The 141,580-nt window shown below is 52.0% G+C and overlaps 1 protein-coding gene across 8 annotated transcripts; it reads left to right on the forward strand.

Annotated features, from left to right (window-relative positions):
• The first annotated feature begins 30,352 nt into the window (after positions 1 to 30,352).
• On the forward strand, positions 30,353 to 77,448 carry TLE3 (TLE family member 3, transcriptional corepressor). Of its 8 annotated transcripts, none has more exons than XM_036841895.1 (20): positions 30,353 to 30,483; positions 31,024 to 31,124; positions 31,639 to 31,702; positions 32,697 to 32,741; positions 50,492 to 50,554; positions 52,110 to 52,214; positions 59,815 to 60,019; positions 61,596 to 61,612; positions 65,211 to 65,330; positions 66,255 to 66,305; positions 66,956 to 67,108; positions 67,512 to 67,653; positions 68,210 to 68,409; positions 69,251 to 69,327; positions 70,118 to 70,367; positions 70,759 to 71,006; positions 71,866 to 72,013; positions 72,836 to 72,986; positions 74,096 to 74,172; positions 75,252 to 77,448. In XM_036841895.1, the coding sequence occupies exons 1-20, from the start codon at positions 30,460 to 30,462 to the stop codon at positions 75,357 to 75,359; spliced, it is 2,349 nt and encodes a 782-aa protein (XP_036697790.1). In that variant the 5' UTR covers positions 30,353 to 30,459; the 3' UTR covers positions 75,360 to 77,448. The 8 variants fall into 8 exon arrangements, with proteins under 8 accessions (XP_036697790.1, XP_036697791.1, XP_036697792.1 ...); XM_036841896.1 differs by having other exon boundaries at positions 68,210 to 68,394; XM_036841897.1 differs by having other exon boundaries at positions 67,512 to 67,644; positions 68,210 to 68,394.
• Positions 77,449 to 141,580: the final 64,132 nt, after the last annotated feature.

Below are 141,580 nucleotides of genomic sequence, written 5' to 3' on the forward strand. Positions count from 1 at the left end.
TTTTCTTTATTTTTTTGTGTTTATTTTTTATGTATTATTTGTGTGAAAAGTATGATAAACCTATTACAGTACAGTACTATATAGCCAGTTGTGTTAATGGGGTACCTAGGCTAACTTCGTTGGACTTACAAACAAATTGGACTTATGAACACGCTCTCAGAAGGGAACTCATTCGTATGCAGGGGACTTACTGTACCACAAACTGATTGGTTCTAAACAGCAGAAATTTATTGTCTCACAGTTTTGATCTAGAAGTCTTGAAATCAAGGTGTTGGTGGGGTTGGTTCCTTCTGAGGGCTATGAGGAAGAAGCTGTGCCCTGTGCACGGGTCCTCTGTGACAGCAACACATGGGCTTCGTCTGAAGAGCTTGGAAGCCACAAAAATGAGCCAAGGCCCCTTCTGGACGAGCCTGATTTGACTGGGCTGGAGTGGGAACCAGCACTGGTGCCTGCGCTCTAGAGCCTGCGAGCCACAACTACTGAGCCCATGTGCCACAACTACTGAAGCCCGCATGCCTAGAGCCCGTGCTCCTCAACAACAGAAGCCACCGCAATGAGAAACCCGCGCACTGCAACAAAGAGTAGCCCCCGCGTGCTGCGCGCAACAAAGACCCAACGCATCCAAAAATAAATAAATTAAATAAATAAATTTATTAAAAGAAAAAGATATAAATCAGTTCCCTCACCCCCACCAGAGCCAGCTGTTTGACGTTCACCAGCACACCACCGTCTTCAGGTTTGGCTGCCATCTGAGGTCAGAGTTTTCATCCATGTATCTTCCCTTCCAGGACAGGCTCCACCTTGAGGGCTCCTAGCTCCCACGCTGGAGAGGTGTTCTCTGTACGCTTCACCCCAGGCCTTTGCTCTCCGTCCATCCGAGCGGCTTTCCTGCCTCCATCACCTGCCGCCCACAGCAGCCCAGAGCAGCCCACCCTGGCCAGCAGCCCCTGCTCTCTGGGGCCCTGGAGGGATCACAGAGGCTATAAAAGCAGGTGTCAGCCCCGGAGGACCACAGCTCGCTGGAGAGAAGCCAAGGGCATAGAGCTAGATGACCACGAAAGACGGGGGTGACAGGTGAGCAGAAATGAGGGAACCTCAGAGCCCAGGTTGTGCTATGGGTGTGTCAACAACACACACTGTACACATTGGGCTCCGCTGAGGGCAGTGTAGTGTTGGCAGGCGGGTAGCAAGGTGTCAGCTGCCTGTCACCCACGGTCATCTCGCAAGGGGAGGACTGGTCTCCACATTATTTTATGGCCCTAAAGACATTTCTACGTGGATCTGTACTTCTTATCCTCTGGGCCTTTTTTGTGTTTCCCTGGATCCCTGGCCAGAAGCCCCTGCTGGACCCTCAGGGACATGGTTGTGAGAGAGACCAAGCAGACAGCCATCCTCCTCGAAGAGCCCTACCCAGACCTCCCCTCTCTCTCTCCCACCCCTTTGACCAGCAAGCCTCTCTCCTTGCAAACCCCAGTCCAGGCAGCAGTGGATGAGCTCACCCGGTTGGCTCCAGCCAGCTTCCACTTGGGTGCATCTGAAGCTCTTACACAGGAGAAAATAAGCTTGGTCCAATCTTCAGGGGAAGCGTTAATCAACTGGAGTGGGTCCAAGAGCAGTGAACCAGCTACACACCAAAGCCGGGTCACAAGACGGAGGGTGGAGGCCTGGGGACTGGGTATCCTTAGGTCTGGTGAGGTTCTGACCCAAAGAGTGTACTCTGGAAGTTGACAGAGTCACTACGTGGACATGGAATTCGTCTTCTATGTGGCAAGGGAGGGCAGACCTTGGCCAGAGCAGGAGTATCCACAAGGCAGACACAACTTATTTTTGCAAGGTGCTCTGGCTTTCAGAGCTGCCCAGACTACTGCTGGTACAAGCCTCTGAAGTTGGCAAAAGCAAGGGTCAGACTGGTCAAAGAGAGCCATTTTAAAATTACCACTGCCAGGGAATCCCTGATCAGGGAACTAAGATCCTACAAGCCACGTGGCGAGGCAAATGAAATGAAATGAAATAGAATAGAATAGAATAGAATAGAATAGAATAGAATAGAATAGAATAGAATAGAATAGAATAGAATAGAATAGAATAGAATAGAATAGAATAGAATAGAATAGAATAGAATAGAATAGAATAGAATAGAATAAAATAAAATAAAATAAAATAAAATAAAATAAAATAAAATAACCGTTACCAACACATGGGGCAGAGCCTCCCATACCACACACCACTCTACCTCCACAGGGGCTAAAGGCTCCAGGAAGGAGTCAAAAGGTGGCACTTCCCATGTGTTCACCTCCTCTGATGTTAGAACCTGGCCATGCTTCTTCCTCCCAGCCCTGAGATGCAAGACATCTCTGAAGCATGGTCTCAAAAAAGGCTGGCTGAGATGTAAATGACCAATAGCAGTGAGACCCTCTCAGCATCTTGGGCTGGGAAGGGGTGTTAACCTGGACCAATGGCTGAAGCTAAAGAGAAAACTTACAAGGTGTAATGTCAGGCACTGCCAAGCTGGACATGGGAGCTAGAAATTACAGATCTCAGTGCCAGGTCCTGTGCTGGGAGCTGGACTTTGCTAGCTCATTTAATCTTCCTTCTCAGGAGGTCACTAGATATTTCCTGTAAACCTACCTGGTAGCAGAGACAGGCCTGATGTGGAAGTGCAGAGGTGAATCTTTAAAAATATACATTTCTGCCCTCTCCCCTCCACGGAATAGCATTTTACATTATTCAATAGAAAACCACACCTGAGCAGATCTTGCAGACAGATGAAATAGAGAGTAAACTCAGCCCCATCTTGAAGGATCCCTTGGGTTGCAGAAAGATCAAGAGCCTCTGTAGGTAGCATCTCCTCCAGTGTTTGTTTTCAGATCATTAAATACTTAACAGAGGGAGAGACTAAAAGCCAAAGTTTTCCAAGCTACTGCTGATTAAGTATCAATCAGGAATTAAGACAGAGCAAGTCTGAAATTGTAATGATCCTTTTTAAGGACAGGCCATGTCCACTTGATTTTTTTTTTTTTTTCTCAATGTGCCTGGCAGGAAGCTAAATGACTAAAGCATGTGGTTAAACATGGGACACCTGGTGCCCTCGCCACTCCGATGGGTATCGCTCTCCTTGGTTTACAGGCAGGAGCCCGGGGTTCTCAGAGGCTGTGCCAGTGCCCTGAGGTCACGCGGCTACTGAGTGTGCCCATGGGGGACCAGGATATCATCTAGATGGTGAGTGCCGACCCCACCCCCATTATTGCACCTCACAAGTGCAGGCAGAGGGATTTAGGGAGACCAGGTCTGCCACCACACTTGACCTTACTTTCAAATCCCATTCCCTGACAGAGCTGACAGAGCCCTGGGCTCTGGGGCAAAGCCAAGGCAGCTCACACGCACTGCGTGTTGACCGTGTTCTGAGTTTACATTGTTCTGCTGCACGTATCATTCAACTGTCACAACCTCCAGTCAAGTAGGACTGAGACGGAGGGAGGGTGAGTAATCTGTCCAAGACACCCGGATGGTAAGTGCTGGGCCCGATGTACAAACCCAGCCCGTTTGATTCTGGCATCCCCACGCTTCACATCTGCCCCCCCCATCCCAGCTTCTGGGCAAGAGAGCCAGCCTCCCCTTGCTGCAGACTGGGGCCCCAGCCCTCTCTTTGGATTCCCAGGTATCACTCGGAGGATGAGGAGGCGACTGGGCCCCAGCCCTCTCTAACTGGCTCCAAGAGGACTCAGTGTTCCCTTGTGGTTCTGGAGTCAAAGGGTTAACTTTAACTCGATTCCCCTTTCAAAGGAAATGAAGCAGAGGCCCTGTGGGGCGGGTAGGTCCTATGCCTGAGTCACTTTGGCACTTAATTGCTTATTATTTAATTGCTGTATTGGGGAGCACAAATTGATCGACTGCAAAGTTATTAGCAAATTCCAGTTTTAAGGAAATAATTACTGAATTCTCCCTCCCTGGGTTGAGTAATTCCTTCCAAGATGCTCAATGACATTAAGCATTTTCACCAAGGCCGCTAGCAGCTCTGTAGTATGCAAATAAAGTAACTCTGTAATTACCAATAAAATGCTTACTGAAGTGACAAATTTTTACTCAGCAGTGAGTTGGGGGAAAAAAAAATGGCGTCATTTGTTTTTTAAGGATCCTTTAAACTTGTTAGTTGGCATTCATTTCCGTGCTGTTTTATGGTCATTTAAAAAGACAGCGGAGTCGACAGGCCTCCCTCAGTGGGAAGAAGGCCCTCCTGGGACTTCTCTCCTCCACCCAGTCTGACTCTTTATGGAGAGGCATGAACGTTCCACTCTGGGTGCTGGGGGGATCGCAGGCACTCCACAGACTTGCCCTGGGTGTCTTTATAGATGCTGGGAGTCTGGCTTTCGATGGGACTCAGGACTGATCTCCCCAGGTGGATAAATAAAGAGTGACCTCTCAGCCAGGAGCAGCTGCCACATGATCCTTCTGAAGCCCAAGTATGACAGCTGTGTTGTTCCTCTGTCTTTCAAACCCTTCCCTCGCACTCCAAAGATAACATTGTAAAGTCCAGCTGTTTGCCTGGCCCTCCAGGCCTTTCACAGTCAATCAGTCAGGGCACTGGGCACAGTGAGGGCTCCAGCTACTTCTTCTCCAGGCTCTTCCATGCCTCCCCATCCATGCAAGCTTGATTGCTTCATCTGTAGAACAGTGTCTTGGTCAGCATGGGCTAGGTTATGCAGCAGTAGCAAGCAAGTCCAAAATCTCAGTGGCTTAAAACAATCCACATTTAGTTTTTACTCATGCTACATGCCATCCTGGGTCAGCCTGAGTGTCTGCCCACTGTCCTCACTCAACAAAAAGCAAGTTGAGGAAACCATCACCTTCTCAGATGTTGCTGACCTATCACCAGACAGGAGGGAAAATGAAATGTTCTCCAACCTGGAATGAGGGGTCCCTTCCTCTCACATGGCATTGCTCAGACTGTTCACATGGACTCACCCTACCACGAGGGGCTCAGGAAGTGAAATTCTTCTTGGTACTCAGAAGGAGGAGAGCCAGAAATGTATGATAACGACACTAATGACTACCACAAAGGTAGATTTAAAACATGGTACAAGAATGATCTCCCTCCTAGGGTTGTTGGGAGAGCTAAGAGTGATCGTGCTTGTAGAGAGCTTAGCACAGTGCCTGGCTCGTGGTCAGTGGTCAGCCGATGTTAACTACTAAATAGGTTGTCAATACATGCTAATTGGAGGGACATTCCAGCAGAACCCTCTGTAGTCTCTTAGAACCAGTTCTCTCTCTGGATCCCTGTAAGTTGTGGTGATCAGAGAAAGCTGTCAAATAAAAGGCAACAATCAAACCCAGTGTGGGGGATGCTGCAATGTGAAGAGATGACACCCTGAGAGGAGGAGAGGCATGAACAGAGGCAGTGAGGCTGGAAAGTAAGAGGTACATGGAGAAGGCTGAGGTGAACTTCACGGGAGCAGAGTTTTGCAGAGATAGTCCCACATTCAAAAGGGGCACGTCCTCAAAGAATAAGAAAGGGGGCCTCATTCCAAAGCCTGAGTTAACAGGAACACTTCACAAATCAGAAAAATTCCTTTGATGTGTCCTGCATCTCATTCTTGGCTTGGAAACTGTCCCGGGGGAATGAGGTTGGGGCTAGATTATCAGAAACCTTGATCTGAAACCCAGATCCCAACTGAGAACCTAGGCCTCCTGGCTCCAAGTCCATCGGCCTCTCCACAGCCCCACGCAGTGGCTGACCTGGTTTTTTCTCCTTCTCCTTGTTGCCAAAGGCTCCATTTCTGGGTGATCACATTTGCCCCCGGGGGAAAGTCTTTCTCTTATATTTGCATTGGTAACTGTTCAAAGTCCCACCGAGGCCTTGGAAATGTGCCACCCACATCCTCTCACACTGGCCCAATTGTTCATAGCAAATGCCTCCCTTTTGAACTCTGGACCTTCTGGAGGAAACAGTTTCAATAGGAATAACTCTGAATTCTCCTAGGCCTTGCCATCTGGGTGTCTGGAATGGAGCTTCCAGGATATATGGCTCTTTTGAAGGAAACAAATTCAATTGGTGATTGTGTTCCCATTAATATGCCTAAGGAGTGATCTTGTACTCTTGCCAGGGCATTTTTTTTTTTCATTCGACAAACACTTATTGATCTCCTGCTGTGCATTGGGCACTGGGCTGGGTGAGGGGACAGGAAGGTGGGGAGAGTGGACACTTTGAAAAATGACTTTGACTCAATACTATAATAAGGAGCATAATAGAGGTAGGCGCAAAGGACTATGGGAGCCCAGCGAAGGGGTGGCTAATTGTACCTGGACAAGATAAGAAGGCTCCGAAAGGGGAAACCACAACTACCAGGACCTGCAGAAACTTGGCGGGGGTCCTACACTTACCCCCAACATTTCTGGACAAGTCTGGGATGCACACAATTCCACATGATTCCACTGAACAGACATTTTAACATGGATGGGCTGCTTGCCAGGCACAGAGCTAGATGACTGGGGGAATCCAGAGAGGAACGAGGCATCGTCCCTGCCCTCGGATTGCTTATGCTCCAGCTGTGGAGATTCAGCTTTGGTGCAGGTGACTCTACCACCCAGCCCAACAGGAGGATTCACATTGCCTTAGAAAACCCTACTACAATCCTTCCAAAGTGGAAAGAGCAAAATAGTCCCAGGGACTGGCAGATGCCAGGGCAGGCTTCCTGGAGGAGGAGGCAGGACTGCGTTTTGGAGAGATGGAGTGGTAGGGAGGAGGATAGGGAGGGTGACCACAAATAGCCAGGGTGACCAAAGAGCCAAGTCACAGGCACGACAACACACACACACGTGTCGCAGCTGGAGCGAGGGTCTGTCTGAAGCAGTGGAAGCAAAGGCAGGGTGGTGGGGTGAGGTTAGACTTGACCCTGCTGGCCTGAGGTCACCGAAGTCACCACCAAAGACCTTTTGTTCAGTTTTCTCAAAGGATCCCATCTTCAGCAGGCCTGCTCTACTGAGTACACCCCACCTGTTAACAAATAACCCATGTGTTTTCCCACAGTATAACCAATGTTGGCTCAGTTGAGATTACTCTCGCAAAAGGAAAAAGAAAATGTTTCTGAACATCTCACTCTGGTGCTCTAGACTCTTCCATGGCTCCCCATTGCCCTCAGGAAAAAGTCCAGCAGGCAAAGTCGCTGACCTCCTGGCCCCTCACCTCTCGCCGGGGCTTTGCCAGCTGACCTGTGGTTCTTCAGACCTGCATATTTCCCCCTCGGACTTCTGAGTATGCTGCTCGTCTACGTGGACACCTCTCACTCTTTCCCACCTTCCTATTTTCTGGTTTCTCAAACCTTAATGCTTCCTCCAAGCAGAGTTGCCTGACCCCACATCTAGGTTAGGTGCTGAGCTCGGATCACACTGCGTGGGCATGTCTGTTAGCTTGTCTATCTCCCTGGGAAGGCTGAGAACCCCTGGGGACAGGGATTTCATATCCAACCCCCCGGTGGTCAGCACTGTGGAAGACGGTAGTGTTCATTAGAGGTTGAGTGCTGAGCAAGCCGGCGGGTGAGAGAGTGAATCAGATGCGTCATTTCAGGTTAACCCACAGAGCCATGTCACAGGAGAAGGGACCATTCACCCCCATCAAGCATTTTGAAGGAATGGAAAGAACCTACAGATTACCCACATAAACACCTCCACAGCTCCCAGACCAGGGTCTCCTGGCACAGGCACTGGGGAGCCAGTGGGGATTTTGACCAAGGGAGGGGCATGTCTTTTCCAGCCACAGTTGTGATCTGTTTGGCAGCCCCTCTGTGCTCCTCCTCCCCCGCACCCCCTCCTCCACGTCAAGAGGGCTGAGCAAGCGGTGGCAGCATCAGCCAGGATGTACCGGTTTCTCCTGTGGGTGTCTTTCCTGGTCCTCTTTCAATACGCTTTCACCCTCTGACCCCAGGCAGGAAGCAGGATCAGTGCTTCTGAGTCCTCGTGTGATGATGTCTTTCTGATCCCTCACATGCCAAACCCCATCTCTTAACATTGTCACCAACAACAACTCTGGGGGCCCAGACACACCCCAGACATAGTCTCTGCTTTTGATGGGTTTGGAGAGAGGGCAGGAAGGATAAAACCATCAGTAAGTAACTTCCATAGCAGCCCTAAGTAGGGTGAGCAAGGGGTGCACAGGGGTCCCTGGCACCAAAATGCTAAGGAATGGTTTTTCTAGACTACACACATCTCTCAGCCCTCCTGTCTCGCCCTGTGCCCAACCATGGAGAGGATGGAGCAGGTGACCAGTTGGCTGGGGCAGCCCCACTCCCTGTCCCGTGAGGCCACCACCTGTCGGTGCATTCATGCTTCACGCCCCCGGTCCCACAATGTGAGTGATGACTCTGGCTATCACTTATCCAGCACTGAGCTGCTTGGTACTCACGTACAGCCTGCTGACCTTCACTCAACTGTCCTGAGAGGTGGGGATGATTTCCCCACTTTAGCTGGAATCTTTGTCCAGCAGAGTGGAACGGCTATTGGAGCTCAGGTCCGGGAGACCCTAAAGCCAGGGCTGTGGTACCAGTTGCCTGGTCTGGCCCTCACAGCAGCCAGGTTGGGGAGGCCAAGCAGATGGGAGCATCCTCACCTGGCAGCTCCTAGGTGGAGCTCTCCATTGCTGTGAATGGCAAGGGTCCCCACAAAGGTGGATGAAATGGACTTCCTCTTTGACCAGCCATGCGAGGCCAGGGCTAGCAATTGCCCTCTGGGCAGAGCCCTCGGCCATGGAGTAAGGAAAAGGAGGGGCAAAGGAAGGAAAAGAGCCCCTCCCTCCCATCTAGACCCCCCAACCCGTCTCTCTGGACCTCTAATCTTCCCCCACCCCAACCCACCAATATCCACATTCATTCACTCATTCACTCCCATAATGAGCGCCACCCCTCACTCAGACGGATAAGTCACTCAGTCCCAACTAGGGCTTTATTATTATCCCCATTTCACAGAGAAGAAAACAGAGGCTTAGAGGCATTAATGACCCAAGGTCTGCTGTTGATGGGGCTGGGATTCCAATTCAGGGCTGTCTGGCTCTGAAGCCTCTTGGTGCCACATTCCAGCGGGGGGCTCTGCCCTCAGTTATGCTGCTGTTCTAACAGGGCAGGAGGAGCCCAAGAACTTGGAATCCACTAGCAGAAGATTCTGGAAGTCAGGGCTCCTCCTTTTCCTTCTCAGACTTTTGCTCAGCCCCACACCCCTCAGGGAAGTCCCTCAGCCTCCTCTGGGTTTCCCTCCTGGCCCAAGAACACTTAACCTCCATCACCGGGGCAGGCAGGCCAGAGAGGACTAATTAACAGTCTGCCAGGGGCTTTGAAGTTGAAAGGCTGCCTTCCAGGGGCAGCCTATTACCCCTAAGCTTCAGAGGTGGAATAACGAAATTCCAGGTTCCAAATGGAGGGTAAAAATCTTTTAACAAGGCGATAAAGGGAGGCGGGGGTGCAGGACACGGGGTGGGTCCCTCGAACTTCCAACGTGCAGACCCCAGCAGACCCCAGCCGCCTTAAACTAAGTGTGTGACCTGGGTCAGCCTCAGGCTGGGAGGCCTTTTTCATCACCGCAGGCAGCTGTCCCTGCCAGCAACCTGAGACTCCGGAGGAAGGGAGAGCCAGGCCTCCCCTGAGGGGCCCCTGGCCAGGATCTGAGGATCCTGAGGCCAACAGTAGCGTTCAGGGGGTCAGGGTGGGAGTGAGTAGTCCCGGTCCCTGGGCCTGGCTCTGCACCGCCTGGGGTTCCTGACCCAGGTGGGTCCTGCCCTAAGGTGTGCCTTACGAAGTGACCTGCACGATCTCTACCCCACCCCACATACATGGCCCTTGAGGGTGGCACCGCACAGCCCGCAACGTGGAGCCCCGAGCCCGGCGCAGGGCAAGTCCTCAGTAACTGTTGACTCTGCGGGCCCTTCTGGTGCTGATTTTCTGCGGTTCTCAAACTTTAGGTGTTCCGTCGGTCCCAAGTTACCACGGCTGTACCCTGCAGTCATTCCCTGACTGGCAATGCCCTGGGGGCAGCTGGAGCTCTGAAGGAAGCCCCCTCAGAAGCAGGACCTGCACTCTCTGCCAGCTCCTTTCTAGTGGGTTCCATGAAGGCAGCGGTTGGCCCCATTCAGCTCTGGAACCCCAGTGTCTGCCACAGGGGCAAAGCCATGCTCAAACACAAACTCTTGGTGTTAGCAATCCAGTAAACTGTCATGAAATTGAAACCGTCAACTGATTAGATCTAAGAGATTTTAGAGAAGTCTCACCAAAAATTAAAAGTCTCACCCATCTCCACTATCTGGACCAATTACTGAACCTCTCCAATTCAAAACCAATTACTGACTCAGTTTCCTCATCTGTAAAATAGGGATAGTGAAAGGATTTACCCCATAAGGTTGTTCTTAAGTTATATGAGTTAATTCCTATAAACAGCTGAGAATAGCATCTGACATATAGTATTTAGTCATTTATTATTACGTTTATTATTATTAATTAGTTATTAATTACTATTATCATTAGTTAGATAGTTATTTTTCTCTTCACCTGTTTGCTGCCTCCTGGAATTCCTTTAACCCTTTCACCACACAAGGGAGGTGAGACTGGGAAGGCAGATGAATTTGGATGGCCATTGTGACTTAATAATAAGCCCTTGCAGCTCAACAGCACATTGCAGGTGTTCAGAACTCCCAATCAGCATCGCATTTGATCCTTACAACAAACCCAAAATCCAGAAAGGCAAGTACTGTTCTCCCCACTTACAGATGAGAACACTGAGTCACAAAGAACAAGGGAGTCGTCTAGGTGACCCAGCCGGGCAGGGCAGAGCATAGATTTGAATATGAATGAGAAATCATTTGTGCAGTCAAGAAATGTGTACTGAGCACGGGTGGGCCAGGCCCCAGGGATGCGAGAGAGAGACGAAGACAAACTCGGTCCCTGCTCTCCTAGAGGTAACACTTCTTAGACAACGAGCCAGAGAAAGGTGAGTAAATGAATAAAGATCACAGCCTGTGATCAGGGCTATGAAGAAAATAAGCAGGGTGCTATGATCAAGACTAAAGAGGAATTCGTTCAGAGAAGACTCCTCTGAGGTCTGGGCTGAGCCCTGGAAGATGACAAGTGAAAGGAAGCCAGTGCCTTTCCGTTGCTCCCAGCTGCCTTACCTCTAATTCTCGCTAAAGTGTAATTGATTAACTATAGGACAGAGCCTGGAAGCGAGATGTGTAAGTGGAAGGGCAGAGGGAATCCAAGGGCAGTGTGGAGGCCCTGGGAGAGGAGAGGAAGGATGGCGTAGAGAAGGAGAGGGTTTGGAGAAGCCGAGGGGCCTTGCAAAGGTAAGGATGTGAGTTGCAACTTTCGAGGGCTTTGCTAAACAGAAAGGCAGGCTTGGAGGCTTGGGGAGAAACTCTCATCAGTGAAGAGGAAGGATGCATGCCTGAGCCCTCCCAGAGACAGGTGGCAATTTAAGGCTCTCAAGGCAGAAAAACGAAAATCATCTGTTCCTGGGAGGCGGGGTGCAGAACGAAGACATCATTCCTAACCCGAGTGGACAGAGAGAGCCTACAGGGCAGGTCCTTCCCTTCTCACAGCTGTCCTGACTTAGCTGGTCCCATGCTCCGCCCCACATCCTTAAAGAGTCCCTACTATGCGACCCACACTCTAGTTGGGGAGCTGAGAAGGCCTCTCTGGGGAAGCCCCATTTGCACTGAGGTACGAACGAGGAGGGGAGCTTGTATCTGGCAAAAGGAGCAGTTATGTGTGGTGTGTGCTGGTAAATTTCTAACAACTGGCTAATAATAATAATAACGACTGGAGGGTGCAGTTGACTGGCAGCGTTTGCCGATTTCCACGGTGTAAATACTCTTCTCACGGCAAGATGTGGGCAATCACAAGCCAGGGGGAGCTGGCTCTAGCCCATGACTGGCGTGGGTGGCCTCAGGCAGGCGGGCAGGTACTCGGCTGGTTAAAGAAGGGGAGCCCAGCCGTGGGACCCAAGGAGGTTGCTGGCCTTGGAGGGGGTGTGGCCTTTAGCCATCAAGTGGCATGTGTAGATTGTGACCGCAGGTCTCTGTGTCGTGTTCCCGTGCCCCTCAGCGCTCTCCCTGGGCCCAGAGTCCCTGATGTTAAGTAACAAAGAGAGAGGTAATTAATTAGCTCCTCACAGGAGCTTTTCATCTGGTAAGAGGGGCAGGCTCTCTGTAGCCGTGGATGGGATGCCCTTGGAAGTGCCCCTGTCTTCGTGTCACTGACAGGACCCAGATCACATACAAGCTGTGGGTTCAGCATCCCTTCTGCATGAGGAGATCCAGCTGGGCAGCCAGGCTGGGGGGCAGGGTGGAAAGGTAAGGTAGAGACCCCACTTGTGCCCCTCGAAAGGCCTGGCCTCAAGAGCTGTTGGATTATGGGGCGTCTCTCCAGTCCCATTTTAGAGAAGGCTAGAGCAAGGCAGAGGGGGACCAAGTGCTGACATGTAGGTAGAGAGCCTCCCCAGCTTCAGGCACCCAGGAGGACCAGCCACTCACAGGAAGCAGGGGGAGGAGGCTTGGAAAGGGTAGGACTGAGTGATGGGGCCCTGAGGACAGGGGACCTTCACTTCCCACTCCACCCATCACCCTGCACCAGGCACCCTGCATCTAGGCCATCCTAATTTTCCCAGTCTGAATCTGCCCTAAAAATCCTCTGTGCACCACCTATTCATCCTTCCCTCCCCCTGGCAACCAGTGATCTTTTTACCGTGTCCTTTTTTGCCTTTCCTAGAATGTCATGTAGTTGGAATCATATAGTACGTAGCCTTTTCAGATTGGCTTCTTTCACTTGGTAATAAGCATGTAAGGTTCCTCCATGCCTTTTCCTGGCTTGATAGCTCATTTCTTTTTAGTGCTGAAAAATATCCCATTGTCTGGATGTACCACAGTTTCTTTATCCTTTCACTTGCTGAAGGACATCTTGGTTGCTTCCAAGTTTTGGCAATTATGAATAAGGCTGCTACCAACATCCACGTGAAGGTTTTTGTACGGACATAAGTTTTCGTCTCCGTTGGGTAAATAACATGGAGTGCAACTGCTGGATTGTACGGTAAGAATATGTTTAGTTTTCCAAACTAAACTGTTTTCCATAGTGGCTGTACCATTTTGCATTCCCGCCAGCAATGAATGAGAGTTCCTAATCCTTCTCATCCTCGCCAGCATTTGGTGTCGTCAGTGTTGTTTGTAATTTGGCCATTCTTAATAGGTATATAGTGGTCTTATTGTTTTAATTTGCATTTCCCTAGTGACATAGAATGTGGAGCACCTTTTTATACGCTTACTTGCCATTTGAATATCTTCTTTGGTGAAATGTCTGTTCAGACCTTTTGTCTATTTTTTAATTGGGTTGTTTATTTTCTTATTGTTGAGTTTTAAGAATTCTTTGTATATTTTGGATAACATTCCATTATCAGATATGTCTCTTGCAAACGATTTCTCCTAGTCTGTGGCTTGTCTTCTCATTTTCTTGATGAGTTAATTTTTTTCATTATTAAAATAATTACTGTATATACAGCATGCCGATAACGAAAATCAAAAGAAAAAATATTTTTGATTCTATTCCTCTAAGGATGATAATAATAATGATGATAGTGACAACCATTCCCATCTTTGGAACACTCGCAGTGTTCTGGGTGCTGGGAATCATCTCACGTGATCCTGCCCCAGAACCTTGTCAGGCAGATATTATTACGCCCATTTTACAGGTGCTAAAGAAGAAGCTCAGAGAAATGAAGCGGCTAGACCCCAACTGCATACTACTAAGTAATGGAGCCAGTATTCAAATCCAGCACCGTCAGTGCCAGAGTCCTTGTTCTGAACCGGGCAATTTCAGACTGTGCCATTTTCATCTGGAACCTCCCCTAGTTGGAAGCTTAAGTACAGTTCATGTCTCTCCTGCCCCCAGACCCTCTTAATTTTTATCGCCTTTTTTTTTCAACTTTAGGATCTCCCTGGGAGATAGGCGTCCTTACAGAAGAACAAATTGAGACTCTGAGAGGTTAAGTGACTTGCCCAAAGTCACACAGCCAGCTGGTGTGTGAGCTCGGATGAGCCACTTCCCGAGGATTCACACCCTGTGCCGCCAGACCCCGCAGTTCAACTCTTCCCACTACTTGGAGTGGCCCCAGAAAAATCACCCCGGGGCTAGACTGTTGCCGTCACTGCCTATCTTGCTTTCCTCCCTCCCCCCACCCATCCTTGTGTGACTTCTAGAGGGATCCTTCTAAACTGCCAACCTAATCATGGCCCTCCCCGGTAATGGTCATCCTGTGGCTTCCTTCCATCCTCAGGAGGATTCCCAAACTCCGTGGCACGGCACCCCAGGCTGCCAGCATCCTATCTCTCCTGCCTCTGTACCCTTGCCCGCGGCCTTCTCAGCTGAGCCAGACCACCTGCATCTACTCTTTCTCGAGCCTCCAGGACTTGCTACACAAGTCCTGCTCTTCTGCCTGGTACACCTTCTCTCCTCCTTTGCCCCTGACTCCACCTAAGCCTGGAAGAGGCAGAGATGGCAGCGGAGGATGTACTTGGGAGGTGGCACCATCGTGATTCCCTGAGGGAGCTGTTCACAGGAAAGATTCAGGGCGGAAGCCCTTCCCCAGACCCTGTCCTCAGGGGCCGCCGTGCGAGTGGTCCATGGGAGGTGGGAGATTCCAGACCTGCTTTTTCCCAGGTAGGCTGGTGATGCTGGGGCCACCCCAGGAGTGGAAAGTACCTCCACACCCCCCCTTCCCCGACCTGCAGGGGCCCCAATCCCAGTTCCTCTTGGTGTTACCATCAGTGGCACAACGATGGTAGCTTCCTACTGTACGCCCCGGAGGCTGACCTCCCCGTCACCGGCCCCAGCATTCCAGTTAAAGAGGAAGGGGGCAGAACAGGAAGTGGAACTCCTGCCCTAGCAACCCCACACTCTATTGGGAGCCTGGCAGGCATGGGGGTGGGGAGAGACAGCAGAGGAAGGGATTTTTTCAGCATTATTGAAAGCCATTAGACATCTCCAAATGACCCCCCCCCCACCCCGGATATTTTTGCAAACTCTCTGATTCGTGGCATTTAATTCAGCATTTAATGAGCTCCTGCTATGTGCCTCCCCACGGAGCTAAGTGTTGTTGGCACATAAGTTCATAAGTCCAGCCTTTAATGTAAATAGCACTGGCATGTGACCAAGAAGATCTGGGTAGTGGAGTCCTGCTCTGCAATTATTAGCTCCCTGGCCATGGGCACACCAGGAAACCTTCCAGGCTTCTATTGCATCATCTTTAGAATGGGGACGGTGATCTCTATCCAAGAGAGCTGCAAGGGAGCAAGAATGTGAAAATGACCTTATACGCTGGACATCACCGTACAAAGGTCAGGTGATGCTCACAGCCTAAGTGCAGAGACCCACACTTGCCCAAGTAACCATAGGGCAGGGGGAGTGACTCGTTCTGACCAAGGGGGTTCGGCAAGGGGGGGGGAAACAGTAAAGAAAAGGCCTTAAAGAGTGGGTGGGATTCCATGAGCTCAAACAGAGAAGAAAGGGCATTCAGGTAGAAGGAACCCAAGAGCAAAGGCTAGAGGTGTGATCTATACCACCTAAGGGAGCCATGGGAGGGTTTTGAGGTTACACTGGCTCCTAGGGAGGGATGGAGTGGAACTGCTGTGCCCAGTGGCCCAGCTGAGCGATTCAGAGGCTTGAGCCAGCCGCACTCTCTAGAGGAGAGGGGAAGCCTGCCGAGGCTCCCCCCCCCCCCCCCCCCCCCCCCCCCCCCGCAGGCCAGGCCGCAGGATCTGCCAGATGGAAGTGGGAAGCTAAGAGGGTGGGAGCATGGGGCCGGGCTGAGCCAGCTGCCTGCCCACAGCCCCTCCCCCAAGCCCACCCCCACCCCCTGGGAGCCTGGAGACCTGTTTGTTTTCCTTGTAAAGAGGGGAGCCCTGCCCTTTGTGAGATTTCTGCTTAGGAAAGAGCAGAGCCTACTTGCGCTGCTGCCTGGATTTCCAGCTATTGACACAGATTCTGACAATGAAAGCAAAGGCCAAGAGAGGCTGAGACAGGGTGGCTGATTAAAATGTTCTTCCCCCGGTTGTTCAGCTCTGCCCTGGGAAGGCTCGCTGGAAAACCCGGGGAGGAACCATCTCCTCCAGAGCTGCAGGCCCAGGTAGAGGTGGTGCTTTGAAAAGGGCCGAGGAGTTTCTGCACCCCCAGCCCAATCCAGTGGCTCCAGCTCCCAAGTGCACTGCTTTTGTGGTCACCCTAGGGTAATAACCAGGGTTACGTGTGTGACTGTAATTCCTTTCAGGCTTCGTTTTGTTTCTAAAAAGGGGCAATGAGAGTACCACTTCATGGGGCTTTGTTATAGGTCAGATTCGCCCAAGAAAGGACTCTGAGATGGAGCAGGGCTGCCAGATCAAACACAGGATGCCCAGTTAAATTTGAATTTCAGATAAACGAAGGGTTTTTGTTTAGCGTATGTCCTGTGTAATACTGGGGATATACTTATACTAAAAAAAAAAAAAAAATTTGTTTAACCAAAATTCAGATTTCAGTGGGTATCTTGCACTTTTACTTGCTACATCCGACACCTGTAAAGTGGAGTGTTCGAATGCAGGGGTTTTACTGAGGGGAGTTCTCGGGGTCAATACGAGCAGCGAGGGCAGCAGGAAGGGGCAGAGGGAGAAGGCAGAGGGCTGTGACACTGTCACACAGAGGTCTCAGCCAACCTGCAGGAATGCTCTGGAGCTGGGTGGCCTTTCAGAGCTACCCAGACTGAGGCTGGGGCCCTGGGCTTCTACACTCCCACAGCCCACCCGTCATTGGATTCTGGCTTTCCCAGGTGGTGCAGGAGTGTGACCTTGGGCAAGGGGGCTTTCCTCTGCTGAGGGCAGTTCTGGGAGCTCCCAATACTCCCCGCAGCTGGGGCCTGGGGCCTCCGTCCTCGGGGGAGTCTGGGCCGTAGCCCACCCCTGCAACCATGACCCGATGGTTATACAGTTTGAGGAGACGATTGTGTAAACAGCTTAGTGTGGGCCTGACACCTAGTAGTCGATGATTTTAGCATCCCCCAAATAAAGGCCGGGTCACTTAGCCTGGCCTCCAAGGCCATCAACCATCCAGCTCCGAGTTACCTGCTCTTCCAGTCTCCCTTGGCTCCTTTTTTTTTTTTTTTTTTAATTTATTTATTTTGATTTATTTATGGCTGTGTTGCGTCTTCGTTTCTGTGTGAGGGCTTTCTCTAGTTGTGGCAAGCGGGGGCCACTCTTCATCGCGGTGCGCGGGCCTCTCACTATCGCGGCCTCTCTTGTTGCGGAGCACAGGCTCCAGACGCGCAGGCTCAGTAATCGTGGCTCACGGGCCCAGTTGCTCCGCGGCATGTGGGATCTTCCCAGACCAGGGCTCCAAACCCGTGTCCCCTGCATTGGCAGGCAGATTCTCAACCACTGCGCCACCAGGGAAGCCCCTTCGGCTCCTTTCTGAGAGCCCTTTCCAAAGTCAGTCCTGTTGATTTACCATCTGGGAGGGGGATTCTGTTCACAGCTCCCCCTCTGTGTTGACGGCCAAATCTGCTCTAGCCTTCAATTCTGCAGGTCCCAACCAACAGCATAACGCGGGGCTTCTAAAGACTCTCTCCAGCCCAGATCCCCTAGTCACAGTTGTGGAGGCTTTGGTCTTCCTCTGTCTTGGTCTGGCCTCGTTCTCGTCTTAGTTAGGCGTTATGAGGCTGCAGTTAATTGGGTTGGAGAGGGCATGCTCCTCATTGGCTAAAAGGGGCTCCCTGCACTGCCAACTGTGGAGGCCGCCTGGCTCTGGTTCCCAGTGTCTGTCTGGATTTGGCCTTTGTAGGGTGGGAGGCTGCAGGCAGGTGGGCAGGGGCTGCATCAACGTCAGGCTCTTGCTAGCTCCAGATGAGCAAGTCCCCAATCCCATCTCACCCACCCACACGCACACATCTGTTACCCACTGAAAACCCACCCTCACTTGCATTTTCCCATTGCAAGGACTCCAGGGGCCCTCTGATTAACTTTGACCTCCAGCATTTGGGGCTCTGAGTCCCCAGCTTCCCCTCTTTTCATGTCTCCCACTAATGTGAGACATATTTAAGTTCCGGAAGCGGAGGATCTAGCTCTAGGAGAAAAGCATCTAAGTTTGGATTTAGATAAAGAGGTTAAGGGGTCTGAACACATTGAGACAAAGCAGTTGACATGTCCTCATTCATTCAGAATCACTAACAGTCATTGAAAGCTTGCTGCCAGCCCACGTTATCCCACTTAATTCTCACAACCACCCTGTCAGGAAGGCACCATTAATATCCCCATTCTACAGATGAGGAAACTGAGGCTTAGCAAAAACAAGTGTTTTGCCCAAGGTTCCCCAGCAAAAAAAAAAGAAAAGCAGAAGAATCAGAATATCAACCCACATCTGTCTTCCAAGAGCACTTGGGCTCTGAATAGAAGAATGTACCCTGCACTAGGTTGCATGAATTCATCTGTTTATGCTCAGGCTTGATGGCCCTGAGTCATTGTTATTTTCAATATCATTATTCTTGTGAAACAGTTAAACAGCAAGGAAAGACAAAACACCCCAAAAGCCCAAGTCAGGCTGAGATTGGCACAGTCAGGAGGTTGGCCGGAAGAAGTAGGAGGGTACCAGCCAGGAGTCGGGTGCGGGAAACAGAAGCCACTTTAGCGATGTGACACAGACAGCATTCAGTGGAAGGAATTGGTATCTGAGATACCACTGGAAGGGCTAGAGCAGAGGGCTGGGGCTGGGCCTCTGGGAATCATACCTAGAACTCCACAGAACTTGTCTGCCAGAGGGGCTGCCTCTTTTTTTTTTTCTTTCAATTACAGTAAAAAGCACATAACATAAAATTTACCATCTTAACCATTTTTAAGTGTACAGTTCAACAGTGTTAACTAAATGCTCATTGTTGTGCAACAGATCTCTAGAATTTTTTTCATCTTGCAAAACTGAAACTCGGTACCCATTTCCCCTCCCCCCAGCTCCTGGCAACCACCATTTTACTTTCTGTTTCTATGAATTTGACTACTTTACATACATTAAGTAAGTGGGATCATACAGTGTTTGTCTTTTCGTGACCGGCTTGTTTCGTTCAGCATAATGTCCTCAAGTTTTACCCATATTGTAGCACATGACAGAATTTCCTTCTTTCTTAAAATTGAGTAATATTCCATTGTATGTATATATCACATTCTGTTTATCCATTCATCCATAGATAGACACTTGGGTTGCATGCACCTCTTGGCTATTGTGAATAATGCTGCAATGAATACAGGTGTGCAAATACCTCTTCAAGATCCTGCTTTCAGTGGTTTTTAGGTGTATACCCAGAAGTGGAACTGCTGGATCCTATGGTAATTCTATTTTTAACTTTTTGAAGAGCCTCCATACTATTTCCAGTAGTGGCTACACCATTTAACACTCCCAACAGTCAGTGCACAAGGGTTCGAATTTTACCTCATCATCACTAACACTTGTTATTTCCTTTTTTTAATATAATGGTCATCCTAATGAGGTTGAGGTGATATATCATTGTGGTTTTGTTTTGCATTTCTCTAATGACTAGTGATGTTGAACATCTTTTCCTGTGCTTGTGGGCCATCTGTATATCTTCTTTGGAGAAACTCCTATTCAAGTCCTTTGCCCATTTTTAAATCCAGTTATCTATTTTTTTGTTGTTTACCTGTGGGAGTTCTTTATATAATCTGGATATTATCCCCTCATCAGGTATATGATTTGCAAATATTTTCTGCCACTCTGTAGCCTTTCACTCTGTTGGTTGCTTCCTTTGACACACAGAAGTTTTAAGTTTGATATAGTCCCATTTGCCTATTTTTGTGTTTATTGCCTGTGCTTTTGGTGTCACATCCAATAAATCACTGCCAAATCCAATGTCATGAAGGTTTTTCCCCCATGCTTTCCTCTAGGACCCTTGGCGGGAAGGCTGCCTGGCACAGTCAGGAGGATGGGGGGATACATGGCCACCTCTAGCATCTCTGACTTGACGAATACCTGGTGTTACCAAGAGTCAGAGCTTAGAAAGCTGCACTACCCATCACAACTTACCCTTGACACTTATGAAGCTAGTGATTAGATACCGGAACAGGGGTGCAGAAAAAACCACCATCCTTACAAACACATCACCATTCAGAAACGATTGGGGTAGCCAGAGATGGTCTCTGCCGTACTGCTGCTTTCCTATCTTGCTTGAGAGCATCTAATTGTTGAACTGTATTTTTGTTCAGGACCCTTGCAAGGAAGGAGTCTAGAAGTGTGATGTTTAGCTGTCAGCCTCTGCAGTATAGGAAGGTGCCTAGTAAGGAAGTTGGAATGCATGATGAGTGCTGGGGGCCAAGGTAACACATAAGATGATGTATCAGAAAGTGCCAGGGCCTTGCTTAGCAGACAGTGGAGCATTAGTTCACTGTGACTTTCCAAGCACAAAGGAATGGTGGGTTGATGAGGCAGGGTGGTACTGGGTAGAGCAGTTCAATGCTCATGAGCACTGACTCTGCAGCTGGACAGGGCTGGGGTGGAACCCCAGGTCTCCCGCTCCTGAGCTGAGTGACTTGAGCAGATCACTGGGTCTCCCTGGGTTTCCCTTCTGTCCTCTATAAAAGGGCAGGTGTGGGTGGTGGGGAGGGAGGGAGGTGGCCCAGAATGATCTACAGCTCTCCGCTTTGAGCCATCCAGCCCACTCTGAGGGTGTAAGAGTGGCCCTCAGCCTCCCGGAGTCTCCCTTTCCGCTTAGGCCATTTCACAAGCGCAAATGGGAAGCCAGATCAGCACTAAGGACTCCCTAGGTGTGAAGACAATGCAAGGCCTTCTACTATGAGGCATTGGCAGTGCCCCTCCCAGCGCGTGGGGCTTCTACAGCCCTTCTCACTAAAGCGGGAGAAAATTCTGTAGTCACAGCTGAGAATGTCTGGACAGATATCATGTAGTTTAGTGATTCTAAAACTTCTTATTTAGGTCCGGAACCTCCTCTTTATTTCCCCAAAGTATTTTGTAGAACCTAATGTATTAAACAGATAAAAATTGGAGAGCTTCCAACGGAAGTGGGGGAGGGGATCCCTGTCTCCACCCTCTCCACTTCCCCATCTTCTTCCCACCCCATCAACTTCTGCAGATCCCAGGACCGCCTTAGAGCACAGTTTAAAAACCTGACTGGGTTATTCCAACGCCAGAAGGCCTAATTCTGGTCAAACTCACCATTATCAACTTGTGCGGTGGTGTACAAACCACTTTCTCTCCTTGATCGTCAGTTTTTTCATCTATCAGATGGAGATATTTCCCTGCTGTACATGTTGTGTCTTGCTTACCAGTCCATAGATATGATAGGGCTGTAAGCTGAACACACGGCTTTCGTTTCGTTTGTACCTTGCCTCCTTCTGCAGATGTTCTGCAGTGGGTTAGCGGTCAAACAACACGTTGGTCCTCCAGACTTTCAAAATGAGTCTTTTTTGCAATTCTACTCCAGCATGAAAATCTGAAATGGTCTATCAGCCTTATTTCCTTCTTTCTTACATCAGAAGCCCCTCCCTCTTCTACTGCTCCCATCTCTCCATGTTCCCAGAATTCCAGGTCCACCTGCAGCCTGGACCTTCACAGTCTCCGTCACTCTCTTCCCTCTGTACCCCCAGCCTTGCCCCAGCCCACCCTTCTCAAGTTGCCCCAGGCTCCCTCCTGCAGGACCTTCATTCCAGCAAAGGCACCTCCAAAGAAGGCAAAGTGTACATATGCCATTCCTGGGCCACACCTCCCCCACCGAACTCCACACTACCTCATCCTACTTAGCCTTCCACCTGGATGTCTTTCAGAGCTGGGCCAACAGCTACTTTCCTGACTATTTCCCAGTGTAATACAGATGCCCAGAGGGGCCAGGCTTAATGTCCTCACTTGGAGGAGCTACCAGGAAATCCCAGGACCTTGTCTAGAGCCAGCCCTTCATAGAGAGACTTTATTTGAACAACTACATAATTGCTAATTTGTAGGGCAACCTTTAAAATGGCTTAAAGTCTACACAAGGGAGGATGCCAGAGCTAGGTGGTTCTAATTACCTTCTGGTAGAGCTCTATTCTCTGAGAATAGAGAAAAGAGAAGAAAAGGGGTCTAAAGACCCTGATCCCGTGTTTGAATATAGAGGGTCTGAGTTCAACAACCACTTCTTCACATCCTAGACAAGTGATACCTTTCTGTATCTCAGTTTGCTCATCTGCAAAATAGGAACAGAGAGAGATCCCCTGCTTGTTAAGGTTAGGTGAGACAGGTTTGTCAGGGCTCCTGGACCTCAGTGCTATGCACATCTGGGACTGGATCATTCTTTGCTGTGGGGTTGTTCTGTGCACAGTGGGATGTTTACAGGCATCCTTGGCCTGTACTCACTAGATGCCAGTAGCACCACAACCCACAATTGTGACAACCAAAAATGTCCCCAGATAGTGCCAACATCCCCTTAGGAACAAAATCCCTCCTGGTTGAGAACCACTAGTATACGTAAGCACACTGGATAAACAAACTCTTCACTGTTATTGCCTGTATGCGACAAACAGACTTTTATCAATTCATTTACTAAAAGGATATAAAGCTGAGAGCAGATTTGGAAGTGAAAATCAAAGCTGTGAGGCAAATACAGATCCTCTCCTCTCTCCTCGCCGAACCCGCACCCACTATCAAAGACCAAGTGTGCTTGGTGACAGTCCCCCCCTTAATCATCCAGTCTGACCCAGAGCACTCCCCTCTGCTTGCTGGCCTGGATAATTCTTGCGGCATGGGCCTCACCCTTGTGAAGTTGGATGCATTAATACCAGCAAAATATTTCTTAATCTCCTAAGCCTCCTCTTTGAATCCTTAAAAAGGAAAGAAAGAAATGGCACAAATCTCTTAATTAGGACGCCCAATCACTTCGATAAATATTTACCGGGTTCCGGCATGAGGCATAGAAACCCTGCGCCCTTAGTCAGTGGAGGTCAGCAAAGTGCGCCTTGGGAACAGCGGGATGTGGTGGAGCTCGGCTTTGGATGGAATGCTGGGAGAATGTTTCCAGACTTAAGCTTCTGCTAAAGACAGGTGAACAAACACATTCCATGCCTACTCAGCACAGAGTCCCAGGTGGACAGAAGGGGCTCATTAAATTACTGCCCGGCTTCCTTAGCTTTCCGGAGAGAGGTGGTGGCCTCCTCTGCCAGTTGGGCCACCAGGCAAGCAAACCATCCCCAGCATTCTCTAGAACGTCCCGGCTGGGCACCTTTGCCCCTGTCTGGAACTCTCCCCTTCCTCTCCACTTAGCCACACCGAGGGCCACCCTCTATAGGCAGCTTCCCTGACTGTCAACCTCCACCCTTCTACCTAATACTGCTTCCCTGCATAGACTCTATTTGGTTCTTAGGGCCTACATACAGCCTGGAATTAGGGGTTGTCCTGCCTTGTGTATGTTCCAAAGGCAAAGGCTTCCCTTAGATTTTGGTACCTCCAAAGAGGTCTTACACAGAGTAGGCTTTCTGTAAATTCTTGCCAGGTAAGCAATCAAGTGTCACTGTTCCCATTCTACAGATCTGGAAACCGAGACCCTGAGAGTTTCAGGGTCTTGCCCAGGATCTTGCAGATCCTCAGGCCACCTGATGCCCAGGCTGGGGCTGCCACACAGTACTAATGAGTGGATTCCTCTCTCCTGACCTTAGGAGACTTTAGAGACAGATTTCACTGGAATCTGAAATAGAAGTTGGGATGAGGGCAGGGGTCTTAAGGAAGGGAGCCAAAGCACGTTGTCAGGTGGCAAAACACAGAAAGGACCCAAGGAAGCAGAAAGCACCCTGGCGCAGGCTGAGGGGGAAAGGTTTCTGTTAGAAGTCTTTGTTCAGCCTGGTCCCCTTTACCCACTGGCACTTCTGTCCATCCTTCTTGGCTGAGCTCAAGCTCCACCCTTCCAGGGAGCCCTCAGAGAACGTCCCCTTCACAATTCCTGTTCTCCCTCAGAGCCAGACCACTTTATACTCATATACTTCATTGTTGTGGCTTGTCTTCTCAGAAATGCTATGGACTCCACTGCTGTTTAGTCGGACTTCTCTGCCCCCAGAACCCCTCACCCCTCCAAGCCCTCCAAGGCTTAGCTTTGAATTGCCCCCTCCCTTCTGCCCTCCCCCTCCCACACACACCTCAAGGGACTTTGGGCAGTATGGATGTCCAAGGTCATCTGAGGACCACGATAAAGAATGGGAATTCCAGAGAAGGAGGGGAGGGCCTGATGACCTCAGGAGGGGCTTCAGCGAGCTGGGTGTCCCCACCGGGGCTTGGCTACTGCCTGGATTATTCCCTGCAAGGGCTGGGACATTAGACCTTCCTCATCTCTGCAGGCACCCACAAAATGTGCAAGGAGTTGAATCATCTGATGGTTCTGCATCATCATCATCATCATGGCCAACATGGCTAACTGTTATTGATCACTTAATGTGCCAGGTTCTGTACTAAGTACATTGCATGCATTATCTCCATCAGTCCTCAAAACAATCCTCTGAGGTGGACAGGATTGTTATCTCCACTTTACCGACGAGGAAATGGAGGTTTAGCAAGATTAAATAAGTCCCCCAAGGTCACATAGCTGGGACCAGCCAGAGAACTGGAAGAGGGGTAGGGAGACCCTGGGAAGTTCCCCAGCCTCTCAGAACTCAGTTCCCTTCCCTGAAATGAGGTGGTTGCAGGAAGAGCTCCCTCTGGGACTTCCTGGGGCCCTCCAGTTTCCTGTCATCTGTCCTGCAGCCCTGATCTCCATTCCCAGGAAAGCCAAGCTTGCACAGTGGAGTGTGGGGGGGGTGAAGACTCTGGAGCCAGATTGCCTGGGTTCAAGTCCATCAGCCACTGAAGTGACTCTGGGCAAGTCATTGTACCACTGCGTGTCAATTGCCCCCTCTGTAAAATAGGGGTGATACTGATAGTACCCACTTCATTCACTGTGAGAGGATTAAGTGTGTTAATATTTGTCAAGTGCTTAGAACAGTGTCTGGGACAGAGTTAAGCACTATGTAAGAGTATGTTAAATAAATAAAAATTCCCTTTCCTTTCACTCTGTGGTGAGGTGCTCACTTGTGGAAGAAGGCTGGGGATGACTGGGGGGGCGGGTAGGGGTGTTGAAGGTGGGGGGACAAAACTGCCCTAGCAAGTCAAGGGCCAATCATCAGAGGAGCCTTACAGAATCAACCAAAGGGGAGAGGGGAGAGAAAGATTTCTCTTCCCTTTGGGCAGTCCCAACAACAGACCTTTAGAAAATCAAAGCCAGTGGAGGCTGGGGGGCGGGGAGGAGGGATGATAGGGAGAGATCTGAAACCCACCCAAAGTACTACTGAGCTCTTCCTCAAATAGAAGGTCACAGCCCAGTGGCTGACTTGAGTCAGACCCTTTGATTGCTGGGAAAGGGAGAAAACATATACTAACACTTTATCTAAAGTGTTTGACAATTATTTTTTAAAAACCAGAAAAGCAGCTCTTGGAGCTGGCAAACAGCTGCCCACCAACCACCCTGTACCCCAAATGAGGGGCTGGGGAACCTCCGCTCTGCAAATCCAGGCCGGACTTTCTGTCTCACCGGGTGACTTTTTTTTTTTTTATGCCAGGAATTCCTCTCCCACGTGGGGTGGACTCCGAGGTACTCAATTAAGCAGCCAATGAAAAGTCAGCTCTCCGGTAGCAAATGACCCTGACACTTCTTGTAACATAAACAGTTGAAACGTTTCCAATTAGAACTGGAGACAGAGACGTTTGAACTCTCTCTCTCCACTCCCCTCCTTCTTTAAAAATAATTGTCAAGCGCTTTGGACGGGGTGTTGTATACATGTTTTTTCTTTTCTCTCTCGAGCATAAAAAAAATGATTTTTCTCCTTGTTTTTCCTAATTTGTGGGGTGGCAAGGTGGGGGGTAGAGCGGTGGCGAGCTGAAAGGGGAGCTGGCCTGGTTGCTTACCTTTCCGCTCCTCTTCCGGCAGGAGGCCCAGACAGCCCAGCAGAGCTGGGAGTGATGCTGGGTGCAGAGCGAGTGGAAGCCAGGGGCTGGGGAGCTGGGCCTCTGACCTCATCGCCTGACCCTCAGAATGAATGAGTGAATATGAATGAATGAATGCCTTTCCTTTCGCAAAAGCTCGCGCCGGTCCAGCTCGCGCTAGCACAGGGGGCGCTGAAGTTGGCTGTTGAGCCCGCTGCCCTGGACTATTAATCCTGACACCTCTGCCCAGCTTGGGGCAAGTTACTGAACTTTCTCGGCTTCTCTTTTTGACTCTATAAAATGGACTACCAGCCAGGCCGCTTCCTTCAGGAGTGAGGTGAGGATGAAGAGAGTTCTCGCCTGGGTAGCAGTGTCCTGCCTTGTACACAGAAAGTGCTTGGGCGCCGTTATCATTTCGGACTGGGTGGCGGAGCAGTCCAGTCGGGCCCTGCAGAGGAGGCGGCTCCCTGCAAAACGAGGTCGATGACATGCCCCGCGGGCTCCTCCAAGCTTGCAGGCCTGGCGCTGGCCGTAGGGCTGGGGCTCACAGGTGAGCTCGACGTGAGTCTGCTCTGCTCATGGGGTCCCCAGGAGAGTGGACGTCGGGGCAGGAGCGACGCCAAACCCGAGACGTCTCTTCTGGCCACGGTCTGCGTAGACCTGATCTAGGGCCCGGCCGACTGCGGGCGGGCGCCGTCGGAGCCAGTCTCGAGTGAGAGCGGAGAGGGAGAAAGCCGGAACAGGGGCCGCGTCCCGGGCATCTTGAAGGCATTGTGTTTAATAAATCCGGGCGAGACGCACACTCGCTCTCCCCCCCCTCCTCTCAGCTCCCAAATCGAGACCTGCTGCGGGAGCCCCAGTTTATGGGGTCTTAAACCCCCCCTCCACTTTGATTAGCAGCTTCAAAGAGCTCCCTTTAAAGTTTGCCCCCTTCCCCGTCCCCACCTCCTTTTACATTGCCACCCCTCCCCCATCACTCCTTCTAGACTTCTGGACGACAACAACAGAACACTTAATGCAAGTTTAAAAGTTGGGGGGAGAGTGGGGGGAAGCTTCAGGCTTCCTCCTGAACGTGGGCCGTAGAAATTACCTGTTTCAGGCTTGCACAGGAGTCGGAGAACCGTGGAGTTTGGCTTTTTTCCTTTTTCTTTTTTTCTTTTCTTTCTTTCTTTTTGTGTGTGTGTGTGTGTGTGTTTTTACCTTTTATTATTTAAATTGATACGTTTCATTACTAGGGAGAAAAATAAAATATTCCTTTGATACACAAAATCAAATTGATATTTAGCCTCTGCTTACTTTTTTATGCATGGCTCCTTTATACCACATGGTAGTGACAGATTGTTTGAGCTGGAAGGAAAAGCCATTCAAAGCTAATTAAGCAGCCATTCCAAGCACTATTTGCAAGCGGGAGGCTCAGAAGCCTCGGCATTTGTCAGCGCTCCCCCACCCCGCGTGGTTTTGACTGACAGCCTTGGTCTCGAACTGACAGCGCTCGGCAGCTTCACCAATCGGTAACAGAGAGTCCCATCAGCCGTCTCTGATTGGCCTTCCGGGCCTTGATCGGGGGCGGGGTCTGCAGCCCCCACGTGGGGGCAGGGGCGAGAAAGGGGCGGGGCGGGTGGGAAGCGGGTGCGCCCACCCGTGACGTAGGGGGGAGGGCAGAGAAGGGGGAGGGGGAAAGGAAGCTCCAAAGAGGAGCCATTTTGTGTCTAATGAATGTTGCGGCCAGATGCTCGCATCTGTCGAGCCGGGCTTCTTCCCCCCCCGCCCTTCGGTGCGTGCCGCACACGATTTATGTTTTTATTTAGGAGAATAAATAAATGAAGAGAGGAGCACGGTTCGGGGCTGGCGGCCGGAACGGACGCGGGGAGGTTCAACTCCGAGGCGGGTGTTCACGTGTAACTCCCATCGCACCGGCCTCCGAGCGCCCGCTCGCTCTCAGCTCCTCATTAAGATGCAAAAGCAAACTCCAGCTCCTAATGAGGAGAAAATATAGATCCGGGGCCCGCCGACGGCCCCGGGGTGCGTGCGGGTTCGCGGAGATGCTGGAGGGGAGGGTCCGGGGGCCCACCTGGGCCCGCCCACCCGGCGGTGCCCGTGGGCTCTGGGACGCTGCCTCTCCAGCTTCCCAGCCTCTCGAGGGCCGCGTCCCCCAGGCCCGTCTGCCCTGACGTAACCCCGAGCACCAGAGATGGAGGCCATCGGTGTGCGGGCAAACTGGCCCCCGTTGTCGAGCGGCCTGTTTGACCGCGCGGGGAGTCCCGGAGGCGCGGGGGCGGGGGTGGGAGAGGAGTGCGCGGGGGCGGATGAGCGTCTGCGCCTCGCGGGGCGTCGAGGCTGGCGGCCGAGACGCCCACAGGCTCGCACACGCGCCGCTCCGCAGGTTTCCGCCGACGCGGTGACACTGCCGAGGGCAGGCTGAGGAAACCGGGTCGGAACTCGGAGCTCCCGGGCCGCGGTGAGGCCAGGCCGCCACCGCATTCCCGACTTCGCTTCCCTGGCCCCGGCTCTCAGTGAGCAGCTGCGGCGAGGGCGTAGCCGTCTCCACCGGGAAGGAGCCCCGGGTGGGCACAGCGTGGACTGAGCAGGGTGTCCGCGGGAGTCGGGCTCTTCTGTCTGCGGTGCCCGCCAAGCAAGAGTTCCTCCGACTTCTCGGGGGCAGCCGCCGCACATCAAAGATGCTGTTTATTTGGCTTTCTGAAAAGAAGGACAAATGAACAAAGAAGAAAAGCTGGGGGCCGTGGGGTCGGGGGTGGGCCGGAGAAGGGGTAAAGAAAGGGACACCCTCAGTTCCGAGCAAATTTTTTAAGGTGGGAGGCAACTTTGGGAGCCACCATTTTATCAGTCCTAAATCTTGTGAAAACATTAAAGTGACAAAGTGATTTTGTTTGTTTTATAGTATCTAATTGGGCTGCTTTGCAGACCTAATGGGATTAGAGGGAGGAATCGTTTTCCGCCACTGCAGAATAAACTGATACATTACTACCAGCCACAGGTTTTGAGGACTGTACAGCTTGTCTTTTTTTCTTTTGTTATTATTCCTCTGTCTTCCCTCCTTCCCCCTCCCGCCAAATAATTATTTGCTAGTAGATCGTGGGAAAAAAAAAAAAGAGAGGAGGGGAAAAAACCCCTAGCAGCACAGGACTATAATATATATCTATTTATTATATGTCTTTCGGTTAATTCCTGATCTGAGGAGCGCTGTTTTTCACTCCCATGCGAAAGTCACCAGCGGGTAGGGCCTGATTGCTACTTTTCATGCATAGTTTTAGACACAAGAGGGCATTGTGACGTCGCGCCCGGCGGCGCCCAGTCGCAGGCCGAGTCCGGCAGCCCCACGTGGGGGCCCCGCGCTCCCATTGGCCAGCGCCGGGCGAAGCTGCCACATTATTTTGTTACTTTTCAGTCCCTATTTGGAACTGCTCTCGCGGCAGTTCAGACCTCGTGCTCGTCTCCCTCGCCTGTCTGTGTGTGGTATCCGCAGGTCCGGGGCACTTTTTTTGGTGCGAGTGTGTGTGTGTGTGTGTGTGTATATGTGTGTGTGTGTTTGGGGGGATTGTCGGGGCGCGAGAGGAGAGCCGATCCGAGGGGAAGGAAGGAAGCCACAGAGCTCCCCGGTCTCGGGCTGCTTCTCCCCTCCAGCGCTCTCCTGCCTGCGCGCTCCGAGGCAGCGGTGGCGGCACCGAGCGCTCCTCGCTGGGGACTCGGCGCTCGAGCTGCGAGCAGCGAGGACCCCTTTGCTGCGGCTTCCTGTGCCTGCTGGAGTTAGGATGCCAGGGCGGTTGATTCCCACCTACTGAGCCCGGAGTTTCCTCCTCGGCCCTGGGAAGGGCTTGCAGCGGCGGCGGCAGTAGCAGACAGAACAGCAGGCTCTCCTCTCCGAGGGGGGGCGTCGAAGCGCCCGCGCCGGGCTCCCGCCCTCACCCTCCGGCGCTCCTGCGGCCCCAAGCCGCCACCCCGGTGCCTGCCTCCTTCCTCTTCTCTCCGAGAGCCGCCGCTGGGATCGGACCCGCGCGCCCCGGATGCTGGGGCTGCCCCGGCGCGCCTCCCTACTGGCGCGACGCGCTGAGTGAACCGGAGGGCGCCCGCGCTTGCCCCAGGAGGGGCCCCCTAACCTCGGGACCCCGCTCTGGACCCGCCGGGTAGACGACGATGTCCGCTCAGCCCCCGGCTCTGACGCGCTCCACGCAGCGGGGGGAAGGCGGCCGGCCACAGCCCGCCGAGCCCTAGGTGCACAAAGCCCGCGCCCGCCGCCCGGCCTCGGCGCCCGCCGACGACTTTGCCGCCTGCTCCGCGGCTCTTTGTCTCCGCTTGGGGCGGGCGCCCGACTCTGGGATTTCGGTGTGAGAGCGGGCTGGGGGGGCCGGGGGCGAGCTCTCGGTTTCCCGGCCGCCCCCCGCTCGGGCTTGGCTCCCCCCTCCCCCGCACCTCCCCTGCCCGGGCTCTCGGCGCTTCCACGCTCTCGGAATCACGACCCCTCCCTGCCATGTATCCGCAAGGCAGACATCCGGTGAGTAATTGCAACTCGGTTTATTTAAGCATCTATCATGGCAGGGTAAACGAGGCAGTTTATCTGGCACCTCCATTTTGCTTGTTGCTACCTTTATAGTGTGTGCGTGTGTGTGCGCGCGCGCGCACACACAAAGGGGATGGGGATGGGGGGACGCCGTTACGAGAGGAGGTTAATTCCTCCCTAATGGCTTGGGGGGCTGCCAGTGGTCCTGGGGAACTGTTTTCACGCTGTCCCCCGCCCCCTCGCCTAAGTCTCCCAACTCACTCGTTGTGTCTCCCCCGCCCCAGAAGGGAATGGGAGCCCCTTCGTGAAAGGAATGGGAGCCCCGCGGCCAATAGGGAGAGATTAGCCCCCCCCCCATCCCCGTTGGGGAGCTGAGAAACTTGCTGGAAAGGTTCTGGGCTGTGAGGGCGGCCCCTGTGGTGGGGGGGGGGGAGGTGCGGGGGGAGAACAGGGAAAGCCAGTGAGGGGTCTGGGCAGCTTGGAGCCGGGTCTGACGCCCCCGCCCCTCCGCTGTCTTGTCCTCGCCGGCTTCAGGCTCCCCATCAACCCGGGCAGCCGGGATTTAAATTCACGGTGGCTGAGTCTTGTGACAGGATCAAAGACGAATTCCAGTTCCTGCAAGCTCAATATCACAGGTAAGGCCAGTGGGGGCCGCCCCGGGGCTGGCGGGGCGGGGGCATCTCCGCCGCAGCTCCTGCCACCACCCCTAGGGGACCGAGCGGGCTCCCGACCCCGGGGCGGCGGGGCAGTCCGGGCCTCCTCCTTTTGTTTCCCCTTTCCGAGCGCGGCGCCTTAACCCTTTGCTGCCGGCAGCCTCCCGGCTCCCTGCGCCGCCCCCAGGGTGAGGGGTCGGGGCGCGAGCCGGCTCTCTCCGGGTTCTGGGGGTCGCGAGCTAGCGTCGGGGTCCCGCCCCCCCGCGGCCCGGATAAGTCCACTCTGTCGGCCGCGGGAAGTTTCAAGTTGTTTCGCTCCATCTCCGCGTGTCGGGTACCCAAGCCCCCCTCCGCCCGAGGCTGCGGGATAAGGGGATACCCCCCGGGGGGAGGGTGTCAGGAAAGTGACAAAGTGGCTCCCAGAGGCCCTTGGGTTGGGGCCTCGGAGGAGGCTGTGCAGGCGCCAAGTCTGAGCCGGCTCCTTCTGCCCTCGCAGCCTCAAAGTGGAATACGACAAGCTGGCGAACGAGAAGACGGAGATGCAGCGCCATTATGTGATGGTGAGAGGTGGCCGGGGCGGCGTGGGCCTGGGGAGCCTGGAGCCGGGTCCCTTCCCCGGCCTCCGCTGGGCAGCCCCGGAGCGCGTGTAATCCGAGTGTGCCCTCTGACCCTTCACCAGCCTCCCTCAGCCCGGCCACTTGGAGGAGGGTGGGTGAGAGGAGGGGCAGAAAGAGAAACCCAAACCCCAGGCCAGGCACTTGTGCACTTCCTTTGTGCCCCATTAATTTGTGTTTTGAAGGTTTCCCAGAGGGCTGGTTGTCTTATCTTGGCTAGTAAGATCGGGTTGGATCAGCCTATGTCAGGGTTGGATAAAAATCTCTCTTAGAGATCTCCTGGGAGTGTTTGAAAACTTCACTGCTCTGCAGCCCTGGGATCTAGCCAGAGTGGGACATAAGGCCCCTCCGCCTACCCCCTTTCTTCCCAGGGGTTTCTGACAGTGGAGGAGCCTTTTAGAGGCTTTTGCCTCCACTGTACGCTCGGGGATCCCCCAACTGAGAATCTCATCGGCCCTGGGACAGTGTGTAGACGTCCGCCCTTTTCCCAGTGTCTGTTCCAGCAAGTTTAAATCTGTTGGTGAGGAAGGCACCGGAGGTCCTTAAGCGAGGCTCCCTGCACTGCTTTCCACATAAGAGGCCTTGGACACATTGCTAAATAACTCTCAGAGGACGAGAGGGTCCCAGTGTACACATGATTCCCTGTTGAACCAGAACCTTGTATAAACAGGATATATGGCACAGGCAGGGCTGGTGGGAGGGAGGGCCCCGCTCTTCATAATACTGTTGCACATAGGATGTTCTGTTGCAATGAGAACAACACTCATGAGCTGGTCTTCAGCTCTGCAACCCCTTTATAGCTGGCTTTGGGCTTTGACTTAAACTTCTTTAGCAAATGTATCATAAAAGTATCATTTTGCCAAAACCTTCCCCAAAGCTGATTGTGGAACACAAACAGACATCGGTGTTGTGCATTAACGGCGGTTCTTTTTACTTTTAGTACTACGAGATGTCCTATGGCTTGAACATTGAAATGCACAAGCAGGTAAGTGCTTTAACATATATGTCTAGTTTTAAAAACTTTACCTAATACACAGATTTTTTTAAATGGTCCCTCCTGTTTGAAAATGAGCCTCATTCTTCTCTTCCTCCTCCTCCTCCTCCTCGAAGAGTGAACGGATCCAGCCCTTGACATGCAGGGTTTGAGGCTTGGCTGATTTCTTGGACATGTTGAGCTTCTAGCGTCCGAGCTTGTGAAGTTTGTCCTGGTGTTGGATCTTGGTGGAGGAGGAAGGAGCAAAAGAAAAGTTGTCCCTTCAGGATCTGCTTTACAAACTCCTGAAACCCAGAGGTAGCTGGCTGCTACCTGTTTTAATGTAAAATTTTCAAGAGGAAAGGCAGGAGGGTTTGTGTGTGTGTGTGTGTGTGTGTGTGTACAAAAATACGATGTTCTGCCTTGATGAGATTAAACTTCAAGAGTCTTAAAAGCCAGGCTGAGCTGTCAAAATTTAAGGGAACAAGCCACCAACCGCTTAATAATACGAAGCCAGAATGAAATACAACCCAATGCCTTATGTATATGAGGCAACTTTTTCATCTCCATCTTAATGTGAAGGCGGCCACAGTCTTTCCCATTTTTCAGAGAAGGAAGATGAAGCCGAGATGTGAAGTAACAAGCCTGGGGCAGCCTAGCCAGGACTTTTGAGATGGCTGGGGGTTGAGCTCAGCTTTGAAATCCTGAAGTCAAACCAGTTTAGCTAGTGTGTGATGGATATGTAAACTACCCCGTATTGTCACTCTTCTAATAACAGTATACCTCAAACTGGGCAAATACAAACACCTTTATCTTGGTGCATATCAGTAATTCATCCTGGGTGCTGGGCTGGGCTGTGGGAGAGGCCTGTTTGTGTATTTGTGTTCCGAGGAGAGGCCGCCTATAATTTGGCTTGGCCAGCGATTAGCATTGACTTGGCAAGGAGAAATGGCGCAGGCCGGTTGTTCTCTTTAACAATTGGTGTTCTTGAAATCTCAGAAGACTGTTGACTCATTCTAGCCTTTGGTGACTGTGCCTTGAATGGATTTTCTGCTCTAAATGAACAGTGGTTTACAAGGTTTAAATTTCGCTCTTTAAGGGGGCAGGACCCAGGGCAGGTGAGAAGGGCAGGTGACCTCTGGAATGCTTGTAGATTCCTGTCTGCCCACTCCAGTGGCTTTGCAGAGAGTCTTTGGAATCTAGTTTCCTTTCCCCTCCTGGAGGGAACCCCCCCCAGTGTTGGGTGAAGGGCAGCCAGAAAGGGAGCTGAGTTTGTTGAGGAATCTGGGGAGGCACATGAAGGCTACCAGATTTTTACTTCTTGACTCACAGGAATTGTAAACAGACACCACTTTGTAAGTAAAGATGTTTCTCCTCCTCGGGAGTCTGGGCTAGAGACTGCCCAACTTTAGGTGGAACTGACTGGGTCTGACTGGTCCAGTAAGAGTGTGTGAAGTGCAGCCGGGGTCCCAGGTGTACAAGGACCTTGGGCTGTTATGCAGGATGCCACCTCATCCCTTTCTCCACTCCCTCTTTTTTTTGTCCTCAGTGCTTGGTATCTTGGGTGTGTTTAAACAGGGTAATTGCACCCAGGTTTAAAAGTTATAGCAGCCATTCTTCTAAGAGCTTCGTAATTAAGGTGTAATATGTCGTTGCATGTTGAGGTCTGCGTGGGTGGCGCTCCCCGTGTCTGTGAGTGGATGGTTCTTTGGCACAAAGAATCCACCTTGGCTGGTGGAGCGAAGCTGTTCCTGCAGTCCTTGGGACACTCTGAACCCAGGAAGAGTCATTCGCCTTCCTAGCACATTCAGTGGTGGGGTTTGCATAAGGAGCAGCTGTGTGCATCTGGGACTTCTGGCCAGTCCCCAAACCAGGTTCTTAGGGGGAGAATGCCTGAGGTTTGGCGACATGGTCTCATTTAATCCTGTCAGCTGCCAGAGGCAGATAGATGTATTCTTTGCCCCCTTTTTGTGGGCGAGGAAACTGAGGCTTCAGGGAGGCGAGGAGGGCAGAGCTAGGACTCAAATGTGGGCCTCTGGCTTCTAAACAGTACTTTACCCTGTTTGCCACTCACCTTTGCCTTCCAGCCTCAGCTCCCACTTGCTTCCCAACAGGAGTGTTCCATGCTCTGAGTTCAGTGCCTTTGCGGGTTTTATGGCAATCTCTGAGTTGGGCGAAATCGCCCGATGGCTGTGTAGGAACAAAGAGGCAAGGAGGTGAAGAAACCCTGCACTGAGAAATGCAGCCCTGACCTCCTGGGGCTGGCCACTCCCTAGGCGTGCAAGGGTTCTGCAGAAGAAAACCAGCCACTAATTGTAGTGTGGGTCTTGGGTGCATTTGGCGGATGGTGGTTAGGCCTGAGCAAACAAGTTTATCAGCTGACCTGTTTAGCGGTTGACTGGTGTTTTATCTGCACACACAATCAAGTGACTGGAGTGCTTGAATTATTCATGCAGTGTCCTGCCCTCTAGACTTGACTGTTCGTGTGATTACATCTGCCTGGAACAAACAGGCTGGATTCTTCATCTTGAAGCTGGGGGGCGGGGACTGTCTGTACTTTTATATAATGGACGCTCTCCAGAACTAGCACCTTGGGGAGTGGGGCAGTCCTCAGCCTGAGCGCTCGCGCTCTCTCTCTCTTTCTGTCTCTCTCTTTCTCTCTCTCTCACACACACACACACCTCTTACCAGCACCACCTCATATTTTTTTTCAAAAGCCCTTTGCTGGCTCTATGGGAAATGCCTATTAGTTGGGAACCTCAGGTTCTGCCAGATGGGCCTGAGTATTGACAGAGGGCAGCTGATGAGGTGCGTCCAGCCCGTTTTTATTTTACCGAGAGGTTAAACTCAACTGTGGCTGGCTCCTTTCCTGGCTGTTTCTCTGTCTCCCTCTCCGTTCTTTTTCCAAGCTGTCAGATCCCAGAGAGGCAGTAAATGGTTTCTCCTCCCCTCCCTCCCTAATTGTGGCACAGCAGAGGTTACAGCACCATGGGCCTGGCCCGAGATTTCAAGAGGTCACCCACCTCCTCCAAGCCTCTACTTCCAGGCAGGATGTCAAGGGTGATTCAGCAAGGCCAGGGAGGCGATGATGGCTGGCCAGCTCGTCAGTTCCCTTCTTGTTCCCGCAGAGGCTGGCGCTCTCCACTGTCAGTCACAAATCACCAGCGTAGAAACAAGCACTCCAGAGCAGTCGTAGTGCATTGGGTTTGAGGCACTGATGCTCTGAGAAGCTGGGGCAGGCCGTCTTTTCACCCCGCTGCTGGTGAGCGCTAAGGTTTTGGAAGAGCACCAGAGGCCTTTTGATTTGGGGACAGTGTCGCGCCCCCACTTTCCTGTCACCGAGCAACACTTCTTCTAACTTTCTGTTCTAACTGGGAGAGCCCTTTGGCATCTCCTGCAGACCTTTCAAGTCACAGATGAGGAAACTGAGGCCCAGGCAGGGGAGCCAAGGTATCCAGTCCCATGTTAGCAGAGGAACTGCCGCTGCCACTTTTCCTCCTGACCCCAGGTCTCTTAGCAAAACTCAAGAAGTGAAGAGCGCTTATTTACTAACTAATAGCACTCTGTGTCTTTAATTATTGTTGCTTCTTTCTGCGTTATCTCAGGAGGCTAAGGCCCCAAACCTGGCAACATCAAAGTCCCCCATTTCTGGTTGTATAACCATATCGGATGAATCATCTTTGCCCGCCCAGGGTCCTCTTCTGATCCGCTAGCTATTTGCACAACTAATGATTCAATGCGCCTAGTGATAAACACAATGCATAACTAGCAATCCCGGAGGTAAGGGTCACAGGTAAGGTAAAGTGATAAAACCTGTGATTCTTTCACCTAAGGACGGGGGTGGCCATGAACATGGATGAAGAGGGAGATGGGACATCTTCATCTGTCATTGCCCTTCTCTGGGTCCTCACACCTACATAGCAAGGGGCTTGGGCTGGAAGACCTCTAGGGAGAACGTCTTGAAGTTTTGTGGCCGCTGTGAATGTGTGGGTGGCCAGAGGGGGCCAGCACGTGGTGAGGTTACCAAAACCCTGTCCCGGAATCAAGTCTGTCTTGGTGAGGAGAAGGTGGAACACTCAAATTGAAAGGGACCTGGCTCTTCATACTAGGGCAGTGCCTATTTGTGTGGCATCTGAGTCGAGCTAAGAACAAAACCTTTGAGTGTCATTTATTTTGGTCAGAATGCTGGCATCCAGGAACCGCTCTACCCACTGATTTCCTTCTGACTTTCTTGCCTTGTCGCTTTTCTCCGGAACAGTCTCTCCTCTCGTCACGCTGGCCTGGGGTGCCTGCCTCGCTCCTTATTTAAGACTCTCCGTGAATCCTGCTGGACCAGGAGCTCCTGGAGGGCACGGAGTTCTTCTTTCTGTCTGTGGCTTCCTCCTTCCCCAGCTCGGACAGGAAGGGTCTAGCCTAGGTCAGAGGCCCTTTGTTTTCTTTTTTGTTGTAGGAGTGAGTCAGCCAAGGGATGAATTCCCTTTTCCTTCCTGCGCAGGGGGAAAATGTTTTTCCATCCCGTTTGTACAAAATCCTGGGACGCCAGGGGCAAAAAGGTGATCCAGGCTAGACCTCAGTGGTGTGCCCTGCTGCGATCTGCATGCAGGAGGTCCTCCTACACCCCCATAGCTGGGGGGCAAGCCCCTCTGCTCAGGACACCTACGTGCACTTAGCACATAATGGGTGCTCAGTAAACACGTTGCCTTTTCTTTGCTCAGGATTACTGGGCTGTCGGAGATGGGGGTTGTTCGTTGCGGGCTGGCCGCCGGCTCTGCAGGTTTCCTCCTGCTTCTTCCTACCGCTCACCATCCAGTTTCTCCCATCAGTCAAATGAGGGGGTTGGACTGATTCCCAAAACGATTATTAGGGGCCTGGGAATGTGCCGGGTGTGGTCTGGGGCTTGTTCCACAGACACCCTTCCCTCCACGGGGGAGTCAGGCATCTAAATAAGTCATTGCAATGCAGTGAAGTAAGTGCTAACAGGGCCAGTGTCACAGGAGGAGCCCCCGGGGACAGAAGGGCTCATCCTTCCTGGGAAAGGGGAGTCGGGTCAGAGAAGACTACACCGAAGGGCTGTTACTTGAGCCGCGTCTTAAAGGGAGGGCCGCATTCGTTAGGCAGGAGCTGCCAGTGGAGGCTTCTCCGGGGGTGGCAGCAGCAGTGCTTGGAAAGGCAGCCAGGTGTGTCCCGGAAGCCAAAAGTCCACAAGTCTTGGGAACGGGGCGGGGAGGGGGGACTCCACTCGGGGCAGGAGGTGAGGTGGTGACGTGTTGCAGCAAAGTGATCTCCAAGGCCTCTCTGCCCTCACACTCGCCGCTCTGTGGCTCTTTGGTCCCCAGATGGCTCTCCAGGGCTGGCCCAAGTCCATCTGCCGGGCCGGCGGGGTGGGGGGGGGCGCTTCCTGCAGTCTGTGGCCTGCTTCCCCACCGTCATCTGCTGGTTTGAACTTTACTCCCCAAAGTGGCATTGTCTTCTTGCTCATATTGGTAATTCTGTAATGACTGGTTATGACCTGCCCCCTCCCCCATATTCAATTCTCATCAGCCCAGCTCTCCACTTTGCTATTAATGATAGCAGCCAGCAAAATAGCTTTCAACATGCCATTGACAGTCTGGTTTAAGAGAGCACTTGAAGTAGTGCTAGACAGCTGAAAGCACCCATAATTGTGTACCAGAGTGAGAACTGCGCACTCAAGGGCCTTGTTTTTATACGCTTAAAGGGACAATATCTTGTTTTCAAGATCACAGCCAAGATGCTTTCTCTCCCCTTCTCTCTTTGCTTTTCTCCCTTGGCTTTTGCTTTTCTCTTGCCTTTCAAAATAAATGTTCCTTCTCAGGTTGAGGCGAAGGAGAAACTTAGGGAAGGGGGGGGAATTTCCTGCTGCCACAGAAGTAAGGTTTGGTGCCGCCCCCGAGGGTCTTCTGGAGGAGATAATGGGGGAGTTGCGATTCTCCCCAGCAGTGATGTTGAGTTCTTTTTGTTTGCTAGGGATGTTGCACGGTGAGCATGTGGGTGGAGCGAGCAGGCTTCCAGACTGTCACCTTGTCACCGTGGATGTGCAGGCGGAGGCCCTCTGACGGGGGAGGGGTCAGCCTTTGGGGAGTCAGATCAGGGACCTCGAAGTCCCTCAAATCAGATTCCAGGAGGTCGTCCTTCTGCAGAGGCCCCTCTGGGAATCGTGAAGATGGGGAGGTCCGGGACTTGCCTTCTTCAGGGGGAGGTTCATCCCAGCTTGGGATGAGCCAGGGGACCCATTCACTCAGCCCTGAAGATTCTGCCTGAGAACAAAGACCTCCGTCCCCTTCACCCCAGTGATGTCACGACTTTGAAGGTTCAACAACCTTTTAGGAAGAGGCTCCCTTCACTTGCTGTCACCAGAACTTCCCCTGACCAATTGCGTCCTTTGAAGGGTGAAGGAAGAACCAAGTTCCCAGGAGTGGGGCTGAGATTCCAGGGGAGCCCCTTTGGGGTTGAGTCTGGCTGTGGCCATTGCCCTGTCCTCTCAGAGGCGCCCCGTTTCATTCACCCGCCACTTGAGTGACACAGGCGGGGTGCTGGGGCAGCTGCCACCATCTCCAGATAATCCCAAGAGAAAGCCTTTGTCAAGGATAGAGTGAAAATTTGATCTACCAAATATTGTAGATTATAATAACATAGCCTTTCGTATTTCTGTAGCACTTGATTGTTTGCAGAGCAGATTAGACATTTTCATCTTAGAAGCCTAAACTCACAGGCATTTGGGTCCAGGACACACACACACCAGGAGGAAAGCATCAGAGCCTGGCACGAAAGGCCTGGCATGTGAAGATGACCTGTATACTTCAGGGTGCCACAGGGCTGTGTTCTTAAACCGGGGCTGGGTGTGGGAGGGGAGGAGGGCGGTGTGGAGGCTCTGAGCGCCCTGAGGGACGAGACCATTCTGTATTCACAGGGGCCCCTGAGCCCATACGGAGTGCACAGTGTGCATTTTGTGGGGGACTCCGGGACTGTTATGTTCCAGTTTGGGGGTCTCCCTGACCCTGTATAGCGTCACGGACCATCTGGGAAGGATACCAGGCTTTCTCAGGTTTCTGAGAGAGGCCTGTGGTTGCAAAAGTCGTGCTGGTAGGAAGAAATATGTGTCATAAACCTGTATTATAACATGTCTCTGATAGGCTTAACCATTTTTTTTTTCCCCCCATCTCACATGACAGGACAGTTTAAGTGTGAGAGGGGAAGAAAGGGAGGGGGGTGAGGAACGAGATAGTTGGGGAAAGATGATAAAGCAGAGATATGGGGGGGGGGGGGATAAGGAACGGGGAAGAACCAGGGAAAGCGTGCTGAATTTGGATTACAGGAGGACCTGAGTAGCAAGGAAGCAAGGGTTAATGGCTTGGAGGTAAATTAGTAAACGATGCTTGTCATGCCTTAGCTATCTATTTGGGCCTGGAGTTCCAAGTGTTGGGACCTTATCTCATTGCCCTTTTAAATCCTTGATAACCATTGTTCACAGCTCTTCGGCTTTTTTTTTTTTTTTTTTTTTTTAATTCCGAATGAGAACTTTTTAGTTTGTCCTGGGAGGCTACATCTTCCCTCAAAGGCAGAAAGAGTTCTTTCCACCAGTCCTGCAACCTGGGGGCAGGGCAGGGGACTCTTCCTGCCTGGTTGGCTGGGGAGGTTTTGCTTTTAGACTCCTACACCACCCAGCCGATAGGTGAGGACTATGTGACAAAGGGCTGGAGGAGGAAGGGCCCCTACCCGGTCCCCAAACACTTCTCAAGGGAGAGCCCTCAACAGGTCCGTCCTGCTCCTGGTCTGAAACTGAGCACCCTGGCAGGGACGTGCTTTGTGAACCAGTGGTGATCTCTGCTGGGGCCGAGCGGGGCAGTTTAGTGTGTCTGGGGGGCAAGGGGTGGGAGGCAGTCCTCCAGCTGAGGTGCGAGCGGGGTACGGAGACTATCAGACTTCCCGCCCAGGAAGAGGTCGGGCAGGCTCATGGGCCTGGGAGAAGCTGCAGGTGATACCAAATGGTCTGTAATGAGGGGCTAAATGGCCTGGTGGGAAGAGAGTACCCATGAGATCGGGCAGATGGAGGTGGTGAGCGGGCCAGAGCTGATCAGTCAGTGGGTGCTTTAGCCTCTCCTTAAACCCTTACTTACTCCAAGAGGAGAAGGGGACCCTTCCTCAGAGACCCCTTACCCGTGGAGAGTGCTGCCATCCGGTGCTCATCTTGCTTTGCCTAAGAGCAGAAGTCCTAGGGCAAGACCCCAGAGGAGTTGAGGTTGATGACCCCATCTCCTAGGACCTCACACTTTATCCCAGAGAAACAGTATCCCCATAAAGCCAGCCCGAAACGAGGAGAAGCATTAGAGCCTCCCAAAGAGCTGCCCTCCCCCTGCCACAGTCCTCCCACTGTTGGCTTGACGCTGGTCTCTGTGTCACCTGGCACTTGTGTGTGGCACCGGGGAGCCTAGCCTGCAGGAACTCCTTGAGGTGGTGGTGGGGTGTGTGCATGGGTGGTCTTCTCTCTTAGCCTCTTCCGGTTTCTCTCTAATCTCTTACCTGGTTCTCACCCCACTTCTCAAGGGATCTCCACCTGGCTCTCCCTCGCTATCCCCCTGACCAGGCCCCTGTCTTAATCCCCCCCTGGTGCTGTAGGAACATTGGGCATTTCCCAGGCCTCCAGGTGGTGGGTCTTTGATAAACCCTTTTTCATGAAGGTGCCAGTGGAATCAGAGTTTGTCTATCAGAAGTCAGTTGGTTCTCGAAGGGGTATCCTGGGAAGTTAGGTGCAGAGCACCAGGGGCTGGGAGACGGCCTGTCCCGGTGGCTAGGAGACAGGCTTTGAAGTCATACAAACTTAGTTTTGAGTCCTAGATTAGGATCTACTAGCTGTGTGACTCGGGACAGGCCATTTGCTCTCTGCGAACTTGACTTTGTCATGGGAATGATGAGGATGCGTACCTATTAGAGTGGTGCTGCCTGGTAGAACTTCCTGCAGTCGTGGAAGTGTCTATCTTATTGTCCAGTATGGTAGCCACCGGCCACGTGGGGCTGTTGAGCCTTGGAATGTGGCTATTGTGACCGAGGAACTGAGTTTCAAATTGAACTTTAATTAACGTTAGCTAGCCGCGCATGGCCGGTGGCTTCATATATTGGACTGTGCAGTTATAGAGAGTGTTTTGAGGATAATGTGAGATGATGCATATTAACTGCTTAGCACAGTACCTCCCTTGTGTGTGGGGAGACCTCAACAGGGGATTCTCACAACGGGACAGTCCCCAAAGTTGCCAAGGCCTCAGAGAGCGAGGACCCAGCTCCTTGGTGTTGCACATGTTGTAAGACTTCCCAGAGCCCTTTCTCCTTTGTGACTTGTTGGCTCCACATGCCAGCCCTACAGTGTGGACACCAAGAACCCCACCTAACAGTAGGAACACTGACGTTTCAAGAGGTTAAGTGACCCGATTGCGGTCTCACGGTGGACCAGGACGGGGTTCAGAACTGGAAACTCGGCTTGTTTCATTTGGACCAGTGATCTTTATCCAGAGGCCACATCAAGGCGTGGTCTTCTGTGGTCTCCACGCTGGCCCACCCTCAGACCCACCTGTACATCAAGGCTTTGATTCCAGTGTTGGGAAGTCCTCAGACAAAGCTTTTTAAGAATTCAGTGAAACATGAGTGTCAGCGATGTGTAGACTGGGGTTTCTCAACCTGGGCACCGTTGGCATTTGGGGGCCAGATAATTCTCTGTGGTGGGGCTGTCCTGGGCTTCCCGGGATATTGAGCAGCGTCCCTCGCCTTTACCTCCTAATTTCCAGTAGCACCGCTTCAGTTGTGACACCCAAAAATGTCTCCAGACACTGCCAGTGTCCCTGGGGGAGCAAAACCTGCCCTGGTTTAGAACCCTTGATTAGGGGGAGGAATTCTGGCTCCAGAGCCATTGTCTTGCTGTGTGACCTAGGGCAGCTGGGCCTTCTCTGGGCCTCATTTTCTCCATCTGTGAAATGAGATGTTGAACGTGCTGGTGGTTTGGGAGGAGGCCAGTCTGAGAGGGAGCCGATCCTTTAAGCAAGTTTCTAAATAACTGACCTTGATTTTTATGGCTTATGAATTGCCACCATTCCTGCCATCCTTGTCTGGGGAAGAGAGGCCCCTCTGACCCTTTTAATCTAAGGAAGGGCCATGCTCTTGGGTTGTGAACTCAGTGGTGGGGAGGGTAAAAGGGGACTGTTTCTGCCCACAGTCAGTCTGTTCCTTCCCCGACACCTCATTTTCCCCTTCCCACCACCCAGGTTTCCCAGAGAGCCCCCGTCCTTAAAAAGTCATAGCGCTGACCTTACAGGGAGACTCCCAAAATTTAACGAGCCGCCTCTGCAAGGGTAATGTGACTTTTACAGCCTGTTGAGGGGCAAAGGGAGATTTGCATAATGTTCCAAGGGGGATTAGGTGGCTGGGGGTTGCCATGGCAACGCCTCAGGGATGAATTGAGAATTTTCCCTCCTGGCGGGAGTTGGCCAGTGGAGTCTGGGAAGGTGGGGGAGGGGACCAGGGGGTTATCTGAGGGGAGGGAGGGAGGGATGGGGGGGTTGGTGGGGTCTGCCATGCCTGGGATGAATGCCTGGGGTGAATGGGCAGTGTTGGGAGAAGCTGTAATCTGAAAAGGCTTTCCCTGTTCCATCTACACAAGCAAGCTCTTTGAGGGCCATTCCCTGGAGTGGGGGTGGGAGGCAAGCAGAGTTTAATGTGTTTGGGAGCCAAGAAATTAAAGTGAACAAATATTTAAAGATTATTGGATCTTGTTAACAGGAAGCCCGGTGGATGGAAACTGAGAGTCTGAGAAATGAAAGTCTCGAGTCTTAGAGCCAGGGAGGGACTTGGCTGTCATCTTTCCAAGTCCCTCCCATGGAGTGGTGTCCACGTCCGTGTCCCTGTAGGGTTGCCATTGAATGCTCCCCAGGACGGAGTACTCACTTGCACAGAGCACCTAATTCGTTTTTGAGAGCTCTGATTCTTAACTTGGACCCAAGTCTGCCTCCTTCATGCAATGGAAGCTGAGGTCCTAGCACAGGACACACCTGGGGCGGAAATGCAGGTCTCCAGACTTTGCGTTGCCAACTCTTTCCAGGGTCAGTGGCCTAGATGCTTCCTCTGTTCTCCCACCCACACCACTCCCCCGCTTCCTCACTCAGCGTCACCATTCCCAATTCCCTTACTCTCTAGACTCTTGGCAGAAAATGTCCAAGATTTCTGGTGGGCGCAGAAAAGGAAGGTTGGATTCCTTTCAGGGGAGCACGTGGGAAGGTCATGTCACAACTCGGGGCCCCCAGACTCCCTTGCTTTTCATCTGTCCTCGCTGGGTAAGGGCAAGTGTGTTAAATCCTCTCTGCCATCTTTACTCTGTGTGAAGGGCACGGGGACCAGTGTCACAGGCTGGCCCCAGCCAGCGTCCCCTTCCTTCCCCAGGGAGACAGATCCTCAGGGTCACACCAGGGCTGGGCCTTTTTTTGTTCCGAGCCCTCCCGACATAAAGAATTCAGCAGGCTTCCTCGGAAGCATAAATATTTAATGGCGTTGTAGTTATATATAATTTGATCAATATGTCAGTGCTAAAAGGGCCTTTAAGGAGGTTCACCTATCATTGAGTGATCTGTGATGTAAACCTCCCCAGCCCCTGCAGGAGCAGGGGTCATTATCTCCCGGGCTGCTAAGTGGGTCATTTAATCCCGCCTTCTTAAAGACATCGTGGAGCTGCCCTCCCCTAGAGCCAGTGCCTGGCAGGGATGGAGCAGGGCCTGGGAACCCCGCACTGGCTTTTGCTGGAGGCTTCACACCTCCCTGTCCCTGGACTTCCTTCTCTCTGGTGATAAAACACCCACTTGCTTTATTTCAGAGCTCTCTGAGCTTGGTCCGAGGAGAAACTGCTTGGCAAGGAATTTCATCTCGTAGTCCAGTAATTGAGGGCCTATCAATTTAGAATTGCCTAGGAAATGCAGTGGGATACTTTAAGGTAAAATTGCTCAGATGCATTGTTCTGGAATCTCCCAGTATTTGATTGCGGGGTGACTGTGACACCTGGCTGCTGCAGCTTCCTGCTTCTGTGTGGCCCCCAGCCTCTCCCTGTGCCCCTGTGATGTTAATTCAAGACGAGGCAGACTCACTTTGAACACCCCAGGACTTGAGTCAGAGAACCAGGTAAAACCCGATCCAAATTCAAGAACCCCAGAGCAGACCAAGTGTCCACCCCAGACACACATGCTTCAAGAGGAGTAACCCAAGGCCCAGCCACCAGTCCAGAGGTCACATGGCCTGTCAGACACGGAGCTGGGGGGGGGGGGAGCACCATTTCCACGTGACGTGGGATGTAACTCACGTCTCACATAGGTATCTTTTCCTTAGCTCATTTTTCTCGCACACGTCCACAAACGGGGCTCCAGAATCACAGCACGCTGTTCTTCCCAAGACGCTGGTTGTCCCATGAAGCAATCCTTGTTTTAGAAGTGAAACCGGGAACCTGGGAGCGGCCCTTTGGCTGTCTAATTGCGTTACCTCCCACTAAATGAGACACCTTGAAGAGCCCTTGGCTGGCTGTCTTCAGCTCCCTGTGAATCACGGAAAGAACCAGGACAGGAGCTGCTTGACACTTACAAATAAGACATCACTGCTCCTTGTCTGCTCTGTGACTGTTGTGTGCAGCATGGCTGATGGACACATTCGAATGGTTTGTGCCATGAAGACTGGTCCTGGGGACCAAGCCCAGCCAGCCCCAGCCTAGCCCACCACCCGGCATCCATCCGTGTCTCGAGTTGGCTTGCCTCTTCTCTGCTCATCCTTTAAACTCACGTTCTGCTCTGTTTTACTGAGCTTTCTGGAGGAATCGTGTCACAGAGCAACTCAGGAATGTTTAGCATTCTCAAACTCTGAATGATGGCTCCTGGATCTTATAAGTTATTCAGTTCATCCCTCTGTTTTGCAGACAACAGAATTGAAGCCCAGAGGAGGGAAGGGATTTGCCCAAAGCCATGCAGCTAGATTGGAGGCCGATCTGGGAGGCAACGCCAGGTCGTTCCGGTGTGGCTCCGGGGTCAGAACATGTTCTTTAAAGCGGCCAGTTTCCTCCCTCTCCTTGTTTTTATTGCACTGAGGTTAGAATGAAGTGAGCATTTTCAAGAGCTGATTGGTCCAGACGACCTGGCAGTTTAAATACCGGAGAGACGGTCTCCTGGAAGTGGCTGTCGGCTTGAGCAGGCAGTTAAATTAAAAAAAAAAAAAAAAAAAAGCCGAAGACTGTCTGGGTGCTGCCGGTCAGGAGCAAGAGGTTGCTCGGGGTGTGGACCAAGGGCAGATTCCATCTCCCTTCATTCAGTGTCGTGGGTCAAAGGCCCAACGGATGGGAACAGCAGCAAATGTGAATGCAAGGGTGTGGCTGGAACAGTGCACTTTGAGAAAGCTCTGGCGCCCTCCGTTTACAGCAGGATGGTTAGAGGTTCTGCTCTAATGAGATGATCCCGTGAATGGGAGTCACTAAGGCGCGTGGAGCAGACTACTCTTTGGGAAACTACACTCGCCCCCCCCCCACCCCATCTTGTGTTCCGTCATTTATTACCTAACAGCCTGGATGGAGACACAGGGCAGGTGTACCTCCTGCGCCTAGTTGAGAGCGCAGATTCTGGATTTCGCAGCATCTCTGTGCATGCTTCTCTCTCTGAGCGGCTTCTCTGTCTGTGTTGAGTAGATTAGTTCTTTCTGAGGAACAATGTTTTTCCACCAGCAAAGCGGCCTTCTTTGAACCACACTTGAAAAGAAACTTTCAAAGGCAGCACCAGACTCCCCAAACACCTTTTTCCAAAGGAAGCCGTCCTCCCGCTGCCTGGCACCCGCCGCCTCCCAGGTTCTCCTCCGAGGCTCTGACTCAAAGGCAGTGGCCTTTTGGGACCAGGATGGAGGAAGGATGAAGGTCCACCCCGTGAGCCCCAGCTGCCTTATTGATAACAGGGTGCCCTGAAGGCCAAAAGGAGCTTTCCAGCGTAGGATCTAGTTCCGATTTGTGATTTGTGACCTGTCCCAATTGTTAAAGTCACACGTCTTGATTTTTTTTCTTTCCTTTCTTGGAAGTGATGTTTAGAGCTTGTTTGAGTTGGATCAAATGCTGTTTTAACAGCTGCCCTAATCGGAAATGCTGTCAATTATTAACCCTGACAGTAGTTTTTCTTTCAAAAATACTTCTCTGAGCTCTCTCAAAATGTCAAAATTTGGCTTCTTGGTAGGAAGACGTTTAGAGACGTCGCTTAATTGCCAAGCGTCAGTTTCCCCATCTGAAAACTGGAGATTTATAAGAAATGCCTTCCTTGTAGGGTTCTTGTGAGCTCACACATGCAAAATGCTTGGAACAGCTGGGTCGGCGGATGTTAGCCATTATTATTATCGTTGTTGTTAAGAGTGGTTCTGTCCGGTCAACTTTCTATTTGCAGGAGCTTCCGCTCCTGCCGTCACCACCCTCAAAAAAATAAACATGAAAAAAAAAATCGTTTAGGGAACAGTTTTCCTGTTCATTCTTTGACGCACCAGCGTGCGCTGAGCCCATTCTCAGGGTTGGATGGTCTATGTAGAGAAGACCGAGGCTCACTTCCTGCTTCCACGTGGTGGGGAGACCAGGAGGGGAGAGCTGCTCCCCGGCAGGGGACGGTCCCAGCTGGGAGGGATGGGATTGCATGCTTTCTCCACCCCCGCTTCCTCCCAGAAAAAAAAAAACCCAGACACGAGGACAGGGACCAAGTGTGACACCACCCCCTTCCCTCTGCCCTCCCCCAGCACTGTACAGTCCTAACTCGTGGCGGGCCAGAGTCCTTCCTGCCACTCGGGGAGGCCGCTTTTCATTAAGTCTGGGCCCCAGGAGAGAGCCTGAAGGCTGATAGCCCAGGCCTCTGGAATATTCCATATCTGTGTGGAGCTGTTCTGCTGGCCCTTGGTTGATGTGTGGGGTTGGGAGGCAAGAACTGCTCCCTGTGGGTGGAAGGGTGAGATAAGAGGGGACCTGGTCTCCCGGCAGATTTTTCCTCATAACCGGAGGATGCTGGGCTCTGGACCAGGCCCTGCAGGGGAAGATCCCACCTGGGGGCAGCCTGTGGCCGCACATTTGCTAAAAGATGCGGGGAGAGGGGAGGTCAGCTACTTTTTGTTTTGTTCCTTCACCTACCAAGATCTTGACACTTGACCTGTTTGCTAGAGGAAGTAAGCAACAGCTGGGACTCCTTTATAACCACCCACCCCAAAAACGGTGAGAGCTGTAGTTGCTGAGCAGGCCGAAGTGATGGGGAAGGTTCAGAGCCTCCGCCTGCCTTCCTGGCTGGGGAGGCGGCGGCAGCCAGAGCCCAACGGGCGGCTCGTGGCTGGTCTGTCTTGACCACTGCCTCACCCTGTCGATGAAGGACTTGTGCTGCTGTCCACCCTACCTCCTGGTTGTAGGTCAGCACTCCGTCCACCACTGCCCCTGCCCCAGATGCCCCCCACAGTGGGGCAGGCCCAGATCCCTGGCCAGGGGCCACCGCAATCTGAAGTCTCGAAAAATAAATGCGGGGAGGCCAGTGAGATTCTTTTGGCTCAACGTTTACTGAGCGCCTACTATGTACCAGCCTCTGCTGTGCCAGTCACTTGAGGTAAGAAGCCTTGGACCAGTGAGCTCCCTAGCAGTGAGGATGGTGTGTTTTGTTTATATCTCTTTGCTTTTTGTTTTAAGCAACACTTTGTATTCTTATTTGGCACATAAACATGTGACAGTTGAGTGAGTATGTTGCTCTTACAGGTTTGGACTGAGTTGATTGTTTCTAGAACTCCTGACCTGTACAACCCTGACTCTCATATTTTATCCCCAGTTGCCCACTATCAATCAATTTGGGGAAAGAGAAATGAACATAAGTGAGAAAGGACCTTGTTTTGGAGTAGAACTCTTCCCACTTACCTAGATTAATAATTTATGCAATAATTAGTAATCGTCCCAGGTTCCTTACAGTACGAATGACGGGCATCCAGTGGGCGGAGGCCAGGGATGCTTGCTGCTAAAAACACTACAATGCCCAGAGCAGCCGCATGCAACAAAGAATTATCTGGCCCCAAATGTCAATAGCACTGCTGCTCACAAACCCAGTTTGTATGACACACTGTTGTACAGTTGCCCTTGCTGGAATATACCCCGAATGTGCAGATGTGGCTGTGAGTCCCATGGGGCTTAGCCAGGATGATATACCCTCTCCACCCTGGAAGTTTAGAAATGTGGGGACCATTATTGGCACTCAGTTGGTCTAGGATATGGGGGACTGTCTTTCGCACCAAAGACTTGTTTTATCCCAGATGCCCACAGTGGGCAAGACTGGGCCTGTTCCTGAGAATCTAGAGTGTTCCAGGAGAGAGCGGTGATCTCTGATCCCCACCCAGGAGCCCCTGATGCCCTGGACAGGCGGTCTGAGTTGGAGCCTGCCAGCAGCCCCAGGACGTGGGACCACAAGGGCCCATCAGATTCCTGGTCCGTGGCCTGTCTCTTCACAAGCCAGGGGTATCCTCATCAGTGGCTGGGGGCTGGGGGGAGGAGGGGGTGCTGGCTCCAGGAATTCTCCTGAGGGCCAGGGTCTGTTTGTAAGCCTTCAGACAACGTTGCTTTTATTTTAAGTGCACAAGGATTTCTCATCCAGAGTCATTTGACATGCAGATGATCACAGATTTTTAAAGGCTGTTGTCATGGTTTTGTCTCTGAAAGATTGCTATGTGCTGATGAGAGCCTTGACGCCAGCTCTGGGACCTCAGTCGTGGTGGCCTCGGGATTCAGAAGGAGATAAGAGAAGCAATTCTGAGACTTGTCTGTCAGTGGTCCTCGGCCTTCCTGTCTGGATTCAGTTAACCATTTAGCCCCACTGTTTTTTTCTTTTTTCTTTTTCTTTTTTTTTTAAACCATTCTTCATCGGAGATGGTTTCACATGGAACACGGGTGGCAAAATCAGTTGATGTTTTTCTGAATGTGATCTTTTCTGGAGGGTTAGCGGTGGGGCACAGAACTGATCTGCCTTTTTGTGGCCAACTTAGATGAAGGGCTAGGGATCCAATCAGTTACATCCCAAGCATCATCTTAGAGAAGGCAGTGCTTTATGCCCCCCAAAAGGAAGCGTCAACGGTGGGATTTCAGGCTGGGCAGCACATAGAAGGGTGAGGGATCGGTCTGGTGGGGGAGAGACGGCAGTGAAAAGCGGAGGGCGAGGGAGACCCTTTAAGGCAGATACCGCCGGGTGTGAGGCTGGCCCCAGGGAGCACTTTGGCACATGCAGCCGGGCGTCTTCCATCACCTCCTGATTTGTCTGGGAGCCTGAGAGCCTGACTTGCTGTTGCCCTTGGGGCCGCTGGGCATAGCAATTCCTTCTCACCACACTGCGTTTCACTCTTGTTTGTGATGGGTTTCACCGCAGTGGGCGGTGTGGAGCTTGTTCTTGTTTAGTTTTGCGTTGTTTTGATTAGGGCTTCCATCCAGAGGAGGCGAACTGGATACTCTGAACCAAACACAGAGACCACCTCTGATAGGAAATTGGAGCTCCCTGAAATGTAGGCAGCCTGGTTGGAGGGAGTTGGAAGAGATTGCTTCACGCTGTGGATTTAGCGAGGCCTCCTGGCAGGAGGCCCACCGAGGGTGGAAGGATGGAGCCCGTCGGGGGTCTGCGGTTTGGGGGGGAGCTTGTCCTTCCACGGTCTGACATTTTGGCGACTTGATTTATTGGCCTGAGCCTCACGCGGTCTCTTTTCCTTTGCAGACAGAGATTGCGAAGAGACTGAACACGATTTTAGCACAGATCATGCCTTTCCTGTCACAAGAGGTAAGCCCTTCTTTTACTGTGCCCTCCGTTTCTTGCAGAGCAGCCCAGTGGCTGCCTAGGTCTCACCGGAGCCCCGGCCCCTGTCCGTTCATGTGGACTGAAGTTGACCACCTGGGGCTTTACAGAAGCTCCTCTGGCACATCAGAGGGGCCACTTGCTCCTTCAGTGGAACCTGTTCTCTGCCCCTGCCTGAGCCCTGAGAGGAGGGTCCTGGCCTGCGGCGGGGCTAACAGTGGGCAGTGGGTGCCTCTTTGCCTCCCCTCCCCGCCCTGCCCCTACCCCATCCCAACCAGCATTCCCAGCCTCTGCTTCCCCGTGCCCCAGCTTCCACACCTGGAGACATCTAAGAGCAAGGAAGCCTGGCCAGTTAGCACCAAGGGCCAGACCCTGCGAGGAGAACCACTACCCAAAGGGGACCCCGGCCCCCAGGACAGAGTGTCCTCATCAGAGGCATGACCAAGTCAGTCACATCATCTTCTAAGCACACTTTTGCAAGAGACCCCCACCTGAGGCAGGGCTGGACCAGTGGGCAGTAGGAGAAAAGCATCTCCAAGGAGGCCCCGTGGTGCAGGGCAGATGGGTGGGCTGCCCGAGAGGGGCCCCTTTCCATCCAGCAGAGCTCCCTCCAGCCTGGGGCACGCCTGCCCTCCAGGCCCCCCTCAGTGGCTGAGACCACCCTCACTCCCTCTGGGATTCCTGGGTCTCTGAGTCGCAGTAGTGACCCATGCATGATTGAATTCATGTAAAAACAGGATATAGTGATGTCCTAGGAGCTTGCAACCCATTAGGGGAGACAGCTGCCTATGAAGCGGGTTTCACTTCAAGGCTGACGGGAATGAATGCACTAAAAAAAAAAAATTTTTTTTTTAAATAGACTCTATTTTTTATAGTTTGAGGTTCACAGCAAAACTGAGTGGAAGGTACAGAGATGTCCCCTAGCCTTCCCCACCATCAACATCCCACACCAGCGTAACTGATGAACCTACATCGACACGTTATCACCCAATTCCTAGCTTATAACGTTGTGCCATTTTGTTGTTGTTGTTCGTTTTCTATTTAGATAGATACAGGTTGAGTATCTGTAGATACACGTACTTTTTCTCTGAACCCTTTGGGTGTAAGTTGCAAACATCCTGACAATTCACAGCACTCACTGCTCCAGCTGCCTCTCCTAAAAACGGGACACCCTCCTACGTGACTGCACTATTGTCACCACATTTAGAAAACGAATAATCATTCAGTAGCATCTTCTAACATCCAGCCCATTCTCAAATGCCTGGAAGGCAGTTTTTTTGTCTGCGTGGCGGAGGGAGATGGTGGACAGATAGCCCTTTTTTGGCTCTTCTATATTTTAACTTAAAACTCTGGGAAGTGTGGATTACAGAAGTAATAGGCACGCGTTGAGAAGGGTTTAAAGGGTCCCCCGTCCTCCCTGTGTCCTCCTTTGGTCAGTGGACCTCCTCTGCCTCCTGTGTCACCGCCTGTCCCCTACCCCCGTGCCTCCGTGGTCGGTCGGGGACGGCGGCCGCCTCTAACCCACACCCGGTCCCTCCAGCACCAGCAGCAAGTGGCGCAGGCGGTGGAGCGAGCCAAGCAGGTCACCATGACAGAGCTGAACGCCATCATCGGGGTACGTGGACTCCCCAATCTGCCTCTCACCGTGTGTATAGCCCTTTTATTCCTCTCATTTACCATAACCAGAGATGGACCCTGACCTTAGCTGGCCTCAAAGAATGGCAGCCTCGGGGCTCCGGCCTCTCCCAGCATCTCATGGGCTTGGACCCACCTAGAGATCTCCCCCTGTGGCTCCCCGGTTGCCTCTCAGTCCCCAAGTTAAAGGGGTGCCCAACACGCCCTGATCCACCTCGAAATTCATCAGCCCCATCCTTTCCCGGCTTTCGGTGTCTCCAACATTGCAGGGGGGCGTGGACTCTGGGATCACCTTGGAGGCCAACCTGATTTCTCCCACCTCCCCAGGGGCCTGTCCCCTCACTGGCAAAGGTCTGCCCTTCTTTGGCCACCTGGGATCAGAACTGTCTCTGCTGTACTGTGATGTGAAACGTGCTGTGGCATTTGGGTCTGGGCCTTGCTGTCCCATGCGCTGAGCTGCCTGGCGGAGTCTTCATCATGGGCCCATGTCAAGTCCAGCCAGGGCCCCTGGCTAGGTCTCCCTGATGTTCTAGAAGTCCCATCTCACTCGGGAACAGGAAAAGATAATGCAGAGTGCTTCGTGAGGCCCACTTCTGGTCTGCCCCTCAGTGAAAGGAGGAAGCCAAATCTCTCCCCTTTAGTGCTCCTACCTTGCTTACATCTTTAGTGCGTTTCTGGGATTGACACAGCATCTTTCTCCTGCTTGCTGCTTTGGTATGAGGCTGCTAAAGGATATTTAAGACAAGCGTCTGAGGAGAAACAGGTTTTTCAAGGGGACTTTGGGCAAGGCTCTTAGCCTCAGGATGCACCTGTCCTCCTTTGGTCCCTAAAATGAACAGGGTGGGTGAGATCACTGCTTCCCATCCACAGATGGCTAAGTCCAGGTCCCCAACGGAGCTTCTGAACAATAAATTCTAGGGCACTCACCCCAGAGTTCTTTTCCATAGGTTTGGGGTGGAACCGGAAATCTGTGGTTTTGAAGTTTTCTAGATCATTCGGAAGGGTAGTCAGGCTTGGGAAGCAGTAGACTGGTTGGCTGAGGTCCCTCTAGCCCTCTGATTGGTCTTCATTCCTCCTCTTGTTCTTAAGTACGGTCATTATTTCAAGGTGGAACTGAAGGCCTAGAATGTTCTGCTTGGTGGGATGAATGATGACTCTGGGCTCTTCATTCTGGGGCAGAAACCTGGAGACCTGTGTTCTAGTTAAGCCTCTTCCCCATGTGACCTCAGGCAGTCCCATCTCTTCCTCGGGCCTTAGTTTCTGCATCTGTGACAGGAGGGGGTGGACCAGTTCATCTCTTTGGGCCAGGCATGCCGGGAGGGGTGGGCTTGGAGTGACAGAGTGATGCTGGTGGATCCTGATTCTCCAACACATTACTGGGACCCGTGATGGTTACGGGGTTCTGTCCTGCTGGTCTGAGTCCCCTGGCAGCTGCTGAGTGCTGCTGGGGGATGGCCAGGGGGAGCGTTAGCCTCGGCTGAATCCTGACAATGTTGAGGCGGGAGGAGCAGACGCTCACCTACTGTGTGGCAGGAGCAGAGGGGAGGCCAGAAAGGGCAACAGGAGTGACTGGTCACTGCTTTTAGCCAGTGAGCTTGGGAGGCAGAGCCCCCAGCAGGGAAATCATAATACGGTAAAAGTTTGAAGTCTCCTTGGAAACCATCTCAGCCCAGGGTTCTTCAGCCTCAAGACTCGTGGACTTTGAGGCCAGATACTTTGTGAGGAGGCACGGTAGGGTGTTCAGCAGCAGCCCTGGCCTCCCCGCACTGGCTGCCAGTGGCACCCTCCCACACACAGGTGTGACACCCCAAAACGTCTCCAGACATCGCCAGATGTCCCGGCAGGGGCAGTGCATGAAATGGCCCGTGGTAGAGAACCACTGATCCAGCCGATGCCCTTGCTTTACAGAGATGGGGAGTGATTCACAGACCGTCACACACGGTTCAGGAGCAGCGCCAGGCCAGAGGCCCCAGGCTGGCTTTCGGCTTAGGGCTCTTCTCCCGCTACCTCCCGTCCAGCCCTGGTGTGGCACCGGTGTCCTCTTCAGTGGCTAATTCACAGCGTGGTGGCTTTGCTGAGAGTGGCACATGAGTGGCACATCGGGGTTCTCTGATACTTCTCCTCTCTCAGCTCCTCGTCCCTATCCGCTTTCCAGGCCCCGCCTTCCCATCCCTGCCATGGCCACAGTGGAGTCCCTTCTCCCCCACTGTCTCCCCCCCACCCCTTTGGAATTAAAATCCTCTTATGAAAACTTTTTTTTTTTAAGTTCTAAGAAAAGAGTGGAATTGGGGGAAGAAGCGCTGCTCGGATTAGCTCCACTTCCTTCAAGGAGTATTTAGGAAGCTACACGTTAGGTCAAGGCAGCTCGAGGCAGAGATTGGAATTCAATTAAAGCCAACGAGTGGGGCCTGTGACCCCCATTTTCGAGGTAATTGCTTCTCCGGCTCTGAGTGAATGCGGCCGTCTCCCTGTCATTAAGAAGGCAGCCATCTAATCACTGCGCCTGACAGAGCCTCACAAGGCAGGAATTACGGACGGCTGAGGATGGCTCGCTGAGCCGGGGCATCCTGTGAAGGAGGAAGGAGAGGGACAGCGGGCTTGCGGCCGGGCTGACTCGAGAGAGTGATGGGAGGAGGGTGGCAGGGGGCCGGGGGGGCTGGTGGCCAAAGGGCAGGAGTCCTGCCCCAGCAGGGAAGGGCGGTGAAGGGAAGGGCCCAGAAGCCTTGTGGCTACCCACGTGGTACTGTCCGATTTGCCCCTCTTGGGGGAGAAGTAGCCCAGCCCCCTGGTCTGGGAGTTAGGGGGGCTTTGGGCAAGTCACTTCATTCCTCTGGCCTGTTTTCCCCATTTGCGAAAAGATGGAGAAGGGCTGGGCAAGTTTCCTTTGACGTGCCCTCTTCAGTCAGTCATCTGGGGCTCTCTTGGGCGTGGGGTGGAAGGATTCTGGGTTCACATCTTGGCTCATTTCAGAGAGAGATGAGAGGTCAGGTAGACACATCTGGCGTGGGCATACCTGCAGCTAGTGGTGTGTATTTATCACATGAATTAGAGTATTTCCAGGGCCTCCCCTCCAGGTGAGAGAGGCCAGAATCCGGTGTCAGCTTGGTGTGAGGGGAGAGGGGACAGAGGGGCTGACGGAAGCCCAGGCTTGCTGGCCCAGCCTGCCCACCCCACACAGGGCCACTGGGAACTCAAGTGACAGTCTGGGGAAGGCAGGCCTGAAGGTGTGTGTCTGTTCGCCGGGGCCTGCCAGGACCCAATTACTGCAGACCTGTTACACACCCTTTTTTCTTGGATCCAAGTTATTGGGGGATCATTCGAGGGTCAAAAGATTCCTGAGCATGAGGGGTGAAATACTGTCCCTTGGTCAGCAGCTTGCACAAGGCCTCTCCAAGCAGATTAAAGACCCTGTGAGCTGATGCTACCCACCGTTTTCAGAACTCACGTTTTACTTTGCTCCGTGCTGGTCCAAGGTCACTGAACACGGCAGGAGGAGGGGCACGTACCTCACTGGCCCCACTGACAATTTGGCCTGCATTCCCTTGGAAATTATTAGTGGAAGATATAGGTGTTGGCTTGATTACTTTTTTTTTTCAATTTTTATTTTATATTGGAGTATAGTTGATTAACAACGTTGTGTTAATTTCAGGCATACAGCAAAGTGATTCAGTTGTACATATACATGTATCCATTCTTTTTCAAATTCTTTTCCCATTTAGGTTATTACAGAATATTGAGCAGAGTTCCCTGTGCTGTACAGTAGGTCCTTGTTGGTGCTTCTTACTTTTTTTAAATTGGGTGAGCGGGGTGAGGAAGGGGGAGGTTTTAGCTTGTTACAAAAACTACACTGGGTATTTTGAAGCCAGTCCTGAGGTTCTCGCATTCCCTCCAGGATGCTGATGAGCTGGGTTCAGTTGACCGGGAGAAGGATGGTGCAGAGAGCGTGCCTTAGAACGAACGCATCTGTTTCTCTCAGCCAGGGGGCCGTGGTAGAGAGAAGTCACGCTGGGTTTGCGTCCTGGCTCTGGTTACTTTGGCTTAGCAGAGTTCCTTCGCCTCCCCCTGAGCCTGTTCCCGTCTCTGAAATGGGGATAACGGGGTTGTTGTGAGCTCTCCAAACTATAACAGAGCATGAAGGCACAATTCAGCCTGGAGCTGGGGGGCCACCTCCGTGGGCAGGAAGTAGAGGCTGGGGCTGCTCTCCCTCTCCTGGGAGGGCAGGGCGTCTGCATCTTATGCAGTTAGGACTCTGTCTGGGTGTCTTTGGTGGGTCTCAGCCCTGGAAATGCTTAGACAACTTCAGTAGGTTTAACCCAGATCATGAACCTGAGAAGCGAAGCATTAAATCAGGTAGCGGAGGCATGAAGCGCGATGTGCATAATCCAGTTACACAGACTCGGCCAGCGCGGGCCTCCCCAGCAGCCTCCCACGTAAGTGGCCATACCTTCGGAGCCCGGGACCTGGGCATTCGGTGCACGTGAGGACAGGGACACACGTCTGCCCCACGGGACATGTTCTCTGACAGGTTGCTGTTCCAGCATGAAATGTTAAAGGTGGGAGGAGGGCGTGCTCACGAGGGGGCTTGCTTCCACAAGCCTCACCCCTCTTTTGGGGTTGGGGGGTGGGTTGTTAACTTCCTTTCCTATGGTGGACGGAGAAATCGTGGTCTTGGAGGGAATGGTGGAAGCCAGGGACAGGCTGCTGCAGGGTGGCGAGCCCAGTGCCCTCCTCGGACGGTGGACTCGGTCCCATTTGTCCCCAGTTGGAAACGCTGTCCCCCTCCCACTCGGATGTCACTGTGTTTCTGCACATCGTCCTCTGAAGTCAGAGATATGTCACAGGGATAGAAATGCAGCCTGAGGATGGCTGTGCCCTGCCTGCGACACGGGGACGGAGAGACGGGTGGATCACTGCCAGCCAGCTCCCCCTGCCCCGCTGCAGCAAAGACTTTATCTCACTCTTTTATCGCAACCAGGACTGTTGTTAGCAGACCCTTGGCCCGACAAGGCCTGGCATCTGTCCTCGCCCCAGGAGAGAAGCCTGGGAGGAGGTCGGCTCTCAGTCCCTGCTTCCTGGAGCCTGCTGGGCCGCTCCCGACTATGCCTTCCAACCACCCAGAGCAGACCTCAGGGGAATTTCTGGCTGTGCAGGGGTTGCTCTTGTATTTGAAGATGAGAAGTACATGGAAGCTGCCTTTCTTCTGTTGCAAAGGAGACGCACTCCTGCTTGACGGGCCACGGCTGAAAACCACCCTCTCCGTCTGGGAAGCTCAGCAGCTTTGAAAGCCACTGTCTTCCAAACAGCCACTGCAACCACAGCCTTTGTTCCAAGCTTCTGGTGCTGGTTCACGGGTTCATGTTTTGGGAAGCAGGATGCATCGCTGATGCTCGTCGTCCCAACCAAGAGGAGGCTTGGATCTGGGAAGGTGGATGGCTTTTGGACAGAGCCACTCTGCTGACTTACTTCCCAGCCTCTCTGTGTAAACCCTTTTCCAACATTTTCATCCATTCACCCAGCAAATGTGTATTGGGCGAACATGCCAGGCCCCACTCGAGGTGCTGGGATGGATAAAACAAGGTCCCTTCTTTCTGGAGCTCACGAGTTGGCCAAGATCAGAGAAAGATGTAAGATGCAGTTCTATTTGTGGTCCACTCATAGTTTTTGCTAATGTTTGTTGAACGCCTGCTTTGCCTTCACGTGTAGTAACGCACGTGATCCTTGTACAGCCTGAAGAGATGGGCTGCACTCTGATCCCCACTTTGCAGATGAGGAAACTGAGGCTGAGAGAGGTCCACTGTTGTCTAAGGTCTTACAACTGATAAAAGATAGAGCGGGACATCTTCCTTAGTCTGTCTGGCTCCAGAGTCTGAGCTGTCATCACTCTCAGAAAGGAGGAACCTGTTGTGACCTGGATGATGGGGAGGGCTTCCAGGGGGCCCTTTGGCTTTGTTTCTGCTCTGGCGTCTCGAGGCAGATCTGGGGTCAGGCTGCAACCTGGACCAGTGCCCACCGGCAGCTTCCGTAAACTGCCCACCAAGAGATGTCCTAGGTCTGGAGCAATGGCCGTGGGTCCCAGCCTTTCTCCCCAAACTGAGAAATGAGCTCTCTGAGGCCAGGAGTGTGGTGTGACTGGGGGTGCCGTTAAATTTGGGGGTGCACCAGGTTGGCGGTTGGCAGCTTAGTTGGGGAAGAGCGGGGCTCTTAATCCCTGACCTCAAACACACTCACTGCCTCTTGGAGCCTCACGTCTGTCCAGAACTGTGGGCCTTCATTGTGTTTTATTGTCTGTCGGTGGCCTGAGAGCCACGGTTCACACTGACAGGCGAGTCTGTCACGTCTTGGCTCTTTGTCACCCCCACCAACTCTTCTTGCTTTAGGAACATTCTTTGGATGACGTCGGTGGTTGACAGATTTGAGTCCAGATACCACACTAGTGGTGAGGCTTGGCTAGTTACTGGCCGCCCACTCCAGCCCCTAAGTGCCAGTTTGCCATCTGTAGAATGGGCAGAACCCTTCTGCCAGGTAGTTGGAAGGATCAGAGAAAATATTTGGAAAGGGCCCAGGCATTCATTCAGGCATTCAGTAAATTTCTGTTCCCTCCTTTTGTGCTCGTTGAGAAGAAAGATGTATGTGTACCCAGGGGCCCAGCCATTCCTAAGAAATATTTCAGTTCCTATGAAATATTCAGCTGTGGTGTAGCTTGCGCCACAGTGCCCGTGGTTCTTGACGCAATCTTGGGAATGATAAAGGGCGCTTTGTCTTGGCTGCTGGGGGAGCACAAGGGGAAGGGGGAAAAGAAGGCTCTGAGGCTAGTGCTGAGCGGAATCCGTGATTAGGGATTGTTAATCCTTGCTATTGATAATAAGTGACTTAATGCACGACTAGATTTTGGAAGGGGAGGGAGCCATGGAAAGGCCTCTGGGAAACGTTCAGCTATTGTTATGAGATCACTTAGTGAGTAACCTGCCTGAGGTCACCCAGCTAGTCAGTGCCAGAGCTGGGATTTGAATCCTGGTCTGTCTTGATTCCAAAGCCCCCACTCTTCCTGTTACCCTGTTCTCCACTCTGATGTCCAGTGACGTTGGCTCTCATTCCACTGGCCCCAAACTCCTCTTGATCTCGGGACTCCTCTGCTGTGTCCTGCCCCCGCTCTGTAAGACAGGCGTGGAGTTCCTCAGAATTAAGGAGTCTGCCCCAGGGTACGGGCTCAGGGTGGGAAACGCTGGCTGCTGACGTTTGCAGGCGTGTAAGCATGAGCAAAACTGTGACCGCGAGGAGCTTAAAAGTGGATCGCCCTCAGCGGAGAGGGAACCCCGATGACTGGCTTTTAAATGCATGCTGTATTTATCTTGGGCTTGGAAACATGCATTGAGAAGTTCTGTCCTGAGACTGGGGTTGGAGAGGAGATGGAATGTTTGCCATCATAAATCTTGTGTCTCAATTGTGGTCCATTACCAGACTTCCTCCAGCATGACAGCATGTGTGGCCTGAGCTGGGGGCAGAGGTTTGGGGGGCATGTTCCCCCGGCACTTCCTGGAGGAGCAAGAGGGCTGGCCCGGGCCTCCCCGGCCCTCCCCGCTCAGCCGCACTCACCACCAACTTCATTGCAGCAACAGCAGCTCCAGGCGCAGCACCTCTCCCACGCCACGCACGGCCCCCCGGTGCAGCTGCCACCCCACCCGTCAGGCCTCCAGCCTCCAGGGATCCCCCCAGTGACGGGGAGCAGCTCAGGGCTGCTGGCGCTTGGTGCCCTGGGCAGCCAGGCCCACCTGTCGGTGAAGGACGAGAAGAACCACCATGAGCTGGACCACAGAGGTGCGGCCCGGGGCAGGGGCGGAGGGCAGAGTGCAGGGCGGGGGGCAGAGGTTTTGGAGGCCCCTCTGTGAATAGACACAGCAAATGCTGTCACCCGAGGACCAGGAGTTAGCAAAAGGCTTGGCGCCATCTATTAAGTTCCTGGTACACGGAAACCGGACCCCCATCCCCCAGGCCACCCCCCAATCCCTGATGTGTACCTGCTCTTCTTTGCCCTGGAAGACATGTTGTCCTTTCTTCCTGGAGTACCTTCCCATCTTCCTAGCCACACCCTGTGCACCCTCCAAGGGCCAGCCCCAGTCCCACTCCTTCAGGATGCCCTCCTGGCCAAGCTGAGGATCTCTTTTCAAATTCCCATAAGAGTTCAAGAGTTGGGGGTCCCAAGACGGAGCCCTTTGTTGCCATTCTTCTGTTTCCTACCCTGGAAAGAGTTTTATCCTCACCAGGATCATTAGTCCTTGGACAGAGACCGAGTTTTTTGGAAAAGATACCCAGTTGGCGCTCAAGTAAAGACTCGTTAGGGGACTGTCTTTAAGTAGAGGTGGTGGTGACACTGCTGCAGGGAGATGATTGGGAAGACTGGGAATGAGAACGTCCTCTACCCTTAACCCAGCCTGTCCCGCGAAGACCCCTGAAGGTGCGCCGAGAAGGGCCTTGGGAGGGCCTAGTTTGATCGGGAAAGGAGAGGGCCTGGCTTCCTAGCAGACCCTTTGCAAAGATTGCCACCTTGTGTGGTCTGCCCTTAGATATTATTTTTCTAGCTTTATTGAGAGATAATCGACACATACTATTCTGTTTAAGGTGCACCACATGATGGTTTGATTTGCCCTTAGATATTTACTGGGGCACATGGCCAATGCCTTATGAGCCGGCCCTGAGCACAGGGGGCTTGGAGTGTTACCATCCTGCCCGGGACCGGGGCCATGGGGCAGTAGTAGCAGGTCATGAGAACCAGAGACTAAGTTTTTTTGCCCCCTGCAGTAGGATGGTCCTCCTGGCAGAGGAAGAGGGCCTCCCCACAACAGACAGGAGGATCAGGGAGCTAGTGCTTGGCCGGGCAAATAATCAGAGGCCTCAGCTTCCAGGGGCGTCTTGGTAAAGAAACAGAGAAGAGTGTTAATTAAAAAACACCACCACCAAAATACCACTCCCATAATTCTTTTTTTTTTTTTAAATAACAATAATGTTCTCAACTCCCAGGTCCTATGGATATTTTGCATAGCACGATCCTTCCCAAGTTTATGGCTTTAAAAACTGCTGACCTGTAATCTTGGTGCCCTTCTCGGCATGTCAGGGAGAGCTAGGCCACAGATCCCCCCCGCTGCCCCACCGGGGCCTGGTGGCCGGGTGAAGCATTGGAATTGGGGCGGTTGATTTCCAAACTGAGAGACGTCACCTAATGGCCCTACCTTGGCTGACCCGCAGTGACTCAGAGAGCCAGGCCGCTGCCCGTTTTAGAACCCATGAACTAGCAAAGCAGAAAAGCCAACTGGACGAGACTGACCTTGCTTTCTTTTTTGTTTCTCTGTCTTGGGGGACCTGCCCCTCCTCCTGTCCTGGCCTTCTGTCCCCAAAGAGAGAGAATCCAGCACGGTAAGTGCCAGCACTCTGGAACCTGTGGGGGGGGGTTGGTGTTTGGGTGCTGGGGGGGGTCAGCCCTAACCCTATGTGGGCTCCTGGGAGAAGGGTGTCATCGTGAAAGAGGTGCTGCTGTCCCCTGTTGAGTGACCTGCACTTGGGGAAGCCTTCATCTCTCCAGGCTTCAGGGCCATCATTTGTTAAATGAAGAGCTGGCTTAAGTGGGCTCTACTAACCAACCGCCTTTTATACGAGAGTTGATTACTGGAGAGGTCAGCCAGCCAGCCCTGGGCCCTCCAAGGGGGGCTGTGGAGTCACAGGGCTGAACCCAGAGCTCGGGACCCTGGTCCCCGCCTCGTTTGGGGCCAGAGTGCCTCCCTGCCCCCCAGATTGGCTGACCCCTGTATGATCCTATATCCTCCTCATTTCCTCCCAGCACCTGAGGTTTCTCCCTGTTCTAGGCTTTAACTCGGTTTGAGAAAGTGCTAGCAAGAGAGCGTTAAGGGCAGGCTGCCTGCGTGTCTGTCAGCTCTGAGATTTGTTGTAAATCTTTCTGATCACACTGAGGCTCAGAGGTTCTGTTTCAAGTGAATAAGCCTTCTGAATAAGCACAGTGGAGTCTGGATAAAAAAAAATCCTCCAGCGATTAACACAGCTATTTTATTCCTCATCGCCGTCCTTGTATCTGGGGCCATCTAATCTGTTAGGATGGCTTTGGTTATTATTACCTCGTGTTAAGTAGGACTTGGAAGGTCAGGCAGTTAACTAACCATCTAGACAGCAGCTTCCTTGGGCGGCTCCTCCATCCCGACCCACCTCCCCTTGCCAGCCCTCTACCCGGGCTGACTTTAAACCACCCATTAGCAGCAGTGCTCACGTCCCCTCTCGACTTGCCTGTGTGCTCAGAAATCCAGGTCATTTGGGCCCAGGAATGGCTAGGTGCATAAGAAAGGAACAGCTGAAACTGTAAATCCATTTTGATTGCTTCAACGTTGATCCCAGTAGGTGGCCTTGTTGGAGGGCTGGGCTGGACACCTCAAGGCTCAGTCTGGTCCCAGATGCATGGGATGTTGGGTAGTCCTCTTGGCCTCGCTGAGCCTCAGTTTCTCTGTCTGTAACATGGCAGTATTCCTGCCCAGCTGGCCTCTCCGCGTAGCTAGGAAGACGCCCTGCTCAGAACAGGACCCAGGATCCCGAAGCTTACCTGCTGAACGGGGACCTGCCGCAGAGCACGTTCTCATGCTCATCCTCGTCGCTCTTGGCTCTGGCCTTGTGCCCCCGTCTGTGAACGCTTTCTGCTAAAAGGAACCCATGGGGAACCCCTAAGAGCTGGGCTCTTCGCTCCGCAGTGCTCGCCGACATCCAGACTCAGGGCAGAGGGGCCATCCTTGGGCCACTGGAGAATTCCGTGGAATCGGGACACCGTCCTGGGCCGGGAGGGGGTGTGGGGCGTCCCGGGGAGAGGCAGTAGGGGCTCACATGTGTGCACGCGGCCATGGTGTTGGAGGGAGTGTAGACAAACGTAATCAGCCCTTTGGAAACCAGGTTGTCAACAGATGAGGCCCCGGCAGGAAAGACAGGGCCGTGTCGGAGTGGAATGGGCTGGAAGCTGTCCCAGAGGGGTTAGTCTGGAGTCCAATTAGAGGTAGCTTCATTCATATTTCCTTGCCTAGCCGAAGCAATAAAAAATACTTAGTTTTTTGGCCGCCTGCCAGCCAGAGGCGGGCTGGATCGATGCCGCTAAACGCCTGACAGGACTCTCCTCCGGTAGCAGCGAGGGTTTTCAGCCTGACTGCAGGAGAAGAAAGAGCCCGCTGTTCTCTGAGCCGTGGCCCTGGTCGCGGGGAGAAACGCGAGCAGCCGCGCGGCCCCCTTTCCTCCCCGCCTGCCCCACCCGAGAGCAGAGGGGCTGGGAGCGCCGCTGCTTAGCACGGGGCGGCCACCGTCAGAGGAACTGAAATGAAATGACGGCGATTTTTCTGCCGGCACTCGCCGCGGCTAATTGAATCACGGCTGTGCGTGTATCGCCGCCGCGCCTGCCCGGCTGCGGGGAAGGTTGAGCTGCGCTTCCATTATAACCTCCGTATTTTCTTCAAGGCTTGATAACTCTGCCATTTTAATTTGCTTCAGGCAGAAGCTTGGCAGGGAAGGGCTGCCCAGAAACCGGCTTAGGGGAGGAAATAAAGTTCTGCGGCTGGTTCCCGCACCACTCGCACCCGCCCCCCACCCAGAACGCCGTCCCTGGCCTCTGGGGAAGTGGGGAGACTTTCCACCTGCCTCTTGACGCCCTTCTCCTCTGAGCAGACGTCCCTCTGGGTCCCCACGTGGCCTCGTCACACACCCCTGGGGATGGGGATGGGGATGAAGTGGACTTGGCCTTCCCTCCAGCTGGATTGTGAGATCCTGGAGGGCAGGGACTGCGTCTTGTTCTTTCCTCCACACCTGGCATCCAGCCCCAGGCCTGATCCAGGGCAGGTGCCCTGAAGAGGGTGCTGAGCGAAGCGGGGACGGTGTCGCGTGGTCTCTTAGGAAGGGGCAAACCTCGGCAGCCCCCTAGAGGGGGTTGTGATATTTTTCTCTTGGCACAGAGGTTTGCTGGCAGGTACCCCTGCCCGTAGCTCCTCCCTCCCTGCTCCCAGTGGCCACGTGATGCCTGCCGTTCCTGGTTACCCATCACACCACCAGCCAGGGTCCTCCTCTGTGGGCAGCTCTCCCCTTCCAGGACCGCTCCGTCCCCGGGCCCGCTGTCGGGTGCTTCTCCTGCCTCGCCTGTTGGCCCACCTTCCCTCTTCCCAGGCCCGAAATTCCAAACTCTTCTCGTCCTCACTTGCTTTGTAGTTGAAGGGAGAACTCGTTAAGTCTCTTCCAGGCCTAAAAAACTTGGGTTTCCTTCATGTTGCCTGCTGCTGGGGGACCTTGGGCACGTTGTCCATTGTCTTGGGGCCCCTCCTTTCCCGTCATTACAAAGCGGGGGGGAGTCTCCCTGTCCTATACCTTTTCTTGTCTTAAGAGGGGAAAGGCTTCATGACATTGCATTTTCTGTTTCTTTATAACCCTGGCGTTTCTCTAAAGTTGTAGGAGGCCATGCTGTAGTTGTAGGGTGTTCGCACAAAATGCCCCATTGCCCTCCTACACTTAGGAGGCCTGTTGGCACCCCGGTGATCCCCGTCCCCATCAGTCTCCGCGCTCCTGTCGGGTTCAGCTGATGAAGTATTGCGCTTGGCCCCAGTTTGTCGGCTCAGATCCATCTTTCGAGACCCAGAGCAGATTCAGCTTCTCCATTCTTTGAGCAAATATGTGTGACAGGCACAGATGGGCGGTGGAGGACACAGGCGTGACCCCCGCCCTCATGAGGCATACGGTCTCATAGGCCAGAGGCAAATGGCCCGTGCTGGGTTAATTATCTAACAGCAGCTACAGAAGAGAATTGACGTGCTCCCGGGGTCGCTCCCAGGGGAACCGAGTCTGGGGAGTTGGGAAGGCGTCCCTGGGGAACCTCCGATGGAGCTGAGACCTGCAGGACACACATGACACCTCAGCTGACCTTCTGAGTCACTTAGCTATGTCAATATGTGCATGAAATGTTCATACTAACTCTCCTTCTTGCTTGCAGAATAACTCGGTGTCGCCCTCGGAAAGCCTACGGGCCAGTGAGAAGCACCGGGGCTCCGCGGACTACAGCATGGAAGCCAAGAAGCGGAAAGCGGAGGAGAAGGACAGTTTGAGCCGATACGTACGTCTGAGAGCGCGGCGGGTTCCGCCGGGGTTTGGATTGGGTGGGCTGGGCTGGGGGAGACCCCACGGGGCCTGAGTCATGGGAGCGTCAGGAAGAGGTGGGAGCAGGAGACGCTGCCCCACTGAAGAGGGCAGGTGGCCCGGGCAGGGGAAGCGTCCACAGACCGATGTCCTGTGAGCCTGCGGACCACGGCCAGGAGGCAGTGGACAGGGAAGTCATCCCGGCCTTCGTGGGGCCTGGGGAGAGCTAGGGGCACCTCCCCCGATGGGCCAACAACCCACTGCTGCCATCACGGCCCCCTCAGAAACTCCGGTCTGCTCTGGGGGCCGTCCCTGGCATCCCCACACTTCGACCCTACAGGTGGTCACGGTGTCTGCTCTGTGCCAGGCCGAGCAGGGTTGAGAGCTGGGGCAGAGGGCAGGGGGCGATGCGGTGTGGGACCCGGTGCCCTTGGGCCCGGCCCTCCGTGTTCAGCCACTTGGCTGTTCTGGGGCTTTGGACACGTTGCACAGCCAAAGCCTCAGCTGCGTTTCTGGGAGACGAGGCTAATCACCCCTCCCACACAGTGATGGGAATGATGGAACGAGACCAGCGCACTCACTTGCAAATGGTGGTGGATGTCAGGCCAGCTGGAGAGAGGTGTCTGGCTCCAGAGTGTCACGTTAAAGCAGGCTTAGAAATATTATAACTGGGCAGGTGTTGGTGAGGCTGCCTGTGGGCGTGGGAGCAGAGTGACCCTGGGGCTGGGGTCTGGGCTAGCAAACAGCAAGGAGAAGAGGTCAGCTTTGGTGGGGCTGAGTGGGGAGAGTGTGGACTTCGGGGTTTGGCCGGGGTTCAGATCCTGGCTGGTGGAAGCAGGGGCGTGGTTTGGGCTCAGTCTGGGGTGGGCGTGGCCTCTCACTGGCTTCCCTCTCCGTGCAGGACAGTGACGGGGACAAGAGTGACGATCTGGTGGTGGACGTTTCCAATGAGGTAAGGGCCGGCCCAGGTCGCAGGACGGCTGTCCCTGTGCGGGGTGGTTGGCGATTGCTCCTGTCCTGGGTGGGAGCTGTCGTGTCTCGGCTGTTGCACCGTTACCAGCAGCCCCAGCTGGGTGACGAGGCCTTTGGGGTTGGGGCATCCAGCTGGTCAGGAGGAGGAGGGCAGGGCTTGGCTGCCTGGTGGCTGGGCATTTGTGCGTGCTGCTGGGTTCCTAGGATGGGTCTCCAGAGAGAGGCCCCTGAAGATCCCAGGGGAGGGCTGGCTCCCAGTCCCCATGGTCCTCCAGGTCAGCTCTGTTCTCCCCACCACCCCTGGGATCTTGGGGTTGTGAGCCCCCTGGGGGTCAGCCTTAGCAAGGGAGGGGGAGCTGGAAAGGATCTACCCAGGGCCGAGGCCCAGCTGCCCAGCTTGGAGTCCTGAACTTGTCTTTGATCTTGGACAGCTCACCTCCACCCACCCAGGCCTCAGTCTCCCCATCTGTGGGATGAAGGGGTCAGACTAGGTCATTAAAAACTCGTTGTCCCCACTTGGGACCAGGCTCTTTTCCCATGCCCTGTGCCCACTCCCTTCCCGTCCCCAGAGCAGAGAAGACTCCAGGCTCGTCACTGCTCAGCACATCCCCACATCGCTTGTGTTTTTAGGACCCAGCGACGCCCCGGGTCAGCCCCGCACACTCCCCTCCTGAAAACGGGCTGGACAAGGCCCGTGGCCTGAAGAAGGACGCCCCCACCAGCCCCGCCTCAGTGGCATCCTCCAGCAGCACGCCCTCCTCCAAGACCAAAGACCTTGGTCATGTATGTGGGGTCTGCCCCTGGCGCCACAGAGGCTAGGAGAGGGTGGGGAACGTGGGGGCAGAGGGAAAAGGGTCTGGATCTGGAGTGGTGCTAAGCGGAAGGCAGAGGGCTGGAGGTAGAAAGCACACGGATTGGGGCTTGGCCTGGGTTCAAATCCTGGCTTTACCACTTACAGGCTGAGCCCTGTGCTTATTATTAGTTAACGTTTCTAAGCCTTGGTTGCTGCATCTATTAAATGGGCACAATTACCACAGTCCCTGCCAAACAAGATTGGGCAAGAATTGAGGAGCTGTGGGGCAGAAGATTCAGAGCTGGGTCCAGCACTGGGCTTCATGTGGTGCCCAGCTCTTGGGAGAAAGGAATCTTCATGGCTTCCCTTGGTCTCTGCATCTGCCCTTTTCAGAATGACAAATCCTCCACCCCTGGGCTCAAGTCCAACACACCAACCCCAAGGAACGATGCCCCAACTCCGGGCACCAGCACGACCCCGGGACTCCGGTCGATGCCGGGCAAACCTCCAGGCATGGACCCGATAGGTATAATGGGTAGGCACGATGGGGCTGGGCTGACCATGTTTGAGGGGAGGGGGTCTGCCCCAGGCCAGGGCTGGAGCCTCACAGATGGGGGCCAGGGAGGGGGGTCAGAGTCAGGGCTCTCCCAGGGCCCGTCTCTGGGGGACTTGGTCAGGTTTGAGAAGGAGGTGAGTGCCTGGTGCTTCAACACCGATGTCAGTGCTTACTGGAGCCACTGTGCACTAGGTGTGTGGAAGGAGCTTCAGACCGGTCAGGACACCAGTGATCTGTCTGCCTCTGCTGTTCTGTGAGGCTCTGAACAACCCCCTCCTCTGGGCCTCCGAGTCCTGCTCTGTAAAAAGTGGTGGGCACATCTCTCAGCTCGAACCTTCTTAGGCTGTGAAGATGGGGTTCTCTGGTCGGTGGGTTCAGTCCAGGAGGACTGCCTGGAGTAGGCAGCTTTAGAACACAGGAAGGATTGCTGCTGGGCGGGGAGGCAGCCTGGTGGCCTGAGCTTTGCCCTTGATGGAGGCATGGGGGGCCCACTCCCCTTGGTGGCCTCTCCCGGCTGACGCCTGCCTCCTTGCAGCCTCGGCCCTGCGCACGCCCATCTCCATCACCAGCTCCTACGCTGCGCCCTTTGCCATGATGAGCCACCATGAGATGAACGGCTCCCTCACCAGCCCCAGCGCCTACGCCGGCCTCCACAACATCCCACCCCAGATGAGCGCGGCTGCCGCCGCCGCTGCCGCCGCCTATGGCCGATCGCCAATGGTGAGCTTTGGAGCTGTACGTAGACCTTTTGGCTCCTTTTTTGGGGGGACTGGATAAGGAGCGGGGGAGCTGGAGGGGGTGAGGGTGGCCCTTCCTGCACACCAAAGGGGACCTTCCGGGCCCAGCGACCAGGCAGCTGCCTTCGGGGCAGAGCGTTTATTAGGAATAAGAGTGGAACACACTTGGGGGTCAGCAGACTTGGGTCCCACCCCGCCGGCCCGTCAGTCGCCATGTGACCTCACACAATACAGCCTCCCTGGGCTGCCCCTTTCCATCTGGGAAGCGGGGCTGACACCTCTCTTTCTGGGCTGTGTGGGGGTGGGAATCCCACGGTGAGTCGGGCGATTTCCACGAGGCAGGGGCTTGGCAAATGGGGCAGCCCGTTATACCAAGATTTGTCTGCCGTTTATTGAGAGCAGTTCAGACTGGAGAGGGAGGTCCTCTTCCAGGAGACGGTTTTTCTCTTGATCTCCTGAACCCAGGTTGGCCTCCTCTCCACATGACAAGCCTTCTGGGACACCAGGGGAGGGAACAAAGTGAGGAGGGGCCTGCTCGGCCTTGCAGAGCAGGGAGAGTGAGCTGGGGGTGGGAGTGGAAGATAACCGGTTCAGAGTTCGGGGTCTGGACCATCATCCTGTTCCTGCCATTGTCCTGGACAAGGCACTTGGCCCTCCTGGGCCCGTGCGCTCTCTGGAACAAGGGGCTGTGCTCTGCCCAGCTGTCTCGGGTTCTGAAGAGGCAGCGCCGTGCGGGTGGGACAGGAGGTGGTGGAGGAGGAAGCCGGTGGGGGGGATGTATAGTGGGGGGACGTATGGCGGCACCCCTCACTAATGGCTGGCCTTGCCTTGCCTTGCAGGTTGGGTTTGACCCTCACCCCCCGATGCGGGCCACGGGCCTGCCCTCCAGCCTCGCCTCCATTCCTGGTGGAAAACCGTAAGCTTTGGCTATTTTCTGCTTCTTGGGGAGGGCAGGGGAGAGCACGCCACCCACCCACCCATCCCCTGCCCCGGTGGACCTCCCCTGAGGAAAGGTGTCTGCCCCTCTTGGGGTACCCATAGGCCAGGTTGCAACCCCAGCAAAGCTGCCTGGCCACACTCCTGAACGGCCCCCAGGCTCCCTCTGAAAGGGGAACGAGACAGGGCTGGGGTTGAGGATGTGGTCCCTGGGCTCTGAGAGGGAAGGAACACTTCGGACACTGCGGTCTCCCAACCAAATGCCGTGGAGCTGCCCTGGCCTTGGGGGCTCCCGTGGGTTCTGCCCACAGCTGGCACCTAAAACAGCAGGCCGACCACGCTGGCTCACCCCTGGCTCTCATGTGCACCCTGTTGATTCATTTGGAGGGTCGCAAACAGGTTTTCCTCCCTAATGCCACTGGCTCCTAGAGGAGGGGTGGCGTTCAAGCTGGGTCCTTTCTGGAGTCAGCGTGTTCGAGATTCTGTAGATGGTGGGGAAGGGTGTTCCACGGCCAGTTGGGGGTCAGCAACCTGGTTTGGAGCAAGGATCTGTAAGCGGGGGCAGAAGCAAAGGTTGGACTCTGCAGCAGTTTCCGGCCCAGTGCAGCCAGGCCAAGGAGGTTGGGGTTACCAGGTGCCCTGAGATGTGGGGAGAGGGGACACCTGGAGGCAGGGAGGCCAGGCAGGGGCGGGTGCCGGTCAAACTGGGCAGGAGTTGTGCAAACTGTTAGAGGATTGGAGATGGCAGAAGTGTGGTTCTCCCCTCCCAGAGCCTACTCTTTCCACGTGAGTGCTGACGGGCAGATGCAGCCCGTGCCCTTCCCCCACGATGCCCTGGCAGGCCCCGGCATCCCCAGGCACGCCCGGCAGATCAACACACTCAGCCACGGGGAGGTGGTGTGTGCGGTGACCATCAGCAACCCCACGCGGCACGTCTACACAGGTGGCAAGGGCTGCGTGAAGATCTGGGACATCAGCCAGCCGGGCAGCAAGAGCCCCATCTCCCAGCTGGACTGCCTGGTGAGCACCCCAGGGCTGCGGGCGTCCCTTCCACCCGGCCTAGGAGAGCGGGGCAGCCTGGGTCAGGGGGAGAGCCCCATCCCCCCCGGCCAGGTGCAGCCCTGTATTGGCTGGGCGACTTTGGGCAAGCTGGCAAACCTCCCTGAGCCCCACTTTCATCGTCTGTAAGGGGAGATGATGCTGACCTCCAGGGGTTTGTGAAGAAGGGAGTGAAAGTTTGAAAGGGGGGTGAATGAGGAGTGGGGTGAGTGAGGAGCGGGGTCGCACTGGCAGCTGCCTTCAGTAAGGGCAGGAAGTGAGCAGAAGTGGCCAGGGTGCTCAGTGCTGTGGACCCTCCTGGTCCCCAGGCGGGGAGGTGGGTGGTGCTGAAGACTGCCCCTTCCCCCTCCAGAACAGGGACAACTACATCCGCTCCTGCAAGCTGCTCCCCGACGGGCGCACGCTGATCGTGGGCGGCGAGGCCAGCACGCTCACCATCTGGGACCTGGCCTCACCCACGCCCCGCATCAAGGCCGAGCTGACGTCCTCGGCTCCGGCCTGCTACGCCCTGGCCATCAGCCCCGACGCCAAAGTCTGCTTCTCCTGCTGTAGCGACGGGAACATTGCCGTGTGGGACCTGCACAACCAGACGCTGGTCAGGTTAGGCACGGGAGGGAGCGGGGGTCCTCGTCCTCGGGAAGGCCTCACTGGCCGTGCCTGGTATCTTTGCTGCGACTGGCCTGTCCGAGGTGCTGTGGGCCGGCCGGAACAGCGCGGGCGAGGGCACCCAGGTGAGAAAACAGCTTGTGCCAGATGCCCGGCATAGGTAGAGGATGGAGGGCTCCTTGGCCCAGGAGCTCGCACAAGGCTCTGGGGAGAAGGGGAGCTGGAGCAGGCCTGGGAGTGTGGGACTCGGATGAGTGGAGACACACAGACAGGGCAGGAGAAGGAGAGGCGTTGAGACCAGAGTAGAGGAGCAGTACCTCTTGGTGGTTAAGTGTGGGGCCTCGGGAGCAAAGCTGCAGGGTTTCAGTCTTGCCGCCGTGTGACCTTGTGCAAGTCACTTAACCTCCGTGCCTCGGTTTCTCCTGCATGCAACGGGCAGAGTGAAGCCCCTTCCTTAGAGTCGAACCCCAGCGCCGGGCCCAGCATCGGCCCTCAGTGCAGTGTGGCCATCTGCGTTAGTCATAGCACCATGCAGCTGGTTTATGGCCTCAGCCACGTGGTTCATGCGGGGTGACGAGGATGGATCAAGAATGCAGATTGAGGAGGCATGGGGTGTCGGGCTAAGGGGGGTTCCCCTGTTACGTACCTGCTTCCCCAGAACTGCCCCTGCCCAAGACCCTTGAGCAGAGTAGGAGAGGGGCCCAGGCCTGGCTCTGCTGCAAGCTCCCCGGAGGACGATGGACCTCAGTTTCCTGTTCTGCTCGGGCGGAGCTGGCCTGCCCCCTGGGATGGCTGTCTGCTTGGCATCGGTTCTTCCCCGGAGCTCACCGCCATCCCTGCCTGGCCTTCCTAGGCAGTTCCAGGGCCACACGGATGGGGCCAGCTGCATAGACATCTCCCACGACGGCACCAAGCTGTGGACCGGAGGCCTGGACAACACCGTGCGCTCCTGGGACCTGCGGGAGGGCCGGCAGCTGCAGCAGCATGACTTCACCTCCCAGGTGTGCCCCCGAGACCCCCCCCTTCCCTCCATTGGAGCAGCGTGGGGCCTTCCCTCCCCAGGTCCCAGTGGCTGGGTCAGGGGACAAAGGGACCCTCACACCTGGTCGTTACAAATGGACCTGAGACCAACCTGAGCCATCTGGGAAGGCTTCCTGGAGGAAGTGGCAATGAAACAGAGTCGACAAGGCTTTGGAGTTGGACACACTTGACCCAACGGCTTGGATTTGATTCCCAGCTCCTCTACCGTTGAGCACTTTGGCCTTGGTTTTCTCACATGGGATGGGAATAGTCATAGCTACCTCACGGGTCTCGTGTGAGCGCCTGAAATGGTCCCTCTAAAAGCCTTAGCTGTAAGCCTGGCTCATAGAAAGCATTCTATAAGTGCCAGGTATTAACTATTTTTTTGTTGTTATTTTATTACTCATTTTAATATTTTAATCTTGCTATTCAATACGTTAGTGTTTTATTTACTCATATTTTTCTTAAGGAAAGGCAGAAGTCACTGAGGCAGAGAGAATAACTGTGAAAGTGAAATATCTGTGCCACCTCTGAGTTTGCTCTGCCACTTTCTAGAGTCAGCAACCTCTCTGGGCCTCAACTTCCTCACCTATCAAATGGGGATGAAACATGAGATCCCATTCCCCTGGGTTATCGGGCTAGGGGTGGGGGGTGGGCTTGGCTTTGCAAATGGCAGGTGAGGAGGTGCTGGGGGAAGGAGTGGTGGGACGCTGAGTCTTCAGGGTCCCAGAGCAGGGCCTTCGAGGAACCCCCACCCCTGTGGCTCTGGAGGATGCTGATCTCTTTATGCCCCTCCCCCACAGATCTTCTCGCTGGGTTACTGCCCCACCGGGGAGTGGCTGGCTGTGGGCATGGAGAGCAGCAACGTGGAGGTGCTGCACCACACCAAGCCCGACAAGTACCAGCTGCACCTGCACGAGAGCTGTGTGCTGTCCCTCAAATTCGCCTACTGCGGTGAGCCTGGGGGAGTGGGAGCCCCGGGAGGCCTGGCCTGCCCTCCGTGCATAGATGCGGCCCAAAGCTTAGAGAAGGGCCAGAACCCCAAAGTGAGCACGGTCCCAGAACCAGGCCCCCTGACCCTGACCAGTACCCCCCATCTGGCATCCCCCTCTGCATCCTCGGATGCAGATACTGCACAGGGTACCAAGCACTTGTGAGACCAGGCCAGAGCCAGACCTTGCTGGCTTGGGGCAGAGGAACAGTACTCACAGCCCTGCCAGCAGTGCTTCCAGGTGGTTCAGACCCCAGGCTTTGGTGGCCATAGCCCTGGATTGGAATATCTGCCGGCCCACTTTTTTTTTATATATATAAATTTATTTCTTTTTTTTAAATTTAGTTATTTCCTTTTGGCTGCGTTGGGTCTTCGTTGCCGCGCGCAGGCTTTCTCTAGTTGCAGCGAGTGGGGGCTACTTTTTGTTGCAGTGGGCGGGCTTCTCATTGCGGTGGCTTCTCTTGTTGCGGAGCACGGGCTCTAGGCGCGCGGGCTTCAGTAGTTGTGGCACGCGGACTCAGTAGTTGTGGCTGTGCAGCTCTGATGCGTCCCGTCCTCTCTAAACCCCGACGGGTCTTTCTGTGGACCAGGAATTGCAGGCGCCCCACGTGGCTTTGGGAGCTCTGGGATATTAACGCAGGCAGAGCCCTGGCAGCGCACCTGCAGAGATCCGCCGCCTTCAGCTGGGTCTCCAGCCACTCAGAGCTTTGTCATTCCTAGTACTTCCTGCCGTCTCCAGTAGTAGAATCGAGATGGATCAGTCGACCTTAGAGGCTTTAAAAAGAATCTTTTGGGCAGTGTAATCCCTGTGATTAACTGCAGATCCTCCCTTTCTTTCTCCGTCCCAGCCTGCCCTCCCCTCCCCTTGATTGCGCAGAAAGGCATTCTCTGGGTGTCGATGTTTGTGTTACTGTGTCTCAGTTACAAGATGCCTCTCACAAGTGAAGAGTTGGCCCAGCACTGGTTAGCGGTTCACACTGTGTTTCCATGGCAGCCGGCCATGCATGGGGCGGGTCTCACTTTAGAGGGCAGCAGCCCACAGCCTGATGTTTCCTTTGCCTCCCGCCTGCAGGCAAGTGGTTTGTGAGCACCGGGAAGGATAACCTTCTCAACGCCTGGAGGACACCGTATGGAGCCAGCATATTCCAGGTACCACCCGCCATGCGAGCACCCCGCCTGATTCTGCCCAGAGTCACGGCCTGTCCGCGGCGATGGGGGCAGGGGTGGGGGAGGTAAAGCAGAACTTGCCCCGGGCCTCTTCCAGCCCCTACCTGCCAGGGGTCCAGGATGGGTTCTCCAGAGGCAAGGGCTTGGACTTGGGCACATCAGTGGGCCGCACACTCTGCTGCTAATGGCATCTGACCCCTCAGGGTGAGGGCTTTTAAGCAGGGGCTCTTGTAGGATTTCTAGAGCAAGGAGAAGTGAAAACATGCTCTTGGCTTTGGCCTGCACGCTGAGCCCTCGCAGGAGGTGTGCTGGGCATTTGAGCAAACTGGGCAGCGTTTTTTCTGAGCAGTGTTGTCTGATATTCAAGTAAGTTCGTATTTCATCTCAACACTTCAAAGTAGGGAGAGAGGTGGGGCAGGAGAAGGATCCAGAAGGAAATGGGAGAGAAGGAAGAGGCTTTCTGTGAGTTTTCAAGACCTGGGGCCTGATGCTGCGCCCTCTCACTTGGTCACTCACACGCTCCCACACACACAGACACGCACACATACAGAGACATGCCACACACACACACACACACACAGAGTCACACTTTTGCTCTCAGAGCCAACAAGCCACTTTCTGGATTCAGGCTAGAAGTCTGGCATCTAGTGTGTCATACATGTAACTTTCAAGTCTCCAGTTACACTGGAGAAAACTCAGGTGCAAATCCTTTTTCTTAGCTCACCAGGCTGAGAGTCTGGCCTGTTGACACCTGCTCCCAGCTCAGAAAAGCTTCTTCCTGTTTGTAAACTCAGGATCAAAGCTCACGCTCAAGTGTTCTGTTTTGCTTCTCAGAGCTGACTGTAAAGATCACGTTGGGCCCTGTTAACGAGCTTTTCCTTGTGGGGCAGCAGGTGGAAGGGGCCCCTCTAACGGGAAGGGCTGTGTTTGAAGGCCTTGCAGTGTGGGCTCCAGGGCGGGCAGAGGGCGGTTGAATTCGGAGAGCACTGAAAGGGCGTCCAGTACCCACAAAGTGAATTTCTATCCTTTCTCTCGCCGCCCTCTTTCCTCTCCTCCTCCAGTCTAAGGAATCCTCGTCTGTCTTGAGTTGTGACATTTCGGCGGATGACAAATATATTGTAACAGGCTCTGGTGACAAGAAGGCCACGGTTTATGAGGTCATCTACTAAACAAGGACTGTAACAGGGCTGTCAAACTCTGGGAGAAACAGACACAGCTGTGCCAGGGAGACCCCGGCGAGGGGCTCCGTGCACGTGGAGGATGGGCGGCGAGCGGGCCAGCACTGTGCTCCCGCGGCTGAGAAGGTGCCCCCGTCACAGTCGGGACTCCCAGGCGTGGATTGATGGGACTCATGGACTCTGATGGATTTCTCCTCTCCTCCTCCCCTTAACGATCCTGGCAGATGCTACACATAGATTGATTCGGAGGCTCGTGGCTCCGGCTCCCCACAGACACCCTCATGAATCTTTCCTTCCCCTTTTGTTTTTGATGTGTTCCCCTGCCCTGGCTCGGGGACACTGGAGCGTGGACCACATGTTTGTGCCAGGGGAGGGGGGGTTTCACGTCCCTGACTGTGCAGCGCACAAGGTTTGTGAAAAGTGTAAATAACAGACTCCTATCTCGGACTGGTCAGCGGGGGGAGGAGGCCCCTTCCCACCGGCAGCGCCAGCCGTGTATTTCGCCTGCTGTATTTGTAATCCACTTGTGGTGGTGGCTTTTTTCTTTTTTTTTTTTTTTTTAAAAAAAAAAAACAACAGAAGTTCCCATCTGGGAAGGGGAGGCAGGGAGCGGGGTGCAGAATGGAGAGGGAGTAGGATGGGCAGAAAACTCCTGGGGTGGAGGAGAGGCACTGCGGCTGGCAGCCAGGTTGGCTATCAGGTACCCCCCTGGACAAGTGTATCTCCATGTGGACCTGGGAATCGTTTGAGACGTGTCAGGACCAAGCTCCAGACAGACTGACGGACTGACAGAGCTTGAGATGGGTGCCAGCCCGGGCTGACTGCAGCAGCAATGGTGGGTTTTTCTGTAGTCTCCTGAGCTCCATGCTCCCCTTTCAGGTGTCTGACCCCCTGTCTCTCTCTCTCTCTCTCCCTCTCCCTCTCTCCTCTCTCTCTCTCTCTCTCTCCTCTCTCTCTCTCCCTCCCCCTCTCTCCCTCCCCCTCCCTCCACCTCCTCCCTCCCACCCCGACCTCGACCGACCTCCGTCTCTCTTTGGTGCACACTTGGTTATCATGATGAGAAATGGAAGCTCGAAGCCACTCTGTCTCCAGCCCTTCTTAATCTTCGGACACAACCTAAAAAGGACACAAAGTTAAAGGAAAGCATAGCAACTCAGCTCAGGGAGCTACCAGAGGAAAAATAGTAACTGATGTGGGTGCTTTTTTTTTTTTTTTTTTTTTTTAAATTTGAATAAAAGGAATTAGAAGTGATGTCCTTTCATAAAATGCCTTCTCTCCCCTTTCCTGCCTCTGACCTGCTCCTCTCTCCTTAGAGGGAAAGTGTGTATTTAACCTGCAGAGCTGTGAGTCTGAGGTTTATCTCCCCGCTGCCTGGGGAGAGGGGACTTGGGGTTGGGCTGGGGGCAAATGGGGCTGACTTCTTGTAGCTTCCCGTCTCTCTTAGGAGCCCAGACAGCTTACAGGTAGAATATCGTCTCCTGCAGGTGCCACTTTTTGGTACCAAAATGTTCTGAGGTATTAGGATTTTGGTGGGTTTTTGGTCTTTTGGGTTTTTTTTTTTCCTTTTGGTCTTATTTTTTCTTCTTCTAAGGAAAAGCTAAAGGCCGTCGTGAGTCCTGGTGGTGGGCTCTCCATGGATGTAGCATATGGAAGATAATTTTTATACTGCATTTTTATGGATTATTTTATAATGCGTGATTCTGTCTGGTGAGAAGGAGGGAGGGGCTCTGGTGAACCACCCCCCCTACCCCACTCTTGTTCCTGGGTGAGCCCCTCCCCCGACCTGGCATGGCTGCAGAGACGGGCAAGGCGCCCTTCCCTTTCTAAGACTGGGGAGGCGTATCCAGAGTCTGTCTCTCTCTCTCTCTCCCCCCACCTCTTTCTCTCCCCCCCATCCCCCGCCTCCCTCTCTCCCTCCTCTCTCTCTGGGTCTCAGATGCTCAGCTGCCACCTCTTGTTAAGGCTCTCCCCACAAGGGAGGGCGAGGGTGGAAGACAAGTTGATTCCTGAAGAAAAGAGAAAATGAAAAGTCATTGTAATGAGCTGTTTTTATATTTTTAAAAGTTACTATTTAAAGGTTGGTTTGATTGTTGCGTTTTAATTGCCTCCCCCCCTCCCCACCCCACTCCCCCCAAGAAGAGAGCGGGGCGCTGTCACCCCCATGTCCTGGGTCCTGGGCAGCTTCCTTTGTCATCCATAAACGTGAGCTCTTCTCTTTTCAAAGCACTGCCATGCTGCCCCCGGCCCTAAAAAGTGATTGCGCAGGACAGTTAAGGGGAGTGCTTAACTTCCCCTGAGGGGAAGCCCACAGGTAACACCAAAGTCCTAATACAGCTGTCACTGCAAAACTTTTTGGGGAAAAAAATGAAGTGTGATGAACTTCCAGTGAAATTGCAAAGTGTCTGTGACGTCACTTCAGGACCCTGAAAACCTCCACCGTCTTTTTTAAGCTTAAATTCAGATGTTGTGGGCTGATCCCGCTCTCTAGCTCACTAAGGGTGCGTTTCTGAAGGAGGAGGGATTTATTTACAGAAGGGGCAGGATAGGAAATGTAGGGCAGTGCCCTCAGGGAGGCAGGGCTGGCCTGGGATGGTTCCCAGGCTCCTGGCTGTCATGCAGCCTTGGGCAAAATCTCTCTAGAACTAGGGACTAACACGGTTTCCAACTCCTTATTTTGTCAGTCATTGTAAATCAGCACAAACAATTGCCTACTGTTATTTCATACAAGAAAGGGAGTTGAACATTTGAAAAAAAGAGTGACGATCAGGATAAAGCAGTCTATTCTAAGCCTAGAAAGGACAGCTGGACTGCACACACAGGTCATTTATCTGGAGCCGGTTGTCCTCTCAGGCTTACAGCAGAGAAGCTTCCAGCAGGTAGCAAGAATGCCCATCTGGGGCTACAGTTTGGCTGACAGCTCTGTCTTGTACTGATTGCACAAACGAGTAAAAGCATCACCCCTTTGAACCACAGTTTCCTTGTTTGTCCAGGTCTGATCGTCACAGCAGAGGGCCAGAGGGGCCAGATGGCAGGCCCTGGCCAGAAAGTTCTGTGTTTGCCCAGTGGGTTGCCCATCGGTGCCGAGATAGGGTTGGAGTTGAGGCTTGCATGCCCCAGCAGGTAGAAAAGCGTCTCTCATAATGCTCACCTCCAGTCTTGTGCTGCTGGGAGTGAAGGCCAATATCAGGTCCATTTCTGAGAAGGGGAAGCGACCTACCTCCGAAAGGCTGTCCTACCAAGATTTCCTGGGCACGGTCGAGGATGGAGAGATGACCAAGTTTCCGGCCGAGTGCTAGAAGCTCACAGTCGAGGGTGGGGAGAGACATTTGACCTGTGAAAGTGCGGTTGGGGACACATCCTTGGGCACCGGCTGCTGGTGCCTTGACCCCTTCCTGTCATCACGGCCGCTGTCCTACAAGGAGCTCACCAAGCCTCTCCACGCCGAGCCTCACGCTGTGCCTGCTTCCTCTCTTCCTCTCTCCCCCACCCACCGCTGCCCTCCCACGCTTCCCACCTTGCAGAACCGCATCTCCCCCTCCTACTGAAGCCCAAAGCTGCGTCTTACTGCTCTGCAGGTGATTCATCTGCACTCTGAGGTTTGTGAGGCCTCTTGGAGTCTTTGGGGAGAGACCCAAGTATTGTAAACAATCTGACTTCCATCCTTAATCCCCCGAGCTTGCCCACGCCTTCTCCTCCACAGGATGGTAGAAAACCTTGATATCATTTTTTTTTAATTTTTATTTATTTATTTATGGCTGTGTTGGGTCTTCGTTTCTGTGCGAGGGCTTTCTCTAGTTGCGGCAAGCGGGGGCCACTCTTCATCGCGGTGCGCGGGCCTCTCACTATCGCGGCCTCTCTTGTTGCGGAGCACAGGCTCCAGACGCGCAGGCTCAGTAGTTGCGGCTCACAGGCCCAGCCACTCCGCGGCATGTGGGATCTTCCCAGACCAGTGCTTGAACCCATGTCCCCTGCCTTAGCAGGCAGACTCTCAACCAGTGCGCCACCAGGGAAGCCCTGATATCATTTTCTTAGCCCTTTTCAAAGTCACCCCCTAACTATTGCTGCAAAAATCCAGGCTCATACTAATTGCAGCATTTCACACACCTGTTTGCACGGCTAGACTAGTTTCCCTGGAGAGCAGCGCCCAGGACTTCATAGGCCCAGGGCAGTACTGGTGAATAAAGGATGAGCTTTCACTGGCTTGAGATTATCCCCGTTTCTCAGGGCAAGTGGGCTGTCCCAGTGCTCACCACTGAAGCCCAGAGAACGGACTGGCTTCTGCAGTTCTTCAGTTCTGTTGTGCTGCCTTTGCTCAAAGCAAGGAGATCTGTTTGAAACACATGGAGAGGGCGTGGTCGTCAGAAGCCAGCTGTCACGGTTTTAGGTCACATCAGGTTATGTACAAGGGTCCAGGCCAGACCAAGCAGGGGCAGTGACTCTCCTAAGACCAAGTCACCCTCAGGCCTCTCTCTGAGTCACTGCCATCCCTGTTCCCCACCCCTAGGCAGCCCAGACCCCAGCAGGGGCAGTGAGTGTCCTAACTTACAGGGTCTACGGGAAAGAACAGATACAGAGATCTGGATGCTGGAGCTGGAAGTGTTATCGGCAAGACTCTTAAATGTTATGAACTGGCCACGGACTCTCCCGCGATGCTGGAGTGTAAATTTTTTTTTCGAGAACGCAGTGTTTGAGAATGAGCTATTTTTTATATAAAGTATAGCAAACAAACCTGATGAACCTTTTTTTATTTACACGGTTAGGCATCATTTGATTCTTTTGTGACAACAATAGAAAATGTACTCTATAAAATGTACCGTACTCTATAAAATGTACCGTACTCATCAAGTATTTTTAAACATTACACCAAAATTGAGCCTTTTGTATTTGAAGAGACATCTATCCTGAGACCTTGGTTTGATAGATGGGACAGTTAAGGCCCAGAAAGGGTAAGTAACCCACCATGAGTCACACAGCCTGAGCTGAGATTGTGACTCATACCTCCCCCTCCCCTAAACTCAGTAGCCCACCCTTAGTGAAGGAGCTGCCTGGTGGGCAGGACTGAATGATACTGTTTGGAGGATTAGTATCCAGGGGATGAGGCCCCCTGCCTCCTCTTCAAGAGGACTGGTGAGGAAATTCCTCATGGAAGGGAGATGGCCCACAGTAGTCATGGAAGTCATCCTGCCTTGAGAACATTCTAGAACTCACCCACCCATCTTGCCCATGCTTCCATCCATCCATCCATCACCCACCCACTCACTCATCTACTCATTTCTTCAGCCATCCTTCTATCCACCCATCCATCCAACCAACATTTCTATTGTGAGAACCTAACATGTGCCGGGCATGGTTCTGGGTGCTGGGATGCAAAGATCAGTAAGACACAATGCCTGCCCTCCCCACAGAGCTCTCAGCCAGCTGGGAGAAACAGTCACATAAGCTGACAACTGCCACTCCATGAGATATGTGAAGGCACAAACCAGAAGATGTCACTTCACATAGCTGAGACATTACCCAGGGCGTGGAGTCAGAGCAAGGGGGTCTTGGAAGGAGTGAGCTGAACTGAGGCTGGAAGAATGCAGAGGTACCATGCCCAAGGGAGGTGGGGGGGAGAGTGTTCCAGGCAGAAGGAACAGCATGTGCTAAGGCCTGGGGTAAGAGGGCATGTCCTGCCCCATGCCCCTCCCCCGCCCCACCTAGTTCTCCCCTCTGCCTTGTTCTAGCTCCATGCCAGCTTGTTGACGTCCCAGTTCCTGCTGCCTCTCCCTGGCCAGTCTCCTCCCGCGCAGAAGCCAGGCTCAGATTCGGGTCAAGCAGGCTGGTGAAACTCAGGAGGAGGGAGCTGCAGAGGCCAGGGTTCCGGCCTGAGCCAGGAGGGGCAGGGGGACGAGGAGGAAATAAAGGGGGTGAGCTGCAGTTCAAGACGGCCCATGATGGGCCCCAGGCTCTAGGTGTCCACCTCAATTAACATCCAAAGACTTGGGGTTCCGTGCACCGGATCACTGGACGTGATCTGGGTCCCTTGCCTGGCTGATACACTCACGCGGGACCTTTATAAACTGCACACCTGTCCTCGCCACTCCCCTGTTCGGAGCCCCTCGGTGGCCCTGGGCAAGCGCAGTGTCTGAACTTTTAACTTGTCCCCAGGCCCAGCCATGCATCTCTAGAGTCATGTCTCACCTTTTCTCCTGTTTGACCTTGCACACTAGTCACACATGCCTCCAATGCCCTGAGAAGCCATGCTCTGATTTTAAGTTTCGTATGTGTTTCTCTTCCAGCCAGGAATGCCCTACATCCTTCTTCGAACCCCTGCTCATTCCTTAGGACTCAGTTTCAGTTTCACTTCTTCTAGGAAGCCCTTCCCTGAGCCCCAGCTTCTCTACTCTAAACTGGCTGTGTCTCCTTTGTGCTGTTGGAGCATCCTCTGCCAGCTCTCTGTGGCACATGCTATGCATGGTGTATTGTGGCTATTAGTTTAATGATATCCTCCTCTCTCCTGATGTCCACCTGGCCCTCCCACCAGGCAGTGAGCTCCGAGAGCAGGGACTGTGTCTCGTATCTCTGGTACTTAATGCGCAGTACGTGATCAGGAAATGTTAGTTGAATGAATCAGTGAGTGTGTGATGAAGATAATAACTATTATTAATAGAGTACTTAGTATGTGTCTGCCAGTGCTTCATAAGCATTGTCTAATTCTAAACTCGTAAGTGTCCTATGAAGTCAATGCTATTATTATATTCATTTTATAGATGATGTAACTGAAGTTCCAAGATCACACAGTTTGTAGTGTTTGTACGATGTTGCTGCTGGCTGGCTGGCTGGATAGATGAATGAGTAGATGGATGAATGAGTGGGTGGGTGGTGGACCAGCTGCATCGTTAGGATTGGCTCAGAAGCTTGGAAAGAATCGATCCCACAGATAGAAGAGGAGATCAGCGATCTCAAGATGAAGACCATAGGAAGGTAAGGCAAAGGAGGACAGAAGTGTCCACTGCCCAGCTTAGGCCTTCCTCACATCTATTAGGGCACATCTGTCAATGCCCAGAAAACTCCACAGTGTGCTCACCCTGACCCTGACTCTGAACTCCCCTCCCAGGCAGATCAGACAGCGCAGGGCTGATGGCTCAGAAGCGGGCCCTTGGGGCCTCCCGCTCTGCTGAGGCCAGAAGCAAGAGTGAGATGGAGCTGTGGTCTTGTCTCTTGCGAATATCACAGATGCAAGTGTTTGCTGACAATAGGTGACAAGACTTGAAAAAAAAGCACGTCTGGCATGTCCAATTCTGGCAAATCTAACAGCAAGCTAATTAGGGTTCCCTTTAGCCGTGTGGACAGACATGTTGGATAAAATTAAAGTAAAACAAGGAATTCCCTGGCGGTCCAGTGGTTAGCACTCGGTGCTTTCACTGCCAGGGCCTGGGTTCAGTCCCTGGTTGGGGAAGTAAGATCCTGCATGCCACGCAGCACAGCCAAAAAAAAAAAAAAGTAAAACAATTTTGATAGCCTACCTTGAAAGAAAGGGGAATCCTTTAATGTCATAGATAAAAGACTTTAAATGTAGAGTGGGAGCTCCCAAGCTAAGAAAACTACATAAAAACTACATAAATCAAAAATGGACAGAATTTTATAAGGAGGAATGGGAGATTTTAACATATCCACTAACAGAAATTGGTAGATCAAGCTGAGAGAAATTGATAAGGATATAGAAGATTTGAACAACATAATTGAGACATAGAACCCTACAACCAATTATTGAAGAACACAGCTTATTTTTCAGCACAGCTGGAAGTCTTAGTTTTATCAATCAAAAGAAACAGATAAGGCATTTTGTAAAATTCAACACCCATTCATGACTTTCCTTAAAGTACCAAAGTAGGAATAAAAGAAAATATCTTTAATCTGACAATGGATAGCTAAATCAGACCAGCAGCAACCCAATAATAGATAAAGGTTACGTTTTAGAAGCATGATTTCAAAGTCGGCAACAAAACAAGAATACTCATTATTACTGCTTCTGTTCAACATAGTGCTGAAGGCTCTAGCCAATGCAATAGGACAAAATAAAAGAATAAAAAATAAATATGATGATTGAAATGAAAGAACATCATGATTATTTGCAAATAATATGACTATATACTTAGAAAATATACAAACAATTAAAACAAGTAAGAGTTTAATCAAGTTGCTAGATCTGAAATCAATATTTATTAATCAATAGCATTCCTATTCATAAGCAGTAATCAATTACAAAATGTAATTTAAAGAAATAAAACCCATTTACAATAGCAACAAAAATGACCTATGAATAAATCTAAGTAAAGCTACATAAAACTTTTATGAAGAAAAATATTAAACGTTATAGAAGGAAATAATTTTTAAAAAGACTTATGCAGGGGACTTCCCTGGTGGTCCAGTGGTAAAAATCCGCCTTCCAATGCAGGGGACACGGGTTCGATCCCTGTTCGGGGAACTAAGATCCCACTTGCCACGGGGCAGCTAAGCCCTCACGCCACAACTACTGAGCCCACGTGCCACAAACTACAGAGGCCATGCGCTCTGGAGCCTGAGAGCCACAACTAGAGAAAGCCCGTGTGCCTCAACGAAAGATCCCACATGCCTCAGTGAAGATCCCGCATGCCACAACTAAGACCCAATGCAGCCAAAAAAAAAAAAAAAGACGTATATGCAGATCATAATGTTACCGACCAGGATTCTTGGCCTTCCCCCATCGATAGAGATTGACTAGAGGCCAGACAAGAAATTCAGGCAAGGCTTTATTGGGGCCCCTGCTGCAGCAGGGGTCAGCGAGAACAAACAACAGGTTCCCTTGCTTGCTCGCTCCCCAAGGGGGGTGGGCAACCTTGCTTCTTATATGGTGTGAGGGTAGGGGTGTGTCCAGGGGTCAGGTCAGAGGGGCGGCTTAGGTGTTTTGCCCACCCCTTAGGTGATGGTGTGTGCAGGGGGCATGCCGAGTACACTGCTTTTGCTCCCTACGCCCTGTTTTTCCTCCAGGTTCTTCAAAAGTGGCAGTTGGGTTTTTTTTGGTCTCTTTGTATCGTTTGGGTCCAGAATTTGCCCCAACTGCACCATGCACACAGTTATTTTTAGTCCCGTACAGTTTCTTTGTATTCTGTTGCTTGAGGAGAGGTGTCTAGGTGCAAGCACTGCAGCACTTGCAGCAAAGGGGCCCAGGTCCCACCCAGCCTGTCTCATTAAGCTATACCATATTCACTGATGAGAAAATTCGGTTTCATTTTAAAAGCTGTCTTTCCCAGCAATCTATACAGTAATGCAGTGTTAAACAAAACCCAATAAGGATGCTTTCTATGTAATTTTAAAAGCTAATACTCACATTTATCTGAAGAATAAAGGACCGATAACAGCAAATATAATTTTGAAGAGGAGTAAGAAAGGAGAATTTGTCCTCCAGATATCAAGACTTATTGTAAAGCCACAGTCAGCAGGAAAGTGTGCTCTTGGTGCGTGTATAGACAAGTGGACCAGAACAGAGTCCATAAATAAATCTCCATAGAGATGAACTCTATGACCTAGTGCCATTATGTATCATTGAAGAAAAGCATTATTAGCAATAGTTCTGGAGCAACAGACCATCTTTATGGAGGGGAAAATGGATCTCTACCTCACACAACATACAAAAATAATTCCAGCCGGACTAAAATCCTTAAACTTTTAGGATAAAATATTAGGGAGCAACCTTAGGACTTTGAGTAGGGAAAGGATCATTGAACAGACACAGAAAGGGAGAGCTATAATGAAAAAAATAGAAGAGGTCAATTTGACTACATTAAAATTTAAAACACCTGTACGACAAGAGATGCCATAAAAAAGCATGAAAAAAATAAACACATCACCTATAACGGACACAGAAGTGGTATCTGGAATATGTAATGAATTCTTCCAAGTCAGTATGTGGAAGTAAACAACACAGAAAAATGGGCAGAATGTAGAAACAGGTGATTCACAGGAGAGGAAGCACAAATGGCCAGGAAACAGGTGAAAATGCCCCATTCTCGCTAGTCATCAGGAAAATGCAAATTCAAAAAACAAAAGCAAAACAGAACAACTCATTCCCATTGGATTGGCAACTTTTTGAGTTTAATAACGTGCAGCTTCCAGGAGGATGGGGAATGACTAGTATCATCAAACCCTGCTTTGTTGGAGCATGATTGGGTCACCCATCCACTTTGTTGAGCATTTGGCAATAGTAAAGTAGAAGCAACACAAGCCTATGACCTGGTAATTCTACTTCCAAGTATATACACTAGAGAAACTCCTACACAAACACACGAAGAGATACATACAGAGATTTTTCATTGCCCCATTGTTTGAAGCAGCAAAAAATAACTGTAAATAACCAATAATGCATTATTGGAGGAACACATAAAGAAAAACCTATACATTTTTGTATAATGAAATTGTATAGAGGCTTTAAAATGCATGAGCTAGATCTTCATGTAACAACTTGGATATATCTCAAAAACACAATGTTGTGTGAAAAGAGCAAGTTGCAAAAGGAAATATACGATATGATACTATTTATGGCAAATATAAATCCACACAAAACAATTATAAATTTGAGTATACACAAAAAACTATAAAGACACAAGTGGAAAGAACACGGCATGCCACCAGGATAATTGTATCTGTGAGGAGGGAAGGGAGAAGAATGTGGGAGTTCAGTTAGTTCTACCTATCACGTTTTGTTACCTTTAAAAAAAACTGAAGAAAATCTTAAAATGTTCACATTTTTAAAATCTGTGTGGTAGCTTTAGTAGTATCATATTATCTTTTGTTTGGTTGAAATATTTCATAATTGAAAATTAAATAAAGAAAAGCTAGAAAAATCAGGACTTGATAAGGAATCATCATAATTTCTGGTGACTAAGAGGGGAGCTTTGGGCATGGCGTGGGGAAGGCGGGGAGAGGTGCACATGCCCAGTGGCAGAGGAGCAAAGCTCACCATGTCATCTTATCTATGTCACCGGACCTCTCCAGGTCTTGGTCTTCTTATCTATGGAGTCATGCTTGAAGGCTGGGTGAGCAATCCCTGGGTCCTCTCCAGCCTAGATATTTTGTGATTCTAATGATTCTGTAGATTTCATGGGCAACTGTCTCGTGCATAGACATCATGGATTAAATTTGTTTAGCTTTTCATTAGGAAACATGGGAAACAAACAAAAGTAGAGAGAACAGTATCATGAATCTCCATGTACTCACCATCCAGTTGCAACAGTTGTCAGCTCAGGGTTAACCTTGTTTTATCTACACTCCTCCTATTTCCACCTGGCTACCACCACTGGAGTATTATGCAGCAAACCCCAGACATCTTATCATTTAATTAGCAAATATTTCAATATCTCCAAAAAGTGAAATCTATTTTAAAAATATAACCATAATACTAGTAACCCACCCCAAAAATTAACAGCAATGTTCAAAGTCATAAAACACCCACTTCGTATTTGAATTTCCTCAATTGTCTCGTGATTTTGAAAAAAAATTTGTATATTTGAATTAGGATCCCAAATAAAGTACAAAGCGACTATAATTGATAAATGTTTTAGGTTCCTTCTTCATATCTCAGTCTCCCTCTCTCTCTCTGACACACACACACACACACACACACATTTATTTATTGAAGAAACAAAATTATTTGTCCTCACATCTTCTCACAGTCTGAATTTTGCTGATTGCTAAATTGTAGTTAGATCTTGGAGCTTGATTAGATCCCGGCTTGATTTGGGGCGGGGAGGGGGGGGGCGGGCAAGACTATTTCATTGATCCATTCGGAAGCACATAACTATCTATATGTTTCTCCTTTTGTATGTTAGCAGTCATGGTTGATCACTGTCTAGATGCATGAATTCATTAGGAGGCTGCAAAATGGTGATACTTAAATTCTATCACTCCTTTTTCATCTATTTGCTTGGATATTTCTATAAAGAGAAACTGGCCCTCATGAACCATTTGGTTATCTTGAGGTAGAGTTTAAATGCAGGATAAATACTTACTTATTTGCTTTATTTTTCAGTTTTCAAAGTAATAAGTTAGTTCCTTAGCAACCTCAAAGATTTTCTTCTTTTAAAGTATCAGTCTAACCATGTGGGTTTATATATATTTGATATGTTTCAGTCAAGTGGAGTTATTCTTATTGCTTCTCAAATCATCCTATTTTAGGAAACTTCTTGAAGATGCCTTCTGAGTCTTTTTGATACGACTCTGGTAGTCTTTGATAGCTTCATTGCTTTCTGGTACAAGACAATGTTCTCATCTTGTACATTTTCTGTCCTAAATCTGGAGTCAGCCATTTCCCCAAGGACCCCTAGTTCCTTTTAGTGGGAAGTAGTATTTAAGAGGCCATAATCTGGGGGCTAGGGGTGCTTGATGCTAATGGATTGGTCATTGCTTTTAGATCCTTTCAGTAGCAGAGCTAGGAGGTACGTGTTTTTATATAGCTGTTAAAGATAAAATACATCATGAAGTCTACTGATACCTCTTTTTTTATTGAAGTTGTGCCAGTTTCAAGTGTACAGCAAAGTGATTCAGCTATATATATATAATATGTATATTCTTTTTCAGATTCTTTTCCATTATAGGTTATTACAGGATATTGAGTATAGTTCCCTGTGCTATACATCTGCTGATACTTCTAATTCAAATTCAGGGTTGCAGGTTTTTACTTAACCTCATTGATCTTCTATCTGAATTTCCTTTCAAAATTGATTAAATTCTGAGTGGTTTTACATATAAGTGATGATGATGTTGAAATCCTCCCCTTGCTACCCATTTGCTGCTTGCCTCACTCTCCAGCCTGTGAACTTCCTGAGAGCACAGATCAAATTTGGTTCACTCTGTACTCCTGGCCCCTAACAAAGTAACTGTCACATGATAGGTGCTTAGTAAATAGTTACTGAATGCCTGAAAGAACGATGCCTTCAACAAAAATTTTCCTCTCCTTAAATAGAGAAGTAGAGTGAATGGAAAACTAGCTCAGAACTTTAAGCCAAGCCAATGCACCCATCCACCCACCCACTAATTCAATAGATACAGACAGATGCTCTATATCTATGCTACCCAGTGTCAGAAGCTAGGGACACGGGGTATAGAAATGAATGGTCCATGCTTCAAGCAGTGTACGCATTAGTGGGGAAAACAAACTTGAACAATTAGAACGATTATAAAACAGTGTTACTAATAAATAGTGGTATGGACAGCATATTATGGGGGTCAGGAGGATCATGCAACTCTTAGGAGGGTCAGAAGGGGAGGAATACATGAAGCCTTTTCAAAGGAGATCACATTTCTCCTAGGTATTTAAGGGTGAATAGGACACATGGGTTGAGAGAAGGAAAGGCATTTTAGACACACTGGTCCCTGATTTGCCTGCCCCTCTGTAGTGCTGAGCTACTTTGCTCCTGGGTGGCTAAAGGTTTTACAGATCCCTTGTGCTGGGGCTGGAGGCTACTCCTAGGAGGACCCCTCCCCCGGGGGGGCTGTAGGAGGGCAGGCACAAAGAGTGAGGGAGGAAGGGAGAAGGGAGGGAGCCCCCAGGCCTGAGTCACTTTGTAAAGCACTGCACAGAGACGCTGCCCCTCTCTGCAGAGCACTGTTTGGAAACTAATGCCAAGTGCTGTGCGTGCGCTGTAGATCAGCTTGTCTGTCAATGAAAGTAATTTGCATTCAAGCTTGTTTAGGGACATACTCCCTAGTCCCTGGGAAGCCCCAAGGACCGATGTTACCAACCGGCTCACCATCACCTTTTTATCAGGGTGCGGTACCCTCCTCTGACCCTGCTGGCCCAGTTCTAGGAGCTACAGCTGTCAGGCCCCTGAGCCCTGCCCCCAACATGAGCAGAGCTACCCTGGTGATTCAGCAGCCCCTGGACCCAAGGATCAAGGAATTGTGGTCATTTGTAAATTATCATCTGGTGATATGCGCCCTGGTTTACTAAAACCCACCAGCCTCCGAGTTACTTAATAGTTTTTCTTTAAATGAATTCACTTTTTAAGCTTAAATATAAGCATTTAAAAGGGAAACTGGGGCTTCCCTGGTGGCGCAGTGGTTGAGAATCTGCCTGCCAATGCAGGGGACACGGGTTCGAGCCCTGGTCTGGGAAGATCCCACATGCCACGGAGCAACTGGGCCCGTGAGCCACAATTACTGAGCCTGCGCGTCTGGAGCCTGTGCTCCGCAACAAGAGAGGCTGCGATGGTGAGAGGCCCGCGCACCGCGATGAAGAGTGGTCCCCACTTGCCACAACTAGAGAAAGCCCTCGCACAGAAACGAAGACTCAACACAGTCATAAATAAATAAATAAAAGAACGTGAATTTCTTTAAAAAAAAAAAAAAAATAAAAAAAATAAAAATAAAAGGGAAACTGTATATCATTATCCTCAATGGGTTATCACTCATCTTTTAAAAAATTCTTCACACTAGTAAATGCAATTTTAACAAATCTAACTAGGCCTCAAATCCTCCTGACTGAGAGGCGTTGAGGACCCATCAGCATCCAGATGGAGTTTGCTCCTTGACCTAATCAGAATCACTGAGAATTGGAAAGGGAAAAACTTTCCTGCTCTGTGGGCAGTGATTTTCTTTCTCTTTCTTCTTCTTCTTTTTTTTTTAATCGAAGTATAGTTGATTTACAAAGTTGTGCTAATTTCTGCTGCACAGCAAAGTGAGCCAGTTATATACATAGATGCATTCTTTTTAATATTCTTTTCCATTATGGTTTATCCCAGGAGATTGGATATAGATGGCAATGATTTTCAATGAGTCTTCATCTTCCTTAAAAAAAATCCTCCCCCATACCACACTTCGGGAGACCAGGTCAAGGCCATTACCCTCATGACAGATGGGAAAACTGAGGCCCAGAGAGCACAAGTGACTTGGAATGGAAGTTCCATGGAGGCAGGACCACCGTTAGCATTGCACTGTGTCCGTAGCTCGGCTTGCAGAATGAACGAATGAATAACCTCACGCAGCCCTGAGTCAAGACTGAAACAAAAACCCAGGTTTCTTGACTCTGAGTGCCTTTTGCATTGCAGACTCTCCCACCTCGTCCCCGACCTTCAACACCTCTCCTCAGCTTCCTCTTTCGGTTCTACTTGGGGAATTCCAGGGACTGTGCTTCTCAGGCTGGGTGGTGTGGTCCTGCCGGGACCTCACTCTTGTACCATGTCTCCAAGTGTCCCCAGCTGCTGACAGTCCAGTGTCTAGGTGGCCTGACGTGGGATGTGCAGGAGAGAGAAGGCCTCAGCAGTCCGCAGCTCTGAGCCCCACCCTACGCCATCAGCCCTGCCTGGTCTGACCTGCCTGGGAGCCAAAGGTGGAGCACAGAGTGGGCTTGTCAGGCATGGACCGAGGGGCCCTGGTGGATGTGGGAGAGGCTGGGGAAGGGGGATGGTTCCTATCCCTTCACTTCCCCTCCCTCGCTCTTCACTCTAACACTGATCTCTGCCCTGACCTGTGGGCTGGGTTCCGTGCTCTCCTGAGCCAGTCTGCGTGAGGTAACCATTTTGTCGGCTTCTGTCTGGGCCACCCACCCACATGCACGCATCTATCCAGTCAGCGCTGAGACTTCAGTGATGCACAGGACCTAGCCATTGCCCCCAAGTTGCTACCATGGTTGGAGGTGGGAAACAGACCTGACCCCAGATGACCCCCGTATTCTTTGGTCAGTGCTCCAAGGGGACTATCATGCAGGTATGAGAGCCCAGAGGAGGGGCACCCAGCTGGCCTTGAGGTCAGGATAGCTTCCTAGAGGAGGAAATGCCTAAGCTGGGCTCTGAAGGACAAGCGGGATGAGGAGGGCCAAAGGAGGAGGGGCAGAGCTTCAGTCTGTGGACAGGCATGTACAAAGGCCCTGGGGCAAAGGGGAAAGATGAGGCTCAAAGGCGAACACCTGGGGGGTCAGATGTATCCTGGGGGAACCAAGGGGTCGCTGACAGTTTAGCAAATGAGACTTGTGGTGGGATTTGGGCACTAGGAAACAAGCTCTAGCTGTAGCATTAGGCTACCATGGTGACTGTGGCCTTAGAGGCTGGCACCGCTGGAAAAATGCTCTGGGTAAACAAGTAACAGAATAACCAGGAGAAGAGAGCCCGAAGCACCTCCTTTCCCCCACCCCACCCCAAGTCAACAGGGTCTCAGAATGGAGACTTTTCCAGATAGGGGACCAACTCATCTGCTGGCCCAATAGACAGGTTCCTATTCCCTGTGGCTGGAGGCCTGGTGTTCTGGGGTGACATTGCTGCCCCTTGAAAGGCAGCTGCGTCCTCCTCGTCCCTCTGCCTCATGGTGTCACAGACCCAGGCCGTGGTCTTCTGCCTGTGTCATACCCCTAGCCCCTCTGAGTCACCCTGCCCAGAGCCCACGGGTGTCTGATCCGCTGCTGCTGATTGATGGTCACCTCACGCCCCACCTCACTCCCCCAGCAGCCCTACCCTGTGGCTGGTGTCCCCCACATTGCCCCCATAGGCCCTCCTGTCACCACCGTTGACTCATTCTGACTCATTCTGGGTCTCAGGCCTCCGCCTGGCCCCTCCAACTCCCCGCAGTCCAGAGTGGCCCCCAACCTCCCAGCCTCCCTCTCTGCATCGTCCCTAGGAGAGCTAGAGCAGGTGTGAGTTTATGCTTACTGTGCGCCGTCTCTCATGGGTCTGTGCCTCAGTTTCCTCATCTGCAGCATGGGGGCAAAACCCAGATCTTCCCGTCCCACCCTCCGCCACGGTGGGCACAAACCCAGAAGAGCCGGCGCCATTGCCCCCCCAAACCCGCGTTCCAGACATCGGGTTTCTGGGCCGCCCTGTCCGCAGGGAGGGGCAGCTTCCCCAGCGATCGCTGCCCTGTCCCGGCCCCAGCCCGGCCGGGGGGCAGCCCGAGTCAGCAGCTCTCCGCCGCTGCGTGGTCCTCGCGCAGCACCTCGCCCCTCGGGCGGCCCCCGCGCCGAGCAGATGGCAGGGGAGGCGAGCAGCCGCGTCAGCTGCTGTTATCTCTCGCTGATGACACGGAGTGTAAATTTTGTTGGCAACACTCCCTCCTGCCTCTGCATGCCACCAGCTTTAATCACTGTAATTGAGTTATAATGAATGACTGTGTGTTCGCATTGTCTGAGCCAGACGCCACCCCAGCGAGCAGGCGCGCTGGGCCCGCCCGCCGGGGGAGGGTACCTAGCCCTGCCCACCCCCCCCCCGGGCTCCCTCCCCACCCCCATCCCCGCCCCCACCCCCAGTACGGGAGCGGCCACGCATCGCAGCGGGCGGCCGGGTTGATTTTTCACTCTGTTATCATTTTCAAATGACGAATTCAGGAGCATTGTGGAATATTTGGAAAACTCAGGTCAAAAGAAAAGGAAAAGAAGAAAAGGAATTGGAATAGCTGAGATCCTGCCCCTCAGTGATACCCACTCCCACTCCCACCCCCGCTTAAATTTTGGTGAAGATTCTTTCAGACTCTTACGGGCAAATAGTTACAGCTTCGGGCCCCACTCCCCCATCACAGTGCGTTGACGTCTGTGGTGTTTTGTTACAAGCCTGGTCTCACTCGCCTCTACCAGCAACTCCAGGAGATAGCGCCTTATTACCCCATTGCACAGAGGGGGCAACTGAGGCTCCGAGAACTTGAAGAACCTCCCGAGCTCAGGCAGCTAGTAAGTGGGTCGCCTTGTTTCAAACCCAGGTGTGTCTGAGTCTGTTGGCCCCCCTGCTAAGTATGCAAATAAAATGGAGAGATTCTAAATATCCCTCTACACTTTCCCTAGCCCCTGGTGCCCAAGAGAAAAGCAAAACTGGCTCCAGAACTTCAAAGTTTTTTCTCATCCCATCATGGTAGTGTTCAGCCAGGGAAAGCGAGTGCTGGGACCAGGCCTCTTCTGGGAAAGCGGCCACCAAGACCCTGGTGGGGTCTGTGGGGACCTGTGACCGCCCAGGCTCGCATGGCCCTGTGGGCTACTGCCCCTTCTGAGTTGGAGGCCGAGGCCGTAGGTGAGTCAAGACCCCCGTGTGTAAGTGAGAGTGAGGAGTGAAGGGAGACTTCCCAGGGTGTTCTGATTCTGCTGGGTGGCCTCAGGGTCCCTCGCAGCAGGGTGGGTGGGCAGCTGATGTGGCCCTGGGGTCTCCTGGCTCCCAGCGCTGAGCTGATACGAGTGGACCTCCCTGAGCCAGGGTGAGACTGCCAGGAGTCACCAGCCCAGAGACCGAGTAGGTCAGGGGAGGGGGGGTACTGGTCCCCCTGCTGGGCCACAGAGGGCTCTGACCCTCAGTGGGGAGGGGGGCAGGGCTAGAGTGTGACAGGCCCCTGGAAGTCAGGAGGTAGGGAGCTTATCCCAGCCCCGTCCCTGACTTTCTGCATAACTTTGGCCGGTCTGACCTTGACAAATTTCCCCTCTGAGCCCCTGTTCTCTTGTCCAAAGTGATGAATTTGGGGGTCACCTGATTGCTTCTTCCACTCTTCCAGGTAACATCATTTTTTGCCTGCATGATAATATATATTAATAATAATATTAAAATAAACATATTATTTATATCTATGTATTTAATATCTATGTATTTATAGTATCTATGTATACTATAAATGATATTTATAGTACACACATAATAATAAAAATGACTCTAGCTGCCATTTGTGGAGACTTGGTATGTGCTCAGCACTGTGCTTCTGTGCTCAGTTTTTTTTTTCTTTTGTGACTGAGTATGGCACATTTCTACACCAAGATAATAAAATTCATTCACAAAGAGCTGCTTAGGTGCCTTAAACCCTGTGCTTTAAAGCTGAGCTCTACAAAAGGAGCCGGCCCAGTCCTTGGCCTTGGATCCACCTTCCCCTTTGGATCTGGATGAACGAGGTTTTTGAGTCCCCATGTCGGAGGCATCCCTCAAAGCAGGTGACAGGGATTGTTCTTCTTGGAGTATTTCTTGGTAAGGTATTTCAAGGGCCCTTTAGAGAACTGCTTCTCAGAGAAAACAATGATTACTTTCGTGAAGTGTGCTCCGTAAACAACATTCCCCAGGGGTCACGTTTTCCAGCTCCTTTCACGTCTTTTGATGATGGTTCCGGTTTCTAGGATCAAAAGTTCCTTCTCCCAATGGCCGGTGAGCCAGGAGGACCTCAGGTGCCAGGCTTCATGTTTTCGGATGCTCTGGGGGCACAAGGGACGCCAAGCACAGAGAGCACACCAGGTCCTTTCGCTGCCGCATCAACTCCTTCCCACAAGCCCAGTGCCAGCTCCATTTTACAGAAGAGGAAGCTGAAGCACAGAGAGGTTAAGTACCTTGCCTGGGGCCACACAGCTGGGTGATGGTGCACTGTGATAGGCATGGAGGGAGTGGTGGGTGGGGTGAGCAAGACGCACGCACCGTTTCTGTCTTTCAGAAACAGCCACAGGCCCAGACCCTTGACACACCTCAGGGCTCCCACTGACAGCTGCACTCTCTCCACTCATCACCCCCGCAGACACACCCCCTCGCACGCGCACACACGAGTGAGTACACCCGCGACCCTGCAGCGTGGCGGCCCCCTCTGCATGCCCACTGTCTGGTGCTGGGCTTGCTCACCTGGACCTCGCTGGCGATCCCTCCGAGATGAAGGGAAGGGATTCTCCTGTCTCATTAGGAAGACCATGTAGATCCCTGAGCTATGGGGCTCCTGGAGACTAAGACACCCCCATAATGCAGGCGACTCATAGGAGCCGCTGCTGCTCAGCCAGCAGCTGCTCTGAAGCTGCATCTAAGCAGGGCCTGCACAGACCTCCCTCTGCAGTCAAAGTGCTTGACGGGCCACCTGCCACCCCAGCCTGGGACCTACCCTCTGGAGGCTCTGCTGCTTGCTCCAGTGCTGTGGGTGGGTTCTGCTCTGTGAGGGCCCAGCCTGTCCTCCCTTAGTCCCCCCACCCCGGGGACTTTCCTCCTTCCCTTTTGGCACCAAAGACTTTCCCCAGGGATGAGGGCTTTTACCGGGACCTGTCAGAATCCTAAGTACTGTGACTTAGCCAAATGCTTGCTGGCCTAGAGTCTTTGAACCGCCTTAAGCTTTCCCCATGGGGGACGCAGGGGCGCTAGGTTTGGGCTGCTGACCACGGCTTCTTGCTGGTGCTTCAGGTGGCAGTGCAGTGGGCAGAGCGCTGGGCTTGGAGCCAGAACTGCGTCTACCCTGGATCTGCCCCTGATATGCTGGTGATATTGGAGGAGTCCATATCTCCGGTCCTTGGCTTCCTCATCTGTGACATGGGTCTAAATAGACCTACCTCTCCAGGTTGCGAAGTTTCCGAAGAGAGTACGTAAAAATGTGCTTTGTGAACAGCCAAGCATTGCCCCTGTGAGGATGACAAACCCTTACTAGGTGCCGAGGTGTATGGCCATGCCAAGCTGGCCCCAGCCACCCATGGGAGTTGGTGAGGTTCGTCTTCCAGGCCTGAGCCTGGCCCCTCTTTTGTGTCTCCTCCTGGCTTTCAGTCCTGTGCCTCCCGCCCATCCAGGGGCCATGATGCTGTGGGGCTGCCTTTTGTAAGAGAAGACACTCAGCTCGAAACCTTTTCTTTTAAAAAGAGATGCCTGGAGAGAGCAGTGTGTAAGTCCCAGGGGTGCCTGCAGTGGTGGCGTTTCAGCACCCTGGCTCCTGCATGAAGGAGGGGGTTTGGGGATGGAGACGGAGAGTCCTCTTTGTCTCACATGACACATGCTGAGTGACCAGCAGAAGTCTGTTGGTTTTGGAGGAGATGTGATGCTGGCATTATACAGCCTGACCTGCCTGGTTTTCACGGAATCATTACCTGCTGGAGCTAGAAGGGACCTCTGAGAGTCCCTTCACTTCTGCCAAGTGGTAGGGTTTCATCCTCACGGCTGCCCTCAAGGTGTTACCTGTGCCCCTGTTTTACAGTCAGTGGAGTTGGGACACAGATTAATTGGTAGGTGGCCAAGGTCATAGAGCAGGGTCTGAGTGAGACTCCAAGTGTGCAGCTTGTCTGGCCCCTCCTCTGTGCTGCTTCCGGAGGATTCTGGGAAGCTCATCTCTCCTGGCCCTTGGCCAGCAGGGCTCCGATCGGCCGCTGTGCTGTTCTGGGTCCACCCGACCTGGGCCCAGCTGTGCAGTTGTGACAGCTGCCATCCCACGCAGCCTGTCCTGGCCGGCTGGGTGCCACCGGCAGCCTCACTCAGGGGGTGGGGAGGCCAGGGCGCCACGATGGTGCCCCTTTAGGAGAAACTGGTGGGTGAAGGGAAGTAGACGTGAGTCTGGGGAAAGGTGGCCCAGAAGCGAAGGCAAATCAGGCCCAGAAGACAAGGGCGCTTGATTTCAGGAAGACGGAGTGCACAACCAGCCTGAGGAAGAGCACCGACTACAGTATGAGCACCCATGAAAAAGGGCCAGAGGCTCCCCACAATGAAACATAGACGGCTCCTTAGCCAGAGGTGTGGCTCCTCAGGGGTCTAGTAGGGGCTCAGTCTGGCCGGAAGGCTTGGAGGGCAGGTGAACTCCAGCGCAGGCCAAGCCCAGGTGAGCGAGGCAGCTGGAGAGCCCTGGAGGGACAAGAGAGCTTCCTTCTACCCTGTTTGGAGGAAGGAGGGCCCAGAAAGAAAGGACCCCTGCTTTGGCAGGCAGTGAACCAGAGGCCTGGGATCCTGCTTAGGATCTTAACCTGGAAAGGGCATCACAGCCGGGGCAGAGCAGGTGGGAGCGGCCGACGCTCGGGACAGATGGCCTACAGACCTGGCTGTGAGCCTGGGCTCTTCTAGTTACTAACTTTGCACACTCTGGGCAGCGTAGTAGAGTGGTCAAGAATGTGGACTCTACAGCCAGACCGCCCAAGTTCAGACGGTGGCTTTGCCAGTGATCAGCTGGGGGACCCTGGGTAAGGTGCTTAGCCTCTCCACGCCTCAGTTTCCTCCTTTTTTGTAAAATCGGGGTCATGACAGTATGAGACCAAGTTAGTGAAAACATGCAACGTGCTTAGAACAGTTCCTGGCTCCTACTAATTCATCAATGAAAATTAATTATCATCACTTCAGTGGCCTAACTTCTCAAATGTAAAGTAGGGCAGTAAGCTTTCAGGAGGATTCCTAACACGAACATTTGCTTCATGATGGCCTGTACTATATACATCATGCCTGTTAGAGGAGTCGTTACTACGGTGGTTGAGTGCAGCCTCTGGACCTGACGCCTGTGTCCAGTCTGGTTGCATCACCGATCAGCGGTGTGACCTCGGACAGGTTACTTAACCTCTCTGTGCTTCAACTGCCTCCCCTGTAGAATAAACAATAACACTCATCCCGTAGAGCTATCGGGAGGATGAAATGAGTTAATACATATACAGCATTTGGCATACTGTCTGGCACATATTACATGCTCAATAAATGATGACAAAGAGGAAAAAATATGGAGGCAGCTGCTCTCCTGGTCTCCAGGCCTCCAAGCGGCCTCCACAGGGCCCTAGAGGACCTCCTGGCTATGCGTAAAGAGCCCTGAGTCCTTCAGGGGTCGGGGACACCAGCCTTTCTCTGTCACGGTTCCTTCCCTGATGACGTGGTCCAGTTCTTGCTCCAGCCACCAGAACCCAGATGGTCAGTTTTCAGAGGGGGACCGTGACCTTCATGGAGGTAGGGACCGTGTGTCACTCATCTCGCATCCCCAGTGCCCAGTGCGCGGTCCAGGGATGCAGGCTGGGCGGAGATGGGAAGGTGAGGACTCGTCCCTGGATGGGGATTTTGCGTATCAGCCTCCTGACTTCTCTCAGCAGCCCTGCGAGGGCAGCGTTTCTGCTCACCTGACAGACAGGCGCCGAAGGTTGGCTGATTGCGCTGCCCTGCCTTCACCTGCACCTTGCTACCTCTCAGGGGCCGGCAGCTTCTGGGACAGGCTGGTGGAGCCCTGATGAAGCGAGAAAGCACCAGCTGAAGGTCAGGAGGGGCTGGTGGAGGCAGAAGGTTGAAGGGTATTAACCTTTCAGGTGCCCCTCAGGGGGCACCAGAGCCTCGTGGTCCCCTGCCCCCCACCCAGCTCAGCTGCCGAAGCAGAGGCCTGCTCTGTGGGCCCAGCACTGTGTCCCCAGCTGTGATGGTCCCCAGCAGTCTTTTTGTCTTATGGGAGGTTAATAAATTTCAGGTCCTTAGAATTCCTTGATGATCCACATTAGGTGTTCCATCAGCCAGTTCCCTCATGTTTTCTCATTTACCCATAGATACACATCCTTAGGATCGAAAAGTGAGAAGAATTAGCAACATAAATTTAAAAAATCATTTGACTTTTAAAAAAGTAATTAATGAATGCAGAGAGGGAGATGGACCAAAGCTGAAATCGGGGCGTGGGGTGGAGGCGGGCTTTGGGGGGAACCCTGGTGAGTCCTGTCAGCAGATCCTCCAGTCTCTGAATCCTGGCCACGGGCGGGGCCTGGGCTCCTGGGGTCTCTTCCAGGTGCCACTTGGAGAACGCCGTGGGTTTGTTGTTCAGGCTGTGGCTTCCCTGCCGGAGAGAGCAAGAAGCACACGCCTGAGCAGAAATCCTGGGTGAGGGACTTCCCTGGCGATCCAGTGGTTAAGAATCTGTGCTTCCACTGCAGGGGGCACGGGTTCGATCCCTGATGGGGGGCTGGGATCCCACATGCCTCGCGGCCCAAAAAAAAAAACAAAAACCCAAAACATAGAACAAAGGCAATATTGTAGCAAATTTAATAAAGGCTTTAAAAAAAAAAGGTCCACATCAAAAACATCTTTTTAAAAAATTAATTAATTAATTAAATAAGATAAAAAGAAATCCTGGGTGAGAAATCAGTGCCAGTGGGCTGGGCCTCAGGGTCTAGGTGAAGCCTCTTAGGTTTTCAGAATGAGAGACTCCAGAGGAGGCCCAACCAGAGGGTGGGGAGAATGCGGAGGAGGGGCAGGGAGGGGGGCCCAAGCCCCTCCCAGAGAAGCCTTCTCCTTCCCTTCCTTGGCTGTCAACATCCCATCCCCCTACAGGCGAGAAACAATTTTAAGTAAAAACTTCCAGATGTGCAGAATTCTTATATTTTACGATGCCCTTTGACTTCCTTTGCTTATTTGATCTGCACGGCTTTGTGGTGGAACATCTCTCTATTTGACAATGGGGGAACCTGGGGCTCAGAGAGAGCAAGTGATTGACTCAAGGCCACACAGCTGGCCAGGGGAAGCCAGAGGAGTCCATCCCAGGTCTTGTCTCCCTACCCAGCTAGGTCCTGGGGCCGGGCCCCTGTCCAGGTCTTCAGCCCTGGCTGGCACCCAACAGTGTAGCAAAAGTTTTCCAGCAGCTTCTGCAAGCCCCTTCCCTAATGGGGACTGAGAAGGAGGACTTAATCTCTAAGCCAGGGAACCAAAAGTTCTGGCTAGAGAAACTCTAGATTGAAGAGCAGCTGCCGAGAAGGCCAGATTCCTTGCAGGATGCTGTCAGCCGCTTGCTCAGGGGCCCCTGGTGCTTACAGATGAAGGCTAAACTCAAGAGCCCTGACCATGTCCCACAAAGACCTACGAGATCTGGCCTCTGGCTGCTTCTCCAGCCTCATTTTCCCCATTCTTCTCTTTGCTCGCTCAGCTCTGCCATGCTGACTTCCTAATGCCGCCAAGCTTGCTCCGGCCTCGGGGCTTCTATCCGCTCTGATTGCAGGTCCTGGAATTGCTCTTCCCAGACAGTTGCTCAGCTCAGCCCTCCAATCTCTGCTCCCTTGGTCCCGCCCTCCCCTCACCACCCGTCACCCCAGCGGCTCTTGCTTCTTCCTCATCATCTTCCTCATCGCTGGACGTTGCTGTTTTGTCCACGGTTGTCTGTCTCCCCTGCAAGCGCTGGATGGCAGAAGCTCTGTTTTGTTCTCTGCTTGTAGCCCCAGTGCCTGGACCAGGGCCTGGAACAGGATGGGCAGCTGATAAAAATTTACAGAAAGAATACATGGCCTGAAGGCCAATTTCCCCTTAAGATGTCAGCTGTGCCATTTCTCCAAGGAGTGAATTAGGCAGGGGTGGTGGGGGGCAGCGCAGGCAGGCAGGGGAGAATGACAGAGCAACATTATCAGGGACTCTGTTTGCAGTGGCAGCTGTTCCTGTCTGGGCACCCTTTGTGTCTCAGCCATGCGGGACACAGCTCAGCCAACTTACCAGCTACATGCCGCCCTCCCCACCCCTCCTATCCCCCCTGCTGCCGCAGTGTCCCTAGGTCAGGCTCTTAGCCCAGGTCACCCCGCAGCCGAATGGATCTCCCCTCCAATCTGCCACCCACACTGCGGCCAGAGCTTGCCTTCTGGGGCCCTGATCATGCCATCCTGTGTCCAGGGCAGCGGCTCCTAAATGCCTGTCCCCAAACTGGCTTTGGAGTCAGCCCTGAGCTCAAAGCCTGCTCCCTCAGTACTGGCTGGGTGGCCTTGGGAAAGTCCCTGAACCTCTCTGAGCCTCACTGTCTGTCCACCCGATGCAGGAGAGAGAGAGCAACTATCCTTGGGCCCACACTGAGCGCCATCATCATTACCTCAACTGTCTGCAAAATGGGGATAAAGATGCCAACCTCGCAGGATTGTTGAAAGAGTAAATGAGTTCGAGTGTTTGAAATGCCAGGCACGGGCCTGCCACATAGGGGTGTCCAGATAATAGTAACTTTGCCTTTTTCCCAGAACTGTTTGATGGTAAACCCACTCAGTGTAGAGAGAAGAGGGGGAGGAAGGGGCTGCCGGAAGGCCGGTAGGAGGCGCTGAGTGTCATTTACTAACCCACATGGTTTGACACCAGCTCTGAGGATCCATCCCAAGGCCAGCCAAGGCAAAACGGTCCATTTGCAGAGAGTCCTCCAGAACCTCCTTCCCGCCCACCCTACTCCTGGCCCGCGCTCTAGCTCAGGTTGCGCGTTCGCCCCTCCCGTTGCCTCTCACAGGTTTGTTTTCCTGACTATTTGAGCAGACTCCCACCTAACAATGGGCAGCTGACCTCACAGACCTCCACCTCCTTGGCTAGCAGATCTCAGTGGGAAAAGGGGAGAGGCAGGTGGGAGAGCTGCCAGAGGGAGTCGGCCTGCCATGCGTTCTCGGCTCAAGAGAGCTGGCTTTTTCTGGCTTAGGGGTTCGTCTCCTCCAGTGCAAGGAGGGCCTTGAGCCCTGGCCCCAGGGTGACGGACGCTGTGTGGTGATGGCACTTACTAGCTCCCTCACTGATACAGGTAGGTCTCTGGGCCCAGCCTGCCTGCTGACCCCTGCAGGCGTAAGGGGAGGGCGGCTCAGGAGTTCCCCATCTGGACCCGCTGAGTGGGGTCTGTGTGTCCCTTTGCATCTCTGTCTTCCTGTGTGCTCCGGGCCAGCTTGCTTGTGTGCAGTGTCTATGCCTGGTGTGTCTGTACACTTGTGAGTGTGTGTTGATGTGTGCCTGGCAGTGTAATATCTCCAGGTGTAGGTTTGGGCCTGGCATATCTGAGTGTGTGTGAGTGTGTGTGTGCGTGTGTATGCCTTCATGCCTGGATTGCACCCATGAGAGTCTCTCTCTGGGTGGGCGGGCTTTCTTTCATGTCTGTGACTTTAAAATCAACATCACCCAACCCACACTCTTCGCCTGCTTTCCCTGCCCTGGTGCCAAGCACATGAACTCTGTAGCACGTTCGCAGGAGGCGTTGGAAAGCAAAGGCAAGCAAAGGTCTTTCCTCTTTAAAGGTAAATTCCAGGGGGAAGAACACTACAGAGGAATTGTCCCGGAGATAGCTGGCTGGTGGCCAATTCGTCTTGTAAAAAAGATCCCTGGTGCCTGTGGAGCCAAGATGAAACAATTCTTTGGAATTAACCAAGCTAATTTTGACGAGCAAACATTTTGCTACAATGAAAGTTTTTATTGTAGCACATAAAAGTCAAAACAACACCCAGTCCCCTTGTGGGAAACAGGCGGGCCAGAAGAAGAAAAGCAGCGCACACACAAGCTCTAACTAATCATTGTGAAATCAAAAGTGCTCAGCGGTGCCAAATTAAAAGTGACTAAAAATACCGGTGGAGAGGGGCCTGTTCAGGGCAGCCCCCAGAAGCTGTTGATTTCTTGGCTGCCTTAAGGAATCCAAAACCCCCAAGCTCTTCAAGCACAGGCCATTATGTTCCAGGGACGAGTAAGGCCAGAGGGAAAAGGCATCGCCAGCTTCTAGAACATTCCTCAGGCCTGGGTCAAGGTGGTGTCACCTGGCGGGAGTGCGGAAGAAACCTGCCATTTCTGTGGTGCCTGGTGGATCTCTGGAGCCAACCCCGACTGTCCCTTTTACCCTCCGGTATGGGGCCACCTCTGCCTTTGTTCATGCTGGGCTCCCTTCAACGCTCTTCCCCGCCCTCCCAGGCAAGGTCAAGTCCCAGTTCTTCCAGGCAGTCTTTCTTTTTTTTTTTTTTTCCTTTATTTTTACTTTATTTATTTATTTATTTATTTATTTATTTTAAATTTATTTTTTTATTTTTGGCTGTGTTGGGTCTTCGTTTCTGTGCAAGGGCTTTCTCTAGTTGCGGCAAGCGGGGGCCACTCTTCATCGCGGTGCGCGGGCCTCTCACTGTTGCGGCCTCTCTTGTTGCGGAGCACAAGCTCCAGACGCGCAGGCTCAGTAGTTGTGGCTCACGGGCCCAGTTGCTCCGCGGCATGTGGGATCCTCCCAGACCAGGGCTTGAACCCGTGTCCCCTGCATTGGCAGTCAGACTCTCAACCACTGAGCCACCAGGGAAGCCCCCAGGCAGTCTTTTTCAAACTGTTTGATGTTGTGGGTTCCCCCTGAGGGTCACATGACCACTGCACTTCTTGGCGTACCCCATAATGGATACCCCAAATTTTGGTGGAAGAAGCTCCCTTTGGTGGACAAAGACTTCTGCTGAGCATGGGGTGGGTTTGCGGCAATGGGGGGTGAAACTGACCTGGGGGAGCTGTCCTTACAGAGCGTGTGGTTGGCACTGAATGATGTCATGTCAAACCAGGAAGCATTTCCTTAACTCCTCCTGGGCACTCAGGACTGTGCTGGGCACGGGATGGGCACCTGTGTGTAAGACACAGTCTTGCCCACCAGTTGCTCACACTCAGTTGGCAGGAAGGGTACATGTGCACATAATTAGCTTTAAAAACTTTGCTCATGATAAGAATTGGGCAAACATAGCCTGTGAGAGGGCCAGGTCTGCTTGGAACAGTCAGAGCAGGCTGCCTGGAGGAAGGCACACTTGAACTGGCCTGGAAGGACCCAGACTGGAAGAAGCAGAAGACGTGTTCTTTCTGGGGTCATTCACTGCTCTGGGGTGACCATCCCAGATCTTTAAAGACAACACAAGCCTTTGGAGGGCAGGACTGGTTTCATTCTTCACAGGCCCAATCCCATTATCTCTATTCTTTTCAACTTCAAAACACATCATTGGTCCTACAGGACACATTCCAACATGGGTGCTCACTGAATACTTGGAAATGGGGTAATTTAGAGATGGCTCTAGGAGAGGAGTAGAAATCACCTTTTTCTCTGATGTCCTTTCAGTGGAACCCAACTCTCTCTGAGGCAGGACTGTGAGGTGTTTTGGTGCCCAGGTGTGGGAATCAGATGGATCCTGTTTCTTCTACTTGCTAGTGGTGAATATATAAAGTGGGAAATTTCAGTATTTTCTCTAAACCTCAGCTTCCTTACATATAAAACAGATCTCAGAGTGTCTACTTCATAAAGAAGATCCTATTATTATCATCATCATTATTATTATTATTGTTATCCCTTTTATCAGTTAGGATGATCCTGGCTGCAAGTAACAAGATATCAGGTAATGGTATCATCAATACGTACATGTATAATCTTATTCAACAAGATGGGTAGTTCCAAGGATAGTGTAGCAACTCAACAGCATCAGCGAGGGTCCAGGTTCTCTCTATCTTCCTGCTCCACCATCTTCAGCAGATGTCGCCTCATGGTCACAAAAGAGTTGCCATGGTTCCAGGCATCATATATTCACCCAAGAACATTGTCAGCAGAAAGGAAGGTGGAGGTGCGAGAGGGAGAGCAAAAGGGCTCCTTTCTCATGTGCCTGTTTATTCGGGGAGGGAAATTTTCCTCAGAGGTTCCCTCCCCTTGTGTTGGTTGGAACTGGGTCATTTGGCGACTGCCCAGCCAATCACTGGCAGAAGAAAAGGATTACCATGACTGATATGTCACTTGGGGCTGGGCATGCCAATATCTGAACACAAATCTGAGCGAATATTGAGCAGTCAATCAGCAGTGTGTGCCATGCCCCTGCGCCATCCAGGCCATGCCTGGCACTGGGCTGGGCACAGCAGGAATGCTGCCAAACTACGCAGAGCCCCACATCGGGCCAGGTCTTGAAAGAGGAGGGGGAAGTACTGCCGACGTCTCCTCAGAACTTAGACCACAAAGTGTCAAGGGTCATACCTGGATGCTTTTAGAAAGGCAGAGAAGTCTCAGGAACACTAATCACCCCTCAACCAGCATCAAAAGTCCCCAACCCCACCGAGAACACATGGCATAAGGCATTGCAGCCAAGAGCCTGCAGAAGTGGCTGGAGCCCCAGCTTGGCCTCAGGCATGCCATGTGACCCTAGGCGGGTCACTTGGTCTCTCTGGGCTTCAGTGCCCTCCTCTGAAGAGAACATTAACTTGCTTTGTGGATGCCATAAGGCTGGTGAAGACCTGTCAGATACAGGGACTCAACAGGGAAGTTATGATGCAGGTCAAGGTGAAGGGGTGATTCCTTAGCAGTAAACAGGTGGTTGGGCCATGTGTGCTTTAAGGCTTCTTCCAGCTTGGATGTGCTTAGATCCCGTGCCCTGTAAAGTAATGAAGTAACGGCTGCCTGGGTTCAAATTCAAACTCCCTCATTTGCAAGCTGTGTGACCTTTGGCCATATTGCTTAACCTCTCTGAGCCTCAGTTTTCTCATCTATAGCAATAGAGATAATTATAAGATTGTAGTGAGGGGCCATCAAAATAATGCTTGTGAAGTACTTGACAAGGCCTGGCACATTGGTAAGTGCTGGACAGACAGGCACTCTTGTTAATATATTTATTGTTTTATGTCATTCTCACAGCAACTTAATGAGTTAGTGATTATTATCCCATTCATTACCCTCATTTTACAGGTGAGGCTCTGAATGGCCAGAGGACTTGTTCAAGGTCCTTCAGCCAGTAAGTGCAAGGGCAGAGTTAGAATCTAGGTCTTCTGACCACCAACCCCATGTCCTGTCTGCTGCACTGCATTCCAGTCTGGAGGAGAAAACGCAGCAAGGAGGGAGTGAATACCCAGATATGGGGGGAAATATACAGTCTGCCTGTGCGAAGGCCCCAACAAAATTGTAAGTAATAAAAAATAACTGGTCTGCTTTTACGTATATTATTTTAATCCTTAAATGACTCCAAAATAGAATTGTTCCTTATCTCCCTTTTACTAATGACAACATGATATTCAAAGAGGTTAAGAAATGTGCCCCAATCTGTCAGGCTCCAGATCCTGGATCCTTTCCACTGAGAGGGCTGCAGTAGGTCAAGCCAGCTCTGGACTCACTGGGTCCCTGCTGCCCCACCCCCGCCCCGAGATTTCCTTCCCCACCGGTCGCTGCCAGGTCCCGAGGGCACTCAAGCCCGCATCCCACTCCTGTTGCCCTGAAAGCCTCAGGGAGACCAGCCGCCCCCTCCCTTGGCCATTGGTCCAGAGGCCACCAGGTCCCTGTCCCAGCAGGAACCACCTCCCTCTATGTGCCACCTCCTGCCGCAGAGCCAGCTGCTGGTCACACCGGCGTGGAGGACGGCCCGTGGGGTGTGTCACTTCCCCAACCTCCCCTCGCAGCAGAAACCTTCTGAATACCCTCATCACAGAAGTTAGGGGTCTCATGGTGGCAACAGCAGGTAACGGCGGCGAGTGGGGAAGACATCTGGGGACAGGAGTGGTTGAACCCTCCTCAGGCTGTGCGCGGGAATCATCTGGCCTGGGCGCCGATGCTATCTTTTGCTGAGTACTTTCACCTGCATTCCCGTCTATGCTTCCAGCCACCCTGCACCCCAAGGCTTGGCGGGTCCTGCAGGCCCGCTTGCCAGATGAGGAAAGCAGGGCTCACCTGTGCCCGAATGGCACAGCTGGGAAGAGGCAGTGCCCCCAGGCCCCAGCCTGGAGCACTTTCAGCAACCAGGGTCTCTCTCCAGGTAACCATGGGGTGAGCTCTGGATCTCAGCCCCAAGATGTTGGGCGGTCACCTGGATCTCAGGGGGCTGTGCTTGCTCCTCCTCACGCTCGAATCCTGCACGTGATGAAATACCCAGAGGGCAGAAGGTCCTGGCTGGCCTGGGAGTCCTGCCCAGCGTGGGCAGTGGGGAGCAGGGGTCACTGGCTGGGGAGCAGGGGTCACTGTCTGGGAGCAGCTTCAGGGAGCCTAGAGTTCTCCGAGAAGCTGGCCCGGCCTCTCAAGCCGGCAAAACAGGCTAAATTGCGTTGGGCCCAGCATTTTGTAGCAGGTAAAGAAGCAAAGCAGAAGTTTGCTTAAGCCAGCAAGACCTGGAGCCACAAACCAGCTCAGAGGTTCCTCCTCTTTTCAGCCTTGGGGTGCGGGTGTGGCATCGTGGAGGCCTGGGCCTTGTGACCTAGAGTAGCCATTTACCCCCGCTGGGTCCTGTCTGTAAAGGGAGGGAACTTATATCCCCGGGGGCCCTGCCTCACTTCTACAGCCCTTTCTGTCCCCCACCAGGAGCTGCCCACTTGGTCTGTCTCTCTGGACACACACGGATGTAAACACACACACAAGGCACACATCGACACAGACATGCACACAGACACACATACATAGACACACACACACCCAGACGCGTGGATTTACGTACACACAAACATAGACACACACCGGCACACACACAGCCTCACATTCACAAACACAGACTCACACCCACATGCAGACAATACTTCTCGTGTCACAACTGCTCTACATTCAGACATCGTAGAGCTGACCCCCGTGGCCTGCTTCAGTGATTCTCAAACTTGGCCGCACCTTAGAATCCTCTGGGGAGCTTTTAACAAATCCCATACGCCCAGGCGACACCCTAGAGGAATCGCCTTGCCATCTCTACGGGCCGGCTCCAAGGAGTCATATTTTTAAGAGCCCCCAGGTGACTCCAGTGTGCCCCCAGGGCTGACAACTAGTGGCTCTCAATTAATTTCATCACCCGGCAAGGAACCCCAGAGAGTGAATTCAGTGGGCACCCCAGCATCAGATACAGCATCTACGTTTCCAGGCCCAGCTCGTCTCCCTCCAGCTTGTCTAATAAGGCCTTGATCCTAAACTGCCCCCAGTAAGGAACAGGGTGAGTAACCATGAACCAAGCTTCTGCCGCTCTGAGGAGATAGCTGAGCTAGACTCACTGCCTTCCATGCAAATGTTGAGGAGGGGTGTTTCTCAGACTGGGGGAGCCCACCTGTATCACAGTTCCCCAGAGCCTACGGATATGCAGATTCCCAGGCCCCAGCCCTACCAGCTGAGTCCCAGTCTCTGAGGGTTGTGCTTGGGGCTTCCTGGTATATGCACCATGGCTGGTCTGTGCATCAGCAGACCAGGGTTCAGACCCAGCTCTGGCCCTGACCTGCTAGGTCACCTGAGTGGGTCTGGCCCCTCATCTGGGACCGTCTCATCTCGAGGGTCTCATGGGAATAGAGCACAGGGATGTCAGGGGAGAGGCTCTAGGGCACTACACGAGTTGATTGCTTTATTATTCCGGTTGTTGCTTTTGTGCTTGTCATTTACTTCTGCTGGGCCTGCCGTGGCCCTGATGCCTCCGGTGAATAAACCTGGAGATTTGAGAGCCCTGGAGATGCTGCAAGAAGAGTCCAGAGGTCGTCATGCACAGGGCAGGAGCATAGGGACGAGCCTGTGTGTTAGTAAATATCCTTGTGTCCAGCTGGCTCACCTCTTCAGCGGGGCAGTGAGCGAGGCCCTGTCTTTGTGGCGGGGATGTCCTGTGGCTCCCGTGAGCCTGGCCCTTAATGAAATCACAGCACAGGGAGGGGAAGGTAGAAGAAACTGAATATAGCACTTGCTATGTACCAGGTAATCCACTGGGCGTTTTACACGTATCGCTGCATAGAATTCTCATATCCAGTGTCATCCCCAAGAGAGGAGAACTATGAAAACTCTAGAAGAGAGAACAGAAACTCAGAGTTATGATCTGTCCAAAGGCACTCAGCAATGGCAGAGCTCAGGGAGGTCTATCTTCTGATCCCACCGTGTTCCCCTGTACCACTCACTCTGTCCCCTGTGCTACTTTGTCCCCACGGTACCACTATGTCCCCCTCTACCACACGGCCTTCCAGTATGCCAGGATTGCAGGATTCCTGAGATACCTCTCATTTAATCTGGTGGAGGCATCCAGCTGTAACCCAAGCTCTTGAAAGATCTTTGCCTTGTGATTTCTGGGGAATAACCCAGCCAGATCCCCTGGCCCAGTGTCATCTCGGCTGCTACTCAGGAAGGATGAGGACATCTGAATAGGTTTCTAACAACACAGGGTTTCAAAGAAAGATAAAGGTCAAAGGCAAAGGAGGCAAAAGAAGCCAAAGTCAGATCACCCCTTGATTAAAGCAAGAGGAGCCAGCTCTCCGCAGGCTGAAGTCTGCAGGAGGCCTGCCCAGCCTCACAAAACCTCTGTAGCCTGGAATCCCAGTGTCTTTCATGTAGAGCTGTGGGACAGAGAGCGGACCGGAGACAGACAGATGGACAGAGACATGCAGAGCAGGGCAGGGGGGCCTGAAAGAGAGGGAGAGAGGAGGGGTAGCAATGAAGAGAGGGACAGAAAGGAGAGAGCAAGACACAGAGAGACAGGCAGGACGGAGCTGCACAGATAGAGAGAGAGGAAGGAGAGAGAAACAGAGACACAGAGAGAGAGAGAGAAACAGAGAGAGAGACAGAGAGAAACAGACAGAAACAGAGATGAAAACAACAATAGAAAGCAAAACAAAGACAGAGCCATAGCACCAAGTGAGGCAGTGAGGCAGTGAGGCAGTGAGGCATGCAAAGAGAGTGTCAGCAGCGAACAGAGAGCGAGGGAGGCCGAGGGAGAGCCTGGGAGTAGCGGGACCACCACTAAGTGTCTTGCGCTGGGGCAGGACGCCCCTGTGGGGCTGGCGCAGCTTGGGCCAGCGGCTTGGCCCCTTGGCCTGCCCTCCTTTCCTCCACGTGGAGGCTGGCCCGCATTCTAGATGAAGGGCCCAGCCCGCCAGGCCTCCTGCTCCCTTTTTCTCAGATGTGGTCTTTGGAGGAAAAGGACTCCTCCTGCAGAGGCTGGGAAGCAACCCCCTCACGGAGGCTGGAGGGGGCTCCCCAGGCTGGAAGGCCTGCAGGGTCCTGGTTCCTCAGGCCCCATAGAGGCTCGGTTAGGCCTGCAGTGGCCATGACCCCCACGTGCCCAGGCCCCTCCTGCACCCCGCCCCCCCCCCCGCTTTCCTTTCTCCCCTCCTCCTCTGCGCGCCATGCCTTCAAAGCCCAACCCAGGCTCCTCTTCCTCCAAGAAGCCCACGGGGATCACCAGCCCCAGGGATTTCTCTGGATTTCTTTTGCCTGCCATGCTCGTAAATTCGCTCTTCCCATCCCTCCTTCCGGATGTAAGATCCTCTTCTCGGTCATCTCCTCCCCTCTCCCCACCCAGGCCTCAGGGCATGTGCACGGAGAGGCATCCCCCCCCCCCACCCCGTGTTCTGAAATGTGCTACTTTGATTCATAGTGTGCTTGCTACTTTTTCCAAATTCGCTCCTGTGAACGCTGGCACCTGGTCCTCAGTTTGGAGAGCCTGACACAGAGGACACAGTGTGACCGTGGGCAGAGGGGAGTGGACGCTCAGGCTGGCAGCGTGCCAAGCTCCCGGAGCTGGTCTGCGGCACCCTCAGCCCACTCCTGTTCCTGAACCTCACTCTAGACAAGAGCGGAGTGCCTGCATTGGGGGAGATGGGGAAGGGGTACCGGGGCCTGGCACCTCCTGGCCTGGCTCAGACCCGAAAACCAACTTGGCCCTGACCTGCTCTCACTTCCCTTTCTCAGTGGGTCAGCACCTGCTGCACACCCCACACCCTCCCTCCCACCCTTGCCAGCCACACCCTCTTCCTTTCCCCAGAGGCCTTCTTCTGAGCTGGTCCTGCTTGGACAAAGCAAGACACATGACCACTTAACTTCAGCGGGTGGGGCAACGCAAGTCTGCCACCCGCCCCAAAGGAGCAAGGGCCGGGATATCTCTGAGCAGCCCCAGTGACCTCCGTGTTCAGAGCTGTGGTCGCCCCCGCCAGGCTGAAGCATCTTCAGGGCTGGGGCTGTACGCCCCAATCCTGGCACAGTGGATGCAGGGGTACTTGTTGAGCAGGTGATATGGGCCCAAGCAAAAGGCAGAAGCCCTGACAGCTTTGAACTGCACTGCCCTCCTGCCATCATAAGGATGACGATGACGATGAAGATGATAAATACCAACGTCACTGAGTAAAGCACTTACATTCTCCCAGCTGATCCCGAAGACAACCCAGACAGGTACCTGGGACACCAGAGTTCAGTGACTTGTTCAAGGTCACACAGCTAGCGAGGGCAGAGGGGCCAGAGTTAGACTCAGGTAGACTATAGCCAGAGTCTGAGCTCTTGAGGAGGCTGCTGGGTCCCTGAGCTAGAAGCCAGAGACATGAGTTCTGGTGGCTCCTCTGTTTGACCTTGGGTGAGTTCCATCTCCCCTCTGAGCCTCAGGCTCCTGGTCTGTATAATGAGGGTTTGAACTCTTTGGGTTCCATGTTCCCTTTCTCAGCTGACATGTCCTAATTCTAAGGGAATTAGGTCACACTCTTGTCTAACCCCTGCCACGAGGACATCATGAAGATTCAGAATCAAGCAACAGTTAGAGGCAGGTCTCCTGCCTTCAAAGACCTTACAGTCCAGTGGGGGTGAGATACAGCCATGTAACCTTCCATGTAGATTTGGGTTCCAGTTACTGCTCAGACAGTAGAGCTGAGGAAGCCCTGGTGGGGGGCTGGAAGTCCTGGGGGAGGGGGAGGGATGGGGCGGGCCTGAGGGAGGGAGGATTTGGCCATTCGGATGGGTTAGGAGAGGGATGGAATATAGGTGGGGATGGTGAGACTGCAGGGTGTGTGACAGCCTGTGAGGACCCGGCCAGCTGGCATGGAGAAAGTGATGACCTTCTAGCAGTTTCCCTCTCCAAGCCCCCCTCTTGTGAGCGAACGTCTTTAATTTATTAAGGGACCGATTTTAAATCATCCTCCCTCTCTCCCTGCCCACCCTCCCTCCTCCACTGCCTGTATTTCCCCTGACAATAAATTTTGTTTTAATGACAGTTTAGAAAATGAGCAAATCTTTGGTGACACTTTTATCACCTCCAGAATACTTTTAATAAGAGGTTTCAGTAGATTGCGTGTTCTGGGAGTTGGGGAGGAGACAGGCAAGACAGTGGCTCCGTCTCCCCAGGTGGAACCGCTTCCCGGTGTCCCAGCCCTGCAGCCCGAATGCCACCTCTCTCTGCCCTATTCCCTCTTCTGGGGGCAAGACACCTGCCTAGGACCCCAGCTTCTCGGGTTCCAGCTCTATCCTGACAACCCACTCACCCTGCGGCCTCAGGCACAGCCCTTCACACCTCCTTCTCTGTCAGTCTCATCTGTAAAATTTTGCGTAGGTGCAAAGGGTAATTAGGGCAGACCTATTAATAATGCTTAAAAGTAATTAGCTGCTGACATTTGGTACCACACCTAGTTACTCAGACTGGCAAATCAGGTCCAAGAATATTTCTCAAACTAAAAACAGAGCCAGCTGAACTGAATTTGCAAGCCTGGACTCCATTGCTCCATTGATCACCCGGAAGTGTGCTCACCCTGTGTCTTAGTTGTCAGAAGCTGGAAGGTCCACATGGCACCTGAAACACAGTGCCGCCTCCAGGAGTTTTCAGCTGGGTTGCAGAAACAAGAAAAATAGCCCAGAATGAGGTTGTGGCCGAAAGCAGGCCTTAGAGGGCTAAGGATGGGGTTCGGGTGGGGCAGGCTGAGGAGCCGCCCATGGTTTCTGTGGAGGGAACCGATCCCCAGAAAGGAGAGACTGATCATGTGGGGTCAGTCGGGAAGGGGAAGCCCTGGAGGGGCTTGTCACAGTTCAAGATGAGGGGAAGCCTGGACATGAGCCAAGAGCGAGACCTGGGAAGGAGGGACATTTAAAGGGAAATCAACAGGATTTGGGAGTTGGCTGGATACTGGACTTATGAGCAGCAGGGTTTAGGAGAATGGGAGTCCCCAAAGAAAGGCAACCCTGAGAGATCATTGAGTCAATCACTGGGTGACTTGTAAAATGATTCTGTCCACTTAAAAATATATGAAGGAAAAAAGTTTTGTTTTCTTTAAGAAACACATTGTTGAAGGCAATCAAGATGTAATTTGCTTCTTTTACCAAAAATTTATTTTATTGAAGTATGGTTGATGTACAATGTTGTGTTAGTTGCTGGTGTACAGCAAAGTGATTCAGCTATACATATATATATAATAGTTTGCATCTGCTAATCCCAAACTCCCACTCCATCCCTCTGCCACCCTCCCCCTTAGCAACCACAAGTCATTCTCTATGTCTCTGAGTCGGTTTCTGTTTCGTAGATAAGTTCATTTGTGTCATATTTTAGATTCCACGTGCAAGTGATATCATATGGTATTTGTCTTTCTCTTTTTGACTTCCTTCATTTAGTATGATAATCTCTAGGTGCATCCAAGTTGCCGCAAATGGCATTCTTTCATTCTTTTTGAATGGCTAAGTAGTATTCCATTGTATTTATACACCACATCTTTTTATCCATTCATCTGTCAGTGGATATTTGGGTTGTTTCCATAGTGCTGCTATGAGCATAGGGGTGCATGTATCTTTTTGAATTATAGTTTTGTCTCGATATATATCCAGGAGTGGGATTGCTGGATCATACGGTAGTTCGATTTTTAGTTTTTTGAGGAATCTCCACACTGTTTTCCATAGTGACTGCACCAACTTACATTCCCACCAACAGTGTAGGAGGGTTCCTTTTTCTCCACATCATCTCCAGCATTTGTTGTTTGTAGACTTTTTTTAAAAAAAAAATTTATTTATTTGGTTGTGCCAGGTCTTAGTTGTGGCAGGTGGGCTCCTTAGTTGTGGCATGTGAACTCTTAGTTGCAGCATGCACGTGGTATCTAGTTCCCTGACCAGGGATCAAACCCAGGCCCCCTGCATTGGGAGCACGGAGTCTTAACCACTGTGCCACCAGGGAAGTCCCTGTAGACTTTTTAATGTTGACCATTCTGATGGGTGTGAGGTGTTACCTCATTGTAGTTTTGATTTGCATTTCTCTAATAATTAGCGACGTTGAGTATCTTTTCATGTGCCCATTGGCCATCTGTATGTCTTCTTTGGAGAAATGTCTATTTAGGTCTGCTGCCCATTTTTTATTGGGTTGTTTGTTTTTTTGTTATTGAGCTGTTTATGCATTTTGGAAATTAATCCCTTGTCGGTTGCATCATTTGCAAATATTTTCTCCCAGTCTGTAAGTTGTCTTTTCATTTTGTCTATGGTTTCCTTTGCTGTGCAAAAGCTTGTAAGTTTGGTTAGGTCCCATTTGTTTATTTTTGCTTTTATTTCTATTGCCTTGGGAGACTGACCTAAGAAAACATAGGTATGATTTATGTCAGAGAATGTTGTGCCTATGTTCTCTTCTAGGATGTAATTTGTTTCTAATAATTATGGTTTAAAAAAAAAATGGAAAGGGCTCTAAGTTAACTGAGTAAGAAAGTAACTTGGGTCTCAGAGATCCTGACATTTACTGAGAACCTATGATGGGCCATTCACTGTGCTTGGCCTTTAGAAGCTGATGCATTTAAAGAGTTTAGGACTGTGCCTGACTTTGTAAAAGGGAGCTCTCCTGCCTCTCATCTTCAGTATTGGGAGGAAATCATTATGGCCATGGGTGACATATGAACACTTAGGGGGTGGGGAATAATTAAGTGCTTCGGGGTACTTCCCAGGTGCCAGGCACTGTTCTAAGTGCTTTGCATTTGTTTAATCTCACAAAAATCCTAGAAGGTAGGTGCTATTATTATCAACCTCATATTATAGATGAGGAAGCAGAGCACAGAGAGATTGAGTAACTCTCCCATGGCCACACAGTAAGTACCAAGTCAGAGACTGAATCTCTAGCCTGGCTCCAGCGTCTGTGAATGCAGCCGGTCCCCAGGCTGCAGCATCTCGTCTATTTTTGACCTCAGAGGAGTCATGAGGACAAGAGGAGACTGGAGAAGACTCCAAAGGGTTCCCTGAGAACAGATCTCTCTGAGATCAGGGAAGGTCTTGAGGGGAATAGATGCAAAGTTGGGTTATTGATTTCCAACTACACAAAGATGCAGGAGAGAAACTTGAGGGTCTTTTTTTTTTTTTAAATAAATTTATTTATTTATTTATTTATTTTTGGCTGCGTTGGGTCTTCGTTGCTGCGTGTGGGCTTTCTCTAGTTGCGGCGAGCGGGGGCTGTTCTTTGTTGCGGTGTGCAGGCTTCTCATTGCGGTGGCTTCTCTTGTCGAGGAGCACGGGCTCTAGGCACATGGGCTTCAGTAGCTGTGGCTCGCGGGCTCTAGAGCACAGGCTCAGTAGTTGTGGCACACAGGCTTAGTTGCTCCCCGGCATGTGGGATCTTTCTGGACCAGGGCTTGAACCCATGTCCTCTGCATTGGCAGGGGGACTCCTAACCACTGCGCCAACAGGGAAGCCCCTGACTTGAGGGTCTTTAACTGACATTCTCCAGGGGCTGCAGGGAGGGGCCTGAGGCTATGTTTGTCTCATAAGGCTTTCATGGCACTGAAGCAGAACTGGTGTGAGGATACAGGTCTGGAGAGGGAAGACTCAATTCCATTTAAACTGGGACTGGAGACAGTTAAACTCTATAAGAGACAGTTCTTTTTCTCGGTTTGCTCTTTGGTTTTTTGCTGTAAGTGTGTTTGAAGATGCCTGGTCATTAGAGAGAGAAGGACACAGGAGTGAGAAGGAGTGAGAAGCTGAAGCTTTGCCACATGGTGTCTGTGGGATGGTGGGCAAACCACTGACCTCGCTGAACCCTGCTCTCCCTGTCTGCAAAATGCATGAGTCCCTATGTCAGAAGGTGGGGACCTGGGCACCGTGTGTATTTAGCTCCTGGCCCAGATTTGGCCTTCCATATTCCATAATTGGTAGCTATTATTATTATTATGGCTATAACCATAGATCATTATTTACAGTTTAAAAATGCTTCACCTATGTCATTTTGCACTTTTTTATTGAAGAATTAAATTTCTATGGGAAATCCTCCTAATTGGCTGGATTCAGTAGCATCCTCATTTCTCCAAAGTGTGCGTAACAGATAGGCCAGGACGGGCACTGCTTCTATCTGGTGGCACCCACCCACCAAGGCACTTTATCTCCTACCACCTACCGAGTGTTGACGGTGCCAGGCACCATCCTGTGTGCTTGGGGGACGTCATCTTCAATCCTGACAAGAACCCTGCAGGCATGACCTTTCCCCCACCTGGCAGACAAGGAAGCCCGAGACTCAGAGAGGTTAGGTGACTTGCCTGAGGTCACACAGCTGGGAAATGCTGATCGGGGATTCAGATCCAGGTGTGTCTCTCACTAAAGCTTATACCTCCTCCCAGATGGCAGATCCAGGGTTTAGGGAATTCTCTAGCATTGGAACTGGCTTTGCAATGATGGAGAGAGTGACCAGCTAAAGGCTGTTCTGTGGCCAATATGAATTCTCTGGGGATGGCTCTTCCGGGGCTGAGCAGCTTCAAGAGACCCTAAAGAAGCTCCAACTGGGAGGATGCCATCTCCACATGTCAGGTGTCCCCCACTGGCAAGGGAAGCTAATCCCTCTTCCAGAATCCCCACGTGGCTCACCTCCCTGGCTCCCACCCTGAGTTCATCTGCCTGGTGTTCAAGGGATCAGATGTGATGCAGGGAATGGAGCTATAACAACCCCTTACATTTGTCCAGGGCTCTGTAATTTGCAGAGAACCCATCATCATGACGGCCATCCATCATGGCCTCTGAGCTAAGAGGAGGTAGTATCCCTACAGATAAGAACAGGAGTTTTGAGGCACACTGATTTGGGCCGGAGTCTCTGTTCCACCCTTTACATTGCTGTGTGACCTTGGGCAAGTCTCTCCACCTCTCTAAACCTTAGTTTCCTTACCTGAGAAATGGAGAAAATACCTCCTGCATAAGATTTTTATGAGGGTTCATTGAGATTATGCATATACAATATATATGGTTATATTACGTATTTATATATAAAATGTCATTTAACTCTCATAATAGCCCACAAATAAATAATAAATGCTGATACATAGCAATGCTTTAATAAATTAAGGGACTTCCCTGGTGGCGCAGTGGTTAAGAATCCACCTGCCGATGCAGGGGACACGGGTTCGAGCCCTGGTCTGGGAGGATCCCACATGCCGTGGAGCAGCTAAGCCCGTGCGCCACAACTACTGAGCCTGCACACCACAACTACTAAAGCCCGTGTGCCTAGAGCCCATGCTCTGCCACAAGAGAAGCCACCGCGATGAGAAGACCTAGTACCGCAATGAAGAGTAGCCCCCGCTCGCCGCAACTAGAGAAAGCCTGTGCATAGCAACGAAGACCCAAAGCAGCCAAAAATAAATAAAATTTAAATTAATTAATTAATTAATGTTAGCTAAGCACAGCCACACTCCCCAAAGGTAGATAATAAGAACTCTTACTTATGAAGCCAAGTTCTTTTCATCATATTTTGTTATACTGCACCCTGACTGTCTGCTCACCCACCAGACTACAAGCTCCAGGGCAGGCCAGAGCCGTGTCTGTTTGCTGAACCCTCCACCCAAAGCGTTCAGCAGCGTGTCTGACACATAGCAGGGGCTCAATACATCTTTGCTGTTGGATCAGCGATCTTGTTTAATCCTCATAGCAGCCCTTTGAAGTAAGAGAAATATCATCCCCATTTTACAGATGAAGAAACAGAGGTTCAGAGAGATGAACAAGGTTACGCAGCTAGGAAGTGGTGGAACTGGAGTTCACACTCATGTTCCTGACTCACAAATCTGGACTGTGAACCATCAACCATCCTGCCAGAGAGAACGATTTCCTCTCGGCAGACAGAAGGCTGGGACCACGGCTCCCGGGCTGGCAGCCCTGAGTCCTCCCCATCACATTTGAGAGGGTGATGGGTGGTCCCCAGGCCCAGCCTCACAGCTTTCTGAAGAGCACCACTGGGCCATTGCCCAAGAGGCCCTGGGATAAGAGCTTGTGGACGGGGGGAACTAGTCCTGAGCCCACAGCGTACGTGTCCCAGGTGGTAGGACTTAAACCAGATTGGAGACAGCACACGTTGAACGTCCCCCTTCATTCCCCAAAGAAAACCCCGTGGGGCTGTTTCCTCCCCAGGAGGGAGCCCTGCCTTTCTCTTTGGGAGGAGGGACAGCTGTTGGCGGCAGTGAGCTGGGGGGCACTGGGGCTGCGGCCATTCTCCCCCCCTCCCCTGCAGCCTGGGGGACAGCGGTGACTCAAGGCTTTGAGAGGGGAGCCCTGAGCAGCAGCTTGCAAAGGCCTGTGCTGGGTGCGGGGGGTTTGCTCACAGACAGCTGCAGGAGCCCGTTTCCGAGGGCTCTGAGAGGCTGGCAGGGAGTCTGCTGGGGAGGGAAGCTTGTCACTCAGGCTCCAGCTCACCTTGTTAACTCACGAATGTGCCCCATCCCCCGCGGAGTACCTGTTCCTCTTTGGAGGCCTCAGGAGACTGACATCATTCACCAGCCTCGTGAGAGAAGGAGCTAGAATTTAATCTCAGGCCTGTGTGAGTCCAGGTCCGGTCTCTGGGCCTCCCGTACCTCACTCTGCGTATGTGCGGTCAAGCGGAAGTGTGGGTCGGGGGCCAGGGAGGCCTCTGCGGCCCGGGGACGTCCCCTCACAGCTCCCACCCGTTTTAGATCCCGGGGGAAAAGCAGGTGGGTGCCCCAGGGGATGGTGGTGGGAGGGGTGTCACACAGGAGGAGAGAAGAGGCAGAAAGGAGGCCGGGTGCCACGGATGTCCTGCTCTCTTACCTGACGCCTCAGTCTGGGCAAGCACGTTTTGGGCGGGTGCTGGGGAAGTGGAGGCTGGAAGGATGGGATCAAAGAGAGAGAGAGAGAGTGTGTGTGTGTGTGTGTGTGTGTGTGTGTGTGTGTGTGTGTGTAGCACACTGGATAAGTAGTCTGGAAACATGGCTCTATTCCCAGCCCTGATAGAAAGAGGGCAGGAGACCTTGGAATTCACTGTTCCCCTCTGCGCCTGTCTGTCACATCAGGAAGATGGCTAGATGGCTTAGGTGCTGTCTGAGGCCCTCCAGCAGCCCCACCACCTTTCTCAATTTCTAACCTGAGCAAAGACACAGATGCAGAAGCCTGACTGCCTGGGTCCAATTTGGCGCTACCCTTTAGCATCTGTGTGCTTATAAGCAAGTGAATCAACTTCTCTGGTCTCTCAGCCTCGACTACAAAACAGGGATAATCATGGCTCCTGATCTCATGGACTTGCTGTGAGGATTCAGTGAGTTAATCCATGCCAATCAGCAAATGCTCAGAAATAGTAACTATTGCTATCATTACTATCCAGATCCTTTATCCACAATCCTGAGCTCCCAAACACTCTGAACACCAAAAGCTTTTTAAAAATTCATTTGGCAACTATTTTTAGTCTTTATTTACCCATGGACGGTGAATATTCATTAGTTTTCCTGCAGAAATGTTAATGCATTTGATTATAGGGCCCTGTCCCAGATCATGCTGGAGTGATATGAAATAGGTGGTATTTCCACCATCTTCCCTTCCTAAATTCCCCCCAAAAATGTTCTGGATCCTGAAATACATCTGGCCCTAAGGAATTCAGATAAGGGATTGTGGACCTGAGCTCTTTTTCAATTCTTCCAATAATCTTGGAAAGTAGATGAACTTTATTTCCATTGTTCAGATAGAGAGGCTTTGAGGAGTTAAAGAATTTGTCCTGGACGCCAGGGCTCATAAGCGGCAGAGCCAAGACTCAAGTCCCCGCCTCTGATTGCAGAGCCCACACTGGTCCCCTCTGCAGCCCTCCTAGGCTGTCAGACCCCCGAGGCCCCTGAGGGCCTGTGTCTGGTTCAACTTTAAGTGCACACACCAGGCACTTAGGACTTGACCAGTTCAAGTCTATTGAATGAACAAATGCATGCAAGGGCAGAAGACACGAGATTCTTCTCTTGGACGGACCAGCATCTCCCAAAGGAGACAAGGAGGAAAAAAGATGAACTCAACAAGAACCATCCCCCAGGAGCCTGCTATGCTGCCCTGCCAGCTGTGCCCAAGTTAGAGTCATGGGCCTATGTCTGCCTCTGCCCAAACTCACTTGCCAAGGCACTCTGAGCAAGTCCCTTGACCTTTCTGAGCCTTGGTTTCCTCATCTGTGCAGTGAGGATAATGACAATTCTCAGACGGCCATGGTACTTGGCAGGGGATTGGGGCGTATTCAGTGAGGTGACACAGGGCCTGATTGGTGCTTAAGGACAGCTGGAACTGACCAGCTTCCCTCCCCAGGGGACTCCCTGCCAGCCTCTCTGAGCCCTTGGGAAACAGGCTCTTCCACCCATCTGTGAGCAAACCCCCAGCGCCCAGTACAGGCCTCAGCAAGATGCTGCTGAGGGCTCCCCTCCCAGAGCCTTCAGTCACCACGTCCTCCAGGCTGCAGGGGGGGAGTCTGGCTGGGCCACTCCCCCAGCTCACCACAGCCCACAGCTGTCCCTCCTCCTGAAGAGAAGGGCACCCCAGCAAGGCAGGGCTCCCTCCTAGGAGGAAATAGCCCCGCAGGGGTTTCCCTGGGGAACAAGGGGCATTGTTCAGCGTGTGCTGTCCCTGATCTGGTTTAAGTCTTACCTCCCCGGACAGGTATATGCTGGGCACAAAGTATCATTTGAAGGTTTCTTGTTCAATACAGGAAACCCGGTACTGCTGTGAGTCGGGCTTAGAATTCCTGCTGCTTACCCCTCCCTAACTCTGCTCTTCCCATGGGCTGGGGTCCACAGTGACCCTCCCCTTGCCCAGACACCAGAACCTGGCCCCTCCTGACTAGCTTTATCCAGCTGTTGCTGCAAGACCCTCCCGGCCTCCCTTCTTCTCCCAATTCCACTGTTGAAATAAAACATCCATCATGCTTCATTTGCCTAATAAGCCTCAGTCTCCATTCTGCTGGGTGATTAACCAGCTAGAATACCACGTGCTCCCATCACAGGCTCTTGGAGATCGCCACGGGCGGGGTGACTAGAGCAGCCCTGTGCTGGCTGAGGGCCTGCTTTCCTTCCTTTTGCTTTACACCCCCCCCATCTTTTTTTTTTATTTTAAATGAAAAATGACCCTGAGATTCCATTAAGTTCCCTGTGCAATAGCAATCATTCTGGAGAAATTGATTGTGACTCTGTTAATGACTGCTTGGGCGGATGTTAATGTACCAGGGGACAGTATACACTGTCCTGCTTGCTGCAGCCAAAGCAGGGACGGATTCCCGGGGAGGGCAGGAGGGACCTGGACGCCGGGTGGGCGGGGCATGGATCTATGGTGGGCGGGGCATCGACGCAAGGAAGGTAGGCCGAGTTTCATTAAGAGAGTAGTAATTTCTAGTACTTCTCAGAAAGGATTTCTCACCCGTTTGGGGTGTCTGGGAGGAGAGTGTTCGTTTCTGGGGTAACCCTCTCTGCTTCCGGGATCCCACCCCCCTCCCACCTCCCCGCGGGAGGCAGCGCGGGGGCCATACTTCCTGCCCCTCCCCTTTATATCCCCGGAAGTGCCATGCGCAGTCGGGAAAGAGCAGGAGATCCAATCACAGGCCGAGAGCCGACTCGGGCCTGCCTGTGGGTGTGATGTGGGGCGTCCCTCAGCAACTTTTGGCGCCGGGGAAATGAGCGCAGTCACACGCTCTCCCACACCGCACGCAGCACGGAGGCCAGGGGCCGACCCGCCAGTGGCCTAGCCAGTACCCATCCCTTCTGCTCCCTGCTTGCTGGCAGAGCCAAGTGGGGGCATCTGCCCTAAGGGGTGGTGTGGGTCCCTCTCTGGGCCAAAGAGTAAAGAGAGCTTTGTTCACTTCCACCGCCAGTGGTGGGCAAGAAGGGGCCCCGTGATACAGTTCTGGCCAGAAGGCAGAGGCTCTGGCGGGGCTTCTGGGAATGGATCCCCTGCTCGTAAAAAGCTGTGCCGAGAAGGGACTTCTTGCTTCCTGCCTCTGGACACGGCCCAGAGTGTTCTGAGACCCCAAGAACTGTACAGGACACCTCTCGCCGCTTGGAGCTGTGGCAGCCATCTTGCAAGCATGGAGGGACCTGCCTGAGGACCAGGTGAGAGCAAGAGCTAGTGAGTCAGGCTTTTATTATCCTTCTAAATCAGCGGTCCCCAACCTTTTTGGCACCAGGGACCGGTTTCATGGAAGACAGTTTTTCCACGGACGGGGTGGGGGGGGGGGGCGATGGTTCAGGCGATAATTCAGGCGATGGGGAGCGATGGGAAGCGGCAGATGAAGCTTCGCTGGGGCTCGCCCTCCACTCGCCTCCTGCTGTGCGGCCCGGTTCCTAACAGGGGGTTGTGGACCCCTGTTCTAAATGATCAGTAGAAGTGGGCCTGGGGTGCTCCAGAGGGAAACCTGTAGCTTCCCAGGCTCTGTCTCTGAGTACAGTGGAAGACAGAGCAGTTCTGAAGCCCAGGGAAGGATGTGACCACTCAGAACCTTTCAAGTGGAGTGATTTTTTTTAATGGCAGGGATTAGAAACTGTTGTAATGTTTTTCTTAATTGATTCTTCTAATTGCAAATCAATAGAACTGATTTGCACCCTGACTGGGTTTGTTTTGTTGTGAAGTGACTGGGGGCCCTGAAGGACTCCCTGTGAGAAGAAGACTTCAGGTGAGGTGAAATCAAAGATTTCAAATCATCACTCCTGGGTGGCAGGAGGAGCAGGGACCAGGGATGGAGAGGGAACTGGTTCCTCTCCTTTTGTATTACCTTTCAGCTCTCACAAGGAGGCTGAGGCTTGGTGAGTAAGGGGCAAATCCAGCAGGGGGAAAGGGCTGGCTGTCAAGCTGTCCCCTCCAGCCCCTGAGGGCTGTCTCTGGCTGGAAAGTTGGACCCCCAGTAGACACAGCCCTTTTCTCTGGACTTCTCTGAGCAGCCGTAAGATAACCTGGAAATGCATTCATCTAGTCAGTACAGCATCAATATTTCCTGAGCACCTACTATGTTCCAGGCTCTAGACAGAGACTGGGGATTCAGTGGTGGATAAGACAGTTATGGCATTGAATGACAGAATCAATCAGGATTCAGCTGCCAAGAACTGAATCCTCTCTGACTTTATGCCAAAAAGGACTTATTGCAGAGTATTAAATGGCCTTTATTTTTTTTTAATTAAAAATTTTTAAAAAATTTATTAATTTTTTATTTATAAATTAAAAAAATTTTATTTATGTATTTTTATTATTTATTTTATTAAATTTTTTTTTAAATGACCTTTAGAACTGCTGAAAGGTCGGGAGAAATAGGCATTAGGCTGAGCTCCCAGGAGTGACTCTTAAGAACTAGGCCTCTGAGAATGTCCCATTCAGGCCGTATCGGGGCAGTTGCTGCCACAGTCGCATGTTCTAGAACCCCAGTGCCTGTGCAACAAAATGGGAGCCTCATGTTTGCCTTTCTCCCCTCTTGGCTCAGTTCGAATTTGAGTTTCAGATGAGTCCATCGATTGGTAGAACCCAAATCAGTGTGGAACTCTAGCTGCAAGGGAGTCTGTGCATGTAGGTGTTTGTTCTCTAGGAAGGACCCCTTGGAGCAGGAGGTAGGAATAGATGGTGAGCAAACCTGCACTTTCAACACAGCAACTGATTACACAGTTTGTTAATAACTTTGTTGTTAGTGCCTTGCAGAAAAAGCAGGGGGAATTGTTAAAAGGAACTTGTCTAAATTCTTGGCAAGAATCAAAAGGAAACCATGACTGTAAACGTGGATGGTGGGACCATAAAGAACTCTCTGATGGTAGCAGCTTCCAGTCCCAAAGGCATGGCCCTCGTGTCTCCTGGAACTTAGCTGTGCTCCCTCACCTTCCTAGTCCCCAGGCCCACATGGTGGTCATCACTGTGTTCCTGATACACCCCAGTAAGATCCTGGCTATCTCTATCCCTCCTCAAACCACAAGCCCAGCACTCTTGTTCAAGTGGTCCAGGTATCCTAGGGCCCACCCATTTGTCCCGAGTTCCCTGGACAGGAGGTGTGGTGGGCACAGTGAATGACCCATCGTCTTGGCTCAGCCACCAGCCCTGCCTGCCTTGGGAGGCCTCCATACTGACCTTTTCTGGTGTGAGGCCACCCTCCATGGTCAGGAGAATGGCTCAGCCCACCGTAGAGCCACATTGTCCACACAACTTATCTCAGTATTTCTTGAAGGTTGGTCTAGGTCCCAAACAACATTGGATTCTTTTCCCCCAGCTTTATTGAGGTATGGTTGACAAAATGTATATGCTTAACTTTTATTAATTTTTAAGGTGTACAATGTGGCGTTTTGATATATGTATACATTGTGAAATGATTACCACAATCAAGCTAATTAATATACCCACCACCTTACTTAGTGACCATTTGTGTGTGTGTGGGGAGAACATTTGGGATCGAGTCTCTTAGCACATTTCAAATATAAAGTATATTATTTATTTATTTATTTTTAAAGATTTATTTATTGATTTATTGATTGATTGCTACGTTGGGTCTTCGTTTCTGTGCTAGGGCTTTCTCTAGTTGCGGCAAGCGGGGGCCACTCTTCATCGCGGTGCACGGGCCTCTCACTGTCGTGGCCTCTCTTGTTGTAGAGCACAGGCTCCAGACGCGCAGGATCAGTAGTTGTGGCTCACGGGCCTAGTTGCTCCGCGGCATGTGGGATCTTCCCAGACCAGGGCGCGAACCCGTGTCCCCTGCATCAGCAGGCAGATTCTCAACCACTGCGCCACCAGGGAAGCCCAAAAGTATATTATATATTTTTTTAAAAATAAATTTTATTTATTTATTTATTATTATTATTATTAATTTTTGGCTGTGTTGGGTCTTCGTTTCTGCGCAAGGGCTTCCTCTAGTTGCGGCAAGTGGGGGCCACTCTTCATTGCGGTGCGCGGTCCTCTCACTATCGTGGCCTCTCTTGTTGAGGAGCACAGGCTCCAGATGCGCAGGCTCAGTAGTTGTGACTCACGGGCCCAGCCGCTCCGCGGCATGTGGGATCCTCCCAGACCAGGGCTCGAACCCGTGTCCCCTGCATTGGCAGGCGGACTCTCAACCACTGCGCCACCAGGGAAGCCCCCAAAAGTATATTATTATTAACGATAGTCAACATGCTGTACATTAGGTCTTCAGAACGTATTCATCTTATAACAAAGTTTGTACCTTTTGATTACTATCTCCCCTTTTTCCCCACCCTGAGAGGTTGCTCTGGTAATCATCATTCTAGTCTCTGTTAATATGAGGTCAACTTTTTTTTTTTAGATTCCACGTATAAGTGGCTTATTTTACTTAATATAATGTCCTTTAGGTCCACTCATGTTGTCTCAAATGCCAAGGTTTCCCTTTTTTCTGGCTGCACCGTGAGGCATGCAGGATCTTAGCTCCCCTACCAGGGATCGAACCTTCACCCCTGCAGTGGAAGTGTGGAGTCTTAACCACTGGACCACCAGGGAAGTCCCTTCCTTCTTTTTTTAAGGCTAAATAGTATTCTGTTGTCTGTATATACACCACATTTTCTTTATCCATCCATCTTTTGATGAACACTTAGGTTGTTTCCATGTCTTGGCAACTGTAAATAATGCTTCAGTGAACATGGGAGTGCAGATATCTCTTCAAGATCTTGTTTTCATTTTTTTTTTTTTAAATAATTAGGAAGTGTCTTTTATTTATTTATTTATTTATTTATTTATTTATGGCTGTGTTGGGTCTTCGCTTCTGTGCAAGGGCTTTCTCTAGTTGCGGCAAGTGGGGGCCACTCTTCATCGTGGTGCGCGGGCCTCTCACTATCGCGGCCTCTCTTGTTGCGGAGCACACGCTCCAGACGTGCAGGCTCAGTAATTGTGGCTCACGGGCCCAGCTGCTCCGCGGCATGTGGGATCTTCCCAGACCAGGGCTCGAACCCGTGTCCCCTGCATTGGCAAGCAGATTCTCAACCACTGTGCCACCAGGGAAGCCCTTCATTTCTTTTTGATAAATACCCAGAAATGGGATTGTGGGATCATATGGTAGTTCTATTTTTAATTTTTTGAGAAATCTCCATACTGTTTTTCATATGGCTGTACCAATGTACATTCCCACCGACAGTGCACAAGGGTTCCCTTTTCTTCACACCCTCACTGGCACTTGTTACCTTTTGTCTTTTTGCTAATAGCCATTCTGATAAGTGTGAAGTGATATCTCTTTGTGGTTTTGATTTGCATCTCCCTGATGATTAGTGATGTTGAACATCTTTTCATGTACTTGTTGGCCATTTGTATTTGTTTGGAAAAATATCTATTCAGGTCCTTTGCCCATTTAAAAAATTTAATTATTTGGGTTTTTTTGTTTTTGAACTGTGTGAGTTCCTTATGTATTTTGGATATTAACACCTTATCAGATATATGGTTTGCAAATATTTTTTCCCATTCAGCAGATTGCTTTTTCCTTTTGTTGTTTCCTATGCTGTTCAGAAGCCTTTTAGTTTGATTGTAGTCACACTTGTTTACTTTGCTTTTATTGCCTATGCTTTTGGTGTCAAATCCAAGAAAATCATTGTCAAGACCAATGTCAAGGAGTTTTCCCCTATATTTTATTCTAGAAGTTTTATGGTTTCAGTTCTTACATTTAAGTCTTTAATCCATTTTTGAGTTAACTTTTGTGTATGGTGTAAGATAGGGACCCAGTTCCATTCTTTTGCATGTGGATATCCAGTTTTCCCTATACCTTTTACATTTTGAAGAGACTATACTTTCCCCATGTGTATTCTTGGTAACTTTGTCAAAAATCTATTGACTGTGTGTGTGGGTTTATTTCTGGGCTCTCTATAGAGTGTTCCACTGGTCTATGTGTCTGTTTTTATGCCAGTACCATACTGTTTTGATTACTATAGCTTTGTAATATAATTTGGAATCAGGAAGTGTGATGTCTCCAGCTTTATTCTTCTTGTTCAAGATTGTTGTAGCTCAACATTAGATTTTTCACTTGATAAAAATTCTGTTTCCCAGGCCCTGCCCCAGACCTATTGACTTCGAATCTCTTGGGGGTGAGACCATAACACATGCATTTTCTGCAGACTCTCCTGGTGACTCTGGTGCACCCAGGACCGAGGACCGTTGCTCTGAGCATACTGGTTAGAGGGAGGCAGTGCAGATCATGGGAGGCACAGGGGACTTTGTGTCACAGCCTAGTTTTACCTCTTACTCTCATTCAATCTTCTGATTCTGGTTGTCCTGCTCTGAGGCCCAGTTCCTAACCCAAAAATGGGAGTGATGATATCATTTGTTTCCCAGGTTGGTTGTGGCTGTGAAATAACACATGCAAAGCCTCTACCAACTGGAAGGCACTGTTTAAACACCTGTGTGATCCTTAGGAGCCTTGGTGAGCATGACATTTAGGAGGCAGAGTTCAACAATCTCTGATAATTTTAAAAAAAATTTATTCTTTTTAATTTGTTTTTAAAATTTTATTGAAGTATAGTTGTACAGCAAAGTGACTCAGTTTTTTATATATATATATAAATTATTTTTCATATTCTTTTCCATTATGGTTTGTCACAGGATATTGAATATAGTTCCCTGTGCTACACTGTAGGACCTTGTTGTTTATCCATCCTATATATAAGAGTTTGTATCTGCTAATCCCAAACTCCCACTCCCCTTCCCCCTTGGCAACCACAGATCTGTTCTCTATGTCTGTGAGTCTGTTTCTGTTTTGTAGATATGTTCATTTGTGTCGTATTATAGATTCCAAAAAATTCATTATTCAGGTTTTCAAGGACATAAAAGGGATTCAAATACACAGTCCACAGCAATGCTTATCAAGCTCCCTTTTCCTTCCCACTTCCTTTTCACTTATAAACCCTCTTCCCTGGCCCTACTGGAATCCAACCCCTCATTCCCCTAAAGTCCCTAAGCCCCCTCTACCCCCACTCCAGGGGCCTGCTTTTCTCCTCTTGCCTTGTCCCTCTCCCTCAACGTGTTGTATTACTTATAGGTCAAGTTAGCCCTCTTCCTCCCCAAAGGAAGCTGCCCTGTCCAGGAGGAAGGAGAAGGGGGTAACTGAGTAGAGAATGAGGGGTTTGTCTTTGGCGGACTGGATGGGGTTGAGGGAGATTGGCGAGCATGCATGCTCACCTCAACACATTGTTTTTGGTCTGTCACATCAGAGAGTAGAAATATTTGCAGTGTTCACATGTGATCGGTGCTAAGGGTGTCCATTCTCTCATAGCGGAATGGAAGCCCTTCCCTCCTTCCCTCTCTCCCTCCCCCTTTTCCTCCCTCCCTCCTTTCCTTCCTTCCTTCTTTCCTTCCTTTGTCTCTTCTCTCTGTCTCTCTTTTTCTTCCACCTATAAAACTGGGTTATTCTTTTATCCCACCACCATTTATTTTATCTGTAATATTTAATGAGTGTTCTCTTTAATTATAAAAGTGAATACATGCTTGTGTGAACATTCTCAAACAGGGCAGGTGAGCATAAGGTCAAAAAGCAAAGGAGTTCTTCTGAGTGTCAGTTTCCTTGCCTATAAAATGAATCCCATTCCAGAAAGAGCTGAGAGGATGAGGCGCCCCTGCGGTGGCTCTTTATGCCCTGCTCAGGGTCACCTGGCTGGCACCCTGAGCGGCTTCTCATTTTAATAAAGGAGTAGGAGACACTGCAGGGGGAAGGAAGGGCTGATGCTGGGTGGGGTGTAGATGCGTGAATTTGCACATGTAAAAATGCGGCTGGGGACAAGGGGTGGTGTGTCCTTCTGCCCCTACCTTTGCAATCCCACCCCCTCACCCCGGCCTGGTTGCTCCTGTCTCCTCCCTTCCCAGTACCAGGTGGATCAGAGCCCCAGATAGAACCCCACTATGGCCCTCTGCTTCAAGGCAGGCAGAACTGAACCGGCATCACAGCCAGGCCTGCTGGGCCCTTAGCTGAGGGCATGAAAAAGGCTGAGGGAGGGTGAGAGGAGGCGGAGAAGGAAGCTGGATTCTGGAAGGCCTGGCTGGGGCTGGGGCAAGATACCTGAGGCTGGAAAGGGGTCGTCCAAGTCACCCTGCATGAGGGGGCTTGAAGAACTCAGCCTGGTTCCAGATCCTATAGGCTCTCTGTCATGCATATTTATTTATCCATTGAATCATTCAGTCAATTACTTATTCAACAAAATTGTATTGAACCTCTTCTATGTGCCCAGCACTGTTCTAGGCACTGGGGATACAGCAGTGAGTGAAGAAACAAAATCCCTGCTCTGGCGGAGATCCGTCCCAGTGTGGGAAACAGACAATAAACAAGATAAAGTAAAATGGATCACAGGCTAGAATGTGATGAGCGCTGTGGGGAGAATAAAGTAGAGAAAGGGAATAGGAGTGATGGGGTTGACATTTTTGAAAGAATGACCAGAGGAAGCCCCCTTGAAATGACCACTTAGAGAAAAGGCCTGAAGGATATGAAGAGGAAGCCTGTGAATGTGCGGAGGAAGAGCACACTAGACAAAGGGGCAAGTGCAAAGGCCCTGAGGCAGGAGCATGTCCCAGGAACAGTAAGGAACAGTGTGGCTAGAGCAGAATGAGCAAGACCGAGAGCAGTGGGAGGCGAGGTTGGGGAGCATCAGGGGCCAGATCCCACAGGGTCTTGTAGGCTGTACCCAGCGAAGACTTGGGCCTTGCCTCTGAGAACACGAGAGCCATGGGCGATACGAGCACAGCTGCGCCGTGATTGCACTTGTGTTTTAATAGGATCACACAGCTGCTGGGTGGAGCCTAGACTCTCGGGGCAAGGGTAGAATAGGAGACCAGGGGGAGGACCGCGTAGGTGAGAAGTACCAGTGGCTGGTACCAGGGTGGTAGCAGCGGGAGGAGTGCGAGGTGGTCGGAGTCTGGGTACAGTTGGAAGCTACACACAGTTGGCTGCATTTGCTGGAAGATCAGCTGTGGGATCTCAGGCGGCGATGCTGCCCAGGCCGGGTTGGCTGCCGGTCTGTGGTTCCAGTGGTCCGTCCTCTTCACACGGGTCTCCCCGCGGGGAGGGAGCTGGCGGGAGGCAGGCCATTGTGAGGACCAGTCCATCTGGCTGGACTCGCTCTGGCCTTGCTCCGTGAGCCAGGGGGGCGGCCTGAGGAAAGGCCACAGCTCCGTGAGCACACGGGGGCCAAGAACACAGCCTGGAGTCAGACCCACTGTGGCAGTGAGACTCCTCCCCCTGCCGTGGGCTGGCAGGACTGACTGACCCTGGCCTGACCGGGAGTGCCTACTCTGAGCAGAGCTGGCAGAGGTGGGGCTGGGTTCCCAAATCGTACCTCCTGCTTCCCACTCTCAAAGTCCCCTCTCTCTCGGCTGGTCACACTGAAGAGAGCTCGTCACAGGACCCAAGGGGACCCACTGAGAGGCGCTTAAGGAATAGCTCCTCTGGGGCCCTCGGTTTACAGCAGCAGTCCTCAAACAGGGACAGTGTCCCCAAGGAGACATTAGGCAACGTCTGCAGACATTTTGGTTGTCACAGCTGGGTGGGGGGTGGAGGTGGTGCTCTCGGCATCTAGTGGGCAGAGGCCAGAGATGCTGTTAAACATCCTACAATGCACAAGAGAGCCCCACAGAAAAGAATCATCTGAATTATCCGTCCTAATCCATCAGTAGTACCAAGGTGGAGAAAACCTGGCTTAGAGGCACCTTAATTCACTAACCTTCCCAAGTGCGGCCGACTGCAAACGAATGGCCACAGATTTCTCCCATCTCTATATGTGTGTCCTTTTACCCTATCAAGAGGGGGAATCTGTTTCTTCACCCCTGTGACTTGCTTTGACCAACCAAATACAATGGAAGTGATATCATGGGATTTCTGAGCTTAGGCCTCAAGGGGTCCTGCAGCTTCCACTGTCACCTGGTTAGAGCTCCAGGCAGCAGTCAGGGCCAGCCACCACTTCAAGGTCATCTTAAATCGTCCAGCCCCAGACAGCTGCCAGATGAGTGCAGCTGTGTGAGTGATGCCAGATGAAACCAGCAGAAGACCCGCCCAGAAAAGCCCAGCCCAAATTGCTGACCCACAGAATAGTGAGCAAACGGAAGGGTGGTTGTTTGAAGCCACTAAGTTTTGGGCCTGTTTGTTTGGCAGCAATAGATAACTGATACACTGGGAGGATGCATGTTTTAAAGGGGGATGTCTAGGGACCACATGCCTTAACCCAAAGGATTAATGGGCACATTTCAGTCCATGGAAGGCAACTGAAGCTCAGATTGGGGCAGAAACAGAATACTTTTTCCTGTTGATCAGACCCCTCTAGGTGAGTGGCCACCAGTGTGGTCCGCATATAAGGCTGGTCCAATGTGCATACAGAACAGCTGTGATCTGGCCCTACTAGCCATAGGTCAGGTGGGGAGCAGTTGGATAATGGAGACCAGATTGATGGTAAATGGCTGTAAAGTGGGTGTGGCTTTAAAATGGGACAGTCATGGGCAGGAATGCTGGTTCCACTGACGGCCAGCTGCGCGACCTTGTGCGGGTCATTCTGCTTTCTGCGCCAAACCTCTTGCTTGCTCCTCTGGGAAAAGGGTGATCATACCTCTCTCAGGCTTGTTAGGAAGATTAGATCAGATTAAATGAGACAATGTATGTGAAGGGTTTAGCACTAAGCCTGGCACAGAGAGGGTACAATAATGGCTTGTTGACTGATAAAAACAGACCCACTGTTTGAACAGGGTTGGCTGCCAGAGTAGAGGGTACAAAGGCACCATCCAGTCTGTGTGTTCTCTTCAGCTGAGGAGGGAAAAAAAGGACTGGGAGCTGTAAGACCTAGGTTATTGCTGGGTGTTTCCAGACTGGGTGTCCCCAGATGAGAAGGAAGAGCAGGTGTAAATCACGCTGGCATTGATAGCAGAAGGCAGGCAAACAGTCGGTCTTCCTGTTATTCCTGTGTGAGCCAGCATGTGGTGTGGGTTTTAATTTAAAGCAAGTATTTAGTGAGTTGATAAACAGGAGTGCACACCTCCTGCCCTCCCAGGCCCTGAGCCCCAGAAGAACAATTATCCTGGAGAGAAGACGTAAGGAACATATGGAAATGAATTCTAATAACGAGCAGAGGGCAGGCGGTTCCTGCCTTCCCGGGGCGGCTTTGGTGGGGCTCGGGTGGAGATTGTTCACACATCAGCAGGTACCAAAGGTCAGCTGAGGCCTCGCTTCCTGCTTCCCTCTGCTGGTTCAATCCATACCGTGGGATGGAGACGGGCCGGGTGCTCTTTGATCTTCTTTTAACCCTGCGATCCGGGGCGCACCCTCCACTGGTGGGGTCTCCATGGCGGTGTGCGCGGATGGTCCAGGTGGGGGGGCTGGTTGGGTGTTTCTTCGCCTTTCCTCAAAGGCTGACACAGAGTGGACACATAGGAGGCCCATTGGTCTCTGTCTAAGGTCCCCAGACCCAACTGGAAAGGTGGTTGTTTGGATTCCAAGTTACAGTTCTTGGCAATCCATTTCACACTATCCAGGCAAAAGAGGGGCTTCACTGACTTGGAGGACTGACCTAAGGAAGGAGCAGGGCAGTGGGATCCCAGGCACCAGACCACCATCACTAATAGGACCCTTCTTATATCTCATGTCAGTGTTAGTCTCTCTGCTGGTTTTCTCTGCAACACTGAGCACCCTGACTGCCCGTAACCCCCATCCATAGCTTTCCAGCCTTGTTCCAGTTGCAGGATCCCCAGGAAGGGCCCTCTTGGCCCAGCTTGAGTCCCATGTCCGCTCCTGCACTGTGGCCAGGTGGGTGCTCTGGTAGGTGGTCTCTTCCACAGCCTCACTGGTGGGTGGGTGAGGAGGAGGGAGACCTCCCCAAAGAAGTGAGGGTGCTGTTGCCAAAAAGAGGGGAGTGCCAGGCAGGTAACACAGTAGTGATACTATGGGGGGGGGGTGTCAACAGAGTGGCAATGGGGCTTTCTTGAATTATTCCTGTTGTTTCCTCGAAGCCCACCAGGAACCATATATTCACTCATGAGTAGGTTATCCACACCCATGGAAGTGTTGCCAAACACTCTGGACCACTGTCATAGCCTGGTGTCCTATTTCTGCCCCAAGACCATCTTGGTCATTCTAGGTCTTTGATGACTGAACTTGGAGGAAAACAACATAATCATTGCATAATGAGTGCGGTTGGTTTTTAAATCAGACTTGTTAAATATTCTAGTTCTGAGGACGAAGCTTGGGGTGGGGTCTTTTCCTCTAAGCGCCCCCTCGCACAGAGAACACACACTTAGGAGGTAAAAGGAACACAGGATAAGCTTTCTTATGGTATCACTTAGGATCTGGTTCAGCTGCATGTAACAGCTGAATAATGGTGCTTAAACACACAGGGGTTCTCTCTTACCCGAAAGAAGCTTGGAGGTATAAGCTGGGAGACAGTGTTCCATAGGCCTCCTGTGTATTCAAGTATCTTATAAACAGAGCCACGGGCAGCTTTTCTTCTCAGAGCATGTTTTCAAGGATGTTTTATAGTGCTTGGGTTTGGAAGATAGATACAGTGCCATTCTCTGCGTCAAAGGGTAGATTTCTTTGCTGTCCAGGATAGTAAAGATACTGTCTCGCTCAGGGCAAAGGTGGGGCAGGATTGCCTGTGGCCCCGTTGTAAAGGATTGGCGTTCCGAAGCTTGGGGTTCCTCAGCTGTGACCCAAACCCACTGCGTTTATAGTATCTATCTGGACTGCTCAACACCGCCCCATGGGAACCAAAGCAAACTGACAGGGGTGGGAAGCTCACGCTGCCTGCTGTCTTTTTTCTCTGACCTGGGAGTCTAGTGTCTTCTGCCAGCACCCATGAAACCATGACAGTCTAACTGGTTAGCTTGCAAGTAGGGTAAAATTTCAGACCCTTCACAGCTCTTGACAGTATATAGTAAAGAGCTGGCATGGTGACTCCACAAAGTCATCTAGGCAAGGTTCCTTTTATCCGTCTGCTCCAGCAATCTTCAGGGTCACTGTGTGCTCCAAGATGGCTGTTGGAGCTCCAGTCAGCACATCTTCATTCCAGGCAGCAGAAAAGAGGAAAGGAGATTGGGATTGACATATATACACTAATATGTATAAAATAGATAACTAATAAGAACCTGCTGTATAAAAAATAAATAAAATAAAATTCAAAAGTTCAAAAAAAAAAAAAAAGAGGAAAGGAAAAGTCAACACCTCCCAGCTCTCCTGGAATTCACAACACTCATTGGCCATCACTTAATCCAGGGCTTTACCTAGCTGCAAGGGAGGCTGGGAAATGTCTTAAAGCTGGGTGCAGTGCTGCCCCAGGCAGGGATTTGTTACTAAGGAAGAGGGAGAATGGATGTGTTGGGTGGCAAATAGCCTCTCTGTCCCAGGCCCCACCTCCTGCCTGCCATCCCTTGTCTGTTGGTGGGGACAGGAATGAGTTTCTCATCTGAGTACAGTCCTCACTGAGGATGGAGGAGATAGTGAAGGGCAGGTTTGGAGAAGGGTGTACTAGATGAAATCCCCTCCCTACCACCCCAGGGGACTCGAAAGATAGTGGGAGGGATGGGCATGTGCGTTACTAATTGCAAAACATTGTGAAAAGTGTGATCAGAGCTGGGTAGAGGTCATCCAACCCAGGGAGCTATGAGAGCACTAATGGGGGCAGCTGCATTAATTGGGGATCAGGGAGGACTTCCTGGAGGAAGCGATGCTTGATTTGTGTCTGGAAGGATGAGTAGAAGTTCACCAGACATGGTTTGGGGGTAGGGCTGCCAGATAAAATACAGGATGCCCAGTGAAATTTTAATTTTAGACAAACAACTAATAATTTTAGGATAAGTATAACCCATATGATATTTGGAAGGTATTTGCGCTAAAAGATCATGTGTTGTTTATCTGAAATTCAAATTTATCTAGCATCCTGTACTTTTATTTGCTAAATCTGGTAACCCTACGTGGGGATGAAGACAGTCGGTGTGCAGTGAGCTGACGTAGAAAAGCCCAAGGGCTGGGGAGCTGGAAGCAGCTTGGCAGGCTGGAGTGAGTGAGGAGGTGTGTGAGGGGGTGTGGGGGGGCAGGGAGGAGGGGAGTGAGGCTGGAAAAGGAAGCAGGGCAGGTCATTATCTAGTGAACAGGAATCAGGCAGGAGTATGTATTAATGAACATTTATTGGGGAAATTACCATGTGCCAGAACTCTCGTATTGACTCCTGTCATCAGCCATCGCTAGGAGAGAGGTGCTTGTATTATACCCATTTTACAGCAAAGTAATAGCTAGGCAGTGGTGGAGTGGGGATTCCAACTCTAGTGTAAATCCAGCTGTGCCTCCTTGGGATGGATATTCCATGGCCCTGCTGTGAGTTATCTCATTCACCCAGCTCCCTATGATCCTGCAGGGTTGGCAATCACACAGCTGCCCGAACAGAGGAGAAAATGAGGGGAGGCCAAGGCTGTTTAAAAGCTCCTTAAAAGCGCGACCCTTGGACTCTCAGAGAACAGCTAGTCCAGAGGCTTCCACACTCGGCACTTAGCAGCCCTTAAGGGTCCTGAGCGGGGTGGGGCCTCTGAAGAGGTGAGGGGGAGAGGGAGAAGGAGGAGGGATGGGGAGAGCCTTGTGAAGGAGAGGTTGACAAGGGGTGGGACTTCAACTAGAGCACCACGTATACACGGGCATCCGTGAGAGGCTGCACATGAATACAGAGTGGCTCAGTGGCTTTGGACAAACATCCTGCTGGTAGCCCAGCGCCCTCCATTTGCAGGGAGGAAACTGATTCCCCGGAGGGGTGGCGGTGGGGCGTGACCTTGCTGGGTGCAGCAGGGTCTCCAGAGCGTCGCTGGGCAGTCTTGGCTCCACCCTCCCACCCCACCCGCTGCTGCACCCCTGGACTCCAGCGCCAGCACGGCTGAGGCTGCCTAGGAGCCGGCCCGGCACGTCCAGCAGACACAGGCTCCTGCTCAGCCCGGCTTGCCCCGACCCTTCCAGGCCATGGGCTTCGGGGCCTCGATTTTGGGCCCAGCGTGTGGGTGGCGGGACCCGAGGGTTTACAGAGCTCGGCTGGGGTGGCCTTGGGGGGGGGGCAGTGCCAGGGCCCCGGAGGCCCAGGAGAGCCCCTATCCGTACCTGCTCCCCCGCCCCCTCTGCAGCGGCTGGGCCGGGGCGGCCCATTGTTGTCCACGAAATGTTTCCGAATCAGCCATTTAATGAGAACAAAAGGAATTAATTGGTGGTTTAGGCCTAATGAGACCGCTGTGCAAATTAACAGTCCTCATCAGCAGAAACAAACAGAGCCCTTAAATGAATTGCCGAAGAGCATTAAACTGAATAAGCTTTTGCCTGGATGATAAATAGCAGGTCAGAGGAGACCATCTGGCCCCTTCCCTGCAGCTTCCTTCCAGGGAGGAGGGAGCGAGCGAGCAGGGGCGGGGCGCAGCTGGGCGGAGCCAGGCGCGCACTCAGGCTCGCAGCCTCGCGCACACACGGTCACGCGTGCCCATCCACACACAGCCGCGTGCACACGTATTTGCACGCTCACGATCACATCGGTGCAGCTCCACACAGTCACACTCAGACACGTTCACACACATCCACAGACGCACATTTGCACTCACACGTATATAATTGCACACACACGCACACGCACGCTGGAGGTGCAGAAAACTAAGGTGGCATTTGTCTCCAGGAGATGGGACAAGGCCCTCTGCCTGCGCCCCGAGGTAGGGGTTGCTGTGGGCGGAGGTGCTGAAGCTCCCGCCACCCCACACACATCCCCGCGGAATACTGGGCTGGGTGGGAGGACAGAGAGCAGCCCTGGCCCCCAAGGCAGGAACCCCTGCTCAGAGAGCAGTCCTCCCTCAAGCAGGGCATGTGGGCCTGTCCGACATGCCCTCCGCCCCTGCCCGCCTCCTCTGTCCTCCTCGACACCTGCCCGGTGGTCTGGTGATCTTGGGGTGGAAAGTACTGGGCTAGGCAGTAACTCAGAGGAGGGTCACAGGCCTTCCAGGTGGTTCTGATGCATACTAGTTGCATGTCTAAGATTCCTTCTAGAGCTGATATTCTGGGTGGCTTGCCCCACTTTAATTTTTATTAAAAAAATATTTTTTAGATTACCTGTCTTCTCTATTTTTCACTCCACAAACACACAGTGGCTGCTTTTGTTCATCATTGAACGTTCCACATAATCACATTGTCTGGCACATTGGAAGCGCTTAATATGTATTTGTTGGTTGAATGAGTGAAACCAAATTCTTTCAAACAAGCATGTGTGTGTATATATATGTATATACGTAAGTATATATGTATATATACATACATACGTATATACATATATATACACACACATACATACATACATACATACATACATATATATATATATAAAATCAGCCCAGGCTAAGGCTTTGGTGAAGTTTGGTGGAAATCCTAGTGTTGCGTTCTGTGCACGGAGGGCCCACATTAGACCCTAAAGATGTCTTGTGTCCCCTACTTGGGGATCAGCCTCTGAGGTGAGGTGTCCGGGTCTGGATCGCTTAGTGTCATTAGAGTCTCCCACAGGGATGCTCTGCCCTTTCCTACACACCTGGCCATTCCAGGCTGTGGGAGTCACCTTGCTAAGGCACAGAAGCCTCTGATGGCCCCTCAGTGCCTGCCCAGTAGAGAGTGAGCGCTCGATACTTCTTAATAAGACAGTTAATCTACCCATCCACTCGTTTATTCATTTGACAAACATTTTTCAGAGTCTAGCCCTGTGCTAGGTGTTGTGTAACACAGGAATGATTTAAATTGGCCAAGTCTTCACCGTCAAGCAATTTACATGTGTTGAGAGAGAGAGGAGACAAGAAACTTGTATTAAGTATCAATACGTGGAGAGGTTGGTCTGGTTCAGAGCTAAAAGAAATAATGGAAGGATCCATTTTAGGGAGGTGGTCAGGGAAGGCCTCCCTGTGGAGGTGATGTCTAAATGACACCTGAAGAATGAGGAATCTGACATGCAGACTGTGGGCAAAAGGGCATTTCTGGAGGAGCAGACAGCATGTGCAAGGGTCCTGAGGTTTACATGCGGCCAGAGACAGGAGGAGGAGAGAGTGGTGCAAGGCATGCTTAGCAAGTTGGGCAGGCCAGAGTGTGCAGCCATGAGGATGAGTTTGAATGAACCAATGAACATCAATTGTTAGAGTTTAAAGCATAAGTAATGGGAGAAAACTACAAGGATCCTCAACACAAAATTTTAGAGATCCTCAACCAACTAATGGTCACAGAACACCTCCTGGGTACAGCTCTGTGCCTAATGCTGTGGAGAACAGAATGATGTGAAAGATGTGGTCCCTGCCGTCAAGCCAGTGACAGCTGCTTTGACCTGGACAGCCTCTTCGCACTTAGCACCTTCTGAGTGTGGCCCAGCTGAGAACTACAGAGAGAAGCTGAAGCTCTTGGGGCCTCTTTGCAGCCAACAGCCCTGGCTGTTCAGGAGGAGGCAACATGGAGGCTTGGCATGGTTGGGAAGACTTCCCAGGGAAGACGGAATGTAACTGAGCTTGGGCAAATGAGCAGTAATTGTAGATACCAGTGCCTCTCTGCTAGACACACATCTCCTGCCCTCTCAATCTGTCTGCTAGGTTCAGATCATTAGCCCATTTCATAGATGAGGAAACTGAGGTGCAGAGCAGGAATTAGAGCCACTGAGTAATGTAGGTGGGATTTGCCCCTGGCTCTGCCTGGCTTTATCCATTCCCACTGCAAAGAAATGGAAACAGAGGGCCTAGGTCTGGGTGGCAGGGCCATGGTATGACTTTCATGGGCTCTGGGCCTTTTGCCTTCATGGGCCCCATTTCTCCCTTAAAAAATTATTAAAAATTATATTTTCTGACTGTGGTGGTATAAAGATGAATATATTCATTTCTCCTTCTGATTTTGAAAAGATTTACAACATTCTTGCGGACCCCCAAATGAACCGTGGGCTTGAGGCACGGTGCCCCACTGGTGCCTAGTGGAGAAGCAGCTCTGCTGACCCCCCACAGGTGCTCCACAGCTCCTCCAGATCTCACAGCCACCTCCCCAAACTCCAGGAGCTCGCACCCCACTGCCAAAATGCCCACACCGTGCCCTGAGCAGGGGCAGATGCCACCAGGAAGCTTTAGCTTGAGTGTCTCTGCAGTTGAGCTGGTGAGGGCAGCTGGACAAATAAATCACTGCTTGGGAACGTGTGTCTGTGCTGATGCAGGGACAAGAGATTGCTTGTCTTTCTTCCTGCAACCAGGGCTTAAATTCACCAGGGTGATAAATGGTTTAGCCTCCACGATTAGGGCCACCTCGATAACTCACAGCGCCAAAGAGGGCCCAGAAGCATCAGTCTCATGTTTGTTTTTCTCAAGGCAGAGGAGGGCCATGCTTAAAAGATGGAGAAAGAAATGGCCTAGCCATCCTGCTGTGCCCTGGGGAGTGAGGCCCAGGGATGCTGGATTCCATGTTAGAGCACCTCACTGGTTCTACCCTCCACCCTTGCAGTTTAAGGCCCCACTTCCCTCTGATTTCCGTGCTTCCTGCTACTCCTAGAGACTTCCTAAAAAGCATAGCTCGACTGGGGTGCCTCCCTCTCTCAAAAACCTTCGATGGCTCCCCTTTGTCCACAGAAGGAAAGCCAAATGCCTCAGTTTGGTCTCCAGAGCTTTCCAGGACCAGGCCTCAGTTTAGCTTTCTATGATACTTTCCCTTGAACCTTTTCTTCTAGCCCTGAAACCTGTTCTGTACGTCCAGTTCTTGTTGACCCTGGCTGTTTTCTCCTCCTGGAATGCCCTTCCTCCTCCAGGGAGCCTTCCAAGAAGTTCCACATATTGGAATTACTTTTTCTTTTCCCTGTCTTCCCACAGACTGTTTGGATCTCTGTTGCAACCCTGGGTGCAATCTTCTTGTAGTTACCTGTGTGCGCCTCTGTTTCCTCCTAGTGTGGGAACCTGTAAAGGATGGGGACCTGATTTATTCATCCTTCTCTCTCATATAGGCTTAACGTGGTGCTTTGCACACACAGGAAATGCCCACTGTTTGTGAAGTGAATTGAATTTCCAGTGGGGAACTGCCTTGGTCTAATTAGATGGTCCAGGGACACACAGCTCTATTCTAATTTGAGACCTTTGCTTAGAGGCAGACCCAGTTCCCTCATTTCTAATTAGACAAAGTCTTGACCTTGACTCATGGCCTGGGAGAAACTCAGGACACCAGGTTTGGCAAATACATTGGTCCAAGAATCCATAAATATTGATTCGTTGTTTGCAGAGTAATTTAAATGTCAGTTATAAGCCCAAGGCAGATAAAGATCTGTAACAACAATAAAACTGGATACCAGCCACCAAGCCCTAGGGAAGCAGCTTTGGGTTAAGACGGAAATGGAATGCACAGGCCTTGGGGAGGGAGGGCATTAGAGGGGGAGACAGATCAATGGCTCTGTGAGACTTGGCTGCCAGCGATGCTCAGGTTGGGATGTGCTTGCTCATTACCATGTCTGCTGTTTGTGGATGGATGCGGTCCCTCATCCATCTATCCATCCATCCACCTACGGTGGAATTTTGTTTCTCAGCTATTCAGAGGGAGATAAAGATGGACAGATACACATACATACTCAGAGACAGGAACACACAGAACAAAGATAGGCACTGGCATTTACACAGAGAAACAGTGAGGCAGAGACATAGGGAGAGACAGAGATGGAGACACAGACACTCATGGGGAAGGAAATACATAGACAGAGGTGAAGGGAGAAACAGATACTCCTCACAGTGGGAGGGCACTGGAATAAACAAGCAGAGTTTGGGCACGATTGTGCCTTGGGGAGCAGCAGGCTGGGCCCTAGTTTGCAATAGGGGACCTTGATTCTAACTCCAAGAGGTAGTATGTCCAGTGGTGAAGATCCACAGCTTAGGAATTAGATTGCAATGATCAGATGGAGTTCAAGTCCCAGCTTCCCCACACACTAGACGTTTGTGATATTGCACTACTTAATTAAACCTCTGAGCCTCAGTTTCATCATCTGTAAAATGGATATCCTCATACAATATACAAGGATGCTTACCTCACAGGTTTTGGGGAGCATATGTACATTAAAGGGTTAGCACACCTCAAGCACTCTGTAAATGCTGAGTTTTATCACCCTAATTCAGAGTCTTCCCCTAAACAACTATATGACCTTGAGCAAATCGATTCCCCTCTCTATGCTTTGGTTTCCCCATCTGTGAAGCGAGGAGGGGTACCTTTGAGGATTTCCAGGTCCCTACCCTCCTCACCACTTTCTCTCCCCATTGTCCTCTATCTGAGGTTTTTCGTAGCTGCCCCGAGTGAATGGTTTTCTTGGTAGAAGGTGCCCCCTCCGTCTTTCATTTCATTTAACCGTAGTCAGACCCAGCAAATGAATTGCTTCCCTTCTCTTGGCTGATACCAGGAAGCAGCTGGCCCGCCAGCTCCCCAGGAGGGATTGATTGGAGGATGTCTGATTTTGAAATGAACTGGAGGACAGCTTTGGGATGTTGAACCTGACCTGCCATTGTTCCCGGTCAGGGCTGGTGGTCAGGAGCTCCCACCTCACCCCTGGTGAGGTCAGGCCTGGTGGTCTTGCTGCGGCTGTCAGGGGTGGCAGAGGGCAGGCTGCTCTGGGTGCTGTGTGCTGTCCCTACCGTCCACAAGGGCCCGTGGGATCTATGGGGCCAGCCTCACACCAGGCAGTGTTCCCCACTCACCTGTTCCTAGGCTTTTTGAGAAATATCCACTCACCTTTGGGGCTCAGCCTGGATACCTCTGTGCCTGGGAGCTCACTACCTCTCCACTTCTGCACAGTTTTCTTAGAGATGGAGAGGGGTTTCACTTGTTGATGCTGATACACTGCAATGATGGTGACCATCAGCCCTGGTTTTGTACAAACTGTGTTAAGGAGGTGATACAGCTACAAAGCAGATTTTAAATTCTCTGTTAAGAAGCAGGTCAGTAGAAGGAAAAAACCCAGAATTATCATCGCTTCATCTGCAAAGCTTTCCCAATCATTGACACTGTGACATTGTGTCCTTACATGGCA

Source organism: Balaenoptera musculus, chromosome 2 (genome assembly GCF_009873245.2).
Source record: "Balaenoptera musculus isolate JJ_BM4_2016_0621 chromosome 2, mBalMus1.pri.v3, whole genome shotgun sequence".
Taxonomy (NCBI): Eukaryota; Metazoa; Chordata; class Mammalia; order Artiodactyla; family Balaenopteridae; genus Balaenoptera; species Balaenoptera musculus.

Coding starts and splice junctions, on each gene's coding strand:
- TLE3 (XM_036841895.1), top strand. CDS start 30,460: ATGTATCCGCAAGGCAGACATCCG. Junction 31,125..31,638: donor CTGCAAGCTCAATATCACAG/GTAAGGCCAGTG, acceptor CTGCCCTCGCAG/CCTCAAAGTGGAATACGACA. Junction 67,109..67,511: donor AGACCAAAGACCTTGGTCAT/GTATGTGGGGTC, acceptor TGCCCTTTTCAG/AATGACAAATCCTCCACCCC.